This window comes from Dipteris shenzhenensis, chromosome 28 (assembly GCF_047967505.1).
Source record: "Dipteris shenzhenensis isolate YYH24624 ecotype China chromosome 28, Dip_SZ_1.0, whole genome shotgun sequence".
Classification (NCBI taxonomy): domain Eukaryota; kingdom Viridiplantae; phylum Streptophyta; class Polypodiopsida; order Gleicheniales; family Dipteridaceae; genus Dipteris; species Dipteris shenzhenensis.
In genome coordinates, this window is record NC_141623.1 from 6,216,351 (window position 1) to 6,360,529 (window position 144,179).

The 144,179-nt window shown below is 42.5% G+C and overlaps 1 protein-coding gene across 2 annotated transcripts; it reads left to right on the forward strand.

Moving 5' to 3' along the window:
* The first annotated feature begins 25,294 nt into the window (after positions 1-25,294).
* On the forward strand, positions 25,295-103,565 carry LOC147883102 (RNA helicase family protein). 2 transcript variants are annotated; one of them, XM_087399268.1, is made up of 17 exons: positions 25,295-25,377; positions 25,653-25,899; positions 26,166-26,323; positions 26,913-27,018; positions 27,214-27,447; positions 27,688-27,783; positions 28,051-28,326; positions 35,254-35,457; positions 35,583-35,732; positions 44,726-44,818; positions 72,874-73,088; positions 92,984-93,143; positions 93,282-93,555; positions 101,755-101,947; positions 102,251-102,437; positions 102,522-102,890; positions 102,985-103,565. In XM_087399268.1, exons 2-17 carry the CDS (start codon positions 25,759-25,761, stop codon positions 103,144-103,146), a joined length of 3,018 nt encoding a protein of 1,005 aa, XP_087255394.1. In that variant the 5' UTR covers positions 25,295-25,377; positions 25,653-25,758; the 3' UTR covers positions 103,147-103,565. The 2 variants fall into 2 exon arrangements, with proteins under 2 accessions (XP_087255394.1, XP_087255393.1); XM_087399267.1 differs by lacking the exon at positions 25,295-25,377 and having other exon boundaries at positions 25,401-25,899.
* The last annotated feature ends 40,614 nt before the right edge of the window (positions 103,566-144,179 follow it).

Consider the following 144,179-nt stretch of genomic DNA (forward strand, 5'->3'; position numbering starts at 1 on the left):
TTGAGAACAAGTTTGAGAGGTATATGGAATTTTTTGAGTCATTATGTTCGGAATCTGAGCTATGAGGATTCTTTGAGTACAGGAAGTGTGGAGGCTCATGGACTCAATATTCAACAGTAAGCAAAATGCAGAGAATTCCCCATATATGCTTGCAAGTGCATTGACTATAAATCCATTGGGTTTTGAAAGCATGTTTGAAGATGGAGATTATTTTTTTGATGATCTCATCATTCGATTATTGCAAGAAGTCTTTTGTGGATGAATATCTTCTAAAAATTTATTCATTTGATGGTTGCAGATAGATTTTATCTTGGTCAACTTATTTGCTTAGATTTGGCCCTTTGTAAACTGATGGTATTGTGGATTTTTGCTCTCTATGAGCAATCTTCATTTCTCTTTGCAAATTGTTGATGAATATCCAATGCTTGCTCAGCCTTGAATGGGAAGACGTTTTTTGTTCTTGTTTTCCTCTAAATTATTCAAGTTCTTTCTCAATTATTGCTTTGATTTCCTCCTTAGCTAAAGGGGCAATGTTGGAAATGTGATCTTCGGTGGTATCTTTCACATTGTTATTTCATGTGACAATTCATAGGTATAGTAGATTATGGCTCAAGGGGTGGTAAAACCTATGGATATTGGAATGGGGATCTTGATGGAGCCTCAAGCCATTCAACATGGTAATTGTATGTTTATCACATAGAGATCTCATAGTAGTTTGGTAGTTGTCCAATTAGCATCAATGACTTTTACAAACATGCAGGGTTAAGGTAGTCTCCAAACATCTATACTACACGAAGAAATGTGGATTCTTCTCTCTCTTTTTGGGGCTGAAATGATCGTTCTTCCTCTTTCTATTCACAGATATCTTACATGAGCGTCAACCTTTTTTATCTCATATAATAGAGTCCAAGGGGTCTGTCGGGTCCCTAGTTGAGCCTTTAATCTTTTGTAAGTAGTAAAAACCCTAAGTACTATTGGGCATGGGCAAGTCATTTCATCGGACCATTAAAATCCCCCCCTTACTATTAGAATTTTAAGAGAGAGAATCTTAGCAAAAATAACTGACCCCACTGGTTATTAATCTTGAATTACCATTGTAAAGCTTGCTTTGGGTCAATAATGTAATAGCAATTTAGGAGTTTAAGATCTGTATGCTTGACATCCTAATTCAAAGGATGATTTGTTAGCCAAGTGAGGATTAGAAACAGAGAAATCTAATAGGGATGTCGAGAAGTCTAAAAGGGACTATCAAAACACATCTCTTAATGGATATCTAGACGAAGAAATACACATGACACAAATTGAAGGGTATGTTGTCAATGGTATGGAGAAGATAGTCTTTAAATTCAAGAAGTCTCTTTATGGATCAAAACAAGACCACATGCTTGGAAAGTGAGAATTCACAATCATTTTCTTGTAATGGGATTTCAACCATCTCAATATGTCCTTCTTTGTACATTAAGAAATCATGACAAGACATTGTTATTGTTGTGAATGGCTTTTTTTCACTTTCTTACACTTTAAAATCACCCCCATAGGCAAACAATCAAAAACTACTCAATGAAGACTAATGTAAACGCATAAACCATAATAGGCCTTGTGTAGTGTGAAGACAAAGAACCAGTTAAGCAAAAAATTCACCAGAATGAGTAGAGCATTGCAAAGTCATGAGGATAAAAATAAAAATATTTGAGGACCTAACTATAGGGGCTATAGGCTTTTCTTACAAGCCCATATGGCCCAAGGAGAGCCAATGTTTCCACATTGTTCATTCAATACATAAAAATTTCATGAAAATTAAAACATAGAGAAGTTCTAAACTTTTACATCTAAGGTAAAACATATTCCAATGAAACTTTCTAGCTTTCGAAATGGTACATTGGATTCTAAAACGAAAAACAAAGTTATAAATGACCTGTAAAAGCTCAAGGATTATACTAAATTTGTATAAATCATGGAATCTCAAAATTATGATATTCACCACCATATAACAACTCAAATATGAATTTAAAAAAATTCAAGAGGCAATAGTGAAACATCATGTAAAAGATCAACCGTGTAAGATCACTAACTAGACCTGTTATAGTCCCAATCACTAATATGATATAATACTATAGAATAGATATGTAGCTATGTCCACACTAGCCTCCATCCCTCATCTCCTATCCCCCGATCCTGATTCCATCAAACACTTTTCCATCTCATTCTCAATTATGGAGTCCTCCCAATCATCCTATTATCTCTAAAACTGAACATCAGACTCTTGTCCACACCACTCCACCTCCTACATCCATACCATAGCAATAAATTTAGGCATGGGTAAAAAATATAGAACCAAAATGAATGAGGACTGATTTAGCTAGATATCACATACCTCTACCAGACAATGATAATCATTAAGAAATTTGTTCATCAAAGGGCATAGGCGAAAGCTTTCATGGAAAAGGATGGCTTGTTCATGAGTCTTTATTTTATCTTGCTAATATTTTGTAAATGTAGATATAGAATCTCTAAGAATATGGAATGATGGAGATGAAGAGAAGATCACATTTGAGGAATTACAAGGCAAAGGAAAACACATAAGAAGGGTTATGAAATATCTCATGATAGCCAAGGGTAGGACTTCATATTTATATTAAATAATTCAAAGAAAAAGCAAAAATGGATAGAGCTCTATGAAAATAAGAAGGAGAATAGGCTACATAAGAGAAAAATGTTTAGATAAAGCAAAAATAGATAGTAGGCAAATAAGATAACCTCATGAGTTAGAGCTACTTTCGAAAAATTGTGCTATAGTTTGTCTTAAAGATGCAATAGGCAAGGCATGCTCTAATGGATCACATGTTACTTGCAATGAAAGAAGATATGAAGAGGAGGTGTCGTTGGGATGTGATTAACATGTACGTCAAATTGTTTCTTAATGCATCTTTCTATTTACATTTTATACATTTTTTCTTTATGGATCTTTCTCTTGACAGTCCATCTCACAACTTGCATAAGAATTTGATTGCATCATTTTATTGTTGAAGGCATTGTCTATGATAGCATGTGGGTCTACAATCATCACTCTTACATTGAGATATCATTGAGATGTGATTAGCATGTAATTCAAATTGTTTCTTATTGTTTGTTCATGCATCTCTCTATTTGCATCCTATAAATTATTTCTTTACGAATCTTTCTTTTTACATTCCAACTTGCATGAGAATTTGATTGCATCTTTGTCTTGTTGAAGGCACATGTCTATGATAGCATGTGGGCCTACAATAATCACTTTTACATTGAGAGGATTGATAAATGGTAAGTGACCTTGGACTCTAATCTTGTTGAATCCTTAGGATGTGATTGGCATGTAAGTTGAATTTGTTTCTTAATGCATCTTTCTATTTACATATTATAATCAAATCATTTCTTTATGCATCTTCCTATTTACGTACCACCTTACAACTTGCATAAGAATTCAATCACATCTTTTTATTATTGTGGGCCTCTAGTAATCACTTTTGCATTGAGAGGATTGATCAATGACGATTAATCCATGGATTCTAGTCTTGTTATATCGTTGTTATGCGATCACCATGTAAGCCATATTGTTTCTTTATGCATCTTTCTATTTACATTCTGTCTTACAAGAATTTGATTGCATCTTTTTTGTTGCAAATGATTTAAGTCAACCATAGACTTTTCAAAATTGTGCTATTCGATGGTTTAGAGTGATTGACAAGGTCCCCAATGCGAACACTCAAAAGGCCAAAAATTGATTTCTATGATGTTGATTCTATGAAAGTACTTCAACCATTTGTGTCTCCTAAGCATTGTCAGTAATAAACATTATTCCACATGATGCAAATGATGAGAAATGGTTACATGTGGTACATGTGGGAGACGTGTTTTGTGGATGCCCATGATGAAGGCACAAGCTCAACCGATGAGGAATATGATGACACATCACCAACATTGATGCCATTTGTTACTAGCTAGGGTTAGAAAAGCATGTGAATCCAACCCTAGTTAGCTATATTAAACTTCAAATAGGCCTATGCAACTATATGAATTGTCATATACATGTGAGGAATTAAAATAATTCATAAATCCACTTGCTTAAACAATATAATATCACACATATGTTCTTGTGACATGCATAGGCAGGGTTCCATTCTAACAAGTATACATGGTAATGCTTTCATGTACATATTTGAAGCATAACGTGATATCTTTTCTTTATGGATAGCCTTTCAATAATAACGACTTACCATTTTCATAAGGATAAATCTCACAAATGAAATTGAATTGGGAATACAATCATAATAACTCACATACCATATGGGCCAAAATGTAGGGACCCCGACCCAAGGGGACTTTATTAGCTTGTCGAGTATATTCATTTCAAGCCAAGGCACTACTTTGACATCCTTACACGTGCATCCTAGGATGTCCACACCCAATACAATTAAGATCACAAAAAGATCTTGAAAATAGGCTCTTCATTACCAAGCTTCTTGCAACTAAAAGGGAAGTTAAAAACAAGCAAATCCAAAATAACATGTTTCTAATATTGTTTGGTATTAGTCTTGAACATGAGAGAAGATTCAATATGAAAAATATAGAACAATTCTATGAGAATCCAAGCAAAACTAAGCTCTTTACGTGGAGCTCTAATAAGACCTATTCTCTATGATTCCACTAGCCCATCACATGGAAGGTATGCAAGTGTACCATAGGAGGTGAGCCAAAATCAAGAGAAGTGACATCATTCTAGGTAGCATTTTTGAGACAAAAGGGCATATGTTGGAGAGATAAAGTGGATGCCTTGAGAAAAAAAAAATAGGGGCATGGTGAGGCATGAAGGCCATGGAGGAAATGCATGAAGTAGAGGCTCCTAGAAGAAATGAAGCAACCTATTTTTGCAGCATCCGAGTACTTGAAGAATGAGCTATGGTGCCTGCTCCTATATAGGATTCATACTAATTCTCCTAGTTTGCATGGAAGCCCACCATTTTGGAACACTGTTTTGGTGCAAAGCTATGGGAAGGGATGGTTTGTTTTTTATGGGATATGGTTTTGGTAACTCATGGTTTTGGAACATGTTTTTGTGAAATCATGATTTTGGTGGATGTGGTTTTGGGTGGGCAGTTGGGAGGAACTAGGGAGGGACTAGTTATAAACCTTAGTTTTGCTCATCCTATTCAAATGAATGGTCTCAATCTAGTCCCTAAATCAAATGGTCATATGTCAATGATGTGACCTTTATTTAAATCATTTTTATTTCTCCTTGAATTTTACATTAAAATTGGATTCCTATGCTTGCAACTACTTGCCTATATCTCCAATGTAGAATCAATTCCCATGGCTGACTTCATGGATTTATTTCAACTATTCATATAAGTTTTGGACAATCATATAAGCTTTTTCCAATATTGAGAAAAGGTATCACTTGTTGTATGTCTTCAAGTAAAGCATCTGTGGTACTAGCCTATGGATTTGTCTTGTTGGGAATGTTGTGACATCCATATTATGTTCACGGGGGATGAACCTCACCCTAAAACACAATATTTACCCATATTAATAAGTGCATCAGTAGTCATCCCCATCATATGTGATTATGTGATTTTTTGTGTGATGATTATGTGTTTTATCAAGTGTTTCCCATTTCTTATAGTGCATCCATTGGCAAGTTTGATTGGTGCAACATTTTACAAATGCTTCTCCTCCAGATTTGGGCCACAGTGTGTTACAATAGCCTTTATGATCTTATAGCTCTATATGTCATTCTTTTCCTACATAAGGGCCATGGCCGTTGCATGCCCTTCCCTAGGGTGAGACCATTGCATACCACCCAACATGAATCATGCCTTACACCCACCATCAGGAACTAAAGATTATGTATAGCTCTTCTCATTCCCTATATTTATTTAAGCATATAGAAGAGTTGTAGGATCAAAACATTAGCCATCAAATATATCGCTCTTCTTGTTATCTATATCTATTTAGTGCACCTATAATTAATATACCCTTTAGCCCATCCTCATAGTATGTCCATCATCTAGTGCTTGTCAAGGCACTTCATGGATTTCACATGGGCTATGCACGTCATTAAGTACCCATCATGGCAATTCATGATAGCATTCACCCATGCATAAATGATTATTTCCCCCCCTCTAACAACTATTAGTTGCATGTATATTGCACCATACTGTCCAATTCAATGGATTATTGGTGATCAATGAATCACGTGATAATACTTGCATCGTAGTACTCCTGACTATGAATTCTAAGTAAGTGGATAACCTAAGGCTTAAAGTGAGCCTTATTGATTCTTAGGTATCATTAGCATCACACATACTCATAACATTCCTTCCCACCATCAATAAAACTTTTTTAGAAATTACAAAAGAGGCATATTGCCACTTCACATCATAACCCTACTTGGGGTCATCTAGGATTAGCTAGACTTAGCTTAGAATTCCTAATCAGTGTTCTATGGTTCTCATGTGAGCTTAATAGCTCATCATGGGTCTAATGACCTTATCACATCACAATGTGTGATTTACATATCTAGCAACTAATTAAGCACTTTGTTGGGCCTTAGCAAGTGTCTTTCCAATTCCTTTGGGAGGGCAATGTGGCCATCCTCTTGCGTACTCAATTATTTGGAGATCCTAACAACCATTCCTTTTGGCACAGAGGGAAATTTCCTTTAGCCACCCCATTCAGTTGACATAAGGCTTAAATAGCCTTTTGGCATCATTTAGATCCTACACTTCTCAACATTACTTAGATGCTTAACGCAATGATTATTGCATCAATTGATCTAAAATTTGGAAACCTCCTAGTCACTCTTGCTTTGTTGTTTTCCATGAAGCAATACGTTCCTATTCCCTTTAGTATTAATGTCGTGGGTCACTCCTAGTCTTTCATATTTTGTTTAGATTGCTAATGCTAACTTCAGCCAACTTCAACAACAATTGGATGCTTTGAGCTACTTAGTCATAACTTCCTTTGATGCTTAATGGAATCCCCTACTAGTACAATAAGATCACTTACCATGGGCATCCTCATGCCACCACAATATTCAAACATACCTCTTCTAAAAATGGCTAGGGATCCATCAATGATGACTACAAGTTCTAACCACATCATTGATATTTATATAGTGGGGTCACTTTTGCTCTTTACAAGTCCCTTATTGCTTCAAGGATTTTGTTTGGCTAGTCCTCCAATTAACAATGCTAGCTTTTGCTAGACACAACATCAATTGGATTCATTGAGCTAATTACTAATTGGCTAGTCCCCCAATTACTAATGCTAGCTTTTGCTAGACACAACATCAATTGGATGCATTGAGCTACTTAGTCATAACTTCCTATGATGCTTAATGGCATCCCCCTCTACAAGTGTCAATCACCATGGACATCCTCATGCCACCACACTATTCACATATATCTCTTCTAGCAATGGCTAGCGATCCATCAATGATGACTCCAAGTTTCTAGCTAAAATCAAAAGTTGGGCACCATCAAGCATCTTCACTACATTGCTATATTGCTTCTAATCATGGAAAAATCCCCTTATAATGCCACATTGTGTCTAATCACATTGCTACATTGCTTTTAACCATGACACAAATCTCCTTGCATACAAATAAATGACTAGTCATTCATAATTATATTGGATCTTCAACCGCATCAAGGACGATTATAAGTTTCTAAATGAAATGAAAAAGCTTGGCAATATCAAGCATCAACACACTTGTTAGATTGCTTGGATGTTGTTTTAACACAAGATAATTCTCCTTGTGTACAAGTACATGCTTGAAATGAGTCTGCTACTACTATAGTATTGGCTCATTCACACTCAAGGCAATAATACAAGTGGTATTCTACCAAGTTGTCAAAAGTTATGCTGGTTCATTTCATATTCACATATGTGTGCAATGTGCATGTATGCACACACTTTTTTGTGTGAAATTTATGTACATGCACGCGCGTCCCATGCACGCAGACATACATATGTGCACGTGCAAATACACACACACATGCATGTGCATGTGTGTGCACATGCGCACGTGCATGCGTGTGTGTGTATGCTTTAGACTTGACAAGACCCCTTTCCATAATGAAATGAAAACAATGTAGCTCAAAAGAGAGAGCGATTGTTATTAATGAAAAATATTGAACGCTAATGTTTTGTCAAAAGGTTAATGAGAGGTGGGCATTTTTAAAAAAATTGTAGAATGCACAATTGTTCAAAAGGTTGCGCTTTGATAAGTCATAGCAAGCATCACTTTTATTGAAGAGGGGTCTGCATACCTGCCACCATCCAACAAGAAAAACGTGGTAAGAACCAGTTAAAGCTTAGTTGGGAAGACGGGTGTCATAAACACCCCTCCCTTGTTATCGGAGTCACAATAAAAATAACCACTTAACAACGAACTTACAAAGCAAGTTGTGAAAATATGAGTGAATAAGTAGTGGTATGAAAAGTGAGGCATTTTTGCAGACTGAAGAGCAATTTAAGTTTTATGAACAAAATTATGAATACGAGAAAGAAAATGTTAGTAGAAATCCTTTAGATAAAAATAATGGGAGGGATAGTGAAATGGAGGGGTTAGGTCAAAGTGTGATAGGTGGGAAAGACCAAGGGGTTTTTTGTAAGGAGTTAAAAAAGGAAAGGAAGGGGAAGAAATTGAAAAGAGATAATTTAAAGCATAAAGAAATAGTGTGGGGGTTGGGTGAAGGGAAATAGAGAGATAAGGACAAAATTGGGGGATGGGTATAGGTATTATAAATAAATTAGAAGGGAAGTTTAGTAGAAAAATTAAGGGAGGGAAAGAAAATGGGGTAAGGACACTTGTTGAAAAAACTTTTAGAAAAAATTGGGAGGGGGACATTAGAACAAAGAAAGATAAGCTAGGATTAAAACAATTAAAGTGGGAAAATGCCAAAAAAGAAGAAATTTAAGGGTAAGGAGGGAAGGAAAAAATTAGAGAAAAAAAAGGGCTAAGAGTACTTTGAAACTAGGGGGTTTGAGGAAAAAAGCTAAGAGTACTTTGGAACTAGGGGGGGGGGGGGGTGCAGGCAAGGAGGGTGTAATTAAATACAATACAAGAGAATTACGACAAACTAGAGTGAAAAAATGGGGGGGAAAGTTGGAACCTTAGAATCCGCAGGGAATAGATGGTCATAAGGATTGGTACATGGTGTATGTCGATAGTTCGGAGATTGTGTGGCATGCGGCGAGATCAATACACAACACTGAGCGTCAAGCGAGGTACGGGGGGTTAGCAAGGGCATCACAGCTAGCCTAGTACTAGAGAGCATAAGCTACACTGTTGCAGTAAGGGTTGGGACTCCAGGAAGCATAGAGGCGAGGAGCTATGGGATTAGGGGCAGTCCATCATACATTGAATAGTAGAGGCAGGTAGTCAACAGTACGATGAGCGATTGGAGAGGCAGCCAGTAGTATGACAAGCAGGTTGAGGGGCTACGAGACTCCGTGGACAGAGGATAGTGTAGATAGTAGATTGCGGGCAGAAGGGGTATGGATAGGGGAGTAAATAGGGAGTGTGTGAGGGGTTTAAGTAGGAGGAGACAGGGGGTAGTCGGGAGGATTAGGTTGGGGAGAGGCACGAGGCCAAAGGAAAGATTAAGAAAAGGTAGTTTAGAGAAAAGACTAGGACAATGTAGTTTTTAGAAAAAATTAACCACTATACTATTAGGAAAAGGTAGTTTAGATAGAATTAACCACTTAATAAGAGGAATCGATAGTTTAGAAAAAATTAGGGGAATAATTAGGAAAAGTTTTAGAAAAATTAGGAAATAATTAAGAAAAAAGGAAATAAATAGGGAAAATTAGTAAAACATAAATAGGAAATAAATAAAAAGTTTGAGAGAAATCTAAGCAAAATTGGGGGGAAATAAAGGAGAAAACTAGGGAAAAATTAGAGGGGGGGGGGTAGGAAAATTAGAAAAAATATATAGGAAAATTTTAAGGGAAATTTAAGCAAAATTAGGGGGGAATAAAGGAGAAAACTAGGGAAAAATTAGAGAGGGGTGGGGGGAAGGAAGGGAAAAAGGAAGGGGGGGGAATTAAACCTGGAAATAAATAGAGTGAAGGGATAAAAAGTAAATTGAATGTAAAGTGGGAAAGGGATAGTAATTGTGTGTGTGTGTGTGTGTGTGTGTGGGAATATAGGAATTCGATTTGGGAACAGGTAGTGGTTTTGGATCTAATATTGCTGGTGACAAATTCTTGCAATTCTTGATATTACACTTAGAGTGAAACATGAGAATTACAATAAGGTAAAAAACCCTTTAGAAATTACAACCTGTAATTTGGTGTGAAGACAAGCAAGGAGAGTAATGAAGACATTGATCTCATTGGTTGCTACATTGAAGCGTATTCCAGTGTCAGGGACTATTACCTACATCCAAGAGAAGGTGATATTAGAATAAATCCAACACTAGGCATCCTCTGAAATGTAAAACCTACATAATCTTCTACCTCATAATTCTTCACATTTTCTCCTATTTCTCCATGTGAATTGAGATAATACGTTTGTAATTAATTCCCCTGCATCCATCAAGCTGTGAACTACACAGAGTTTTTATCAAGCCTCATGTTTTGCACTTGAAATTACCATGCCTAAGTGTGTTCTATCTTGGGTACTCTCCATGTAGTTTCAGTCGCCACCTAGCATTTTGTTCTCCATCCAAAACCGAATTCAAGTAACGCCAACAAGTGGTTCTTTCTTGAGATGAGTTACGTGCATACACAAAAGTAATTATAAACTCAAACTCTTCCTTTAACACTACTATGCCTACTGCCCACCCCTCCTTGCTTCTAAAGACTTCCTTGGGCTATAGCACCTTTCTGGGCAAGCACTAATACCCCCCTCTCCCTCTTTTAGGGCAGTTGGTAAAAACGATGTAGCCCAATTGGTCAAAGTCAACCCATCAACTATCTTCGCACCCACATTTCACTTCTTGGAGCAGAATTACGCTCGGTTTGAGACTTCTCACAATAGACAAGCAACCTTTCTGTGTCACTCGATTACAGCAAACACTCACATTCCAAGACATCACAAAAACACTCGATGATGGACTTTCACTCCTACACCCAACCAATCACTAATGCCTTATGGCCTTATAAGCATCTTTAAAGAGATTAAATTGATTTTCCCTTCTGGAATTTGCCCCCCTCTCCACTTACTTGATGCATTTTGAAAAGCTCCTAGAATGTGGTTGTATGCTAAATTTTGTCTTGATCTCTGCCTTTGATTTTTGCCTACCCTTTTCTTGAAATTTCTCTTGCGATAATTAGCTTTCGGCATCTCCTCCTCTCTGGCTTCGCCATTAGGTGGAGATTCAGACAACAAAGTCTTAATGAACTCAACCACCTCTTGTGAAGAGGCAACTTCCATCTGGTCTTTAGGTTGGTTGGACGTACCTAGGGGTGACATATCTTGATTGTCTTTGGCATGCTTAGGATCCATGGACTCTAGCTTCTCCAGCTTCCACCTCCCTTTATTCCCCACTATTCTCCATTCATCTGGACTCTAAGACATGATCTCAAGTCCTAGTGAGCCTTCATCGAAATCAATGTGGCTCATGTGAGTTTGTTGTGGCAAGTTGTCCGTCCTCAACGTGTCCATCTCTGACTTACCTATAACTGATCAACTAGATCATCATACTTTGGGGGCCTCCAAATCATCCATCTTATCACCCAAGGCCAGGGCGGCATTTGCCTACTTAAGTGGACAGTACTTGGCAAAGTGTCCAAGACGCTTGTAGACATAATATGCATTCGGGAAGTGGATGAATTTAAATTGTTGTGCGAATGATGAACAATCCAGGAACCCAGGAACCTGAGCTCAAGATAGTCTAGGATCGATTAGGTCCTATCCCATAGGATCCATAGCTTTCATCTTTGTAGTGGGAGCATAAATGCTAGGGGCGCTTGTAGAACCTTGCCCAAAGTGTTCGCCACCTTTCCAGGGTTACTACATAGCCACGGTGGGAGATTCAAAAACTCCACCCACACCGGGCAGTCGTGGAACAAAAAATTAATCCACACTGAAGTCTGGCATCCATGTGAGCACCAAAAATGGAGCATCAGAGACTGGAAGGCTCTACTAATGAGCTTGTTTTGAATCATTTTTGATACACACTGAAGCAACAAAAACCCTTTGCCCAAGAACCTTATCGACGAATAGCAGTACATAATATACAAGGAGCATACTACCTTTTGCAAGATTTCCTCTCTGTCCTCTTTACATCTCATGATAGTCTTTTATAGTCCGTCTATTGTCCGACTATACTCTGACTATTGGCACCTTGTTATCAAGAGTGGAGATGTGTTTGTGTTTTTCACTTGTCTAAAGACACTCTGAACACTATTGGTGATCCAAACAGTGTTCCTACCCAGAATTGCTGGTTTTTGCTCAATGCACAACAAGAACCACTATCAATTACAACATGAAACAACAAACAGAGAAATAAACCACAACTCCGAAAAACATCAAGCTCACAATTGTGTTGAAGGATCGCACATGCATGTACAAAGCCGGCAAATATGCCCACGATTATAAATGACATTAGAAATCGCATACGGTAGCAAATGTCAAAAAATATAGGAATTTCTATCCTAGTGAATACACTAGTAGAGGAGAATCTCTCAGCGCTACTTTAGCATATGTGCATATCCGTATCGAAAAGCAATACTCCGCCAAGGAGAACTTGGACTAGACTGCATGAAAGTTGTCATTTAGTGGCAACTATAGGAGCAATTGTTTGAATCCAGCAAGGCTCAAGGCTTTAGACTGCAACTCACAAAGCAAGACCCCGACAACCACATCAACAATAAAAAAACAGCAGACAGTCGGACTCCTATTGGAAAAGTGATGTACAACAGCAACATCAACAACACACCAAAACGAGCAAAGTACATCAAAATCGGCAAAGAATATCACAGCATCAACATTACACTTCCACTGTTAGGACAGCACGCAAAGCTTAGCTGATAGCAGCCCATTTCTACCACCCGGTAAGCTACTATAATCCTCCCTCTCTCCTTTTCCTTTCATGGAATGACTAGCTCATATGTCAGATAGCTTCGGAGAGGAAACATCACCTCACCATATCGGTATAGCATATTTTACATGAAATAGAGCTTGGGTAGAGGCTGTTTCCCAAACAGATGATCCAGAAGATATCTTTCACAACCCTGATTATATTCCTAGTGGGACAAGTTCCTCTGATAATTCCTTACATAGCCAGGAAGTGCACGAAGCAAAAACTAAGCTAGAAAGATTAATGCTCTCCACTCCGACACAGGAATTACTCCAAAGAACACTTGCCACTAATGTTGCAACCAGTGTCTTTGTGATTGCAAGGAAGCAACTGAATTTCAACCCTCTCCTACCACCTCCAAAGAAGAAGAAAAAGAAGCCTATCAAAGTTCAAGTTCAAGCTCACGCTCAGCACAAAATGCAGAACCCATTGGTCAAAGCTGCAAAGTTTACTGCCACGAAAGGTCAAGACCTTGATAGCCATGTTGGGCAATTTGAGACAAGGTGGACAACTAGTGGATTTGGACAACTGCTAGATGAGACCAAGAATTAGCAATTTGCTATGACATTCAATGGTAAAGCAATGAATTGGTTTATGTAGTAGGGTATTGCACATTTTTACACTTATGATGAATTAAAGATTGCTTTCTTAAGTCATTTTAGAAAAGAGAAAACACCAGAGGACATTTTGAAAAAGCTGAGAACAATGAAACAGAAAGATCTCATGGTTGAGGACTATTCACAGATGTTTAGAAACCTCAACAGAAGGTTAACAGTAAATCAAAGACCTACCCAAGAGCAACTAGGAGACTGTTTCTGCAAAGGATTAAGCAAGGAGTTGAGAACTGCAGTAGCTGGCAGGGACCAATTGGAAGGAGCAAATGATTTTAACAATACGGTGGAAGCTGCCCAGAGAGTAGAGAGAAGACTTGGTATAGCATCAAAATCCAAGAAGACAAAAAAGAAACGTCATTCAGATTCAGAGACAGACATAGATAGTGAAGCAGAGGAAGATACAGATGAGGAAGATGACTCATTAGAATATGATGAGGATGATGAGGAATACTCAAAGAAAAAGATGAAAGACAAAAAGCAAAAGCTAAAAGAAAAATCCATAGCAAAAAAGACAGCAGAAAAAATCTCCAAGTTGGAGAAGATGATTAAAGACTAGCTGCAAAGCTTAAAGCCACCCCCACAACAACAAAAATTTCCATGCGAATTCTGCAAAAAGGACAATCATGACAAAGAAAGATGCTAGTACAACCCCAATTACAGAGGCAGAGTACCACCTTACATTCAACAACAACATAATCAAGCATCAGCAATACCTGCTAATCAAATAGTAGTGACAAGACCACCACAACAAAGATATCAAAATGCAACTCCAAGAAGGCCAAATCAACAACCATGGGGGAACCAACAACAAAGACAAATGCAAGATCAAGCTTGCACCTACTGTGGTATGGATGGCCATAGGCAAGGTCCACCATGTGAGCTTTGGTGCAAGCACAAGGAAGAGAGATGTATACCCATTATTCAATACAACGGAAGGAACAATCAAAATCATCAGCAGTAGCCTCCTCCAAGAGTGCATATGGTCTATCTAGAGCCCATCCATCAGGAGTACAACCACAACAATCAACACAATCAAAGAAATGTTTAGGCTTTGGCAGTTACAAGATCAAAGAATACAAAGCCACTACCCGGGCTAGGAGATGCCCCAAGGGAAATAGACAGGCCAATGAACTGGCCAAATCAAACTAAGATAAGAAACAAAGCATTGCAACATGTACTACAGAACAACGCCTCATAGGATGTCAGAAAAGAACAATGGAATAACAAAAACAAAGGGATAATGCAATACCTACAGATCCGACTGCAGTCCCCAACGACAATCCGCCGGCACAACAACAACTCCTCAACAATCATGCTACAAATTTACAATGCAATAACAATCCATCAGGACGATTTCCCAAAAAGATCCCACGTCCACAAAAGGCTTACTCAAGTCAAAATGCCTCTCCAAAATAGAAAACATACATTCCAGTCAGAACAGCGCCGGAGTTCTGAGAATTAAAGAATACAACTGAACAGACAAAACCATGGACTATGATCCCAGGCCAAAACAACTCAAGGAAGTAAGGCTACTACTACAAGAGCCCAAGAGATACGGCAAGACACTAGCATGCAAAATGAGGACAACACACTCTTTTTCCAAGAGTTAATGGACTCCAAGGTACAAATTACTCTTGATCAACTACTGAACTTGGTTCCAACTTTCAAACATCAAATTTGCAAGAGATTACATCCAGAAAAGTCACATCCAACACAAGGTCAACAACCAAGTAATGTGATGAAGAGGAAATTCTTGATATTTTCTCATCAATAGTTGAAGATGTCATCCAAGTACCACTCATTGATGTAGACTACAAAAGGCAGAGAATCCAAGAAGTTTTGGTTGATGTTTCATATATCCTCTAACACATGTCACATGGTTATCTCCTATTGTCATTGTTCCAAAGAAAAATGGGAGACTGAGAATCTATGTAGACTATAGAAAGTTAAATGCAGCCACTATCACTGATCCATTCCCACTACCATTTTGTGATTCATTACTTGATGTTGTAGCTAGACATGAAATTTATAGCTTTTTTGATGGTTTCAGTGGGTACAACCAAATCAGAATGGCTCTAGAAGACAGAGATAAAACTGCTTTTCTCACACAATGGGGTGTGTTTGCATCAAATGTGATGACTTTTGGACTAAAGAATGCCCCACCTACTTTTCAAAAATATATACAAGAGGTATTTGCAGAGTACCTCACATCCTTTATGAAGGTATTTTTGGATGATTTCTTAGTTTTTGGAAAAATGATGGAACACTTAAATCACTTAGCATTATGCTTTGCTAGATGTAGATTTGCTAGTCTCAATTAAAATCCAACAAAGTGTGCTTTTGTTGTTAGTGCAAAAGCCCTAAAAAACATCAAACAACTTTAAAGATTTCTCGGCCAAATCAAATGGCATTGCAGATTTTTAAGATACCTTGCAAATATTTGTTATCCTCTCACAAAGCTAACTAGAGATACAGAACCATTCATCTGGGGAAGCCCTCAAGAAGACACATTCATCATTTTAAAAAAGATGCTCATAGTGGCACCTATCCTACAACCCCCTGATTGGTCTCTTCCTTTTGAAGTATTTGTGAATGCTTTAGATTCAACAGTTGGTGTAGTACTAATGCAACAAAAAACACCAAAATGGTTCCGACCTGTGTACTATGCAAGCAAGATCTTAACCAAACATGAAAGAAACTATGCAGCTATAGAAAGAGAGTTACTTGGTATGATTTATGCATTGCATAAGTTTAGACATTATTTACTGGCTAATAAGGTAAATTTTCATGCTGACCACTAGGCTTTGATTTATTTGGTAAATAAACAGCAACTAACAAGAAGGCTTGCAAGATGGATTCTTTTGTTACAAGAGTTTGATTACACTGTGGTGCATAGACTGGGAAAACAGCATGCCATAGCTGATTATTTGAGTAGACTCCAATCAAGAGAAGCTCCGACTGGCATCCCAGATTAAAGGAGGAGATGCCCCCTCAGCAAACACCAAAGAAATTCGCCAAAAAAATCAAGCTCAATCAATGTGCTAAAGCACAGATGCCAAAGGAAACATGCCTCAAGCCCGAGGACGACGTGGCTCGTTCGTTCCTCAACTCACCTCCCAAGTCCCAATTTGAGAATTTGTCTCCAATCTGCAAGCTCGACTTGCTGGAAACTCCTGTGAAGGACAAACCAGCATTCGCACCACACACAGAGGTGTCAAGCATGCAAGCTGGTAATGCCCTACTCGTACTCCAATATTATGTTGACCAACAATAGAGAGAACAAGCTACACTACAGCACCAAGTTGAATAGCTCTAGAAAGAAAAGGAGGCAGCATAGGCATTCATGATCAAGCATTCTGACTTACAGCAATAGCTTGCCAGTGCATAGGCCAGAATTACAGAACTTTAGGAGGAATATGCAAGGTCTACAGAGCAACACAGTAGATGGCACAGGTCATGGTACAACAAGATCGCATGCCAACTATGACAGCATGGCTCCAAGAGATGAAAGATGAATTCTTTGTTCAACTTGACCGTATGGGAGCAAATCAAAATGACCTTGAAATAAAAAATCTTTTGTTACAGCAATAGCTTTATGCACTCCAACATGTCAAACAACAACTCAAGGAAATGGCTGACGAGGAAGACAGTGTATTCCTTAGCAAATATGAATTTTCTGAGTTGAAAAATCAGTTGGTCTAGATATCCCAAGAGATGTGGAACACCTTGAATGGCAGACTGTTTACTATAGCAAAACGACCATATGATGCTTTTGCATCGGTTGCATATGCCTATGAGGCCATGGTCTATGATCTGGAGAATTTAAGGGCAAAATCAAAGGATGCCCAGAAAAAGCAAATGCCATTGGAGGACCATCTCACAATCTTTGACATACAGAAAGCACGAACTTCTGTAAATGTCAATGACCTTGCAGAATTCATGACCCAGATTTCTAAGCTTACAGCAGAACAACCCGAGGAAGACACCAGCACAGAAGTTAGAGCTACCCCTAGCCACTCCAGGTGTGCCAGCCCCAACAGAACTAATGAACAACCAGAAGGAGCAGAAGCAACACTAGAGACTCAGGAACAGAAATAAGAAATCGAGACTGTGGATCCAATTATCACCTGGGAAACACTAATTGATCTCAATGCTTCACATACCTTCAAGGTGCACTTGAAGGAGTATTTTAAATGAAGAAGGGTTCATGTTCTCGACTTTTTGAGAAAAAGCCTCTCCACTGGAAGTGCTAGGTGTTGAAGGCATAGCCTCCACCCATGTGAACACTAACCATGGGATAGGTTAAATACACCTCTAGTAAGAGGGAGTTATTAGAACAAGGTAGTGGGATCATTTTGTAAGTGTAGGGATAGTTGTAACTGTCCCTAACAGCACTCCTTAATGGCCTGATCCACCACATAATGTTTTTGACTAGGACTATTACATTTTGAAACTTATTGTTGCCTTACAACAGTCGATCTCGGATGGCTATAAAAGCTTGTATCAGCTCCTGTTGAGAGTTTGAGTTGTTGAGTTTATGTATTCTCTGTCAAAACATAATAGACAAGAAGCATACTACCTTTTGCAAGATTTCCTCTCTGTCCTCTTTACATCTCGTGATAGTCTTTTATAGTCCTGACTATACTCTGACTACTGGTACCTTGTTGTCAGGAGTGGAGATGTGTTTGTATTTTTCACTTGTCAAAAGACACTTTGAACATTCCAGCAAGGGATTTGGCTGGTAGAAAAGAGGTAGAGTCTGCCTCTACACAACTTCTCCAACTCAGGATGGATCACCTCCAGCTCCACCTCCAGCTCACAAATCGACACGTGTTTCATGCCAGCTTCAAACCATGGCTTCCGTTCAGCTTCATTAGCTCTTCTTGCTATCTCTGCCAGTAAGATTCTCCTGATCTCCTCCTCTGGTAGAGGAGAAAACCCTGCTTGCACCTTCTTCATGAGCACTTCAATATATGATGGCGGGCCTTTTGAGTCATCATTCTCATCCTTGGGAGCTTCGATTGGATCCTTCAAACATTGTGCCTTAACCTTGTTTGTTGTCTCAATTGTAGTCTGCATAATGGCATACCCCTCCTCATGATCAAACTCCTTACTCATAGCCTTCGGACTAGATGGTTGTAGTGTTGCAGACTCCCTCCTAGCTCATTTCAATGAGACCCTCTCCCCCTTTGCATGTTCTTGCCATGTGTCAACCATGCACTCGACTCCTCCTCTCGATTCTTCGTTCATCTCTGTACTCCCTTGCTACTCAAGTAATCCTATTGATACTAGTCGCAAAGGAAAAAATTTACCATAGTCCCTTTAGTGGACCTAGTGGTGAATAATGTCAAGGACAAAAATGATGGCTTAATGTTGCACATTAATAGACCAATTCAACACCTAGGGGAGGGTGATAACATCGGTTATTAGACATAGCTACCAGTGGACTATGAATTCCCCATATAAGAGAAGGAAACATGACTAAAGGAATACCATAAGTTGATACCAAAAGGACATGGCTTGACAATGCAAAAGGGGGGGGGGGGAGAATGTAATTAATGTATAGAGTCAACCTTTTGGGGAACGTGTTATTTAGGTGTTAGGAGGGTATCCAGGAGAGTAAGAAAGTCCTCATCTAGCTTATGGTCAACTCCACTAGGTTGACATATTATTAAATGTCATTTGGGAATTAACTACCTACCTGTTGTGACTGAAGGCATCCTAGGGGCTTCTAATCCTCCTTTTTGACTGAGCTAGGGCACTAAAATGAGTTTAAGAAAGAGGAAGCTCATCAACCTTAAAAGCAACATTTCACGCTAATGAAAAGAACATAAATGCAAAGGGAAATTTGTAGGAACAAGTGTTTAAATAGATATAAGGGTTATATTTTTATGGTTATCCTAGAACCATGATAACACCAAATTCCTAGACCTGCTTGTGTGTACTAACCAGATTAGCTTCAATTGGCCTTGTTTATTCCATATCCAGGATTAACATTAGGGAATGTGAGGATTAGTACGACACCTATATTCGTAGCTACTCATGTGTGTAAGCCTTAACTAAGAAAATAAATGTGCGCCTGTGTGTGTGCGCACACGTGCGAGATCTTGATTATCGTATATTCTTGTCACATAATGTATCTTTTGATGTTTGTATCTGGTTGTCCCCGTCTAGGGGATTGTTATTTATAATATAAAGACAAATTGATTTCACCCCAAAAAAAGTTTGTTTGTTTGTGTGTGTGTGTGTGTGTACATATACCTCTCTCTCTCTCTCTCTCTCTCTCTCTCTTTGTATGTACACATACATATATACATACATACATACATACATATACATATTCACACACACACACACATATATATATGTACAAACACACACACACACACATACATGTGTGTATATATGTATATGTATATGTGTATGTGTAAATACATACTATCTATCTATGTAGGTATACTCTTTTTTTGGGGGGGAAGAAATCATATGCACACACACAACGCATGTGTCGGCCTACGGATATTGTAATATATTCTTTTATCTTTAGTGTTGCATTGATAGATATCATATGCATGCATGTACACACACTCGCGTGCATGCATCTATGTATGTATGTATGTATACACACGTATATACACAGACACATACATACATATATTGTGTGCATGTGTTGTGTGTATGTGTGTACACACACACACACACACACACACACACACACACACGTGTGTGTGTGTGTGTGTTTAGATTTAATAATCCCATTAATAAATGGACCATAAAGTCGATTCAGTCATAGAATAGCTTAACAACATTAACTATAAATAATTCAGATATGGAGAATAAATAGTCGAATAACTCAAATTAAGTTTAATTTCAAATGTATTATTACAACCAAACCCGGTAGGGTTACAAAAAATGAGTAAATAAGTGTCGAATCCATTAAGTAGTCGAGGCTCCAAGGTCAATGTCCACTTACCTACAACCATCCAAATAAACCATATGTTAGAACTGCATAGCTTAATTTGGGTAGACAGGGAATGCCTGTTTTCCCTGGCTTGTTATCGCTTTACCTACGAACAAGAACATCCCTCTAGATTCTATCGTATAAAAGTATAATGATTTTACAAAGGAAAGAACTAATATATAATGCATTAACTCAGTTTAAAAGGAACTGTACCAATAAACTAAAGTTTCATTTAAAGGAGGAGTAAATTAATGAAATAAGAAATTAACTAAATAAGAAAATTTTATGTGTAATGGGGATTAGTACGATGAGACTCCTATCTTCGTAGCTACTCATGTGTGTAGGCCTTAGCTAAGAAAATCAATGTGCGCATGTGTATTTAGATTAAAAAGTCCCATCAATAATTGAGCCATGCAATTAATTCCATCAATTGGATAAAAAGTAAGAAAAGGAAAACATACAAGGAAATAATGTTTGAGGCATCTATATATACCTTTATAAGACTAGACTTCGAGACAGCTAAGTTCAAAAATGCAACAACTACAGTTTGCAAAAATTTCCACTAAAATTAAAAATTTTAAGTAATATTGAGTTTGACAAACACAATATTAAAAAAAAATGTCAAATTCTCAAGGAGTCCAGGTTTCGAGGTCAGGGTCTACTTACCTCAGCCACCATCCAAACAAACTAGGTGTTAGAACATCATAGTTACATTTGGGTAGACAGGTAATGCCTATTTTGCTCGGCTTGTTATCGCTTTACCTAGGAATAGACAACCATATGGATTCTTAGATAATTTTTAAAAAGTTTAAGTCATAAGAGAGGCTTAAGTCACAAGTGGAGTAAGGAGCGATTGAGTGCATGGGTTCAGAAGGGATTAGAGGAGGTATGGGAGGATCAGTGTGCTTGGTGTGTGGGTAATTAAAAAGAGAGTGTAAATGGGAGATTTCATGGGGGGGTGCATAAAAGAATAATTCATAGTTGGGGAAGTATACATGTGTGTGTGTGTGTGTGGCCCACCCCCAACCCAGAGGGTAAGACCACATGGTGGGGAGTAAGTCCACCATGTGGAACTTACTCTTCACCTAATAGAAATGCTAAGTGACTTTTGTACAGTAGAAATGGATAAGTATGATAAATATGAAAAGTATATTTATAAGTAGTTGCATACTCCAAATTCACAAGAGGCTGGATCGAGTGTTTTTGCACAAGAAACCAATAGTTAGAAATCAAAGGAAAGAGTAGCCATTACCAAACTGAAAAATCGATTGTATGGTACTAGCCCGACCAAGGGCTAGTTGAGAGATCAATGTGAGTGTGTTTAGATTTAATAATCCCATCAATAAATGAACCATACAATCGATTCGATCATAGAATAGCTTAACAACATTAACTAGAAATAATTCAAATATGGACAATAAATACTTGAAGAACTCAAATTAAGTTTAATTCCAAATGTATTAGTACAACTAAATCCCAGTAGGGTTTAAAAATGAGTAAATGAGTGTCAAATCTGCTAGGTAGTCCAGGCTCCAAGGTCAGGGTTCACTTACATATGCCACCATCCAAATAAACTGTATGTTAGAATAGTATAGCTTAATTTGGGTAGGCAGGTAATGCATGTTTCCCTTGGCGTGTTAGCGTTGTGCCTAGGAACAAGAACATCCCTCCAGATTCTATCGTATAAAAGTATAATGATTTCATAAAGAAAGCACTAATAAATAATGCATTAACTCAATTTTAAAGGAAATGTACCAATAGACTAAAGTTGCATTTAAAGGAGTAAATTAATGAAAGAAGAAATAATTTAAAAAGTTTGTGTGTAAGTTGTGTGTGTGTGTACACACATATATGTGTATGTGTATGTGTATATGTATGACTTCACCTCCGCATAGTCTCAACCAATTGGGGTTCATTTGAACCATGGACTTGAAATTAGACCCCTTCAAACCTTTGCCAAGAAAGCACCCCCATGTGGATTTAACCCAATAATAATGCAATAAATTTTGGACTTCAATGCAAATAAAAGAGTAAAAATTCCATTAATCATAAAGGAATGTTTACAAGATAGTTAGAAGTAATCTTCTTGGGTGTGATGAAAGAATACTGGATCATGTTTATTCCATATTAGAAAACTGCCTACCTTCATAAGATCTTTGTAAATCTACATGAGATTCAAATCAATTGTGCGATAGAATTTTGTGGAAGAGAGGCATACATCCTTCCATAGACCCTCTTTCATCATCATGAGCATCCGCATGGTTGATTGGCATCCGCATGGTTGATTTCAAAGACTCTCTTTATAAACCCTCTTACTTGAGAAGGATATTGAAAAGAACCTCCTTGATAAGGACATGCCAAAGAAGAGGAGCCACCAAGATCATGGGTATATTGTTTTTAAATCAATCTTGGGTATCCTCCACCTTTCCTAAGTCCATACACAAGAAAAGCCACCAAGATTAGTTTAAAACAAAACTTGGGTATCCTCCCTCTTGCTTAGAACCAATATCTTAGATATCATCCACCTTGCATGAGTCTCTTGCCTTCCAAAAGAACGGAGTTACCACAATCAATTTTGGGTGCCATCGACGATTTCATGACATTGCTGATGAGAAGACTCTCCAAAATTCAAAAGAGAAGAGCCACAAAGTTTAGTTTAAAACCAATCTTGGGTATCCTTCACCTTGCTTAGGCTATACACATATTATAGAGAGGAGTGTTAGAATGTGCACATAATGAGATTGCATGAGGTGCAAGAAAGAAGACGATGGAACCTTACCTAGAGATGGCAAGTGGCAAATGTCAAAGGCTTAATCCCATGTACAAAATGGGTAGTCTAGTACCAAGGCATTTAAGCCTTGGATGGAGAGGACCCCTAATACCTTGGATCCACTTTTAAGTGGTTGAGATCCTTGGAGTGGCTAGGTAGCTAAGGGGTTATGACACCCTTAGCACACGGTTCCATTAAATGCCACATGTTAAAAATATTGACATGTTATTAGAGCCTATCCTCTCACCGTATTGGGGCTTGGTGCAATTTAATGAGCATGTGCACATTTCAATAGGGTGAAAGATGAGCAAAACACACACAACACAAGCTATTGTCAAAAGAGCCACGTGACACAAGTTCCGCAAAGAACTAACCCAAGCTAAGAAAACTGTCATATGGGACTAATGTTGACAAATGGGCAATGACCAAGAGAAGCTACAAGTAAGTTACTATATCACATTTGGCAACCCAAGACTCAAAGAAGATGGGGTGCTGTGGAGTAGAAAGAGTTACAACAAGTAGGATTATAGCAAGGTGAGCACATGTAGCTAAGTGAGATGGAAAATAGATGCATTAAAAGCATGGCAAAAGTGATAGAATGATTGTAGCAAGAAGCCAATCAATTGAGCTGGAGCAAAGCAGTAGTTGCACAAGTGGAGCAGATTGATGCACATACACGGCACATGTGTGCATAGGGACCAAGGGACCAACAAACACTCAAACTAGCTAGCAAAATAATTTGACATGAGGCAATTGATAAAGCAAATCTTGGGTAGATAAACGAGAACAAATGATGCAGACTATTATGGCAGTATGTTGAATAGACTAGTCAAACTATCTTATGCATAGCAAGCACAAGAGCCAAGAAGTTTACACATTGCTAGTCCGACCACAAACAAAATAGCGCAATGAATAAGTTGCAATCAAGCAAACTGGCATGACACAATGTATTGCACATGGGTTGGTATAAAAAATGTCTCTACTTATGCGAGTGACACATGGCAAAGCGTAAAGGTAGAGTGGGAGTTGGCAAAGTGAAGGATTATGAATTTAGAATAGAGGGGGAGGTAGATTTAAGAGGAATGGGGAGGGAAGGGAGGAAAGACTAGTTGAAAAGCGGGAGAAGAAATAGGAGAGAACAAGGGAGAGAATGAGGGGTTGGGAGTTTAAGAGTATGAGTTGCAAGGGCTATAATTTTTGCAAGGGTGAAAGATTGTTGCAAGAGTTAGAGTATGCTAATATACATCGATGTAAGGGAAAATGGACACAATCAGTAAGAACATGCTAGTACCTAGTTGATTTATTCAATTTCATTTATGAAATTGGCATCTAAAATTCATCTAGCTCATCATACACCATGGTACCATAGCTTCGATTTGTCTAGTTAGGTCCATTTACCTTAGGGTGTGCATTTTCCCTAATAGTATATTCTTTATGTTACTTTTTTGGGAGATCCCTTTCAATTTTTTTGTAGAACCAAGCTAGTTTGTATGGTGTGTATTGCTAGTTCTAGGGAGGTCCCTTCATTTCTTTGTAGGACCAAGCCAATTTGTATTCCATTAGCAATGCTTCAGTTCATTTTTTTCTTTTTGAATGAGTTGCTCACTAATATAGAAAGGTTTCTCTTCTTCACCCTCCAATATAAGGTTTAATTTTATTATCTTTGTTGGGCCTTCATACAATAGGCCTCCCAATGTTAACTACATCAACAACTTCTAACTCTGGCCAAATCTTTTATGCAAGCTCGGGGGGGGGGGGGCGCTATGTGTATGTAAAGGCTCTGCCCATGACAACCCGCCCATCCCATGCCCCAACTTGATGGGCGGGCTATAGATAGCCTAAAGTAGAGTTACGATTTTCTATTAACAAGGGGCACATGCCCGAAGTAGAGTTGAGGTCTTCTCTCACCAAGGCACTCATGAGGGGCCCTCAAAAGGCCAAGCATGAATTCAGCTCATGAAGGTTGCAACTCTTACATACTAATCGGTTTGTTGGCTTTCCTCCCTTGCTATGCTCTCGAGCTCTTTCTGGGGCTCGTTCACATGCCTTATTCACACGCCCTCTCGTGCGCGCACTTATAACATTGTCTCTTCAATGCCCAGGAATGCATCCAGCCAATTTTTGCGAATTCTTAACGTAGAAATCCTGTTGGAAGATTGCCTTTCTAGAGAGGGTCCTTTATTTGCTTAGCATGATCGCGTTCTGCAGCCTTAACCCGGTCATCCGTCTCTCTACAGATTGCAGCTCGATATAATTCTGCTCGGTAGATCTTGCCATCTCTTTGCGCCCCTGCTATCGGCAGTACCAGTGCGGAATCAGTCATCTACAGCTTTTTGCGTTGCCATGAGAAGGGGTGGTCCCAACCGCCAACGTGGAAGGGGCAGGGGAGGGGCAGGCAGAGGAGGAGGAGGAGGCAGAGGTGGTCAACAAAGGTGGTGGGATCCAGTATGGCGAGCGGAGAGGCTCCAAAAAATACGCTCAGAGGTATGACTGACCTTAGACGAGGTCATCTAAGTTTACAAATTCATGGAACGTTGTTGGAGCTGTCCACAAGCTGTACTCTTTACCCTCTCGCTTGCGCCGTCATTGCATCCTTTGACAGGACTTACAGTGTCTGCAAATTGATTAGGGCAGTTTGGCCAGGTCCGGAATTGCAAGTTTTAGGTTAAACTTGAGCTTGTTTCAACATATCAATCCTCCTTGTGAGTGCAATTTATGGTCTCATTGCGTGTCTCTTTCCTTTTACACAGCGAGGTCCAGAGGAGACACTTGACGAGAATGAGTGGTGGGAGAAACTGGAAGAACTTAAAACCCAAAGCGATCAGAACGAAATTGTCATAAGAGAAAACTTTGGCCGCAGCGGTGGGGAAATTTTGGAAAGAATGGCTGGTGAAGCTGGTCTTTACTTGTAAGAATTCCAGATGTGTCTTCCAAGTCTCAAAAAAATGAAATACAATTAATCAGTGAGAAGAGGTTGAAAGAGGGGGGGAGAGTGCGATTGACATATGCGAGGGGAGCTTTGATTTATGGACACACTAAATACTAAGCATGCATTCTTTCTTTAGACTGCACATCCCTTCTCACAAGAGGATTAAGCAGGGCAACTGATTGTGTCTATATATGTATTTATGTACTGATTGCGTTTATGTATTTGTTTATGAACTGATTGTGTCCTTAGAGGTTTTGCGCAACTTAATGTTCTCATTTTATTTTGTCAAAAAAAATTCAATAATTCTTGGCACTATCTGCCTTAGGGTCGGTTACGATCAGACTTATTTGTTGTGTAGCACTGTTGTTACTGTGGCATGCTTCCAAGTTTCACTATTCATAAAGGTATCATTATTGTTGTAATTAGTGACACTGGAAGTCAGGAACACGTTCGTCTAGTCAGGCATTGCCAAAAAATACTGTTGTGCAAGATGGAAGCACAACATATGCCTGCAAAAGTGCAAAGCTTACTGAAGCACGTTTATCCTTTGTTTGTATGTGAAAGGAAGTCATACATACAATAAGGGTACAGATACAGTTCTAGTTGTCAGCAAAGTTCCTCTTCCAAACTATCGTGCAGACTTGGATACGAGGCATGGTTCAAGTCAGCGTGAGGTATTGGCCGTTTCCCTATTGCACAATATGAGAGCTGAGGTGACAATGAAACATTGAGATAGGGCCTGCCAATAGAAAAGCTTGGTAGCTGGGGGTTAGATTTAATTTGCCATTATAAATGTGCTGATTTGCCACAACACTGAGAGCCCCCCTGTTAATATCACTTGCTTTCTTCTGGGCTTCTTCTTGGGACAGATTCATATGTCCACTGATGCAGAGATTAGAGTTGAGAATGTACTGGCCAGGTTTCGAAGCTCAGAGTCTGCATCTTCGAGTGCCGTCGAGAATCACATTGGTTCAGATGATAACAGCAATAATGCACACCTCTCAAGGGCAGAGGTATCAAATCTTGATGATGATGAACAAGATCTAAGAGTTGACAAGCTTACATTGAGTATGGAGCTAATGGATCAACAACGGCAACTGCAGGTGCTTTAAAGTTTTTTCTGCTTTATTGTATCAATTCAAGTAGCAAGTCGAGGATTGTTTTGTGTTTTGTGTGTGTGTGTTTTCTTTTTTGCAAAGTCCAGTAACAAGCACCGTAAAAATCAAAGTGCTACACAGCAGACATCTGATATCAACGAATCCCTCCTTCGGGCTTGTCTGAACTCCCAATCATGTGGTTGGTTGTTTTCAACGAATGTGTTGATCACTATCTGATAATTGCAGGGTGGTCCTTCTGCCAGGGCAATGCAGTCATTCAGAGAGACGCTTCCTGCATACAAAATGAGGAATGAACTTTTACAGGCCGTTGCAAAGAATCAGGTATACTATTTTATTCTAAAGATAAGAGGTGTTATTTGTTTCTTAAAACCTGCAGAAAGTTGTGATTTAATTTGATTTGGTAGTGGTGTTTTTCAGCACTTTGTTTGGATTTGACTATTCTGTATATGGTCAGACGGCTTAGGAAAGACTACAATCACTTGCACGATCTAGTTTTTTCAAAACGAAGCTTCAACAGTTTGGAATGTTCCTTCCCCTTCCTCGTGGCTTTTTCGAGCTGATAGGAACTTGTTTATTTATTTGAAACAGGTTTTGGTAGTATCTGGAGAAACTGGTTGTGGCAAGACAACTCAACTGCCACACTTTATATTGGAAGAGGAAATAGCAAATGGATGTGGGGCAGATTGCAACATCATCTGTACTCAGCCTCGACGTATCTCTGCCATATCTGTTGCAACTCGTGTGGCAGCAGAGAGGGGTGATGGTTTGGGAGAAACCGTTGGCTATCAGATACGGCTGGAATCCAAACGTTCTTTGAACACTCGGCTACTTTTCTGTACAACCGGTGTTTTGCTTCGCAGATTGGTATGTCTTTATATATTTTCCATCTAAAAACTGAATGCTATTCGTTTTTCTTTGTAGTTACTGTTGCAAAATTGTTTGGTTTGTTATTCCATTGTTAGTTGAGGGACCCTGTTTGAGGCATTGCCCAAAATTTGTGGATGCAAGGCTAGGTAGGAAAATTGGTGCAAAATTGTGTGGGGGCATGATTTCGAATGGATGCTCGATTCCCCCTTGTGAGCTGGAGGGGTTGACAGAATGCGTGCAGGTTTCAATGAAACCAGAGCTACGAAACCGCCTTGTACTGCAGGTCTAGGAAAAACCTGTCATATAAGCACTACGCCCAGATGGTGTAAGAACATGGTCTAAAGGATTCTGAAAAATAAAAAAATATGGCTTAAGGCTAAACTTCAATCTCTGAAGGTCCAATGTGGCTGTACTCTCCCCGGCATGCACTTACTCCCTTATGCCCCCAAACCCTAGTTATCCTTTTGCTGGTGTCAAGTCCCACTATCCTCCTCATTTGGGGGACTACCACACCCTCTTAATAATCAATTGTTGGCCTGCACCTATCCTACATACAAATTTCACCTTGTGAAGTTTTCATCCACGTTGCAAAGCTTCAAATATCTTTTCATTCGTGTGCAAAATGGGAGGTACCTTTCTTCCACCTTCCACTATTTCATCTAAAAACTGTTCCCACTTTGCCTTATGCTCTGAGACATAGCATTTGAGAAGATCCAAGACAGTAGAATTTGCCTCTTCTAGGCTTCCTTGAAAGTGCATCAGCAACAATATTTTTCTTGCCAGGCACATGTACAATCTGAAAATGAAACATGGAAAGGAAGTTTACCCCCCGCATGTGTTCTTCAAACAGCTTTCTCTGAGTAAAAAAGTACCTAAAGGATTGGTGATCTGTCTGCACATAAAAATCAGCACCTAAAAGGTAATGTTTCCAGGTAGAAAGAGCATGCATTTATGACAGCCGCCATCTCTTTCTCATAGATCCTGAAATTCATTTCAGCATCTCTGAGTACCCTGCTCTCATATGAAACCACTCTTCCGTCCTGTATAAGCACTCCTCCTATGCTGTTCCCACAGGCATCACATTGGACAGCAAAGGGATTGCGTAGATGTGGCAAGATAATGGCAGGATCGGAGTGTAGCTTTTCCTTAAGCTCTTTAAAGGCTGCAATTTCCTTGGTACCCGACCTGAAATGCTCTCCTTTCTTTTGTAGGCCATGAAGGGGTGATGCTATCTCTGCAAAGTAGCGGATAAACCGTCTGTAGTGCAAGCATAAACCGAGAAAGCTACGTACTTCATGAATATTTTGTTTTGGTGCAGTAGTCTCCGATTTCCTTTGGCAGCCCACAACAATACTTCTCCATTTGTTTTGACAGCTCCACATGCCTGTAAGAACTTACGGGCAGCAATGCTTCACATAACTTCTTATTGTATTCTTCTAGGTTCTTGCAATTTGCTGCATCTAGCTTATCCCAAGCTGTCATAATATCCACCTCAAAGGTGTTGGTGAGCCAAACAACTGAAAACACTTGCTTGAACTCCACCCATGTGGTAGGAGCTCTACCTTGTAAAAGCAAGTTGGTCCACCATTGAAGCGTTGAGGAAGGTGGCTGCTTTTCTGATTTTTGACGACTTTGTGAAGTTGCCACCGGCATATGCTGCATCAAGCTGTTGTACAAAGGTCAAGGCCTTCAGCCTGTCCTTGATTAACGGTCTGAAAATTGTTGGCTTGTTGGGATTTCCCATCCCAGGACCAACTGAAGGCATCACGGGTGGCTGTCCACTAGGGGGTGTATGACGAGGAGTACGCCTTTGCTTCTTGTGCTTCTTTTTGGCTGCCTTAGCAGTACAACAAAATGCGCGTGAATTTTCATGCCAACCACCTCGATCTACGTGAAGGCGCTCACGGGGGTGCAAGAGAGAAAAGTTGTACGGCTGATCACGTATCATGCTCCAAGGTGCAAGGCTAGTGAGAGAAAACCCAAGCTAGAGAGAGAAAGGTCACACTTGGAACCACATGCAAACTTGAAACTGCCACGTGGCTCATTAAAGCCTCTAATCCCTTACCAATGACACACTTTGGTTTCCCTTGGGCCCTACTTTATGGCCCCTCTAAACCTTGTCTTGCCTCAACATTTGGGCCTAGTGGGTGCACCTAGGAATTAGACCCTACTCCTTACATCAAACCTTAGGGGTTTTGTGTGTTCGGGTTTATTTGCACAACAAAAATCACGTCCCATGACACTTTGTCTTGTACATGAACCATTGGAGCCAATCTTGATCACAGGCCAATGATGCTACTGTACGACCTGATGAAGAAGCATTAACTGTTTCAAGCCTATTGCTGACCCACAAGATGGCCTGACTTCATCAAGAAACCTCATCCTCAAACATTTTACTAGTTGGCATCCAAATCTCCAGCCTTGTCAAATCTACGTTATCCGTTGTGGCATTGCTTACTTGAGTCATGAACTTGGAGAGAGAGAGAGAGAGATTAACGTCCACGGGAGGCCTCATAGGCCTATGGGACAAAGTACACAGAAAAGCGAACTCATACAAGCCTCAGTGGGCTGAAGCAAAGGGCACGCTAGGACCCTTGCTGACTAATTTATGCTAACAAAGTCATAATCATGAATATAAATAGTCAACTGCAACTGCATAGTGGGCTAGATCAATCTATCCAGTATCAGGAACAAACTGAAAAACAAGTCAATCTCGGCATTGGGACTCAGAATAGAATCAAAAACCAAAGCCTTGTACAGTGATGACTCTCTGGTGGGCTGCGATGATGTCTCGTATTTTTGTCTGTTGAGCTGTCTCGCACTGTGGCGGGGGACGCGGTCTCCTCGCTCTTAGGACTTTGAGAGAGAGAGATAACATGATCTGATTGTATTAACGACCTCGTGAGACCCTTCAGGATCTATGGGACAGTGATCACTATCAACAAGTAGTGATTGTTTACATCCATTGAAAGAATATAGCATAAATGTGCTATGCAGTGAGTACTTGTTGTGCTAGCCTGTGTGCTAGACCAAGTACTCTGTTGCGATATTCTAAAATTTCCTTTATGTAGTTTCCTAGCTCTTTGGCTGGCCACTCCAGTAGGGATTTCAGGTTGCTTTCATTGCCCCTATAACATTCTTTGATTTGCGCATATGCTCGACATGTTAGGAGTACATGCTGCTCATTTTCCACTTCTCCTGCGGGGCAGAGAGAGAGAGAGAGAGAGAGAGAGAGAGATTTATCAACGTCCGCGGGAGGCCTTGTGGGCCTATGGGACAAAGTACATCAAAGGAAAAATTCATATAAGTCTCAATGGGCTGGAGCAAGGGCGCGCTAGGGCCCTTGTTGAGTACTATGCTGATCTAAAGAGCTCAAGAGCTTGAGCAAAAATCAAATACAAGCTGAAGCAGACTGAGAACTGGGACTCAGAGACCGAAGTACGGCACCGTGGCGGCTCGTCTGTGAGCAGTGAAGATATCTTGGATCTGCATCTGTCGAGTTGTCTGTCGCTAAGACTGCTCCCAAGTATTTGTAGGACTGCACTATCTCCACTGGCTCATCTCGGTAAGTGAAGCTGTGTCAGTGGAGCACTCGTGTGACCTTGGTCTTCCCAAGGTTGACTGCCAAGTCTCTCTCTCTGTAGAACACCTCTAGGGCAACCCCTCTGCTGAAGATGATATGAGGACTATGTGATTTGAGTGTATAGCAATATCGGTATCATGAGGTCAGCCAGTAGTGATCCCGCCCCCTAAGGATGTGGTCTCATTGATGTGAAGTCTGAAGATTCGGTGAGAGGGGGCAACCCTGCTTCACCCCAATTGTGCTCTCAACCCAATCCAATAAACCACTTGGGGCATGAACTCTACCGCTGACTGACTCATATAGGCTCATCATACCCCAAATCAACGCCTTTGGAATCTACATCTCCTATAATCTTCTGATCATGTGGGATCGTGGGAAGGCCTTCCGAAAGTCTACACTTGGTAGTGTAGACTTCTTGGCGTCTAGACCTCGCTTCCTCAACGATAGTCCTCAAAGTGAAGATGTAATCTAGAGTGGAATGTTGCCTCCCCCGAGCCTCTGTATGCTGTTGAGCTCCCTCTCTAGTACTGACCCATAAATCTTGGCCAATGTGTAGCCAATCATGAGGGCGCGGTAGTTCACAATATCCATGGGATCCCGGCTTTGTGTATCGTTACAATGGTTTTAGAGTGCTCCAAGCAGGTGGGAAGCCGTACAGCTTGGTCGAATATCTTAGAACCGGAGCTAAGACCTCTTGCTCATGTGCAAAGTGCTCAGTCCGTAGGCCCTCATGATCTTGTGCTCTCCGGTTGTGCAGCCGACAAAGTGCAGCCTGTACAATGTGTGTGTGTGTGAGAGAGAGAGAGAGAGAGAGAGAGGCTCCGAGGGCTCATCATTCGACCAAATGGTTGGGATGGATGGCCTGCTGGTCACCCCCCTTTGACCCTAGTTACACTGAAACGAGAGAGGCTCCGAGGGCTCATTACTCGACCAAGGGGTAGGGGTGGACCGCCTGCTGGTCGGCCCCCTTTGACCCTAGTTACACTGAAACACGTTTCAGATCCCAGCCTTGCTTGAAGCATCGTTTCAAAGAAGTGACAGACCTGAAACGTTTCAGGTCTGAAACGTTTTAGAGTCCTGAGGCTGGCTGAAATGTTTCAACCAGTCTGAAATGCGTTTTAGACTCCTGAACGTGCGTTGTCTGCGTGCATCTCAGACAACACCCCCTCCCCCTATTTCTGCCTGCTGTATTTTGCCGTTTCGACCTACTATTTGGCCTCCTATTGCAACCCTGCACTCCTTCAGCCTCATACTCTTTTAATCCTCAGGTTTTCCAGCCCTCCTTGAGCCCCATTCACTCCTTTGAACTCCCTTCACGCTGAAGACAAGTTCCATTCTTGCTGCAACCTAGCTGCTTCCCCTGATTCCTTTCCATGTGCCCTGCCAAGCCCTCTCCATCCCCTGCTGCAGATTGCGATCTTCCTTGGAGGACAAGCCCTCTCTATGCTGCTGCACACTGCCCAACGTTCTGCAATTTAGCAGCCATTTATGGCCCTGGTTTCTCTTTCGGATCAGTCAGCCCCTCTCCACCCTCACTGGTGACCGAGCCTAGGCTATTTTTCTCCTCCTGCACAGACTGCCATTACTTTTCTTCTGTTTGGCCCTTCGTTCTCTTTTCCTGTGTTCTCAGGCCCCTAGTTGGGTAAGATTTACATTCCTCAGTTTATTGTAAAGCTTAAACAGTACAAACAGGAAATGCATCATAAAGATAATCAACTTGGTCATATTTGAATGGGCATGGCTCACCCATGTTGAGCCCAATGAAAGTCTTGTACATACACTTGGTCAGTCTGTGTGATTGTCTTGGTCATGAGGTCGTGTTAAGGTAAAACCTGAAGATGGATTGTGCTGAATAGAATTAGCCTACGGGCGGGGGGGCCCCAACTTGGCCCCTCAACCACTCTACTGTTCTGAGTTTTTCTGTGTGGATTTTATTAAATACTGTGAAGGACTAGAAATAAAGTGACACTCACTCTAGTTAACCAGTTCAAGGCCGTCTCATCAAGTAGCTCAATGCTTGAGATGATTTTCACTCTCCAAGCACACCTTATAGTAGCCCATATAATGGGGGGCCCCCTAGTCTTAACCAACCAGCTGGGGGCTAGATCCAATCTGTGGCCAATGGCCTGCAATGCGATTGACTGCCCGTGTGGCCTTTTGCCACAACATCCGCTGATTGCTTATGTGGCATTAGTGCCATGTCATCTTCCAACTGCGCACGTGGCTGTGCTGCGACATCATCGTCTTGCTGCCACATCATTTGCACATCAACAAATCTGTCAGCCCTATATGCCACATCGTCAGATCTGGCTACCACGTCACCAACCAGCCTGATCTGTGACCTCCTCTAGAGAGCCAAGCATGCTGCCCTCCCTCCATTTACACCCTGCCTCTCTAAACCGTATGTCTTGCACCCAATTGTTAGTGTACCAGCATTACTAGAGACTTGGGCTAACCCACCTGTCTCCGTCGGGAATCTGAAATTCAAATGAATGACCATGAGAGGATTCTTCCGCTATATGTGAAGCAGTCCTTGCTGGCCTGCTGTTGCTCTCATTAGCTACCGCGCCTGTGGTCTGTCCTAAAATGCCTGGCTGCTGTTGGTAGGCTTGCATGGGCTTCAAGTAGAGAAAGGTGCAGGAGACACCTGGCCAGCTGGCCTACCCTGCAGAGTCTGCAGTAGATTGCTGTATCGTTTAATATCGAGGGCATCTTTCATGCAAATGACAACAGGAGAGCCTTTTCTTGTGTGGGACCAGGGATTGATGCTTTCTCAGAGCTTCTGTCTCATGCTTTGCTTCCTATGTCAGGGCATCTTTTGGTAACTCTTTTCATGCTGAAACATATCCAACAGAATAATGCAACTTTACTGATCCTGTGATAGTAGTTTATGCATGAGAATCTCTAAGAAACATTGCTTGGCTGAAGGTCTTCCTAATTATAGAATGTAGGAGGATTTTCAAATAATGATTTCAGGTGATACTGGCAAAAATGGATATTATGCAACTGAAAAAAAAGCTATACTGAACAAGAAAAGTCAATGGAAGCTTTTAAGAGGGTAGTAATTTAAGTGCTGGAACATCAATGTTCATAATTTATACTACCCTTCTGCATGTGAGGCACCATACTCCGAGTGCCTTGTCGCTTCTACCCCAAAGTTGAAAAGAAAGCTAAGTTGTTTCCTTTCCCTCTCCATGTTTTTGTTCCAACTAAAATGTGCATATTGGTTTGTGCATGTGGGTTATGGAGAGCTAATTTCTTGATGGAAAAATGATCATGTAATAGCTTTTATATCTGAAAAGACTGGAGTTATGTTTATATGTTCTTTCGTGTTTTTTCAGGTACAAGACCCTGATTTAACTGGCGTAAGCCATGTCGTTGTGGATGAGATTCATGAACGTGGAATGAATGAAGATTTTCTAATTATTATACTTCGAGATTTACTTCCTCGCAGGCCTGATCTACGCCTGGTGCTAATGAGTGCAACTATTAATGCTGAACTGTTTTCCAATTATTTTGGCAAAGCACCAATGGTCCACATTCCAGTGAGTTCTATCGAAGGCCTATTATGTAGTGCATCGTGCAGCTCGCGGGCCTGTGGCATGCATTTCTTACTAGAGCAACTGGAGTAGTGCATTGAATCAATTCCACTTTTGGCAAAAATTTGCAGGGTTTTACTTTTCCTGTAACTCAATTTTTCTTGGAGGATGTTCTTGAGAAGACTGGTTACAGAATTAGCACAGAGAATGGAGGGGGAAGACGTAGTTATCAGGACAGAAAAAGTCAGGACAGAAAAGATCCATTGTCAGCAATTTTTGAGGTGATCCTGTTATCCTACAACATGTCAAGCTCTCAAAGTGTAGAGGACTGCAAGTTTTGTGTTTCTCAGTGTAAATCTTAGTTTTTTTTTTTGCTTCAATCCCCCCTCTCATACTCCTCTTTTTCCTTATATATGAACACCTGCGCGCATGCACGCACATAAGCACACACACAATGAAAGAGGGAAAAAGAGAAGAAAGTTTTTTTTTTGAGTTCGATGTTATAAAATTTAACTTTCAAGAAGATAATGCATGCATGCGCGCGCACAGAAAAAGTGGGAAAAAGTTAACAGCCAAATAGAAAATTTCGTCTTTTAAGGGGCCTCAAGAAATCCTCAGCAAGGCTGAATATGCCAGTTGGCCTCAGACGATACGTGATTCTACTTATGATGCTGGTAGGAATGTGGACTCCGTGATAGTGGCTTGTACTGCTTATTCTGAAGGTAGCTTTTGGATAGACAGCTTTTCTTTCCTTTTTCTTACTTAGTTGTCATCACCTGGGCAAGCTTTCACTGGTACCAGGTACCTGTTGAGTGAATCTTTGATTCCTATTAATTTATGGTGTGTTTGTTCTGGGACTGCACTCCAATTGGTGGTGTTATGTGTAGTAGAGTCATGTAACCTAAACTGCTCCTTGTAAGTTGTCCCATTACTGTTGGTAAGCAAATCTCCATCTTTGGTTATTTGTTTCATACAGAATAGCTTGTCATGTGATCCATTCAACAGCCCAGCCTTGGGTTTGTGCAAGTCTTTCTGCTTCTGCACTATTTTCAATGCTTTATAAGAAGTTAGAGGTTGTTTGAACCCACATGTCTTGTTTTGGGGCTTCTGGCAAGTGGGTGCAGTCGTGTGTGTGTGGGCATGTGTGCATGTATGTGAGGGCTTATGTTGTTACACTGACTATTGGGCATTGATAAAGCTGATGGGCTTTTACAGTAGGTACTCGGCACTCACTGTTAGGCATTGATGGAGTTGGTGTGCGGGTATCATAGTAGTTAGGGCATGCTATGCATGATGGAGTAAATGGTTTTTGCGACCTAAACTGCTCCTTGTAAGTTGTCCCATTAAAACTGTTGGTGAAGCAAATCTCCATCTTAAGTGATTTGTTTCATACAGAATAGCTTGTCATGTGATCCATTGAACAGCCCAGCCTTGGGGTTTGTGCAAGTCTTTCTGCTTCTACACTATCTTCAATGCTTTAGTAAGAAGTTAGAGGTTGTTTGAACCCACATGTATTGTTTTGGGACTTCTGGCAAGTGGGTGCAGTTGTGTGTGCGTGGGCATGTGTGCATGTGTACGTGTATGTGAGAGCTTATGTTGTTACACTCACTATTGGGCATTGATAAAGCTGATGGGCTTTTACAGTAGCTACTCAGCGATCACTGTTAGGCATTGATGGAGTTGGTGTCCGGGTATCATAGTAGTTAGTCCATGCTATGCATGATGGAATTAATGGTTTTTAACCTTTGGATGACTTCCACCAGAGTGAGAATTGCATTGTTTGTTTTGCCCAGATCTATAAATGTTTCAACGAGGTTATGTAAGACTTATGCATGTAGCCCGATTGACATATGCTAGGGAGGTGGATAAATTGGATTGATGCCAAACCATCCAAATTAGTAGGGGTTCAAGAAGCTACATGTAGAAGGCTGTTGTGCTTCATCAGAAAGATGGTCTGAGGTCAGGATGAGACTGATCTATGTGGTCTCAGTTCTGAGCTTCTGTGTTGAATCCTCTCTAGGATTTAACCCCAGACACAGTCCAAAACTATGATCAGCAAAACACAGGGATAATCAGCTGGCAACTCACCTCCCAACCACCCCCGAGCCCATGCCTATAGCTCTGGCATCCCAAACCACCAGAATCCAAATCCCAAGGAACCATCAGCACATCATCTCGTAGTCTGCCATGTAGAAGGGAGAAGCCTAGGATTAAGATCCAGACCAGACAATCCAATGGTGTGTACACACTGAATACCAACACAATAGCCTTGGCCACTTTTATGTAGAAGAGCATCCCTCTTTATTGAAAACGTCCTTGCTAAATATAGCCAACTGGCCCTTTGCTAGTGTTCAAGTCCTCTTGCTTGTGTTATTCCCAGGGCTCCCTAACCCTGCTGGATTAAGTCCACTAATCTGAGGATCGCTGTCTATGTACATAACGTTTTGTAGCATGGTTTGCACTCAACGAGAAACAGCCACCATTAGACTTGCATGTTTCAGCTGGAATCATCAAAGGTTTTGGGGAACTTGCTGCTGTGACAAAAGAGGATGCTGCACGCCTAGCAAATTCTAGAAATTCTCCACACCAAGTAAGATTTATGCCGATTCTAGAAATGCATATGCAGTCCACCGACCTCAGCATGCATGCTAACTGATGTGCATGTATGCGCCTTATACTTCATATGTAAAGTCCCCAATGCCATATAATTGTGTGCTGCTGACCACTTACAATCTGTCTTAGCATGGTGGTCAGCTCACCTTTCTACAAGCTAGTTGTATCTCTTGGTAAGTTCGTTGCTTCCACATCATTTGTCAAGCACTGCACAAGGCATGTTTAATTCCCCGACCTTTTGCCAATTGGCAGCTTCTTGTGCAGCTTCACTGTTAGTATAAAAGCCATGACGTGACCCAAAAATGTGTTTTTCTGGGTCGAAACACTGTGAAACATTTAAAATGCCTTACTTGCATATGAACGTTTAAAAAATCCCGTGCCTAGAAATTGCCACCGTGCCTCTTTTGGCTTGTTATTTCAGCTCCAGCCTGCTCCTCTCTTTCCTCTTACACTTCTCCTTTCCTTGTCTAAGCTAGTATTGGGTCTGCCCTTTGTGGACATAGCAGCCCCTTGAGCCCTACTCGAGAGTTGGGGCTTTTGGAAGCCTGGACAACCAGCTCATTCTCCCTTATACTTTCTCCATTTTCGGCCATTCCTTTCCCTCATCCCTTCCTTGTTCCTGCACATGCTTGCACTTAAAATCCATGCATCTTCATTGTCCACCTCTCTTTCCCTTTGCTTCTTTTGAGCTTGGGGTGGCTGTTTGAACTTTGGATAGTCACTTTCTTAAAGATACACATCTAAACCCTCCCGTATTTCCCCCCCTCTCTCCTCCTACTCTACTCTATTTCGCTCGATCCCATTCTCCCCTCAGTTTGGGGCTACCCTGGCTACAAGAGATGGCAGCACAAGGCGTGATGTATTGCAGATACTGTTTTCATAAAGAGATATGGCTCATCTGCACAAAGAAGATGGTATGTAAGTCTTGGTTGGAGCACACTTTTCATGTGGTACAAAGAGTTTCCATGCAATTCTTGAGGGGATGTTCTTTGCACACAGAGGTACCCTATCCAAATATGCAGATATTGGTCTCTCCTGCATCCTAGAGTCACGGACCAGGTTATTCAAGCCAAAGGTGTGTCAAACCATGAGTGGCAGGATCCATATACATAGTAGATATAGTAGAGTACATGAGCCTTCACCTCTATAGTCCCCTAGTTCATTCCATGGATCCTTCCCATCCATATTTGTTGGGCTTTTGCACTCCTCCATGGCCTCCTACCAAGAGAACTCATGGGCCAATAACACCTACTCTGAGATTCACGTCTATAGTTACTACTTGGGCAAGACGCCTTTCGGAGGCAAAAGATACAAAGGATCAATGTTTCTTTTTTTCCTTTAATGTTGCAAGGACTTTCGCCTAAAAGAAATTATAATATGCACTTGTAATTGCTGCTATGTATATCTGCTGGTTTTGCGTCTTTTTGCACCACACATTTGAAGAATTAGGTGGGGTCGATCAAGAAAGATTTGAAATGACTCAAGGAGACTTGGCTTTGGTAAGGATTACCATAATCTCTAATGGATGGAGTGACAAAGAGGAGACACATGATTACTATTTTGTTGACTTGTTGCGTGGAAAGCACCTTGTTGAGGGTTGGTGATGTTTCATTATTCATATGCCTGACTTCACATCACAAGATAGTGGATATGGGGAATATTGCAATTTGCAATGTGGTTTTCAGCTCCTTCAGCTCCTCTCCTACTCTTCTCCTCTCCTTTTGGTTGGGCTGGGCTCCATGGCCAAACCTAGGGGTTTAGGTCTCAACTTAAAGCTTTAAAGAAAATGATCTCACACAGAATGAATCTTAGGATGTCCCTCTCTAGCTACCGTTCTTCATCAGCTGCTGGTGTTGCTCTTGACTGGTCTTTTTACAGAAATGACCACAACTTTTCAAGGTTTGCTCGGATCATTGTAAACTAATAAGAAAATTCATTTTTTAGAAGATAACACGTTTTTCTTCTGGGTCAAAGACAAAATCTGCACTGTTTGGCCATTGTGAATGTCGCAAAAGGAAAGCTCCCTCTAGATTATCATTTGTTTCCCAATGAGTGATAGAAAAGTAGAGAAGCAACCTTCCTAAGCCGCAAAACAATAGGATCACCTCTGCCTAACACTAGGCAAAATGAGGTTATTCTTCTTCTTCAGCAGGAGATTCTCCTTCTCAAGAAGGAGAACAGTGAGCTGAAGCACATATTTCAGCAACTAGAGGAGAGAGTGAAATCGGACGAACTCAAACTAGACAACAAAAATTTGACTTTGTACGATTTGATATATTCTAGTCTTACAAAGGGGTGTGTGTGTGTGTGCGTGTGTGTGTGTTTGTGTGTGTGTAGAGAGAGAGAGAGAGAGAGAGAGAGAGAGAGAGAGAGAGAGATCTATTAATGTCCGCGGGAGACCTCACGGGTCTATGGGACAAGGTGCACACCAAAAAAGTTGCAAATACATCTGGGTATCCAGAGAGTTGAGGGAGTGCTCAAGGCAACTCAGCCAATTATTTAGATGCATAACTAGCTACTAATTCTATCTTAGAAAAACGGCTTGAATAACATCAGTTTAAGACTGAGAGTCTTTGGGTTTAGATTTGAAATCACGAATCAAGGCTTGTCCATCACGATAGATTGCCCATTTTCCAGCTTTGCGTGCATCCTTCACTTTAGCAAGTTCAACATTCCTTTGTTTGAGCTGAGTCAGAGTGAGCTCCTTAGATATCCATACCTGTGTACCTTTCAGCTTGTTTGTATGTCGGAGAATCGTGGTTCTTCCTGCCCTCTCTGTAAAATAAACTTGTACTTGTGTTCCCTTTTGAGAGATATAACTGATGTCTGTTTCATCCCATTCTATCTGTGGTATCTCCTTCTTGAGACACGTGAGCTTTTCTTCTTCTGTGTATTCTTCAGTAAAATCATCAACAGGACAGCCAAGGCAATCCTCTGGCAGCCCCCCAATGCGCAATATTTGCTTTTTTTTTTCGGCTATGTTTTCCTGCTCTTTTACCTGTGTATAAAGATCTGCTTTGTTGTTTTTGTTGTTGGCTATAATAGCCATCTCTTTCTTGGCTGAGCTGACCTGAGTGGTGATCATCTCTCGACCATGGAGACAAGTGTTGGTGCTGGTGGAGATGAGCTGCATTTTTGTAGAACTTCAGCAATCATATCCTGCTTACCATTATTTTCCATCTCCTTGACTTTTTTCATGAGAGCTGCTACCAGAAGCGTGAGCTCTCTTACTTCCTGTTGTAGATAGTAGATTTGCTACTGCGGGTCCGATCCAATCCTTTGCTTAAAGTATAGTGCATATGGACTGGGTGTCGCTGATGAGGCTGCAATGTGAGAGTACGAGGGCTTGCTCACTGGTGTGGTGGCAAACTGTTTCATCTTACGGCCTGCTCAGTTTGGCCTGCATCGCTAGTCTCATCGTGAAGATCGGGCCGGAGAAGATGACCCCCAAGTAAGTGTATGAGGATACGATCTCAACTGGTGACCCACCGAAAGTAAAAGTAAACTGCTTCCGTTGCATGTTTGCTCGAGAGGTGTTAAAGATCATGACCTTGGTCCTACCAAGGTTGACCTCCAAATCATGGGATAAACAAAAAGCTTGCAGTGCATCCAGGTGTCGCTGGAGTCCCTCGGATGTGGACGATAAGAGTGCCACGTCATCTGCATAAAGAAGAATCTTGATGATGATCCCGGCAAGTGAGCAACCGGTCCCTCCGAATGCCCCCATGAAAGTCTCAAGCTCATTGATGTAGAGGCCAAACAGGGTCGATGATAAGGGACAACCCTATTTGACCCCTATGGTACTCAAGATCTCATCTGTCCAACCTGCGCCTGTCCGAACTCAGCCAAAGACTCTCTCATACAGTGCCATGACTGCCTAGATGATCTCCTGATCAAATCCGAGTGTTTGTAGGCGTGTGATGAGATGAGCTCGAGGTATTGTGTCAAAGGCTTTGTGGAAATCCACAAAGCAGCAATATACCCTCTCCTTCCGTGATCTGGCCTCCTCAATGACACTCCTGAGTGTGAGTATGTGATCCATAGTCCCATGGTCTCGCCTGAAACCGGTGTGACCCTCTGCTCAGAGCCCTCTCATCTCTGCGAAGAGGCTGACTGATGCATCCAATACAGTTGCAGAGATCTTGGACATCACATGTCCAATCATGATAGTCCTGTAGTTACTTGGGTCCATGGGATCCCCTTCCTTGTGGATGGGGGTGATGGTGTAGAGTGTCCAAGTGCGGGGGAAGCCAAGGCAACAATGTCATTGAATAGCTTCGCTAGGATCGGGGCTAACGTGTCGATCCCATATGTGGGGGAGAAGAGCGGGTGGACTAGCTATTGGAGAGAGAGAGAGAGAGAGAGAGAGAGAGAGAGAGAGAGAGAGAGAAAGAAAGAAATTTTATTAGAGTCTTCGGAAGACCAATGGGTCTATGAGATTGAAAGAAAACCTGATACAAATCACAGTAAGGGTGGAGCTACTGAAATGAGCATCATCACCCATGCTGAATCCTAAGTCTGATGATACATAATCAAATCAAATACATCTGGATGTAACAATGAAAAGAAAAGGATTGGAGAGAGAGAGAGAGAGAGAGAGAAGCCAACCCAGGATGGTAGAGTGATAGCTTATGAGAGCAAAAGGCTGCATGATGCAGAAAGATTCATGGGTGTGTACGAAATAGAGATGCTAGCAGTCATTCATGCTTTAACCATTTGGGAGCATTATCTTCTTGGAGCTGACTTTATAGTCAAGACCGACCATCAGAGCCTTAGCTGGTGCTGATCCCCGAGGAGGCTGCACAGGACTGAAGCCCAAACTGCCCTGAAGTGGATGAATGAATGAGGGCCAAGGGGCTTCCTTTTATAGGCTCCCTTGGGCCTTGAAACAGGCCGACCAGGGTGTAAATCCCACCAACCAGCCTGCTGCCTGATCCGGCTGCTGACTGTTATGTGGCACTGTTGACGTGGCACGGCACTTGCTGATGTGGCACCTGTTCTACTGACTGTGCAGGCCTGCCCGTGGGGCTGGATGACCTGGCTACCTGCGTGGTAGCCACGTGGACGTGCACCTGCTGACCTGGTTGCGTGCCTGCATGGCTAGCTTGTATGGACTACTGACGTGGCAGTCCAGCATGTCCACGGGCTGTGGATGCCTGTGACATACCTTTACTTGTGTGGTAATCAAGTGCATTTGTGCACAAACAGTTGTCATGCATAGATATTTGGGAGTGGCATACGAGTTGTAGAGGTTTCTGGTTGTTTCATGCAAGATTGCATGTGCATGCATGTGTATGCCCATGAGTACAGGGTACCTTCGTCTTTTAGTAACAGCTGACCTAAGTCCAAAAAGTTTTTTTTGTGTACTTTGTATGGAGTGCCCACAAAGGCAAGTAACACTTGTGGCTTGCTATGCGAAGCTATGCATCAGCACTTAGCCACATATGTGACCTATGGATGTGCACTGATTTCGCTTGCAATTCATCACCTTCCGGAACTGCTAGCTGTCCATCCCTCGACCTGCTCGACTATCATTGAGCAGCTTCTATCTCATCTACTCTATCAGCTTGCGGGCTTTTTTCAATCAACCAGCCTGTTTGCTCTCTCTATTTTTTCCAGTTATTGCTTCTCTGTTGTGCTGCTCTCTCTTTGTGCTATCCCTTATTCGATGTGTCAGCATCGAGTAGTGTTTTCAGCGCCTGGTTTTCTTCTTCAACCTTCAGAAGGACCCTTTCTTGGCCTGCAAATCTTTGGCTATATCTCCTCCTTTTGTGCAAGGAGAGAGGTCCACGAAGCACATGTTAATACTTGCGTGTGCACCCTCCTTTTCAAATCCTCTTCCATGAAAAGTTAATGTTGGGATTTGTGATGGCATTTTTCTGATGGGATTTTTAAGTGTGGAAGCATGTGTTGCACACACATGCAATCACATTACTCTAGTATCCGATTTGTGATTTGTTTCTAATCCTCTTTGGGCTGCATGCATATAGCTATTAACTAGCTCTAGATTGGAAATGTCTGTTTAGGATTGTTATTGTGAATTCATGTATGCATTGTTTTGAAAGTTTGTCATTGAAAAGGATTGTCCTCTTCCTTGCATTGGAGTAAGGTCTCTGTTTTGGACAACCAATTTAATGGGGAGATTCATTCTTGTTTGGTTGGTTGGTGTTAAACTAAAAAGAGAAAAGACGAAGACTTTGTGTATTCCTGGTAGTTTTTTACAGCTAGCACATGTAGAGCTTTATAAATCCAGGAATTCTGATCCAAGGCTTTAGAATGGGACATGAGGTGTTGAAACTTTTAAGTCAAGAGTTCTAAGTAATTTCCCACTTGCTGTTCACTTTGAAAGCTAAAAGTTTATCCATCCAGTCAGTCCATCCACCCTTCTTGGCTTCCAGCCCGTTCCCATCGCCTCCTGTTCGCTCGCCGGCTTGCTTGTGTCCTGCACCATGTCACTAGCAAGCGACTTCCCATCTCCTTGCATTCTGCTTGCCAGTCCTTAGTGGCCACTTATCTGGGTCTAGTTTTGCTGGTAGCTAGTTTAACTGAATTTGGTATCAAGAAACGATATGGGGCCTACAAGAGGAGCAGGCAATTTCTTTTAAGGCTTGATATTTTTGTTGATGGTCACCCATGTGGAGATAATTCTTTAACTTTGCAGGAAGTTGATATCGAGAGAGAGTATGGAATCTACAAGAGAACTACAAAACAATCTCTCCTGGCTTGGAACACCGATAAAGTTGATCTAGGACTGGTAAGTTTGTTATTCTTTCTTAGTTACCTGCCTTTATCACGTTTCTTGTTTGAAATCAATGACAGAGTGTGCTTGCGTTTTCAGATCTCAATTTGAGCCAAAGTAGAGGATTTTTGCTTGCACATGAAGAATTTGTTGGCGCTATTTCAATTGCATGTGCATGTACACGTGTGTGTGTGTGTGAGAGAGAGAGAGAGAGAGAGAGAGAGAGAGAGAATTTATTCAAAGTCTTTGAACTATCGAAGCCTCTATCAGCCTGAAGAAACTAGGTACAATGAGGTGAATGGGTGGAGCCACTAAATGGCGTTTGAACCCAAGATAAATGCAAATACAAGTACTGAATAACTGAACCCATGGAGCTGGATGTACAATGTGGTATGGTTTTCTGTGTGTTATCTGAAAAACCAAGTCTGTTAGGCCTGACATGGCATAGGTCTGCTCTAGCTCCCAAAATCCCAAGGAGTCCATCCCAAGGGATAGATTCACCGAGGAGTATCCCTAGGCTAAGGATACCCGTACACTTGGTAGACTTAAAGACACATTGGACCCTATCCTAATTTGCTATCCCATGTGATGACCTTGGGGTCATTACATTTCTTCCACCACAAAACAACCTTACACCAGAGTTTTGGGCTATGAAATCTAGAAATTGTTAGTGCATAGATGGGACACTCTCCTAGTTGTCATCATGAGATCTATCCTTCCCTTTGATAAGAATTGTTGGGACCACCTTGTATCCAAGATGTCTCTCCTTGTAATCCGAAATGTCTTCCACGCCATGGGTATTTACACCGTTAAAGCTTCTTAGCTGAAACTAAACTATCAGCTACTCCTAATTTCTCCTCTAGGTGACTCACATTAAAGATTGCGTGTACCATCACATCAGGACGTAGCTCTAGCCCATAAACTACATTATTAATCATGCGGATAATTCTAATAGGTCCGTGGCTTATAAACCTCACTAGTTCTTAAAACTTCCGATTTTTTGAGATAGACAAACTAGCCCTCTTCAAATACATGAGGTGATTGCTTTTCATTTGCATAAAACTGAGCTCTATCATGAGCTTTGCAGAGATTTTCCTTTCAAATTGCAACATATCTTGCTGCAATTGCAGAAAATCAGCAGCCGCTCGCACCTTTATGTTTTGTAGAGCATTGGTCCACAAAGAGTAAGATTGGAATCTTAAAACAAATGGAGTTGGCTTCTGGCTGTATGCTTTGGATTGTTAAATGCAATCTCAGCCATTGGAAGATACTCTTCCCAATAAGATTATGTTTAAGAGACATGCTCAATACATATCCTAAGAATCCAATTAACCTGCTTCATCTGTCCATAAAACTCAGGATATTTCCCTTTAAAAGATTGGAGAGAAGAAGGACAATACACCCATGTTAATGTCAAAGTGCAGCAGAACATACGCAGAGATAGAGAGCAGATCAGCAAACTGCGACTGGAGAGAGAATAGACTGCACATGAGTATTCAGGAAAAAACTCTGCATGTATTGCTGAGCAAGCCTCCTAAGAACGATCACAACCCCAGGGAAGAACTGTGCCACTCATGGACTGCAGAATATATGGGTTTCTATCCTCATGATAAACCTCTACTTCTGTGTACTTTTTAGTATCTTTAAGCAGTAACACTTGCATTGCATGTGCTTGTCTTTGTTGAGGATTATGTGGGGCTCTAGCTTCCATCTTTTGATTTTTGGGCAGCTCAAGGAGAATGGTCATTGCGTAGACATTTAAAGCAAAGATTGCTTAGCTTTTTTTTTATATCGAAAAGACTTCTATTAAGTATGAACCCAAGAGAAACGCTCATGGAAGAAATACATCATGAAACAAAATACTTGAACTAGACAAGTAACATGCGCATCAAAGCGAGCTAGAAAACACCAAGTTTGAGGCTGAAAGTGCGACCTCAATCTTGTGATGGATCCCAAGAAAAATGGGGAGCTACAGCATAAACTGCCTGGAAAGACCCCTGCATGCTCACTCAAATGGCCATCAAAGTGTGTACAGCATCTGTCCAAATACTGGCTAATGTGGGAGACATCCAAAGCCTTTGTGTATTTGGGTCTCCAAATATGCCACGCTGAAATGCTCGGCCGAATCTCCCAGCTGGTATCCACTGCAGGACTGAACCTCTAAACTCACGTGGAGTAGGCTGAACTGTGCCTACTCGTACAACTGCAGGCTGGAACTGTGCCTGAAAACACTTCAATCTGAGCTAAGTAACAACGCCTTAGTATGGTCACAACTGCAGGGCTGGAAAGTGTGCACACTATTGTCCAAGAATTGCTATTGCTGAAGACTACGCACAAGACTGTCGTACCAAGACCAGGGCAAAAGAGCCCTATGTATAGGAGCAAGGCGTTGCTGATGTGGTGGACCAGGTTTGTTGACCTGGCCAACCCAATCGACTTGGTCTGGTTGGTTAACCTGAACTGTATTCAGGTCGATTGACCCACCCTGGTCATTGTCCCAAACCAGCCCATAATGGGCCTATAACTGGTCCCACACTGTGGCCACTAACCAGCCGTATACCAGTCTAAATTAGGCCTTGTGACTCGGCCTCTAACCATGGCAAAGTGCCTTGGCTAGACCCCCTCCTAACCTACAGAAATACATTGAGAAAGGATGATAATGCTACACCTCTCTCTCCCTAACTAACAACCAGGAGATAGATTAACTCTAGCAACCAAAAGCCCTCTCTCCCTAACTGACAATCCTCCTGGTTTTCACTACATAACGTCCTCTTGAAAGAAGAATTAGTCAAAGATTAATTGATGAGGTCTTATTGTAACAGTAACACCATTGGTCTTTGTGGGTGGAGTGATATGCATGTAATTATCAACTTGTGCCAATCTGAGGATAATTATTGCTGGCTGGTCATTAAGTTATAATTCCCTTGTTACGTTTTCTTGTGCAATATCTGAATTTCTTTCTAAACAGAAGTTTTAAATTTCTTATATTTAAAGCATATGTTTGGAAAGGCTTTTAAAGCACTTCGTGCTCTATGATGAATTTCTTTGTTTGGTCAAGTCTTGTCTCACAAATGTTTGAATATCCCCTGGTATTCACATCTTGGCCAATCACCAGATAGGTGGACTCCCGTGGTATGGGACGTGGGAATTAAGGCGAAGAGTGTGAAGGATTAATCATGATTTGACTAATCAGCCTTGAAATGGCAGGTCACATCACTTTAGTGATGGTGATAGGCTAACCCACGGTTCAAGAAATCCAAAGGATGTCATTTGTAAACAAAACTAGGACTTTTATCTGAAGACATAGCTATGTCGTTCAAGTACTTCTTTCAATCAGCTATGCTACCCTGGAGTGAGGATTCACTCGGATAACAGCCGGATTGTAAAAGGGAACTTCTTAAACTCGGTTCATCCAGTGCTTTGGACTATACACATGATACAAACACTGAGTACTATTGAATTGAGAACTCTTGTGTCCTCGACCAAGATTCGGCAGGTAGGATACACGTTTCTTGGTACTCAGAAGATGAAGTAAACCTGAGACTTCATGGGTATACTTTTTTGGTTGAATAAGCAATCTATGAAGCGGATTCCTTGGCTAAGGATCCCTTCTAGTAGCAAAGAGGTAACTCTAGCAAGAGTAAACCTTACGGACTAAAACAATTGTTTGATGGACATGACAGAAGTCAAGGTGCATACTTGACTTAGATTTCACCCATATGTCTCCCTCACGGCCATGGTATTGTGATACAGGTCTAGGATTTTTATTTTTAATCTTTGAGGCAGGGAGAGAATAGAAAATCTAAAATGATTTTCTAGAATCTAGCAGTAGATTCAAGGACCTGAAAAGGATTCTAGCAGATTTTGGTTTGAACTTGGATCCTACAAAGGTATACAGCTTGATGATCCAAATAGGTCATCATGAGCACTCAACAATAGCTATAAAAGCCACCCTGTACTAGGCTATTGCTAGAAATAGCAACTGCAGGTTGCTTCTTGCTGAACCAAGAAATGCATGAAGAGCCAAGCATTAAACAATTTCCACTATGAGACACCCACGTGTCATAACAACCAGCCTAGTCACTGTTCGTAAAAGCATGCATAACCAGTGAAAACTTATCATCATATAATAGTCCCAAATGGTGCATGCCTTTCAAGTATCAGAAGACACGTTTCACTGCTTGCCAAGACTGTGTATCCAGCTTGTGCATGAACCTGCTTAACTGAGAAACTGCATACCGCAGATCAGGCCTAGTGTGACATAAATAGATGAGGCTGCCACCAGCCTAATGGTAAAAGAGTCACTCCCATCCTCTGAGGAGAAACGGAATCCAGGCTCCAATGGAGTCGAAACCGGCTTACGATCCTCAAATTGGAACCGATGTAAGAGCTGTCCGATGGCTCATCATTATGCCCCTTTCAAAATGAGCAAATTGGTTGCCAAGATAGTAATGCAACTGGTCCATATCTGACATGGCAAATGATTTCTGCAAATCATCCTTGAATGCTGCAATTTGCTGCGTATCTGGCCTGGTGATAAGCATGTCATCAGCAAATCTGCTCCACTCTTCCGGACATAAAGAGTGGCTTCTGTGGGGCTGTTCTGAAAACCAAAGGCATAGCAGATGTGAATATACTTTGGCATACCATGCCCGGGATGCCTGCTTCAATCCATAAAGGGACTTTTTCAGCTGGCATACCGTTTTTCAGGCTCCTCGACCTCAAAACCAGGAGATTGGCTGATAGACTTCCTCAATCAAATCATCGTGAAGGATAGTAGTCTTAATGTCAAGTTGCTGAACCTCCCAATGCTTGTGCTATGCAATAGCAATGACACATCATATGTAGTGATACGTGATGTGGGAGCAAAGGTTTCCTCAGAGTCAATGCCATGTTGCTGAGTAAGGCTTCAGCCTGTTTGCTATCCCTAAGAGTGTCCAACAGCCACCTGGGGACTGTTTTCTACTGTCTGATGACGGCCCTCTCATCTGCAACCGCATGTTAAATAGCATGATCGTCAAGCTGTGTCAAATCAAGCTATACATGGGCATCATGAGGCTGTGAACTCCTAGAAGCTGAGGGATTTGAACTTTGCAAGAGCTGGTTTGAATCTGTGTTTGACTTAAAGAGGGACAGCAAGGAATCAAACATACCAGAGGCATTTACAGAAGGCTGTTTTTGACAGTCCAGCCAAGGCAAAGCTGCATGTTCAGCAAAAACATCTCTATTGACGATAACCTTCCTCTTGCTAGACTGGTACAACCTTTGCTTTGTGAGATGTAGCCAATGAATATGCACTTCACTGCTTTGTTCTCCAACACGTGTCTCAACTGAGAGGGAACATGTGCATATGCCACCCAAATACCTGCATGTGTGAAATCACAAGCTTCCAACTTGTGCATGCTTCATCGCTAGTGATTGTCTTCGCGTGGGTGCTCTATTGAGCACATAGTTGGGCACACGTAGTCTACATCCAACCAAAAGTTGTTGGACGAAGACTTCCCCTCAAGCATGCATTTGGCCATTTCCTTCAATGTTTAATTCTTCCGCTTTGCAAGTCCATTCTACTGCAGAGTGTAAGGCACTGTGCACTAATGTATATTCCCTGGGCTTCTTAAAAATTAAATTTTCAGTGGACATGTACTCACCCTCCTTGTTAGTGTGGAGGGTTAGGAGCTTGTTTCCACTCTCATTTTCAGCCATGGCAAGGAAATGCTTGCTACGAGCAAAGACATTAGACTTGGATTTCAAGGGATAAACTCAAGTGTGCCTGGTAAAGTCATCCACAAAGGTGACAAAGTATGAGTGTCCTCCAAGAGATGCTGCTAGCATACATCACTATGTAAGTGCAACTTCCTGGATGCACCAACAGTCCCATCCTTGGGAAAAGAGAACCTGTGCATTTTGCCCAACAAGCAGCCCTCACAGGCATGTTTACTAGGATTAGTCTAGAGTACAAGAATGCATGCATTGGCTAGCAAATTAATGTGTGAAGTGTGTTAGATTTGTTAATTTGCGATAAGAGACTAGAGAGTGCTAAATGCACCCACGTTTTAAGGGGAAAAGCACACTTAAGTGGGCAACCAGCTTTAAAGAAGGGTCCACAGGAGGAAGAGTGGCTGCATGCCCCAGCTTTTTGTGGGAAAAGCCAAAAAGCATAGCTGGCGCCTTAGTCTATAAATTTTGGAGCTTTCATACTTTTTGTTAATTCGAGTTTGTATTGTCTTCTTCCCCTCTCCCCTTTCCTTATTTCGACTATTTTCATAGCTGAAACGTTGCTGCTCTTCACTCGCATGAGTTCAAGCCTTCTGTTATAGACTTGGACCTGAAATTCTCAGTGCTTGAGCTGCTCTAATTTGATGAAGGCCTGCGAGCTTGGAAGTCGGTGGAGTTTCACGACAAGTTAATCGAAGGTGTAGCGGTTGGGGTTAGGCATGTCTACTAAGCTCAACGTCGTGGCGAAGCAATCAGGAAGGCCACTCAGCGTAGTGGACACAACCTTAGAATCTGGCACAATCTCATCAACATTTATGAGCTGCTCTTAGAAGTCTTTGACTATTTCCGAGATTTGCATCCATGCTGTCCCCTTCTTCCATATTGGCATTGTCGAACTGCTTGCGCAAAAAGGCAACTTTGGCCTCATTCCGAATCTGATAAAGATAGGCCAATGTATGTTCGCTATCTGCAAGGACGAATATGGGGAATAATGAGCCTCTTTGTCATGTGCACGGATCGGTATCTGACGTGTACTAGTTACACAGAACTAGCTCAGGTTAGCCTGGGGAGGCTTAGAGCTAGGCAGGCTTGATTCTCGGGTTGAGTGGCAAGGGTATGAACTATTTATAGGTCTTCGCTATTTTTGGCGCTGGGGCCCGAGTCTATAAAAGAGGCCCAGGGGGTTCAGTTCTCAGTGTGCAGTTGGGAGCAAGTCTCGTTCCCAGGTGCTAGGTCTGATCCTGGATTGTGTCGCGGACGCGCGCCTGCATCTTAGCGTAGCCCAAGGCCCAGTGGCAGATCCAGGGCTTCACAGCGCCACCTGGTGGTATGGGACACCAGGCTGGTTGGGATCTGATTGGGAGTTCGTGCCAGTAGCTCAGCTCGTGGCTCGGGGGGACATCTTCTGATTCGGGATCACATCCCGTAGATGTCACGGTTGGGTGGTGAGCAGCCTGCTCAGTTCTGATGTTGTGTGTGGTTATTTTGCAGATCAGGGGTTTCAGGAGTGCTGGGATGTGTCAGTTGGTATCAGAGCCAACTCCTGAGGTAGGAACTTCTGATGCGAGAAATTTGACGGATTTCTCTTCCAGGTATGCCCTAAAATTCGAGATTTCCTGCTGCGTTTTTGCTGTCTACCTGGGGTAGAAGGGGTGAGGAAATATCTGGAAAAGGAGGAAGAAGAGGAGTGAAATTGAATCGAAAATTCTGAAGGCTACAGAGAGAAGTCTGAGGGAGGAGAAGGAGAGCAGAAAGGAAGGAGAGTAGGGCAGGAAATTGACAGCCTGGGAGTAGAGTATGCGGGGAGTAGAAAGGACGCAGTTAGGCGAGGCTGTAGGGGCAGGACAGCCTGCGCAACAGGCTGACCACAGCCTGCGCAACAGGCTGCGAACAGCCTGCGCCTAGGGCTGCGTGCAGCCTGCGCAGGAAAAAGGGCAGGAAGAAGGTGCTTTTTTGCGAAAAAAGCACCCCTCCAAAGTTGGAGGGGCTCAGGTGCTTTTTTCGCAAAAGCACCCCTCCAAAGCTGGAGGGGCTCAGCCTTCTTTGGAAGCCTAGCTTCCAAATTAGGCCGCCCTGCACCCTATATAGATGGGGGGCTGGGTGCTAGACAACACACCAGCAGCCCAAGTTTCGAGAATCCACCTCGAGATTTGTACCAGCCCGCCTCGCCCTTCAGCAGCGCCCAGTTTCGATCAGCTCCTCTGCTGCAGCCCCTGCCTGCGTCAGCCCAGCGCTGCTCCCAAGGCTCCCGTACCAGCCCGTACAGCTGGAGCTACAGCCGTACAGCCTGTACGGACTGTACTGTCAACTTCGGTACCTGCAGCTGCTCCGTACAGCAGCTGCGCCTGCACCTACAGCCACCGTACGGACTGCGTCAGCAGCCGTACAGGCCACGTCAGCAGTCCGTACAGCCTTTATCGTTGACTGCGCATCCGGTTGCAGATTCGGGGAGGCACCAGGGTTCGTGGTCTTCCAGATTTCAGCATCCTTTCTGTCAGATTTATCTGGGACGGTTTTCTTCTACTCCATCTCCCTCCGTGTTCCGTTTATTTCTCTCCGTTTGTAATCGAATCAGTATTCAGCCATGTCTGATGCTCCGAATCCCGAGTTCACTATGGGAGAGCAGGAATTAGATTACACTCCAGTGGGAGAGGATGATCAGGGTCTCTATGACGACCTGATCACTAAGAAAGCTTTCAGTGAGTTCACGACTGCTCTAGATGGTAAATTTGAGCAGGTCAACGCTAATCAATCGGGGTTGACACAGCAACTCCAAGGGATACAAGCTACCTTGACTCTTCTAGCTAGCACGGTTCAGGCACTCACGCATGTGGATGCCATGGCCTCCGTGCTAGGCCCGAATATCACTCCGGATCCCTTTCCAGGTGACCAGAAATCAAGAACAAAGGAGGTGGTTGACACTTGGCTGCACAAGTGGCAAGTTCACTTCCAATTTCACCCCTATCCAGACGAGAAAAAGATTCAGCTAGCAGCAGGGTTTATGTCAGGTAAAGCCTTGCTTTGGTGGAAAGAACTCCAGCCTAAGCCTGACACTTGGACAGAATTTGAGGGTATCTTCAGGAAGGAGTTCCTGAAGAAGGAAGATGACTATGATATCGTCGGCAAGCTCAAAGCCCTCGATATGTCAAAGTTGAATTTAACTTTTGAAGTGTATCTTCAGAGATTTAGGGATCTGCAAACCAGGGCCACTAAAATGGATCCTGTAACCTTGTTAGGTTTTTTCGTGGATGGTTTGCCAGACTCCTATAAGTTACAGATTAAGAATAACAAGTGCACAACATTGCAGGAGGCCATGACATATGCGCGCATATATGATGATACCATGGCCGGAACCAAGGCAACCACAGTTACCGAGACCAGCGGAAAGAACAAACGCAAGTTCTTTCAGCATGCGACTGGTATTGGGGAGACGAAGTCTACGGACAACGCCTCCAGGAAAAGCTTAACTCCTGCGAAGAATGGTAAGGCCCGATTCCTTCGCACTCTTAGGCTCAAGAAAGAGGGCCGGTGTTTTTATTGCGAGGAGCGGGGCCACACGAAGAATGAGTGTCCTAAGCGGAAGAACCAGAGATTGGTGCTAGGACCGAAGCTCCAGGCAGGTCCGCGTACCGCAGCCAAGGGAGCCAACCAGGTTACGATGACAGGTATTTCAGTAAATGTCATTACCTGCCCCCTTTCTTGCAATTGTACCTTTAATACTTCGTTGTTTGGTTCCCATGATCTTTTCCGAGTTTATGGAGAAGTTAGGGACCAACGGGTTCACATTCTCTTTGATCCGGGCAGCTCTCACAATTTTGTTAATTACAAATTTGTGCAGAAGATGGGGCTGTCCACAGTACCTAGCGACCACACCTACGAGGTGCAGCTTCCAGCCGGGAAGCAGTTTTGGGATCGCAAGGTTGAAGCGCTTCCCATCCGGATTCAAGCCTACACGGGAGCTCTCACATGTTACGTTATGCATTTAGAGCATGTAGACTTGCTGATCGGGATAGAGTGGTTTAAAACCCACAATATCCAGATCGGATGGACGGAGCATACCCTTTCTTTTGAAGACAAAGGCACCCAATTTTGTATTCAGTGTGATAAGATTATCCCTTCTCAGGGGCCTATTGTATCTGCGATGCAGCTTCGGAATATATTGAACACTTCTCATTATGATGTCTATCAGTGTGTTTTGATTCCACTTTCTTCATTTATTGTTTCGGTAATTAACAAAAATGAATTAAGTGTGTTTGAACACCGAGAATTGAGAACGTTGTTAGATAATTTTAAGGACGTATTCCCAGCTCAACTGCCGGAAGGGTTACCTCCAGAAAGGGCAGTAGATCATCGCATAGACTTAGTCCCAGGGGCTCAACCTATCAGTGTACCACCGTATAGGATGAGCCAGGTAGAGGAGGATGAGTTAGCTATCCAGCTTCAGGATTACCTGAATATGGGCTATATCCGCCCAAGTAAATCTCCTTGGGGTGCACCTGTCCTCTTACGAAAGAAGAAGGATTCTTCCTGGAGGATGTGTATAGATTATAAACGACTCAATAAAGTTACAATTAAGAACCGCTATCCTTTACCTCGTTCTGATGATTTGATAGACCGTTTGGCCGGAGCGAAGTATTTCACTAAGATTGATTTGCGTACGGGTTATCATCAAATCCGTATCTATGCTAAACACATAGATAGGACCGCATTCCGGACTAGGTATGGTCATTACGAGTTCCTCGTATTACCTTTTGGTTTGACCAATGCTCCTGCTACTTTTCAGCAGATGATGAACGATTTGTTCAGAGATTATCTGGGCAAATTTGTTGTCGTGTTCTTAGATGATATCTTGGTATATAGTAAAACGCTTGAGGATCATATAGGACACCTCCGGGTTGTCTTATTTGTTCTAAGACAGCATAAGCTTTATGCCAAGATGAGTAAATGTGACTTCTTTATGAAGGAGATCATTTACTTAGGACACAAGATTTCTTCTGAAGGTATTAGCATTGATCTGGATCGTATCCAGAAGGTTTTAGAATGGCCTATCCCTCAGACTGTGAAACAACTTCGTTCTTTCCTAGGATTTACGGTATTTCTTCGGAAGTCAGTCCGTGATTACTCACAAATCACGGTACCCTTGACCAACATATTGAAGGGTCGTGGACGCAGGTCTACTCAACCGATCCCTTGGAATGATGCAATGAACAAGGCTTTTGAAACCTTGAAGTTATCTATCAAGGAAGCACCCGTTCTTGCATTACCCGATCCTACCCAGCCTTATGTTTTAGAGGCTGATGCGAGCGATTATGCGATTGGGGCAGCTCTATTCCAAGAGGGCAGACCTGTAGCTTTTGAGAGTAAGAAGCTAGACGACACTCAGTATCGTTGGCCCACACTTGAGAAGGAACTTTATGCGGTAGTGTATGCTCTCAAGGTTTGGAGACACTACTTGTATGGTTCAAAGTTCCTCGTATTGACTGATCACCAGTCAATTAAGTATGTGTGTGATGGATCAGACTTGAGAGGAAGGAAAGCCAGATGGGCAGAGTTAATGCAGGATTTTGATTTCGAAATACGTTATCGTAAGGGTTCGTTGAATAGTGTGGCGGATGCCTTAAGTCGAGTTAAGTTTGTAAATGCTTTGTCATTTACGGAAATATCCTCAGACCTATTTCAATCCTTGAGAGGGCTATACGCAACTGATAGTCATTTCAGTTCTTATTGGCAGAGAGTCCAGGATGGGAGCTCCATGGTTGACCAGGACTCAGGGATTGTGCCACCTAGGATACAGGCGGCGGGAGGTCAGTGGATGATTAGGAACGGCTTGCTGTTCCGGAATGAAAAGATTTGTGTGCCTGATGTTCTGGACCTTAAATCCAAGATTCTCTGGGAGTGTCATGATGCTCCTAGTGCGGGACATCCAGGTATACATAGGACTCTGTCTCTTGTGAAGCATACCTTTTATTGGCCTAAGATGCGTGCATTTGTAGAGAACTATGTGGTAGGTTGCCGAGTTTGTCAGGTTACTAAGGCTGAACGCCTTAGGAGCGCGGGCTTATTACAGCCATTACAGATTCCAGGTAATAAGTGGGAAAGTATTTCCATGGATTTTATTACTGGTTTGCCTCGAACGCGCAAGGGTCATGACTCCATTTGGGTCATAGTCGACCGTTTGACAAAAATGGCTAGATTCTTACCTACAAGAACAACTATTTCAGCTGTTCAGCTGGCTCACGAGTTTGTGGACCACTTGTTCAAGCTGTATGGTTTGCCATCTGACATAGTCAGTGACAGGGACTCAAAGTTTACAAGTAACTTCTGGACACTTGTATTTGAGAAGTTGGAAACTACTCTAAGTATGAGTTCCTCGGATCATGCACAATCCGATGGCAGTACAGAGAAGGTCAACCAGTTGGTTGAAGACATGCTTCGGGCATATGTATCTAAGAGACAGTCTTCGTGGGAAGATTATCTACCCATGATTGAATTTGCTTACAACAGTGCAAAGCATTCTAGTACAGGTTATAGTCCTTTTATGCTTATGTACGGGTTTCAACCTAAGTCACCAGTTATGGTTGGATTAAACCGAGTCTATAAAAGAGGCCCAGGGGGTTCAGTTCTCAGTGTGCAGTTGGGAGCAAGTCTCGTTCCCAGGTGCTAGGTCTGATCTTGGATTGTGTCGCGGACGCGCGCCTGCATCTTAGCGTAGCCCAAGGCCCAGTGGCAGATCCAGGGCTTCACAGCGCCACCTGGTGGTATGGGACACCAGGCTGGTTGGGATCTGATTGGGAGTTCGTGCCAGTAGCTCAGCTCGTGGCTCGGGGGGACATCTTCTGATTCGGGATCACATCCCGTAGATGTCACGGTTGGGTGGTGAGCAGCCTGCTCAGTTCTGATGTTGTGTGTGGTTATTTTGCAGATCAGGGGTTTCAGGAGTGCTGGGATGTGTCACTCTTGCAAGATAAAGCAATCAAGGCATGTGCCTGTGCATCTCTCTGATCCCTTTGGATCCGATCCTGCATGGGAGGAGCTAGAAAGGCACTACGGTAATATGGTAGATGATCCAAATGTAGCAACGGTAGCATCACTCGTGGAGGTAGGTGTAGTGGCAGTGGAAGGTCTCATCTATGACCACATGTGATAGTTGCTGCCATCAAGCTTGTGCTTGGCTGAAAGTATTCCAAGCAAGTCATTGTTTGCCATTTTAAAAGTCCCAAAAAAGAAATGTGCTCTGCAAATTTCAAAGCCTCAAGGCTATTGCTGCAATGAGCTTGTTGCCCGAAAATCTGATTGCAAACAGCAACTCTCAGACAAAAATGACAGCAAAGTGTTTGCAAATGTGACTACCCAACTGGCCGCTCAACACTGAGCCAAATGCATGAATCTGCCCTGCAAAAGTCTGGCTGCAAATCTGCAAATGTCTATCCAACAAACTCTGTCTTGCCACTAAATCAAGGGGAAAATCTTCTCAAAACTGTTCAAACGTCCTGAAAATGAAGTCCCCAATGTACAAGGGCTAAATTCCAATGCACAACAAAAGTGACAAGGCCCAAATCTGTCCCAGAAATTTGGGGGAAAACAGGGCGATATATGATCAGGCAGCAATTTGAAGTGGAAGTGAAGGAAATTAGGCAAAAAACCCCAATTTCAGTGAAAGCCATAAGTTTTGAGTGATCAAATGAGTCAAAAGAGGGCAAATGCATAAGAATCTGCAAAAATCCAAAAGCATGTGGACGAAAAGGCTGTAGGAGATGTACGGACAGGCTGAAATCAGCAGCAAGAGTCAGGGAAACAGACACAATTGGCAGATAAGCTTATCTCTGTCAAGCACAATGCAATGCAGCAGATGGTGGCAGCTAGAGAACCCTGCAAGTCTAGTGGCTAGAGTTGAAAAACAGGTCGTGACTATAGTTAAGCTGATGTAGGCATTGCTGAAGCTGCAAAATGGATGCAAATGCCAAGAAACAGTCACAAGAGCTGTGCTAATAGCAGCTGAGACTTCCAACGGGTCACGGAAGTTGAAAAGAGCAGCTGGAGCAGGTCGAGTTGACAATGACGAGCTGCAGGGAGCAGGTCGAAGCTGGCTGAGCTGAAGCGGAGCTTAGCTAGAGCAATGGGCAGTAGGGCATGTCTGGGGGAAGTGTGCCGGAGCAAGAACCTGCTTTGATATCATTGTTGGATGCAATGGAATGGAAGACAACAAGTTGAGAACGCACATGGATACAGTAAAAGTATAAGTGAGGGGTCATATAGACCCAAGGACACCCTAGTGTCCTAGGCAGACGAAGTGTCCTACCTAGATGTCTAGGGTTTCCCAAGGACCAACTGTCCTAATTGGCCTACATACCAGGGCTAAAGTGGCCACAAGGGCATGCATCATTATCCAGATTAGAGAGAGAATGTTTTCAGGCCCACTTGCAACATGTGAGCATGAAATCACTTTTCTTTGCTTCTCTTGTGGACAACAGTCTTATATGTAGGAGCGTTTTGGGCAGTAGACTTAGAGAGGACGAATGGATTGGTTTTGAGAGATTACAGGTCATGATGCTATTGCGTATGATTTGAGGGAAGAGATGTACGTTGCATGACATCATTTTGGCAGGGTTGGTTGTTGTGAGACCCCTCCACACAGAGGCCTCATCCTAGATCATGACTTATCTAGAATGGATAGGTGCTTCGATTGGATAGATGCAGGCCGTTAGAGACTACCATGGAGGGCCCTCTCTTTGTCTACGTAGCTTGCTATGGGAGGGAGATGAGCAACGCTCGTATGCATGAGCCCCTAGATGGTTTCGATTGTAGGACGTGCCTATGGACCATTTACCGGCTTATCAGTACTAAATAGATGCCCCTTTCTTGGGTCTATCACAATAGGAGACTCATCTGATCATCTGTGATTAGATATGGTGCGTTGCCCTATCAGCTAGATTTAGATGCTTGTTTGGGAGATAAAAATGAAATCGTTTAGACTTCACAAGCAGTTGTAGCTTGAATGAAGAGATTTGGACTACTTTTTGAAGTTTGCCCTTCACCTCTGGAGTCGACAGAAACTCAGTATGAAGACTTTGTATAAATGGATGCTCAAGTATGTGTGGGTGTGTGGATTTGTATGTGTGAGAGCATATTTTTATACTATGGTCTATACCCATTGTTGGGCGCTGATGACGCCAGTGGGGATGTCATAGTAGCTAGTCCCTCGTGATGGAGTTTATGGTTTTCAATCTTATGAGTGACTATCGTGAGATTGAAATTGCACTATGTTGTGTTTTTAGAGGATGAATTTGGGAATGTTCTTGGATTCATCTAGGTATATGTGACGAGCCATGGAAGGTATATATCCATAGGACATGGATATCTTGCTCGTACCCACATGGGACCAAGATAGCCTTCCGTGTTAGAAAATGTAGCCCGAGAACTTTTCCTTCCTCTACTCTCTCTCTCTCTCTCTCTCTCTCTCTCTCTCTCAGTTGTTTGTCACTATATGCTCTCAGCTGATAGAAAGTACAACTCCTTCCTAGCATTCAACCCAAGATTGCATGAAATAATTACAATCTTTCCAAAGCGCAAAACTTCAGAGATTCACGACAGAGTGTAGAACCAAAACGACTTTTAATTCTTAGATTGGCAGCTCATGCCTACTGACAAGACCTCAATGGGACTCTACTGAGAACCTTATGAGCAGTTGCTCGTCTAACGCTAACTGATAGAAGGTGAAGGTGTTGAAATCGACTCTCATCAGGTGAAGCTTTTGGACAAAAAAAAGGACCTCGTAGCAGCTCAATGTATTTGTAGAAGTAGCCAATGTCACCGCCACACCATGCACCGTTTTTCCACCACCGTGTAACATATGATTGGTCTACCGCCATGCAGTAAACCGCCACGTCTTTGAGTTACTTCAAGGTTCCAAGAGCCACCGATAAATGAGGAAATGGCCGTGGGTTATTGCACCCCCCCACAAGCATATTCCAAAGTCCACACGTAAAATGATAGAAAACTTACAAAGATCATCTTCCAACAATCCCCCTCATGACATGAGTAGGGGAAACTACATGAAACTACATAAGATCAAAGTATTCCGATAAGAAGTAGACATGTCCACACAGAGCTACGCCGAGCCAACAAAACATACTAAAAGAGACCAGAACAAGATTACCACCCACACAGGGCACCGTAACAAGTCATCACTCACACGTGGCAAAATCCAAAAATGAGCCACCCACACAAGGTACGACCCAAACTAGAAAGTTTGATAGAATCCGAAAACTCCCGTGCTTGAAAACATCTTCAGTGATCACTATAGCATAAACCTTCAAGTTCCCTTCGAGTGAAAATCTTCTTTGTTGAATCAAACTTAGCAATTCACTGGCATAATTTTTCTGTCAAAAGTTCTTCACAACTCGCAGATCTTCTCAAAACCTCACAGATTCTCTAGAATTAAATGCTCAAATCCTCACGACTCTTCCCAAGCTTTCTGATAGCCAATCTTTTGTTAGAATCTCAAAGTGATTCCTCACAGGCTCCTCGACTCAAATTACCCACAAGGTCATAGGAAAATATCAATCTGATAACACTATTAGAAAATGGAGCCGGAGAGCCCTTCCTTCCTCTCTAAAATCTCTCTCCCCCTCTTAGTTGTTAATCACTTGAAGCTCTCAGCTGATAGAAAATGTAACTCCTTCCTAGCATTCAACCCAAGATTGCATGAAATAATTAAAATCTTTCAAAATCACAAAAATTCAGAGACTCACGACACAGCGTAGAACCAAAACGACTCTTAATTCCCAGACTGACAGCTCATGCCTACAGGCCTTTTTGTTGCTTACAAAAGACTGATGTACAAGACCTCAATGGATCTACTAAGGGCCCTATGAACAGCTGCTCGTCTGATGCTACTGATTGAAGATGAAGTTGCTGAAGTTGACTCTCATCTGGTTAAGCTTTTGGACAAAAAGGATAGCTCAATGTATTGTAGAAGGAGCGAGTGTCATTGCCAAGCCATGCATTGTTGCCATTGATTTGTCCACCGCCATGCAACATATGATTGGTCCATCGCCATGCAGTAAACCAGCATGTCTGTGAGTTACTTAAGGGTTCCAAGAGCCATCAAGAATGGCCGTGGTTTATTGCACCCCCCCAGAATCATATTCCAAAGTCCACATATAAAATAGTAGATGGACTTTTCAAGAATGTAAATATGTGCAATGCTACCCAAAAAGAATTTGAATGCCGATTGTCCCTCCAATGGGGGAAGAGTGCCCTCGTGAGAGTACTTGTTTATGTGTTCGACCGATATGCAAGTGGGAGAGAGATGGCGTATGAATGCAAGGTGATAGAGAATACTATGTGAGATTCACAATGAAGGGAGATACCCCTTCATCAATGTCTCTTGAGATTACTCAAGTTCCATCTTCCCATTTAGACCTACCCTTAGCCTATGACATGTTACACTATGAAATTGGCTTATAATATAATAATGTTCTAATGTCTACTAATTACAAGATAGTGGTTTCTCTTGTCATGACAATTGAAAGCTTACATAAAATAACACCGAGACCTACAAAGATCATCTTCCAACTTTTCGTAGGGAGCATTTTCTCCACGTAAATGAGGATGGCTTTACTGAGGCTTTGGGGTACTTGTAGATCCATCTTCATGCAATGTAGATCACCATGTGCTAGCTCAGGACCTCATCCCATACATTCAAGATCAAGACAGATCGTGAGATTGCAGCCACACAACACTGCAAAGACTTGAGGCCTCTGTACTATTTATGACACAAGAGATAGAGTTCGAGGAGCATGTCCTTACGTGATACCCCAGGTATAATGAGATCGAAGGGTGATGCTATTGCCTTTTCTCCAATGGATAGACGGATATGAGCAGATTCATGGACTACTCGGACCAATGTGTGGTAGTCTTCGTATAGGAGTAACGAGGTCACCCGACTAAGGTCTAGAATCATGAGACCCGTTGTGGGAGACAGCCGTAGATAGCCGCCCCAAACAATCGATGCACAAATATGATTTGAGTCATTGACTATTTAGACTATAGGTGTGCCACACTCTTTGTACATGAGGCTACAGCCTAGACTAATGAGATTTGCCATGGGACACGGCCCTAGACATTAGGAAATCACATTCTTCTTTACATGAGAAATTGATGGGATACATAAGGATTGAGGCTTTGACTTTCATGCTAGCAGGAGATTAAACACAAGCCCAGTTAGCACCCGCCTCATCCAAGGTAACATCATAGTGCCAGATTTTGTTATTGCATTTTGAGAAGGATCAAGTCTATGTAAATGATATTTAATGTGTGGCGTTGTTGTCACGGCATCATCGAGTACATCCTACGGAGCGATGCAGAGGACTCGAGTGTTTCGGTGAAACTGCGACTCCAAATGGGATCCTCGCACTTCGTAGAGCTTAAGCTTGTTGTGCTTGTTGCATGACGTAAAACACATGATAGGACTTTTGTATTCTTGGTTCTTTTCTTGGAGGTGTGATAGACAGCTCTAGTGCCCCCCATAGGGGATGCTGTCACATGCACCCCTGCACTTGGGTGCAAAGTGACACACTGGCTACATCGACAAGTGCATAATAGTTCCCTAATAGGAGATTTTGTCGTTTGCTGTGACCCCTTGTCCTGGGACAATCAGGCACAATCTACATAAGTCAGTCTCTCAGCCTTAGGTCAAGTCGGAAGATCAGTCCTTGTTCACTAGTACCCATTGCATAACTGTAGGGTAGTGTTTCCATCTTAGGTTTAGGGGTAGGTTTAGGTCCAGCCTAGGATAGAAGCCCTTCAGGGCCCCCTCAGGGCTGAAACAAGTGAAGAGAAAGGCAGGGGAAGGGCTGCCTTTATAGGCTACCCTGCACCCCTCCATAGGCTGCCATTCATGGGGCCTAGGGCTGCCTTTATGGGGCAAGGGACCAGCCAACCAGCCCCAAAATCCCTATAAATAGGAGGCCCTCTTTCCTCATTCAGTTCTCCCAGCACTTCAGCCTCCTACAGCTCCTCCTCAGCCCCCTCTAAACAGCCCAACACTCACCCCCCGTGGCCTTCTGACCAGCCTCAGCCTTTGGCATTAGTTCAGCCCTCTGCGAAGGTGTTCACGCAGTGCATTAGATGGGGAGTCGGGACAGCGAATGGAGTAAGGTTTGGGGTCTGTTTCAGCGGCTCTTTTCAGTTATCTTTTACAGTTTTACACAGCTCATTCTCAGCTCTTCATTTTCAGGAATCTCTCAGCTCTCTTATAGGATCTATCACTCCTAGCTCTCACTCTCTCACTCACGCAGTAACCCTGCATTGCGGTGGACAGTAGAAGCCTCTCCCTTGCTTTGCAGAAGCGTCCTACATCGTCAATGTGGACAATATCAAGGTCTTGGTATCGGGCGGTGTTGCCTCTTAGGTCTTTGGATCTGCTATACGTGTGCACAGTGAGCTCTTCTAAAGCACATTTTTCGTGCTCTCTTAAAGAGTGTTCTTTGTAGTTCTCAGTTCTCCAAGTATAAAGCAAATTCTCTCCTGATTGGGGGAGGGGGCCCTTAGTGGGTACAGGGACCTAATCTGTTGTCGACTGTACTCTGTCTCTACCCTCATCTTATTTATCTCTCTATGGTGTACAACGCTAATTCCTCGCTAAAGGATTTAGCAAGGTCTTGCTGTGAATTACACGATTAGATTACCGTTGCAAGTTACATTGGTATCAGAGCTTCGGTCTGTATCCAGCTTGACTACCGTGAGTGTATGGTTGTGTTGAGATCTGGAAAGGACACACAATCAAGCCATGAACACAATCAAGTGTCATGGAAGGGTCAGGAAAAGGACTCACCCTTGAAGGATTTGAAGAGGAGAAAGACTACCAAGAAGATTCGCTTGCGCCAAGTGCTCAAGAAGTGATGGCGAACCTTCTAGAGCAGAATCGGGTCGTCCTACAGCAACTGGAAGAATATTCATATCAGCTAGAGGAAAGTAGAAGAAAGTTGGACCAGACAAAACAACGTTTGGAGGAAACAGAAGCTGAAAAGCCGTTGGAAGAAAGAGGAATCACATATTTTGAAAAACTGCTCTTGTTGATGCGTGAGGAACGCAAAGATGAGGAGGCACTGCAACACGCAGAGCTCGCCCAGGCACCGAGGCAACAAAAGCTAGACCGAGAGGCGATGCTTCTCCAACACAAACAGATGTTAGCCGCTATGCAAGCAAGTTTGAGTGCAGCAGCCGTCACTGCCACATCTTCGTCATCGATAAAGGTAACACTACTCACTCGGTCCACTCCAAATTTTGTTAAGTATGATGTCAAGTGTGACCATTAAGCAAATTTTGCAATTTATTCATCAGTTTGTAGCTCATTTTCCGTTAGTGCGGATTCAAGATGAGCAAGACAAAGTCCACCTCATAGCCTCTCATCTTACGGGTGAGGCGGTGGTGGCAACATTGGGCTAGTAAGCATGCTGATCCAACAACGTTTAAGACAAAGGTCGTTTGGGCAACATTTGCGGCCAACCTCAAAGCCCGTTTTCTCCCACCTCGATATATGCTTAACCTGGAGGATGAATTTTCTCGTCTCTCCCAGAATGGTTTGCATGTGTTGACATACAGTAACAAGGTCATTACGCTGACGTAGCAGTTGGGCGTGTTGGAGAGCGCCAAGATGAAGCAATTCATTTGAGGATTGTACATCAACATCTGTTATACCATTCGGAACTTCGACCCGTCGGATTACGAGCGGGCGTCGACTCTTGCACAGAATCAAGAGATGATGCTGAACGGGGGAAAGCCCAAGCAGGTCTAGAACGATTCCAAAGCCTTGCAGCAATCAAACAACATAGCGGGTGAGGATCAAAAGAAGGACAACCAGTTCCAAAAGAAAGACGGCCAAGCTTCTGGTCAAAAGAAGTCCAAGCCCAAGATGACTCTGGATGAGAAGACTAAAGCGAGCATTATTGGAGGCTATCTACAGCCGGACGAGCAGAAACAATACCACCAAGAACATCGCTGCTTTCATTGTCACCACATCGCTGGGCATGGCAAGAAGAATTGTCTGAAGTGGCGTGTCGAGACTGTTACGAAAGCGCCTACTTCGTCCGTCGCGAATGTATTGGCGCTTCCAGCCCGGTCTCCATCCTTAGCTACGAATGTTATCTTCCCTACTTTGAATGCCGTTCCCACGGTGGTCTTTCAAGGTAAGGAGGAGGGCGATTTATCAAATCAAAAGAAGGTGCTCATTCGAGCATACAGCACAGCTAACGGGCATAAGTTTATTATCTTGTTCGATATGGGGAGTTCAGAAAACGCTATCTCCCCTCAGCTTGCCAAGACAGTGGGGTGCACCTTGGTGCCTCACGAGCTTGCAGTGGATGGGTTCACGCTCAGCTTGTGCACATACATCACACATAAGGCCATCCATTTCACTTTTTCAGTTTAGAAGGCCATGTTATGCGGGATTTTATTTTGACTCCTTTGATGGGGTGTGACATGATCCTCGGGATTCAGTTGTTCCGTGAGCATGTACGGACGCCTGATTGGCGGCATGACACCTTCACTATTGTGGAAGGTTTACCTAAGCCCGTCGTGATACGCGGCGATCGGAGCAAACTAGGGATTTCGTTAATCTCGCATATTCAAGCAGGTTACGCCGGCCGCAAGGGTGCCATGTGTGCACTTGTCTACGTCTAGTGCCAAATCGCTGCAGTTCAAGCCGCTCCTCCGATGGGGCAAGCAATGATGGATCTACTCCAAGAGTTTCAAGACATCATGCTCCGGGATGATCTACCACCCCAGCTTCCTCCCAACCGATCGGAAGACCATCGTATTGATCTACTTCCGGACTTGACACCTCCAAGTAAGTTCTTGTATCGACTTTCCAAGTCTATGGAGGGGGAGTCAGAGCAACAATTGTCTCAATTACTGCGCTCAGGGTTAATTAGACCTTCTTCTTTTCCTTTTGCTGCACCCACTCTATTTGTGGCAAAGAAGGATAAGTCCGCATGACTATGTGTCGACTACAGAGCACTCAACAAGCTTATAGTAAGCAACAAGTTTCGTATGCCCCGCATGGAGCACATCTTGGAACCACTCAATGGTGCAAATTTTTTCTCAGAGATTGACCTCAAGAGTGGCTACCATCAAGTCCGGATTTTTGAAGCTGACATCCCAAAGACAGCTTTCCAAACAGAGCGAGGTTATTACGAGTTTCACGTCTTGCCCTTTGGTCTAAAAAATGCACCACTAACATTCAACAAGATGATGTCACGGGTATTTGCAGAGTAAATGGGATGTGCCTGTTCATCTTTCTCGATGATATGTATTTGCAGAGTAAATGGGATGTGCCCGCTCCAGCCGAGCAGCATATTAAGGATGTGCGATGTGCCCTACAATTATTACGTGATAACCAGCTATAGCTCAACACAAAGAAAAGTGAATTCGGCTTGTTGGAAATTCAATATTTTGGCTACATCATTAGTGCTCAAGGGATTCAATTGGACCCAGAGAAGATTTAAGCTATCACAAGTTGGGCCGTCCCCACGATGGCTCAGGAGTTTCGATCCTTTGTGTATCAAGCATACAACTCACACATGGATGGTTTCTAGACACACGTAGCCCCTCTTACAGATTTACTCAAGAGAGTAAAGACACACAGACAAAAAGTTTAATCACAGGCAAAGCTTTGCAAGCCTTCCATGACTTGCAACGGCTGGTCACGATAGCACTAGTTATGAAGATCGCCTCTTGGGATGATCCATTTTTTGGTAATCACAGACGCTAGCAATGTCGCATCAGGGTAGTTTTACAGCAAGAAGATAGGCACATGGCACATTACAATAGAAAGCTTAACGATGCCGAAAAGAACTATTCAGTTTATGATAGGGAGCTCCTCAGTGTCATCCAGGCATTAAAACATTGGAAGCCTTTCCTATACAGACGGAATTTCACGGCTAAGACATATCACCAAGTCCGTAAGGGGCTTCAGACAATGCCTAGTGCGCAATGGAGCAGTCGGCAACAACGGTGGAGCCAGATATTCCAGCAGTTTGGGGGAATGATCGAGTACGTTCTCGGCAAAAACAACCCCGTTGTCGACACTCTCAATCAGAAAGGTTCCATCTAGACCATTGAGTAGGTCACTGTGCTCGAAATCAAAGGAAAGCATCTTAATAGCATGAAGGCATAGTACACGGAGTCAGCAGAGTTTGGCATGTAGTTCCAGTTAGCCACGACGCTTTCTCCAGGCCATTACTCATTAGAGGACGGTTGGCTTATAAGAAAAGATTATGTGTACTCAAAGAAAAACGGCAGTTGCTTCTTTATGATGCCCATGACACCCTTACCGGTGGTCACAGAGGTATCAACGAGACTTTGGAGAAGTTTGAACACTAATTCTATTGGCCAAAGATGTGGAAGGATGTATACGGCTATATTTAGAATTGTCAGATATGCCAAAAGGTCAAGGCTTCCCACAAGAAAGCGGTATGCCATTACCAATCCCCGACGATACTTTTCAGGACACATGTATGGATTTCGTGGGGCCACTTTTAGCATCCGTAGGTACGCGTAATACTCAATGTCTTACTATTGTTTGTCGCTTTAGTAAATATTGTATGCTTATTCCTTGCAAACAAACGGCTAGTGTTGAAGATGTAGCTCGTTTGTTTATCAAGTATTGGTATCCCATTGGAGGGTTGCCAAAGACCATCACATCCGACAGGGACTCTAAGTTTACATCTAACTTTTGGCGAGCCTTGTTTGGTAATTTTGGTACTAAGCTGCAGATGTCCAGCGCTTTCCATCCGCAATCGAACGGCAAGACGGAAAAGTATAATGGTATGGCGTTTGATATTTTGAAAGCATATTGTCATGATGCTCAGGGAAAGTGGGAGCAGTTTCTTCCACTTGTGCAGGCCATTCTGAACGATACCTATTCTTCGAGTATTGGTCACACACCTTATGAAGCGGCGTTTGGATGGCGGTTTACATCACTCCTCACCCGGATGGTGTCTCTATCTCTTGAAGTCAACAAAACCACCAAATCAATGGCAGAGAGTTCATGAAAAGCTGCATCGTCAAAGCTCAAGCATCGTATACGCGCCAGGCTAACAAATCCAGACGAGATGTCTAGTGTAAAGAGGGGCAATGGGTGTATTTATGCATTATCAAGCAAAGATTGAAGCAGGTGGGCAAGCGATGCCCAAAGCTGTCCTTCAGGAGCTTCGGACCATGCCCTATTATTCAGAAGATCAACGATGTCCAATGAAGTTATGCCTTCCAGACAGTTGGACTATGCACAATGTGTTTCATGTAGCTTGGTTGAAACCATATTTTGGACCTCCTCTTTCAGAGATTTCTGATGAGCAACAACCTGAAGTTCTTGATGAAGCCGAAGTTTTGCAGCTAGAACAGATCCTTCTTCATAAATTCAAGCATGGGTTAGGACGCAGGATCCGGGAGTTTTTACCAAGTTCCGTGATCGAGGTACCCATTAAGCAGTGTGGTTGGACGAAGATTTTTTCCATGAGTTTTCCCAGATATTGACGGACTACTTGGACACAATGAACCTACCGCCAAGTTAAGAAGGAGGGAATGTCACATACACCCGTGCACTTGGGTGCAAAGTGACACACTGGCTACATCGACAAGTGTGTAATAGTTCCCTAATAGGAGATTTTGTCGTATGCTGTGACCCCTTTGTGAACCCTTGTCCAGGGACGGTCAGGCACAAGCTACGTAAGTCAGTTTCTCAGCCTTAGGTCAAGTCGGAAGATCAGTCCTTGTTCACTAGTACCCACTGGAGAACCGTAGGGTAGTGTTTCCGTCTTAGGTTTAGGGATAGGTTTAGGTCCAGCCTAGGATAGGAGCCCTTCTGGGCCCCCTTAGGGCTAGAACTAGTGAAGAGAATGGCAGGGGAAGGGCTGCCTTTATAGGCTACCCTGCACCCCTTCCTAGGTTGCCATTTATGGGGCGTAGGGCTGTCTTTATGGGGCCTAGGGCTGCATTTATGGGGCCAAGGGACCAGCCAACCAGCCCCAAAATCCCTATAAATAGGGGGCCTCCTAGCCCTCTTTCCTTCCTCATTCAGTTCTACCAGCACTTCAGCCTCCTACAGCTCCTCCTCAACCCCGTGTGAACAGCCTGACACTCACCCCCAGTGGCCTTCTGACCACCTCAGCCTTTGGCATCAGTTTAGCCCTTTGGGAAGATTTTCACGCAGCGCATCAGACGGTAGGGTAGTGTTTCCGTCTTAGGTTTAGGGATAGGTTTAGGTCCAGCCTAGGATAGGAGCCCTTCTGGGCCCCCTTAGGGCTGGAACTAGTGAAGAGAATGGCAAGGGAGGGGCTGCCTTTATAGGCTACCCTGCATCCCTCCCTAGGCTGCCATTTATGGGGCCTGGGGCTGTCTTTATGGGGCCTAGGGCTGCATTTATGGGGCCAAGGGACCAGCCAACCAGCCCCAACATCCCTTTAAAGAGGGGGCCTCCTAGGCCTCTTTCCTCATTCAGTTCTCCCAGCACTTCAGCCTCCTACAGCTCCTCCTCAACCCCCTCTGAACAGCCTGACACTCACCCCTAGTGGCCTTCTGACCAGCCTCAGCCTTTGGCATCAGCTCAGCCCTCTGGGAAGATGTTCACGCAATGCATTAGACGGGGAGTCTGGACAGCGAACGGAGTAAGGTTTGGGGTCTGTTTCAGCAGCTCTTTTCAGTTATCTTTTACAGTTTTACACAGCTCATTCTCAGCTCTTTATTTCAGTAATGTCTCAGCGGATCTATCACTCCTAGCTTTCACTCTCTCACTCACCCAGTAACCCTGCATTGCGGTGGACAGCAGAAGCCTCTCCCTTGCCTTGTAAAAGCGTCCTACATTGTCAGTGTGGACAGCATCAAGGTCTGGGTATTGGTTAGCGTTGCCTCTCAAGTCTTTGGGTCTGCTATACGTGTGCACAGTGAGCTCTTCAGAAGCACATCTTTGTGCTCTCTCGAAGAGTGTTCTTTGTATTTCTCGGTTCTCCAAGTATAAAGCAAATTCTCCCCTGATTGGGGGAGGGGCCCTTAGTGGGGTACATGGACCCAATCGGTTGTCGACTGTACTCTCTCTCTACCCTCATCTCCTTTCTCTCTCTATGGTGTACAATGCTAATTCCTCGCTAAAGCTTTAAAGAAGGTTTTGCAGTGAATTACATGATCAGATTACTGTTGCATGTTACAGATGCTCTCTCATGATGAAGACATGGTCTCATAAGCCTTTTTTTGGCCCTCCCAAATGCTAATAAATCTCTCTCTCTCTCTCTCTCACACACACACACACACACACACACACACACACACGCACGCACGCACACACACACATTGGTAAGACTAGTATTATGTTGATTAGAATCTAGAAAAAGGATTAACCATGCTTGAAGTTCAAAGGACACCGATTAGAGATGGTGGCCCCATTAAATACTTGGATTGGATGTCCCCTCCAATCACAATTGTCAAGGATATATAGGAAGTTAGAAGCAGGTGGGATGAGCTACTATGCATTCGAGAATGATTGTAAAAAGACTTCCCATACTTCCACTCCATATATGATACCAAGTGTGACCAAGCCGCCTCCAACCAGCCAACACTATATGTTAGCCTAAATCTTGGGAGTGAAAGAGCAAGATCATACTATACTTTATTCTTGAAGCCTTTGGTGGAAAATTCTCGACATGGCAAAACTTGCACATGTCCTTCATAAAGGAAAGCAGATTACAATCCATGGCCCTCTACTCGGGGGAGAGTTGCAAGCCATGTAAGACCTGCAAAAGTAAATTTCTTACATCAAATGTATGGTAATTGCTAAGAAGTGGTGTGCAGACAGGAGGTCATAATTCTTAGTACCGAATCCATTTGAGATAAGAACATCATAGAGGCCTTACTACAACTGCCATGATCCGCATGGGTTCACACCACCTTTGACGTGAGATCAATAGAGACGTAGCTAAATGTCCGAAGGGACCACACTATTTTGCCAATGGAGGTCATAGAGTGGAGCGACACACTTTGCTTGAATGCCTAGCATGTGAGGAAATCAAGAGACGATACTAGAGCATACATCAAGTCACACCGCAACTGTTAGTTTTTTGGCGAACTTTGGACTCACCATCACATGATGGGGTCCACATATGCCTTGTGCTTTGATAATAGGCCTTATTGACACGTCCCAGCTCTCCTGAAACCTCTGATCTGCAAACAAACACACACAACGTGAGAAACTGAGCAGGCTGCTCACCACCCAACCATGACATCTACGGGATGTGATCCCGAATCAGGAGATGTCCCCTCCGAGCCACGAGCTGAGCTACTGGCACGAACTCCCAATCAGATCCAAACCAGCCTGGTGTCCCATACCACCAGGTGGCGCTGTGAAGCCTGGTATCTGCCACTGGGCCTTGGGCTACGCTAAGATGCAGGCGCGCGTCCGCGACTCAATCTAGGAATAGACCTAGCACCTGGGAACGAAACTTGCTCCCATCGTCTCTCTGAGAACTGACCCCCCTGGGCCCCTTTTATAGACCCGGGCCCCAAGTGCCAAAAATAGCGAAGACCCCAAACTGGTTAGTACCCTTGCCACTCAACCCGAGAATCAAGCCTGCCTAGCTCTAAGCCTCCCCAGGCTACCTGAGCTAGTCTTGTGTACCCAGTACACGTCAGATACCAATCCGTGCACATGACACTTATGGCCTCTCGTTCCATTTTATTTCATTTCATCTTCCCCTTTTCACCCCTTAGGGAGTTTTGTCTTGCAATCATGGTTCTTGGTTTCTATGGGCCGTATTTGGCATCTCGGGAGGATAATACAATCATCATCATCATCTTGTTTCTGTGCTGTTCAACACATGGAAATTTGAATGCCAATCGAGAAGAGAAGATCAACAAGCTTTGCTTAATAACATGGGGATGATTACACACTACATGACACAACGGCACACCACACAATAGTGTATTCATGCTCATCTATGGAACTCATACCTTTCTTTTTCAAGTAGACCCTGGAAAAAAACAGGGTTATATTGTTTGCTTTTGGTGCCTTGAGCTGCCAAACTAGGGTGTTTTAAAAAGAAAGAAGGGGAGGGGTGGCTTTTATGGATTGTTATATTTGCACATAATACTGTTAATGCTTTTGCGTTATTAGACAGTTACCTCATGCACAAAAATCATTGAGGCATAATGTCAACATTGAACAAATTGAGTATCTAGCTCCTTGTATATTTGGAAGGGACTATCTTAGCTCATTGTCTCTTAGCATGTATATGTTTTTCCATCTTGTTTCTCTGGTTGTGCATTATGTAACGCATGTATAATCTTGCATGTTTTTTTTTTGCCAGGTGGAAGCAAGTATTGAATACATTTGTAGGCTGGAGGCACATGGTGCAATACTTGTGTTCTTAACTGGATGGGATGAGATCTCAAAATTACTCGAAAACCTAAGAGAGAATAGTTTGCTCAGGGATGTCCAAAGGTTCCTTATCCTTCCTTTGCATGGTTCAATGCCCACCATCAATCAGAGGGAGATTTTTCAGCAACCTCCAAAAGGGATGAGGTTAGCATTACGCTTGCACAGCTCTGAAATAATTGACTAAATTTCTCTTTTTGAGTTCCAGACTGCCTGTGACTCTTGTGGAATTTTTGAAAACCTATTGCTGTCTTTTAGGTTGATGTTACAAAAGAGACTAAGTTTAGAGCTTGCCGAAAAGCCTCAAACTTAGGTCGAGGTAGAGCCTTCGTAAAAAGATCTGCCATGTTGTCTTCAGTGGAAACATAAGACAACTCAATATTTTTTTTTGTGGAAAAAACAGTGCTAATTATATTACTTCGAGAACAAGATACAAGAGGTCAGCTTATAGCTGACGGGCTGCGTTCACAAATCGGACACAGCCCTAAAAGGTAGCAAAATAAACCATCCTCTCACGGAGGGATAAGACGAGTATGAATGAACAGCCATCGGGGTGGTGAGTAATGCCACCGAAGGCCCTGCGTAGTCTGCTCGAAGAAGAGGCCCTGTGTGTCCCAAGCCCGGAGGAAGCGTCTCCGCTTCTCCTGACCGGCCCGGGAGTCTCCATGAATCTGGTCCCACTGGCCTCTGAGGGTATGAATAATCTCACTCCAAATCTTCGCCATGATCTGGGCAGTCGATAAGGAGGTGCCACCTAGGATCTGCGCGCAGCAGCGCGAGGTCCAGATGTGCCACCCCGTGATGCTGCAAATAATCTCCCAGACTGGCTGCCTCTCATGAGCTCCTGTATCAGCCTCTGCTAGGTGTTGTGGGATACCCTCGAGCGGACCCCACGTCCCCTGTGTAATAAGGAAAGTGGGGTCCTGCTGGCATGCCTCGAATAAGTGATGAAGACCAGGTGCGGTGCTGCACCAACAGAACGCGCCCCAAGTGATCAATCCTAGCTCTGGTGTTGCGCGAGTAAGGATCCCAAAAGTCCACCTCCACACTTCCTGGGCACGAGTGCAGCTCCACAGGCAGTGTTTTGGTGTCTCCTCATCCGCATGGCAAATCTGGCAACATCCGTCCTGGCCTATCTGCCTCAACCAGCTCCCCACTGGAAGACCTTTGTGGGCAAGAAGCCACAGGAAGTATGAGATCTTCCGTGGCCGCCAGCTCTCCCACAAGGCCTTCCAGAATGCCTGCACCTGGAAATACCCTGTGCGTACCAGCTGGGTCGCTGGGTGGGGGGGCGGCTCTGCATCCTCCCGAGAACTCGCCTGCCCAGAGTCGTACTGTAGGCGAAGGAGGTCGGCCCCTGTCCTGTCACAATCTCTGGCCACCACCACTCTCCTGGGTCCCAATCAAGCTCTGACAAGGCCCGCCCCTCCCAGAGCCAAAGACGCCAAAGCTGCACTTGGTCCTGCTCGATGCTAGGGTCGGTACTCCAGACCTTCCCCAAGAGGCCTACGACCCGAACCCTCTGCCACGGGAGTAGGGGGTCGATGAGCGCACCCTCTCGCCTGAGTCGTCCATCCCCAGAGACCGCGAAGAAGGAGATAGAGGAGTCATCCATACGGCCTGCGATCACTAGTGGAATGCCACGGGGGGTGAACTGTCCCAGCCAGCGGGTGTCACCAGGCATGAGGATCTGAGGCTCAGGTGGAACCAACCAAGCAGCTGGGATCGCACCGTCGATCTCCGTGCGTCTCGCCTGGGCTCCACGTGCACCTCCAGCTGCGTCTGCAAGATCAGTCATCTCCAGATGTCTGTACGTATCCCTCCAAACACGAAGGGATCGGGCTGGCCCCCTCATCCAGCCGTCCCACCTGATATGTGATCTCTCCCCCAACTGAAGGCCCTCGGCATCTCTGACCTGACCGTTCCAGATAAGCGGCTGACGATCGATCTCCTCCTGACAGCTGGGAGGGGACTGAATGAGACTGAGGCGGAGCCGCCTCCAAACCATGAGGAGGCTACGAACGAGTGGGGAGCGGGGCTGAGTGAGCGGGGCGGAGGTGAAGATCCACCTGAGGGACGGTAGCCACTCTCCACCTCGGCGCGGGACACAAGAGCCGACTCCCTGCTGAAGTAACATCTTCCACGTCTGCCCCCCTGGGGTCAAACCGCGAATGACAAGCTTGCCTAACAAGGCCCGACTCTGAAGCTCTGGATCAATGACCCCCAGGCCACCCTCAGCCTGCGGAAGAATGACTGTCTGCCAAGCAACCCTGGCTCTGGTATCTCTATGACCATCCTCCCCAGACCAAAGGAAGTTCCGAACCAATCTCCTGAGCTGTGCCACGCTGGATCTCGAGAAGCACCAGCAGGAAGCCACATACCAAGCCGTGGCTAGGAGGACCTGGTTAACTACCAAGGCACGACCTGCAAGGGAGAGCTTAGCAGTGCTCCAGAAAGCCAGCTTCCGTCGGATGGAGTCTAGCACCGGGAGAAACTGCTGAGCTGGCGTGATGTCTAGGCCAACCTGGAAGCCAAGGTATCTAGCTGTCTGTCCACGTGGAATCCATTTGAAACCCAGAAATCGCCCCCACTGAGAACACGCCCCCGGGTCTGTGAGAAAACCAACTGATTTGTTCCAGTTGATTTTCGCACCAGCGGCCGAGCAGAAAACCTCCAGGGCCACCATCCGCACCCTCTCTAGCATCCTCTCATCGTCCTGGACATAAAGGGCTGTATCATCTGCGTACTCCGAGTCCAAAAGCTCCGTGTCCTCCCGAAGTGGAAGGCGAACACCCCTGAGCCCTGTGGACCTCGCCCGAAGGTAGTAAGTCATGGCCTCGGCGAAGAAGAGAAACAGGTAAGGAGCCAGGGGGCAGCCTTGACGTACTGATCTCTCCAAGCTAAAGCGCTCACCCATCCTGCCTCCAATGATGACTCTGCTAGACGCTGTCCTGTACAAAGCTGAGATACCCTGAATCCAACATGCCGGGAAACCTAGCCGCTCCAGAGTCCCCTCCAAAAAGGACCAGTCCACGCGATCGTAGGCCTTCTCGAAGTCGAGAAGTAGAATGGCAAGGTGTGAACCGCTGTGCTGAGCCCACTCCGCCGCCTCTGAAAAGGTGAAGACATTATCCAGGATACTGCGATCCTGGACAAAGCCTGTCTGAGTGTCATGGACGAGGTCTGGGAGTAGAGGCCGAACTCTGGCACTGATCATCTTGGCGAGGATTTTGTAGGCAGTGGTAAGGAGAGTGATCGGACGCCACTGGCGGATCTCCTGAAGACAACTCAATATCACCTGTTGATAATCGCTCTTTGACATAGTGATAGTGAACCTCAATGTGCTTTATGCGAGCATGGAAAACTGGATTTCGTGCAACAACCAAAGCACTCTGACTATCAGTGAAGATGACGGTAGGAGCAGTCCTCTCTCGACCTTCTTCTGCGTTTGCAAAGTGTAGAAACTTGCAAACAAAGGTTGGGAAAGCAAAAACGAAATTCCCAATACAGCCCCAACAAAATTGAAATTCACAATGTGGTTGCAAACTCTCAGCCCAACACTTGAAGAAAAACCTCAAGATTCAAACACCACAAATTCTCTAATCCATCCTCGTACACACAATCACTTTGAGGCAATTGCAACAAGCAAACATATTCTTCGAAGATCTAGAATCAAGAAGATAGAGTACACTTTGATACCAAATGAAACATCCTTTAAGCTAGGAATTTATGATGTCCTCTATCTCCATACTAAATTGCAAGCTTAGCCAACCTCAGAATACAAACACATGGGCACATGTGGTATGGGCTAGTGTGTCACCACCCAAGTGTAGATCCCTCAGGATCACCCTCGAGCTAGAGGTCATGCAACCTCCGACTGTAGTCCATCACAGGTAAGGCTACGCATCCCATACCACGCAGCCCCATCTACGCACAGATGTCGTTAGTGAAACACGCCTGGATGGGCTCTCAACCTAGTTGGGTATTCTCAAGAGGCCCCACTCCCGAGAATGCCTCCAAGTGAGCGCAATGGCTCTCACTTATATAGATGTAGGGTGTCTTAGGTGCCTCAAGCCCAAGACTCCCCCTAGTATATCAAAGGTACGATGTGTCCTAATTGTCCAAAGGTTAGGACACGTGACCATAGGTTAATTTGACCTCCATAACACTAGCCTAGTTATGTCAATGCGTGGACATAACATTCTCCCCCCTTTAAACAGAGAAAGACTGAGACATACATTCTAGGAATTGGTGTCGAAGAGAAGCAACACTTTCCCAAGTGTTGCTCATATGAACAATCTTTCCACCTAACCTTAAGATCTGGGTATGGCTCTCTTGGAAGTAAACTACGAGAGTACTCCATTCAAAATGGTCTGCTTTTCCGAAAGGGTAAGGTTTGTATACCGGGTGTCAGAGATACGAGGCATTGTATCTTGTTTGAATGTCCTGACAATCCCAGTGCCAGACATCTGGGGGTACAAAGAACTTTGGATTTAGTCAAAAGAACTTTCTTTTGGTAAGTTGAAAGTTGATGTCGAACAATATGTTCGAAATTGTCAACAATGCTAGAGACGAGGATTGTTGCATCCTTCGGCCAAAGTATTTCCATGGATTTTGTGATAGGTTTACCACAAACTCTCGTGGGCATCATGCAGTTTGGGTAATCGTCGACCAACTCACCAAATTGGCTAGATTCATACCTACAAGAGAGACTATTACATCCCAATAGAGCTCCAACAAAAACGAAATTCATAATATAGCTCCAACAAAAACGAAACTCACAATACTGTTGCAAATTCTCACTCACTGCCCAAAACTCCAAGCAAAACCTCAAGATTTAAACACCACGAATTCTCTAATCCATCCTCTTGCACGCAATCACTCTCGGGCAATTGCAACAAGCAAACATAACCTTCGAAGTTCTAGAATCAAGAAGATAGAGTTCGTTTTGATACCAAATGAAACAACCCCTAAGCTAGGATCCAAGATCTCCTCTATCTCCGTGCTAACCTGCAAGCATAGACCACTATCAGAATACAAACATGCGGTATCAACGAGTGCATCACCACCCGAAACGTAGATCCCTCATGATCACCCCCAAGCTAGAGGTCAAGCAACCTCCGACCATAGTCCATCGCAGGTAAGGTGTACAAATGTCGTTAGGAAGACATATGCTTGGACGGACTCTCAACCTAGTTGGGTATTCTCTGGAGGCCCCACTCCCGAGAATGCATCCAAGTGAACAATGGCTCTCACCTTATATAGATGTAGGGAGTCTTAGGTGTCTTAGGCGCAAGACTTCCCTTAGTGTACTAAAGTTACCGTGTGTTCTAACTGTTCGAAGGTTAGGACACATGACCGTAGGTTAACCTGACCTCCATAACACGAGCCTAGTACAATATCATAATGCAAACACACGTGTGGTATCGGCTAGTGCGTCACCACCCAAACGTAGATCCCTTAGGATCACCCCCCAGCTAGAGGTCAGGCAACCTCCGACCATCGCCCATCCCAAGTAATGCTGTGTCCCATACCACGCAGCCCCACGTGCGCACAGATGTCATTAAGGAGACACAAGCTCTCAACCTAGCTGGGTATTCTCAGGAGGCCCCACTCCTGAGAATGTTGCCAAGTGAGCAATGGCTCTCACTTATATAGATGTAGAGTGTCTTAGGTGTCTCAAGCCCAAGACTCCCCTTAGTGTACCAAAGGTACCACGTGTCGTAATTGTCCCAAGGTTACTACACATGACTATAGATTAACTTGACCTCCATAACAATAGCCTAGTTATGTCCATGCATGGACATAACAATTGGCCCTTCAGTTACTAATGGATATTGCCAAATACATCTTGTAGTCAAAAATGCAAGGGGAGTATGCGAATTATCTGATAATTCATTAACTTCTATTGGAATTGAAACCATCTTGGTGGGTGCATTGTCTCATCCACAGTTTTATGATGCTCTTTGGAATCCCAAATCACATTGTTTAAAGCATCGAAGGTCAGATATGAAATATGTTTGTCTGTCTGTCTCTACCAACAAAGGACACTCCGCTAAGCAACAAAGTCGGTGTTTATTGCGATATAAGAAACGATAGTTTCTTGCTGCCATGAGCAAGATCTCTTAAGTGTCCTTCACTGCAGTAATCCCAAAGAATTGATGAAGCTCTTGGAGAAGAGATCACCATGCCCTATCAAGGCCGCCAGCCTTTGGAAAGCTTACATGGATACACTATGATGTTCCTATCAGACCCTTGCTTGACCTAGAGGACATCCCTTGCCCCATTACAAACACACTCTTCACCACATCCCGCCTAAAAGAAGCAATCAAGAAGCTCCATAATGGCAAAGGCAGACCCTCCAAGTGAAACTCCTGCCTACAGTGGGAGGTACTTGTTCAAATTCTAGCCAAGCTTTTCAATGGAGCTTTCTGCACAAGCCTTCTAACCTCTTGAACCACAAACGCCATCATATGCATTCACAAGAGAAGGTTTTCATGGATGAGCAACTATCGAGTTGTTATGGTTGGTGATTTGATGGTCAAGGAATATGGGTCGCTCTTGAGATACACTTTAGTGAGCAAGCTTAGAGCATGGGCTTGTGCATGATGGGACATGCAAGTTTTAGACGGGATTGCTCCACACTGGACCACATCTTCTCCGTGTGAGTCATTATACAGGACATGAGATTTAGGAAAGAGAGAGTATATTGCTGCTTTGTAGACTTTCAGAAGGCATTCAACTTTGTGTCTCAAGCTTGACTTATTGCACTACTTTGAGCTTTGGATATGGCACATGATGCTGTCTGGGTAGTTATAGCTTTGTATGAGAGGTTTACAGTTCTCTGGAGGTGAGATTTAAGAAAGAGAGAGTATATTGCTACTTTGTAGACTTAAGAAGGCATTCAACTTTGTGTCTCAAGCTTGACTTATTGCACGACTTTGAGCTTTGGATATGACACATGTGTGAGAATGGGAGACAGAGAGCAAATGAGAGCAAGAAGCAGGAGAGAGTGAGAGCTGAAAGCTTAGTTGCAAATAGATGAGAGTAAGAGAGATACAACTGAAGGAGTGAGATAAGGTTTTGTCAGTAGTCACTAACCATAGTTAGTGGACTAACTGCGGTTAGTGGGAAAAACCTCTTAAAGAGGGAAAAGTTCCCCTAACTAGCTTATTAAATTACATTGGTCACTGCTGAATTATATCTATAATTCTAACACCCCCCTGCAGTGCCAATGTCATGTACAAGGATGATTAATCACCAAACGGATATAAGTTCAGGGCACTGCGAAATGCCTCAAACTTTTCACGTGGAAGTGCTTTGGTGAAATATCTGCAACATTGTCATGTGTGGACACAAAGATCATACTGATCTCTCCTGCATGCAACTTCTCTCTGACGTAGTGATAGTGAACCTCAATGTGCTTCTTGCGAGCATGAAACACTGGATTCTTTGCCATTACAATGGCACTCTGACTATCAGTGAGAATTGGAGAAGGACCCTCCAATGACAGATGAGGATCAGCAAATAGACGACGCAGCCAGACACATTCAACTGTTGCTGTCAAAGCTGCCCTGTACTCAGCTTCACATGATGAGGTAGCCACTGTAGATTGTTTCTTGCTTAGCTAGGAAATGCAAGCTTTACCCAAAAAGAAACAATTGCCACTAGTGGACTGCCTAGTGTCATAATCACCAGCCCAATCTGAATCACTGTAGGCATGCATCTGCAAGTCACCCCCCCTGGGAAATAACAAGCCAAAAGACTTCGTGCCCTGCAAATAACGGAAGATGCGCTTAACTGCCTGCCAATGCATAGTTTTTGGGCTGTGCATATACCTGCTCACCTGAGATACTGCAAACTGAATATCAGGTCTAGTGTTGCAGAGATAAATGAGGCATCCAACAGCCTGACTCTAAAATGTGGCATCAACTGATTCTCCTACATCATGCATTGTGAGTTTCAGCCCCGGCTCCATGGGAGTGGCTATGGGCTTACAATCATGCATGTTAAATCTGTCCAAGAGTTTCTGCACATACTTGGATTGAGACATAACAATGCCACGTCTCTCTTGAGAGAACTGGATTCCCAAATAAAAGTGAAGCAGCCCCAAATCTGACATGTCAAAGTTGGTCTGCAAATCAGCTTTGAAATCTGCAATATTATCTTCATTGGACCCTGTGAGCAGTACGTCATCGACATAAAGAATGATGACTAAAATTTCCCCCCCATCCTTCTTGATGTAGAGGGTGCTCTCAGTAGGACTATTGTGCAGCCCCTTGCTGGTCAAAAAGGCATGAATCTTGGCGTACCATGAACGAGGGGCCTGTTTCAGCCCATACAAAGCTTTATTCAGCTTGCATACCTGAAGTGCATTTCCTGAAATTTCAAAGCCTGGAGGTTGTTTGACATAAACCTCTTCCAACAAGTCTCCATTTAGGATGGCTGTTTTAATGTCCAACTGATGAACATTCCACTCAAAATGTGCAGCCATTGCAATAATAGATCTGATGGTGGTCATCCGGGATGTAGGAGCAAAAGTCTCCTCATAATCTATGCCCTTTTTCTGAGCATAGCCTTTGGTAACCAGCCTTGCCTTGTATCTGTCAATGGAGCCATCTGGCTTCCGTTTCACCTTGAAAACCCATCGTGTACCAATGGCATGTTTACCTGGTGGCAAGTCTACGACATCCCAGTCTGATTTTTCTGAATGGACTGCAATTCATCGTGTATGGCATTCATCCAATGCACATTGTGCTTTGCTTCTTCGAATGTTGCAGGCTGCTCCTCATCGAGAAGAGTACCTGCATATGCTGATTCCACTGAATTAGCACCTTCCATGTGCCTTACTGCACTGCGAGTCCTGCCAGGTAATGGAGCATCAATCTTACTCTCCCTGAGAGTCTGTAACAGCCAGTTTGGGACTGTTTTTGCTGCATGTATGTCTGCAATTTCTTGCTGAACCACCCGTTCCACTGCCTGTGGAGGTGGCAAGACATCCTGTGGCTGAACTGGAGCATCGGGAGGTGGCTGTAAATTCTGATTTGCATCAGAAATATCAGTAGGGGAACCCAAGGCAATGGGTAGCAACCCCTCAAAAACATCCTCTGAAGAAGAAGGCACATGAAATTCAGCCTGAGTGTGAGCTGAATTTTCTGCAAATATCACATCTCTACTGATAATGATCTTGCGTGTAGCAAGATTGTAGAGACGGTACCCCTTGCTTTCTGCACTGTACCCAATAAATATGCACTTAATTGCCTTATCTGACAACTTATGCTGAAATTCAACTGGCACATGAGCATATGCAAGGCATCCAAAGACACGGAAATGATCCACTGAAGGCTTTCTCCCATTCCAGACTTCATAGGGAGTTTTTGTTTTCAAAGCCTTAGTGGGAGACCGATTTAAGATGTAGTTGGCACACATTAGACCTTCAAGCCAGAATTTGTGAGGCATGTGCTTGCTTTTCAGCATACATCTGTCCATCTCCATAAGAGTTCTATTTTTCCTCTCAGCTTTGCCATTTTGCTGAGGGGTCAGCCTCACTGTGAGCTGATGCACAATACCCTTGTCTTTCAGAAAAGCATCAAAATCTGCAGACAAGTATTCCCCACCTCTATCTGTGCGCAATGTCTGTATCTTGAGTCCAGATTCATTTTCAACTGACACATCCCAGCACTCCTAAAACCCCTGATTTGCAAAACAACCACACACAACATCAGATCTGAGCAGGCTGCTCACCACCCAACCGTGACATCTACAGGATGTGATCCCGAATCAGAAGATGTCCCCTCCGAGCCACGAGCTGAGCTACTGGCACGAACTCCCAATCAGATCCAAACCAGCCTGGTGTCCCATACCACCAGGTGGCGCTGTGAAGCCCTGGATCTGTCACTGGGCCTTGGGCTACGCTAAGATGCAGGCGCGCGTCCGCGACTCAATCCAGGATCAGACCTAGCACCTGGGAACGAGACTTGCTCCCAACTGCACACTGAGAACTGAACCCCTTGGGCCTCTTTTATAGACTCGGGCCCCGGCGCCAAAAATAGCGAAGACCTATAAATAGTTCGTACCCTTGCCACTCAACCCGAGAATCAAGCCTGCCTAGCTCTAAGCCTCCCCAGGCTAACCTGAGCTAGTTCTGTGTACCCAGTACACGTCAGATACCAATCCATGCACATGACATACTCCCCCTCCTCTAAGAACTCACTCCTGAGTTCGCTAAGAAATCTGGAAATGTTCTTTGGAGGTTTTGTAATGTCTCCCATGTTGCATCCTCCTCAACACGATCCTTCCACTTAATCTTGTATTCCGTGATAGTACGATTTCGAATCTGTCTTTCACGAAATTCAAGAATACACTCAGGTTCGTGAGGAATAAAAGTCAAATCTGTAACTTCTATAATCTCATGAGGAGAAACAAGTTGATCATCTGCACCCAAGACTTCTTTCAGTCTACTGACATGAAAGACTGGATGTACTTTAACATCAAGAGGGAATTCTAGTCGATATGCAACTGGTCCAATTCTTTTAATGACCTTGAATGGGCCACAGTATCTGGGGGATAATTTCGGAACCAAACCAGTACTTAGGCTCTTGGATTCCTTAGGAATTCGCAAATATACCATCGTTCCTTCAGAGAACTCTCTGGGTGAACGATGTCTATTAGCATAAAATCTGTCCCGATCTTGGGCACTTCTAATAGACTCCTTGGCAAACTGCAACATTTCCGGCATGTCTTGCAAGAAGTTCTTAGCAGCATCATTTTGAATCCCTTTTAATCCAACCATAACTGGTGACTTAGGTTGAAACCCGTACATAAGCATAAAAGGACTGTAACCTGTACTAGAATGCTTTGCACTGTTGTAAGCAAATTCAATCATGGGTAGATAATCTTCCCATGAAGACTGTCTCTTAGATACACATGCCCGAAGCATGTCTTCAACCAACTGGTTGACCTTTTCTGTATTGCCATCAGATTGTGCATGATCCGAGGAACTGATACTTTGAGTAGTTTCTAACTTCTCAAAAACAAGTGTCCAAAAGTTACTTGTAAACTTTGAGTCCCTGTCGCTGACTATGTCAGATGGCAAACCATACAGCTTGAACAAGTGGTCCACAAACTCGTGAGCCAACTGAACAGCTGAAATAGTTGTTCTTGTAGGTAAGAATCTAGCCATTTTTGTCAAACGGTCGACTATGACCCAAATAGAGTCATGACCCTTGCGCGTTCGAGGTAAATCAGTAATAAAATCCATGGAAATACTTTCCCATTTATTACCTGGAATCTGTAAAGGTTGTAATAAGCCCGCGCTTCTAAGGCGTTCAGCCTTAGTAACCTGACAAACTCGGCAACCTACTACATAGTTCTCTATAAATGCACGCATCTTAGGCCAATAAAAGGTATGCTTCACAAGAGACAGAGTCCTATGTATACCTGGATGTCCCGCACTAGGAGCATCATGACACTCCCAGAGAATCTTGGATTTAAGGTCCAGAACATCAGGCACACAAATCTTTTCATTACGGAACAGCAAGCCGTTCCTAATCATCCACTGACCTCCCGCCGCCTGTATCCTAGGTGGCACAATCCCTGAGTCCTGGTCAACCATGGAGCTCCCATCCTGGACTCTCTGCCAATAAGAAAGAACTGAAATGACTATCAGTTGCGTATAGCCCTCTCAAGGATTGAAATAGGTATGAGGATATTTCCGTAAATGACAAAGCATTTACAAACTTAACTCGACTTAAGGCATCCGCCACACTATTCAACGAACCCTTACGATAACGTATTTCGAAATCAAAATCCTGCATTAGCTCTGCCCATCTAGCTTTCCTTCCTCTCAATTCTGAGCCATCACACACATACTTAATTGACTGGTGATCAGTCAATACAAGGAACTTTGAACCATACAAGTAGTGTCTCCAAACCTTGAGAGCATACACTACAGCATAAAGTTCCTTCTCGAGTGTGGGCCAACGATATTGAGTGTCGTCTAGCTTCTTACTCTCGAAAGCTACAGGTCTGCCCTCTTGGAATAGAGCTGCCCCAATCGCATAATCACTCGCATCGGCCTCCAAAACATAAGGCCGGGTAGGATCGGGTAATGCAAGAACGGGTGCTTCCTTGATAGAAAACTTCAAGGTTTCAAAAGCCTTGTTCATTGCATCATTCCAAGAGATCGGCTGGGTAGACATGCGTCCACGACCTTTCAATATGTTGGTCAAGGGTGCCGTGATATGTGAATAATCACGCACTGACTTCCGAAGAAATACCGTAAATCCTAGGAAAGAACGAAGTTGTTTCACAGTCTGAGGGATAGGCCATTCTAAAACCTTCTGGATACGATCCAGATCAATGCCGATACCTTCAGAAGAAATCTTGTGTCCTAAGTAAATGATCTTCTTCATAAAGAAGTCACATTTACTCATCTTGGCATAAAGCTTATGCTGTCTGAGAACAACTAAGACAACCCGGAGGTGTCCTATGTGATCCTCAAGCGTTTTACTATATACCAAGATATCATCTAGGAATACTACAACAAATTTGCCCAGAAAATCCCTGAACAAATCGTTCATCATCTGCTGAAAAGTAGCAGGAGCATTGGTCAAACCAAAAGGTAATACGAGGAACTCGTAATGACCATACCTAGTCCGGAATGCGGTCCTATCTATGTGTTTAGCATAGATACGGATTTGGTGATAACCCGTACGCAAATCAATTTTAGTGAAATACTTCGCTCCGGCCAAACGGTCTATCAAATCATCGGAACAAGGTAAAGGATAGCGGTTCTTAATTGTGACTTTATTTAATCGTTTATAATCTATACACATTCTCCAGGAAGAATCTTTCTTCTTTCTTAAGAGGACAGGTGCACCCCAAGGTGATTTACTGGGGCGGATATAGTCCATATTCAGGTAATCCTGAAGCTGGATAGCTAACTCATCCTCCTCTACCTGGCTCATCCTATAAGGTGGTACACTGATAGGTTGAGCCCCTGGGACTAAGTCTATGCGATGATCTACTGCCCGTTCTGGAGGTAAACCTTTCGGCAGTTGAGCTGGGAATACGTCCTTAAAATTATCTAACAACATTCTCAATTCCCGGTGTTCAAACACACTTAATTCATTCTTGTTAATTACCGAAACAACAAATGAAGAAAGTGGAATCAAAACACACTGATAGACATCATAATGAGAATTGTTTAATATATTCCGAAGCTGCATCGCAGATACAATAGGCCCCTGAGAAGGGGGAATTTGATCACACTGAATACAAAATTGGGTGTCCTTATCTACAAAAGAAAGCGTATGCTCCGTCCATCCGATCTGAATATTGTGGGTATTAAACCACTCTATCCCGATCAACAAGTCTATAGGCTCCAGATGCATAACATAACATGTGAGAGCTCCCGTGTAGGCCTGAATTCGGATAAGAAGCGCTTCAACCTTGCGATCCCAAAACTGCTTCCCAGCTGGAAGCTGCACCTCGTAGGTGTGGTCGCTAGGTACTGTGGACAGCCCCATCTTCTGCACAAATTTGTAATTAACAAAATTGTGAGAGCTGCCCGGATCAAAGAGAATGTGAACCTGTTGGTCCCTAACTTCTCCATAAACTCGGAAAAGATCATGGGAACCAAACAACGAAGTATTGAAAGTACAATTACAAGAAAGTGGGCAGGTAATGACATTTACTGAAATACCTGTCATCGTGACTTGGTTCGCTCCCTTGGCTGCGGTACGTGGACCCGCCTGGAGCTTCGGTCCTAGCACCAACTTTTGGTTCTTCCGCTTAGGACACTCATTCTTTGTGTGGCCCCGCTCCTCGCAATAGAAACATCGGCCTTCTTTCTTGAGCCTGAGAGTGCAAAGGAAACGGACCTTACCATTCTTTGCTGGAGTTAAGCTTTTCCTGGAGGCGTTGTCTGTAGACTTCGTCTCCGCAATACCAGTCGTATGCTGAAAGAACTTGCGTTTGTTCTTTCCACTCGTATCGGTAACTGTGGTTGCCTTGGTGCGGGCCATGGTATCATCATATATGCGTGCATATGTCATGGCCTCCTGCAACGTTGTGCACTTGTTGTTCTTTATCTGCAACTTGTAGGAGTCTGGCAAACCATCCACGAAGAAACCTAACAAGGTTACTGGATCCATTTTAGTGGCCCTGGTTTGCAGATCTCTAAATCTTTGAAGATAAATTTCAAAGGTCAAGTTTAATTTTGACATATCGAGGGCCTTGAGCTTGTCGACGATATCGTAGTCATCCTACCTTCTTCAGGAACTCCTTCCTGAAGATGCCCTCAAAATCTGTCCAAGTAGCAGGCTTAGGCTGGAGTTCTTTCCACCATAGCAAGGCTTTACCTGACATAAACCCTGCTGCAAGCTGGATCTTTTTCTCATCTGGATAGGGGTGGAATTGGAAGTGTACCTGCCACTTGTGCAACCAAGTGTCAACTACCTCCTTTGTTCTTGACTTTTGGTCACCCGGAAAAGGATCTGGAGTTATATTCGGGCCTAGCACTGAAGCCATGGCATCCACATGCGTGAGTGCCTGTACAGTGCTAGCCAGAAGAGTGAGAGTTGCTTGTATCCCCTGGAGTTGCTGTGTCAACCCCGATTGATTAGCATTGACCTGCTCGAATTTGCCATCAAGAGCAGTCGTAAATTCACTGAAGGCTTTTTTAGTTATCAGGTCGTCATAGAGACCCTGATCCTCCTCTCCCACAGGAGTGTAATCCAAGTCCTGCTCTCCCATGGTGAACTCGAGAATACAAACTGAGAGAAATAACTGACTGAAACGAAGCACAGAGGAGGATGGAGCAGAAGAAAACCGTCCCGAATGATGCTGACGGAAGGAGATGCTGGAATCTGGCGAATCGGAAGCCCACGAATCCCGAGACCTCTCCGAACCCGCAACCGGATGCGCGTGCTGCTGGAATAGCTGTACGGTCTGCTGACGTGGCTGTACGGCTGCTGACGCAAGCCGTACAGATGCTGACGGAGGCCGTACAGTGCTGACGTAACTGTACGGCGTCCGTACAGTGTGCAGGTACAGTTGCACAGTCGGGGTTCGCAGCAGCAGGTGCAGGACTGGCGCAGATATTCCGTACAGTCTGTACGGGGCTGAGGCAGAGCCTTCGAAGGCTGTCGCAAGCTGATGCAGGCAAGGTACGAGTGCTGCAGTCTGCTCGATGCAGAGCAGCGCTGGCGCAGGCAGGGTCGGATGAGGCAGGCGGGTGCTGAATTCGAGATGATGGCTCGAAGCTCTAGGCTGCTTGTGGGTAGGCTAGTACCCTGCCCCCACCTATATAGGGTGCAGGGCAGCCTTATTTGGAAGCTGAGCTTCCAAAAAAGGCCAAGCCCCTCTAGCTTTGGAGGGGTGCTTTTTTCGAAAAAAAGCACCCCCCTGCGCAGGCTGTTCGCAGCCTGTTGCGCAGGCTGTACACAGCCTATTGCGCAGGCTGTACTCAGCCTATTGCACAGGCTGACAAGCCTCTCTTTGCCCCTGCCTACTCCAGACCTTCACAAGCGCCACTTCCAGGCCTCCCTTGCTGCTCTTTTCCGCCCATCTCTCCTGCTTTTCTATGCTCTCTCCCCTTCCTCTAGACTTCTCTCACAGGCCTTCCAGAGATATCGATTTTCTCTCTCTCCTATTCTTCTTTCTTTTCCAGTTATCTCTCCACCCCTTCTATCCCAGGTAGCCAGCAAAATGTGGACTACTTTTTAAGTAGCCTTCTCTTTTAGTGCTAGCCTTTGTCATGGCTGAGTCTGCCCTTCACCTCCGGAGTGCTGATAGAAACTCAGTACAAATACCTTTGTATAAATGGATGCTCAAGTATGTGTGGGTGTGTGGATTCGTATGAGTGAGAGCATATGTTTATACTATGGTCTACACCCATTGTTGGGCGCTGATGACGTCAGTGGGGATGTCATAGTAGCTAGTCCTTGCTATGCGTGATAGAGTTTATGGTTTTCAATCTTATGAGTGACTATCGTGAGATTATGTTGTTATTTTAGAGGATGAGTTTGGGCATGTTCCTGGATTCATCTAGATATCTAAATGCTCCAAGGGAGATATAGCACCAACAAAAGGTATTTCTGTCCTCAAATGGACAAAATACAAAAGAGGTCAAGAGTCCCACCAAACCATGGTCCTCTAGCCTTACCAAAATTTGTTCTACTATCTCCTTGGCACTTCTACCCTTGTGCTCCCTGATGATCTTCTGTAGAATTAGTCACCTGTGCAGACAAGCACACCTCCAAGCTATCCTCCCAGACAGCTAACGGTGAGGCAGTGAATGCCTAGAAGACTTGAACTCCTTGCTGCACAGCCAATGGTGAGGCTCAAGCTTCTCCTGATCCCTATTCCTTGCTGTCCTGGATGTCAGCCAAGGGTGCAACCCTTCGCAGAGCTTTGTTTCTGTAGATCCTTGCCAGCTCCCTGTGTAAGCCCTTCTGGCTGGCTGTGTACTGCTTCAATCTGTTCCCTGGATGCTGCCACATGGATGATGAATGAGGCCCCAAGGCCTCATTCATCATAGGGGCTGGATGCCCCCAAATCTGGCTGACTTGCAGCCTCAATCAGCTGACCAAGTCAGCCTTAATGGCCGACTAGCAGACCTAACCAACTGACCTGCAAGTCGGTCTGGTTGGCTGCCTGTACCTGGCCAAACTGGCCCCGCCTGTTCACATGGCAGGCAGCTAGTGGACCAGGCCCTTCTCTGTCCCAATTGGGGTCTTCTGCAGGCTGTATACCTGGCCAACATAGGCGCAATCCTGTTGCTGTAGTTCGCCTCCTGTTCTGACTGTTTTTTCCAGTCCCTGGAGCCTCTCCAAACAGCTCTGTACAGCCTGCTGAAGTCAGTGCCATGTCACCGCCTGTTGCTGATGTGGCATGCCACGTAGGCGTGCTGTTCCAGCCTTCCAAACCTGTGCATACCTGCTCCAAAATGAGCCGTACTGCCACCTGTTCATTTCTGCCTGTTGCAGTCCACCTTGCTGGCTTCACACTGCCAGGTAAGTCCTCCTTTATGCTGCCCATGTGGCAGCTCCCTTAATTCCACCTCCCCCACGCTCTGGTCATATGGAGGAGAGCATGGGGGAGGTGACTTTTCCAACAGTAAGCTATGTCTAAGTATAGTGGTATTAAATATATCATACTACCAATTAGTTGCCTATATAGAGTACCACCTACTCTAAGACTACCCCGATCTTTCAACAAATTTTCACTTGGATTCATTGGTGTATTAATAGGCTCACATCATATTTGAGTGGGGAGCACATACATGCAATGTGATGTTGTTTGGAGCCACTTCGGGCCAAGGAATGCCCAATCAATGTTTTAAAGGTTCTTGCTTGACTGAGCTCATGGTGATGATTTATGTGTCTACATGATAAGAGGAAGCTTATCTTTAGTGTCTTGGCAAAGTGTTTAGGGGATGCCTTGAATGCTGTATGAAGTTACACATATTGCTTGGCCACAACATCTCCAAACAAGGCACAATGCTTGAGCACTCCAAAATTGAGACAACCAAAGAGATGCTTAAGCATGTCAAAGTGGGAAGGGGCAAGGTTGATAGCAGATTTAGCAAAATGTAGGTGAAAATGAGAAAAGATAGCATCACAAATTTCAACATACTTTAGTCATTGTCAAAGTAAGTGTTTGTGTAAGCATCAAACTTCCAAATTTCAAATTATGTGTTTGTATGAGCATGAATTTCAAACGGTTATATCGATGATTTTTCTAATTCTATTGATTATTCTTGGGAATTGAGTGCCAACATGCTGCCATGTTGCAAACAAAATGCAAAAGATGAGCAACCTAAGTGCTCTGTTTTCCCCCTCTTGAGTTGCCAATCTCAATGTGGACAAAATTGTGTTGAGAGAAAAGAAGCCTTTTTTATGAAGCCCAACGTAGATCATTCATTGGGATCAACTTTTTCTGCCAATTTATTAAGGAATTTATCCGAGCTGCTGAGCCACCTCATGAGTTAACAAGAAAAGAAATCTAAGTGGATGATGATGCGGCAATGCATCTTAGAGCTCAAGGATTGATCTGTGAAGTCACCGACTTTGGCATAGTTGAGATGAAATGCAATTTTTCATGCTCATGTAAACGGATTTACCATTGGAACTATATTCCTGCAAGGCTGCCCCATCTACTATGCAAGTAGAATGTTAACATCACCAAGTCTAACTAGCACTACCTCGCATGAGGCACTTGGTGTAGTGTATAGTGACCAATAGTAACCAAGATTTGCCCTACTCATAGTTGTAATCAGAGGCCAAACGTTCGGCTGAAACCAAGTGTCAAGTCTTGGGGGTACTTGGGCTGGGCACAAAAGAAAGAAGGCAAACGTGAATACTTAATGATTCATGGAGTATGCTACATGTCTAAATAAAAAACATACAGTTTATGGTGTTTACATAGCAACATATGTGTTTTGTGGAAGTGTAGCATATTCCTCGTGTTCTAGGCAGGGGTGTTTTGAATTTCAAGCACGTTTAGAATTCTTTCCAAAAGTTTGTAAACATTTGGAAACATAGTTGGAAACGTGGCAACTGTGGCCTTACTTAACTAACAAGATAGTCATCCAAGGTTGGTTGGTAAGATGGATGCTCTTATTGCAAGAATGCATCATCAAGCTAATACAAAAGCACGTTTAGGTGTTTTGAATTTCAAGCATGTTTAGAATTCTTTCCAAAAGTTTGTAAACATTTCGAAACATGGTTGGAAACGTGGCAACTGTGGCCTTACTTAACTAACAAGATAGTCATCCAAGGTTGGTTGGTAAGATGGATGCTCTTATTGCAAGAATGCATCATCAAGATGATACTAAAGCCTAGCAAAGCTCATTGTGGAGAAGACTGTCAATGGAGGGGCCAGATAAGCAATGGAGTCAGAGGATGCATCTTATTTGGGATAAGCAATCTGCTCTATTGCTTATCTAGCAGCTATGTGAGTGGATCTGCCAGAGGCATCTTTATTCAAGGTCGAGGTATTAGACCTTAAGCATAAGGAGTTGATGCAATTGCAACATTCCCCAAGGCTATGCATAGAGTAATAGATGACAACAGTATATTCTGATAGCAGGACAGGGAGCAATCTGAATCCTGTATAAGTATGTGTCACCGCCTGAGAGGGCCTACTTGGTACTCAAGGAAGCTCACTGTAGGAGCAGCAAGTGGAAAATTTGAGTTCAAATTGATGGCTCAATTGTAATGTATATGAGTTTGTACTAGATATTTTTGTTCAAAGATGTATAGCCAGTTCTGTAGACATTGTGATGTTTGCCAAACAACAGACCAACTGCTATCAAGTAATCGTATGTGATTCCAACTCAAATAGGCATTGGGAAGCATTTCCACGCTACAGGGGCATCCATTTAGCCCAAAAAAGTACATCATAGTGGCCTTTGATTATGCCTCCAAATGGGTCAAAGCAAGAGCACTCTGAGATATTTTTGGTCAAAGCACACCTGGTTCATATTCGAGAATATATTGTGTTGATTTGGGTGTTCGATTGCACTAAGGCTTTCGTATCTGCAATCAAACGGTGTTTCTTGAATGTGTGATTATGCTATTCCATATCTAATCTCCCGATATTAACAAGAATAAAGGCTGAGAGAAGTCTTCTAATACAAGTAGATGTTTTTAACTAGTTCAGTCTTTATGAGATATTTGAGGCTGATGTGTACTGAGGGGGGGCAGTAAAGTCTGATTGAGTAGGCCTGGCATTAAGTGGCACTAATAAGATTTGGTCAAGCTTTTTTATTTTTGTACTCCTGTTTGGGACAATGTCATAAATTACACCAACATGCTTGTATACAGAAGTATGCAAGATTTCCTGTCACAATCATACTCTTCGTTCTTTTTATCGATTGACCAGGTTATTTTACCCGTCTCATTGGGCATCTATTTGATAAGTGTATCTATTTCTTCATCCTATCAATGGTGAAATCATGGTCTTCTTGTGCAATTATTTTGGAGTGGGCTCTACTGAAGTGCTGTGGTACCTATCTTTGTGACTGGTCGTTGCAGGAAGATAGTATTGGCTACAAATATTGCAGAAACAAGCATTACCATTGATGATGTTGTGTATGTAATTGATTGTGGGAAAGCCAAGGAAACGAGCTATGATGCCTTAAACAAGCTTGCCTGTTTACTGCCTTCTTGGATATCAAAAGCCTCTGTTCTTCAGGTGTGGGATGCTTAACGATACATATTCTGCTTCTGCTCCATGCCCATAATTTCACATTCATAAAATATTGGGCATTATTTGTTTTATGTTACTTACTCGTATAAATTGTGAATGGCTTGTTAAATGTTTGTGCTGCAGAGAAAGGGCCGAGCAGGGCGTGTGCAACCAGGTGTATGTTACCATTTGTATCCGAAAATTATCTTTGAAGCCATGCCTCAGTATCAGCTGCCAGAGATTCTCCGTACACCTTTACAGGAGCTTTGCCTACAAATCAAGAGTTTGCAATTAGGACGGATCGCAGAGTTTCTTTCCAAAGCTCTCCAACCTCCCGAGCCTCTTGCTGTACAGAATGCAATTGATCTCCTTGTGACGATTGGAGCTCTGAGTGAGACAGAGGAGCTTACACCATTGGGTATGTCTCTTTTAGCAATGAATATGGCTGTCCATTTACCTACCTGACAAGGCAAAAGGAGGTTCTGGGAGAGCCTAGAGGATGAATTTAATGCAGAGACAGAAGCCTAGTGTTGCTGTCAGTATCAATGCTTCTAGTTTCTTTGGGTTCATTGGGCTTATCAGAACCCCTTACGTTGTTTTACCAGTAATGGGCTTCGTGACTTATGAGACTCACTCCATTTTTTTCTCGTTGAGGGATTTCCCTGATCCTAGGGTGGCCATGCCGAACCTAATCTCATTAATAGCTGTATAAGTGAAGCCTCTATCCCTCCATCTGATTGGCTTTATGTGGTAGGTGTTTACTGTTAGCCTCCAATTCTAGGTAGTTACCACCAGGAAAAAAACGAGACATCAGGTGGGATTCTGATCCCCTCTTTCTTAGAGAGTTAGGTTCCAAATCCCTTAAGAGACCATGGGAATTGTGAGGCTTCCAATGCAGAGTGCAGACTGCGTTAAGGAAAGGGAATGGCACATAAAGTGAAGAATCACGCAACAGTGACGGGAAAAGAGAAGGTAGTGGGAAATGGGAGAGTAGCTGGTAGAGTAACATTTGAATTACGAAGTTGGAACCATTAACTGACTAAAACAGTGGGGAGGAAATTTTATCACATAGCATCAATAGCCGATGGTCAAAGAGTACAAGCAGTGGTTATCACAAGGATTGTGTGAATGAGGCTGTGGACCGTTAGCCTATGAATAGACATGAGTGGGAGGAGATACCAAACAGTGAGTAAGAAGCAGGAATGGAATTGAGAGCTTGGATTCAGTTAGGGTATTGGAGTGTCACTGACCCACTTGTGGGCCCCCAAATGAGGATGTAGGAGTGCCACTCACCCAATTGTGAGACCCCAAACGAGGAGGACAAGGGGACAGGGCGCTGTACTACGGGTGTGGTCTACACAATCTGGAATGGATTCGGAGGATCAGCACCACCGGTGGAGCATGGAGAAATAGCACGGGGAGAGACCAGGAACAGGCTGGGACAGAGGCACGATCATCTGCACCTGTTTTGGGCAGATCCAGGGAGAGAAACGGGGCAGATCTGGTCGGGATATTTCACAAACTCAGTCGGCTAACTGAAGTCTATCTGCAGCCTTGGAAGGGCTTCCATTGTTTGTCATTCCCTCATGCAAACTGAAGCCTTTCTGAGGTGCGTGATAGCAAGAGTGTGGCAGGGATTTCTTCTGATAGCTCTAAGCAGTAGCAGTCTCCTAGATTATGACTTTTGTAACTAGCATCCTGGCTGGTGGTACTCGCTCATCCTGAGTGGATTTTGCCCATGTTATGTGGATAAAATAAACTGAGTTCTGTTCTTCTCTATTATTGTCTATTCTCTGAGTTATTTCACTGATTGTTTTAAGGGAGTTTGAGTGGTGAGAGATCTTTTTGCTGGCTAGGGTTTGCTGTCCATCAGTACCCTACTTTCTAACATGGTATTAGAGCACCAGGCCTGACTCCGGGATATCGTTCCTTCCCAAATCCCACCCACCCTTTCTGCATCGTGCATGGATGAAACCATCGCACGTGTCTTCATCTTACGATAGGTGTGGTGGCATTGGAAAATTGACCAACTTGACGTTAAAACAACTTTCCTTCATGGTGATCTACTTGGATTAGCCAACTTCCCGGTTTTGAGGTTGAAGCTTCTGAAATTCAGAATTGCTTGCTGAAAAAGGCCCTTTATGCATGGAAGCAGACACCCCGCTATGCCGAAACTGCACTATGCTTTTGGGTACTACTAGGCACTCATGTCAAGACATTCTAGGTTGTTGAAGTCTCCTCCAACAATCCAAGAATCCATGTGGAAGACTCTCTTTGTTAGCTGCCTCCAAAAGGGTGCTCTCTGCTGTTGTAGATATCCCCTCCCATCCACATTGCATGTCTTTCTATGAGCTCACCTTGATCATACATCTGCAGGGCTAGGGCTTTGTCCCACTGAGATGCAAACCCCCCTATTGTGTCCCATTGTCAGGGACCATATATCCGGGCCCCTATAGAAGAAGCTGCCTCTGCCTGCGGATGTCCCTGGTTAAGAATATGTGCTGCTGGAGCATGAGATCATCCATGCACCGCCAACTCTTGTTGTAAGATCACGTGCTGCGGCTGTTGGCGTGCCCAATCGTGGAAACTGTGTACGTTTTAAGTTACTAGCATCCAAGTCATGGGGACCATGGGGGGGAGTGGCAAACAAGGCCTTTGGATGGTTGGAATACTGTGCGCTCACTTGTAAGTGAGTGGACTGTATTGGGGGCTTTGATGGAGAGTAGTCGAGATCCATCGTAAGGGTAATCATTGGCTCTAGGCCCACCTTGAGGGCCCAAGACATCAGGAAAGAGGTTGTGTCTCCCGACTTATCTGCACATTAGTTTTGGGGCCAATGCTACAACTGGTTGAGTTTCTCTCTTCTCTCTAATGGATCATTGCCACCCCACCACTACAACTGCGTGTGTCATTCTTATCCCCTTTTTACCCACCCTTGCTATGACAATGTGCTAGCTGTAGTTCCTGGCTGTCCATTGTAGCGACTCCTCAGTTATCTCCATCATTTGGGTCTTCAACATGAGGTTGAAGAGAAATAGAGTCCACTGCTTATCTCCTGTGGCTGCAAAGTTAAAACCCTAGAATAGGCGGGTGGAGCTACCCACTACTTCAGTGGGACCCCCCTTCAAGGGCTGCAAGATGAGTATTGAGATCTCAAAGGTGACAAGGCTTACAAGGAGGCCGGGTAATCATAGCCCACAAGGAGATGAGGGTGACAGAGTGGGGTGAGAGGTAGGCTAGTCTAGTCGTGAAGAGGGGGGAGTGGGTGGTTGAAAAAGGAAGGTGAGGCTAGGGCGGTGGCTAGTAGAGTTGGACGGACGAGGGAGGAATCTCTCATGCTAGCCTCGAAATTGCTGGAACTTGTGTCATTGGAACTACCTTGTGTCCAGAGGCACCACAAGATTGAAGAACTCTCTCTTTGGGGAATCACCCGCTCAAAGTGTGGCACCTCGTGTTGCCCTCTTTACGACGAGGCCTCTGATTGAGGTCCCATCCGTGCTTGCTACTGCTTGTGGGTCTGTCCTCTCCAGTTTTGTTGAGCGCTTGCTGACTTTCTTTTCCTCCACTGTAGTCCAAACTATCACCGGCCTTCGGAATCCCCAAAGGGTGGTAGATACAATTAACGAGCAATTAACAGAAATTACAGCCACTTAGAAAATTCAGATTTGCAAGAAAGAAACTTCGAACAACAATCCCAGAGCTAGATCGCCCCGGGTTCACACCTGACACCGTATTGGCCCCAAAATGTGGCGCCCCTTGCTGTATTTCTTTAATATTATCAGAGAGAGCAATTTTACAACAGAGCCAAAGCCTGGCCAATATTTGATAGATCAATCACCGAATACTGATAACAGAATCCTTGTGCAAAACCCTAGCAATCCAGGGTAGGACCTCATGGCAAGCTCAAACAGATGAACGGCATCAAGAACAACCACTGACAACTGCCCAGATAAACTGCGAACTGAAGGACAGCAAACCCTAACTGTCCCTGGGCATCTGGCAAGATCTCTGGACAAAGCAATAACTGAAAAACCCCAAGAATATCGCCTGGCTGAAAATTGCGATTGCAAAGGTTGGCTCTTCTGATCAAGGAGAGCACTATATGCTAACCCTGGCTGGTCCAAGCTAGTAATAGGATGCTGAAATCCTCAGCAAAACAGTCCCAAACTGATGCGAAATAGTGGCAAACTCCTCCTGACAGATGTGGCTGCAAACTGAAGCTCTCTGATGCAACGAACTGAAGACTAGCACCTCTAGATAGCTCCAAACAGCAACGATTCAGATACTGGTAGTTTGAAAATTCCACGATCCACTCCAGACAGTCTCCCAGGTTAGAACAGGAACATGCGATTGGGGAAAGCTTAGTAGAAAGGGAGCAGAAGCATGCGTTTGGGAGAGAAGATGATGGAAGTTGGCGATAGAGATGAAGAGAGCTGTCCTGTATTGCGACTAGAGAGAATGGCTGCATGGAGATCTGGAAGCTGGAACTGTAAGGTAGATGGGGCAGGGCGCCTGGAACTGGAGTGGGAGCTGTTCTAGAACAAATTGCACTACTGGGAAGGAGAGCCCTGCCTGTTCTTTTAAATCTGTGGGGAAAGCTTTACTTTCACTGCTTTCTTGCTTTGCCAAAAATAACTTGCCCAAAATCACTTGTGCTATGTGGCCCTGAAAAGCTCTCTCTCTCTCTCTCTTTCTCTCTCTCTCTCCCGCTAGCCCCTCCGCTCAGCCTCTTCGCCTCAGCGACCCCTCACCCGCTCCGCCTCCCCTCCGCTTTGCCTCTCCACCTCAGCCCTTCCTCACCCGCTCTACCTCTCCGCCTCAACCCTCCCTCACCCGCGCAGCCTCTCTCTCTCTCTCTCCTCCCGCACCTCTCCCGTCCGTACAGCCCCGTCCGTACCCCTCCGCCTGTACAACCCCGTCGCCCATTAGCAGCCCGTCAGCAGCAAACACACTAACCCTAACCCCGAGGTGGGCTAAACCCCCAACCCAACCTAGGGGGCCCTAGAAGTGTGGGGCCAAAAGCCCCGGGTTGTGAGCCCTTATAGGGCTGGACCAGCCACAGACTGGTCGGCCAGTTTGCTGCAGGCTGGTCGGTATTTTTGCCAGCCCTTGGGGCCCTATAAAAGGAGGTCCTTGTGGCCTCATTTATCATCACTTGGAGCAGCAGTTCAGGGAGCAGAAGTAGCAGCAGATCAGCCTGTGGGCCTCTATCTAGATGGAGACAAGAGAGCTGTAGAGCTGCAGACCTAGCTTAGAGTGCTCCCCACCTAGGCTGGTGCAAAGACAGCAAGGTGGAAGGGATCTGGATGGAAAGTCTACAGAAGCTCGAGGTGGAGCACGCGGGCTCGAGTCTAGAGATAACTGGCAAATAGGAGAAGGACCTTGTGGTAAGATCAGAGGACCACACCATTGGTGGGACTGTGGATCTATATCTTTTGTATCGTGTCCATGGTTTTGGACGGAAATATATTATTTTGGTGGTTTCTCTATTTGGCTGGTTCATTCTCTATTGATGAGTCTGCACATCTATGTGATGCACATTAGTTAAAGAAGTTTGTGATTCCACACCCACACCACACTGTGTGAGCTCCTGGGCATTACTATAAGTCTTCCGTAGTGCGCACCCTCTGTTGGGTCATTTCTAACACGACCCTTGTCTTCGTGCAATAGTCTCTTAGCTCTTTGGGTAGCCCACAACAATACGTCTCCACGTGCTTAGATAAGGGCACAAACCTATATGAACTGACAGGTAAGAGAGTTGACCAGAATTTTTGGTTATATCCAGGTTAGCATAGCTCCTAGGATTGAGGTCATGCCAGGCTGTAATCACATCCACCTCAAAACTTGTGTCAGCCATGAAGCAAAAAATACTTGCTTGAAACCAACCCAAGTAACAGGAGCTAAACCTTACAGAAGTAGATTGGTCCACCATTGGAGAGCATTACCTTTCAAAAAAGTGGCCGCCTTCTGAACATACCCATGGGATCACCCATGCCTCCCTGCATCCGTAGCTGCATTCCAACATTCCCAATCACATTCGACATTCCGGGCTGCGTACCTCCAAGCATCTGGCCTTGGAAACCTTGCATACCAGGCTGAGATCCCATCAGGGCATTTCCAACCATTCCCATACCGTTGTTGGTCAGCCCAACCATGGCCTGAAATACTGAACCACCCCCAAAGTAGTCTGGGTATGAAACAGGCTGAGGAAGAGGTTGCTGTCTGGAATTAAAGAATGGGAAATTGTTGGCCTGCTCATTTGGCCCAACACTTGGACCAAAGGCTGACTGCTGAATAGGAACTTGAGGCATGGGATTAGGTGAAGGATTACCTGGCTGAGGTCTGACAACTGCCTGCGTGGCTGTTGACGTGTGTGCGTCTTCCTCTTCTCCCCCTTGGGAGGGTTGAGAATCTTCTGAAGTCAAGGATTTTGCATCAACTGGGTCAAGATATTCATCTACTCAAACAATTGCTCTCATATCATAGTGTCAGCCTCATCTTCTTCGTCCTGCTCTGACTGAACAGGAGTTGATTGATGTTCCTGCTGTCCAGGATCTTGCTGCCCATACACCTACGATGCAAACATCTGGGGCCCAAAAGCTTGCTGCCCAAACTTCTGCTGTCCAAAACACATTGATGTTCAAAAGCCTGGTCTTCCTGCGGAGAATCCTCATCCCCAGAGGTCTCGTGCTCCTCAGTATCATGAAGGCATTCCTGATCAGACTCAAGAGAGGAAGTCTGCCTATGAGATATAGTGACTGAATTTTCTTGGCTGAAATTATTGCTCAGTTATCTGTGCCTGCCGAGCACAACCACGGGCTCACCTCTTGAGAAAGATGGTGGGATCCCGGCAATGGAACCACTGTCACTGGCCTTCGGAATCCCCAAAGGGTGGTAGATACAATTAATGGGCAATTAGCAGAAATTACAGCCACTTAGAAAATTCAGATTTGCAAGAAAGAAATTTTGAACAAGCCCAGAGGTAGTTTGCCCGGGGGTCACACCTCTGACAACGTATTGGCCCCAAAACGTGGCGCCCCTTGCGGTATTTCTTTAATATTATCAAAGAGAGCAATCTTACAACAGAGCCAAAGCCAGGCCAATATCTGATAGTTCAATCACAGAATACTGATAACAGAAACCTTGTGCAAAACCCTAGCAATCCAGGGAAGGACCTCAGGGCAAGCTCAAATAGATGAAGGGCATCAAGAACAACCACTGACAACTGCCCAGATAAACTGCGAACTGAAGGACAGCAAACCCTAACTGTCCCTGGGCATCTGGCAAGATCTCTAGACAAAGCAATAACTGAAAAACCACAAGAACATTGCCTGGCTGAAAATTGCGATTGCAAAGGTTGGCTCTTCTAATCAAGGAGAACACTATCTGCTACCCTTAGCTGGTCCAAGCTAGTAACAAGATGCTGAAATCCTCAGCAAAACAGTCCCAAACTGATGCGAAATAGTGGCAAACTCCTCCTGACAGATGCGGCTGCAAACTGAAGCTCTCTGATGCAATGAATTGAAGACTGGCACCTCCAGATAGCTTCAAACAGCAACGATTCAGATACTAGCAGTTTGAAAACTCCACGATCCACTCCAGACAGCCTCCCAGGTTAGAATAGGAGCATGCGATTGGGGAAAGGATAGCAGAAAGGGAGCAAAAGCATGCGTCTGGGAGAGAAGATGATGGAAGCTGGCGACAGAGATGAAGAGACCTGTCTTAGATTGCGAGACTAGAGAGAATGGCTGCGTGGAGTCCAGTAGAAGGTTCAAGGGCTGCATGGAGATCTGGAAGCTGGAACTGTAAGGTAGCTGGGGAGGGCGCCTAGAACTGGAGTGGGAACTGTCCTGGAACAAATTGCACTACTGGGAAGGAGAGCCTTGCTTGGTCTTTTAAACCTGTGGGGAAAGCTTTACTTTCACTGCTTTCTTGCTTTGCCAAAAATAACTTGCCCAAAATCACTTGTGCCATGTGGCCCTGAAAAGCTTTGCTTTAATCCAAAGGATTTTTACCCCTTCTAACCACTTGCCCTCCTCCGTCCTCTTCTACTGATGGTCTGTGAGGCTTTGGGGCGAATGTAGAAACGGATTGTGACGTGTGACAGGCCCTGGCTAGATAGCACATCTATTTGCAATGTACGAAACCTTGACCGGTTGTCTGGAGACACTGCCACTAAGCTCTCTATAAGTATGGTAGGGTATCCAGGTTTTCTACAATCAACTGCACCTTCGGGACTTGGAAGGGAGACGGACAGAAGAGGAAGGGGGCGAGCAGGAAGAGAGAGGGGCAAGAGGGGAAGGGAGGCAGGACAGGGGGGGACGGGCTAGGAGGGAGGAGGCAGAGCAGGCAGCAAGAGAGCAGTACCATGCAAGCACATTTGCAGTAATGGTTTGTTCCCCTAAAAGCTTGAGTCGAACTCCACTGTGAGTCCTGAGAAAGCACATTTTCAGTTCCAATCAAATAGGATTAGAATTGTGGATGCATTACTATAGAATTGACAAAGGTTCCAATGCTGGTATTCTGCTGATCTTGACCAGGTATTGTCTTAAAGTCTGGAGAGAGCAGTGATTCCAAATCTCATAATATAATAAGACTCGGTGGTTTTACATTTCAGGTCGTCATCTTTCAACCCTACCGACAGATCCAAGGATTGGCAAGATGCTTTTGATGGGAGCTGTCTTCCAGTGCCTTGGGCCTGCTCTGACAATTGCAGCAGCTTTGGGTCATCGTGATCCTTTTGTTCTCCCTATTGACAGGAAAGAGGAAGCTGATGAAGCAAGGAGAAAGTTTGCAGGAGAGTCCTTCAGGTAAGAAGAGCAATACTTGCATTGCACAGTATAATTTATGTACTGGGCATCTTCGCTTGGTACAGAAAATGTTGAAGAACTTCGAGAAGATTGTTGTAAGCTTACCAACTCATATGGGGAAAGCTGTGTTTGTATCTCAATGTATCACTTATTAATTCTTGCTGCCGGGGTGTCCTGTCTTAATTTACAACACGTAGAAGCGTTTCCAGATATTTTTTCTTGCTTGTACATGTTTTTCTAGAGCACTTTGTTCATTTTGTTTAATGTATAGTCAACTGACTTGGTTTCCTTACTGGAATGCAGTGACCATATTTCTCTTGTGCGAGCTTTTGAAGGTTGGCAGGCAGCCAAACGTGAGGGCAGGGATCGCCAATTTTGTTGGCAGAACTATCTCTCTCCACCTACACTCCATATGATGGAAGACATGCGCCTTCAGTTTCTAGATCTTCTTTCTGACACTGGTTTCTTTGATCGATCCAGGGGTGTACAGGTACAAAAACAGAATTTTCTAGTACTGTTGTAATTGTGCTATGTCTTTTAATTGAGGTTTTGAGGAATTTGGGGATGATGACAGGTATACAATAGTTATTCTTCAGATTTGGAAATGGTTCGAGCAGTTCTCTGTGCAGGCCTTTTTCCAAGTGTGGTTCAGTGTAAACCAAGGGGAAGAAGAACAGCCTTTTTTACTAGGGAGGATGGAAAAGTAGATCTTCACCCAGCATCTGTCAATGCACGAGTGAGCCCTTTTCCACTTCCGTGGCTAGTCTACAGCGAGAAAGTAAAAACGACTGGCATATACATAAGAGACTCGACAAATATCTCCGACTATGCATTACTAATGTTTGGAGGTAGCCTAACACCCAACGAAAAAGGCGATGGGGTACAGATGCTTGGAGGCTACTTGCAGTTTTCAGCAACGCACAAGATTGCACGCTTAGTGCAAGTAAGTTGCAGTTTCATGCCCCCCTGCTGTCTTGACGTTTGCCTTGTGGAGTTAGTTGAAAGAATGACAGGGTTGTTTCTGACTCGGTGTGTAGGATCTTCGGAAGGAGCTTGATAACCTACTTGAGCGTAAGATTGAGCAGCCTCACCTGGACATCCATGCTGAAGGCAAGGGAGTGGTCAGTGCTGTCCTGGAACTTCTGCATAGTGGTGCTGGGCATACATCACAGAAAGCATATGGTAATTACAGAAGATGAGGTTGATATCCTCTATAGCTGGAAGGGCCTGATGGTTTTGTGCATTATGTTCATGTGCGAAAGATATGTGCAATTTTTTCCACATGCTCTGGCAACTGAGTAATTTCTTGACACGAAGGCCATCTAACACAAATTTTTTGAGAGGTTTAGCAGCATACTGTAACAGCGTCTTGAAGCAGTATCATTATTTTTTGATCGGCAAGTGTTTCTTTAATGGAGGTGGTGTTCTGCTGCCCTGGAACAGTGGCATGTTAGCATTGCAGGATCTGTCAATGCTCAAAAAAATTTCAACTGCTGTGAGCATCAGACAGACTGAACGTTTTTCAACATTGTGCCCAAATGCTTATGTTTATTTGATGGAATATAACAGAGAATGTGCTGCGAGTACAAGGGGGTTTCCCCTTTTTAAATTAAAATGGTTAGGGATGAGTATTCTAGATTTAACACTATTTGGCATTCGGGCTGATCATCAAATGAACAATAGATTTCTAGAGCAAAATAGTTGCAAGAGTCCGAGCAGTAGGAGTGGAAACCAGGATACTTGCAGGGAAACTAACAATCTAAAAGTATTAATAGAAGAAGAGTGTTCACAAAGATAAAATCATGTTTATGCAATGAAAAGCATTGACAAAGGCAGATGTGAGTACTTTATGTGAAGGAAATTTCGGTAAATTAGCTTATAAAGACACTTTATGTTACCATTCCATCAAGACCAAAGTCAATACTTTAATGTTACCATTCCATCAAGACCAAAGGGGATACTATAAATGTGGGGTATACTGGCTTCTAATTACTCGTCAATTAATTAATTAATCAACTTATTTGGCCCGCCCCGCATTAACTCAAAGAAACCATTAAAACAACTATTATCACCAAAATTACTCAAATAAACCACTAAACAACAATTAATTGGAAATCGAGACAGTGACGAAATTACATTGTAGAATTGAGACAATCATCGAGATCACATTGGAGAATCAAGACAGTGAATTGCAATTACATCTCTCAGCTTTATTTGAAAATATTTACATACGGATTTAGAAAAAGGGCTTTCCCTGCTTACAGACTTCTAGCTTGGCCATGTCTGTCACAAAATTTAGGCAATATGTATTCCATTCCTAGCTCTAGTTATCTAAGGAAGAAATGTAGGTAAATGAGGGGACTTGTTGCTCAGGAGGCCGGCTCCTTTCCAAGCCAGTGTCTTTGCACCGAACCCACTCTTAGTTGTATTGGCACTCAATGGACTCTCATTTGCCAGGAGAAAATTGTAATCCGGGACATCGATAGGAACACCTAGTGTATCAGTTGCGTATGCAGTCCATGTAGATGGCGTTATAGCAAAGTTGAAGTATCTTGGCACATCAACACCTTTTGATGTGTTGGCCTACTCGCAGGTAGGTGGATGGTGACTTGCAAAAGATCGCCGCACTCACATCACTAGGAGCGTCAAAGCATCCAGTGAAACCAGACTTCCACGTCCATTCTTTTCCCATGGCAAGGAATTGCTCAGGCGGCGAATGGATAGTATTGTCTTAATCGTAGCATCTTAAATAGCCATTTGCTCAAAGACATACCTCATTTGCAACCTCGCTTAAATTTCCATTACATAAAACAACAATAAAATAATTTGCGTTACTCAAACAAACACGGTTCTTGAGTTTCAACTGCCCCGTACCTCACGTACAGCTCTCTCCCAACTTCCAAATCCTCCAAACTCACATTCTTACAAACACTCTTGAAATGAGGCTGCTCCTAAATTTTGAAGCAGTATCCTAACATTCCATGATACGCGTGCATGTTGCATTGCTTGAGAGTGCGAACATGATTAACCCACCTTTTGGCCTCTTCACAACCCAGCCAAGATATTTTCGAAGCAACCTATTCATAGTCTTTATGCTTCGAGTGAAAATTCGAATTGCCATTTGCAGGTGCAAATGAGACAATACACCTCCCCTTTTGACTACACAGAATCCCAACATGCAAGCCTCCTTCAAAAACTTTTCTATACTGCTAAGTATACACACATCCACATCACCGCCTCCAACACCCATGGTGAAGCTCAACTTGAAAACTTTAGGCTCTCTACTTTTCTTGCTAGTTGACTTCGCACACCTTCTAGTCATCCTCTTGGTCCTGCAAACAGAGAATAAAACTTAGATACCAAACCTCAATACAAAGCTGCAAAAATTCAACTCGGACACTTATGCCTCCATATCATCCGTAGCACTAGCTTCCTCAGTGTCCACTCTTCATCACCATCCTCATCGTCCTCCTTCGTTTCCACCGCGAATGCAACATGTGGCCAGAGTCTTCGGCTTCATCCTCACGCATGCGAGCTCCATGTCCAGAACGAGAGCTTTATGAATTTTGAGTGGATTGTGGTTGACGAGCGCATCATGGAGCAACGCAAACATGATTGCGTGAAGAATTATTTCTCAGAACCCACATTAACACAACCACAAAAACTTGGACATGTATGCAACTCCTCCCTCTAGAACTCTCCACAAAAACTTGGACATGTATGCAACTCCTCCCTCAACCCCCTCCCCAAAACTCCCCTCCTCCCAACATGAACTAATTAATTAATAGGTTCTTTTTACCGACTGGGGGGTCATATTGTGTGGTTGTTATCCCTTTCATAAGAATGGCAGAAAAACTTATAGACAATGATCGAGGCATCCAACATCTCGTATATTCTGCGTGTAGTGAGGGAGGAGGTCACATGCTTAGTCCAAGCTCTTCGTAAATTAAACGAGTTCTCACTTTGGTGCAGCATGAAAGCCAAGCTGCTAAGAGGGCCAAGATGCTATAGGTAGAAGACGACCACGAGAAAGAAAGTTTGAAGCCCAAGCAGGTGCATACAAGAAGAAGAATGTGTGTGTATGTGCGCACGCGCGCGAGCGCACGCACGTGTGTGTTTGTGTGTACATACATTTATATACATATACTGATACATATACTCTTGTGAAGCATTAGAGAAGACCTTAAACATGGCCTCTTCACATGTATTGGCTGATGCAATGTGTTGCATGTTGCCTCCCTTATTCAACCAATTAGATTTTTTGCAATGACTTTGTTGAGGATGTGGTTGGAGGATTTATCATAGGTTCATGGCTATTTGGAGAACTCTCTTGAAGCTCTTACTCATGAAAGTCATACAGTTGGTTGTCTTTTGGATTGCTAGGCTTCCAAAGCTGGCTTGTATTATGTTTTAGAATAACCTTAATCCTCTCAGCTAGGTCGACAAACTTGTTTGAGTCTAGAGTGATTGTAACATCAAAATCCTCTATAGAGGTGAACTAGTGTATGTCAGTCCATCTATAAAGAATAGTGTTTGAATCTACAAGATATTGTCTATGACCAATTCCTACTTTGATTCAAGTTTCATGTAAGAAGGTTTATTTTGGGTGTTGGTTGTTGCATGAGTTGATCAAAGACAGAGTGAGGTGTGGTGCATAGAATATCATGGTGTATTTCATACATGTGGTATGAAAGTAGGTTGATTAAGGATCTGTGAGTTGTTAAGAAGTTCCTTGTGAGGTCCTAAATTGTGAGGAATAGTCAAGTAACTAGTTGGTATCTTGTAAGGTCTTGAAAGTTTCACAGTAAAGAGCTTGGCTTTGCATTGATGTCAAGATGGATATTTGGAAAAAGTAAGAGAAGACAGTGGAGCATGCAAACTAAAATTCAATGGAAAGAATTTTGTCTCATGGTATTTCATGAAAAAGGGTGTTGGTGTAAAGTATCTAGAAGCAAAAAGAATCCCAAGAGCAACACTAATGAAGCCAGCAAATTTCCAACATGGGAATAAAAAACAAAAAGATAGAGGCCAACCTTAGGAGAGCACTCAGTCCAAAGTACTTCCATCATATGGACATGACAAAGTGTATCAAATAACTGGGTAGTGGAAGAAGAAAACAAATGCAGATTATACATCAGCTATAGACTAAGGCTCTATTGGTTTAACTTTAAAATCCTTGATAAAATCCTTGCCATCTCTACAGACAACCCATTTGCCTTTTCTAGCCGCCTTCACCTTTGCTAGTTTTGAGCTTTTGTTCCTTAGCTGATTCTTTGCGAGTTCCTCTGCAATCCACACTTGTAGACCTTTCAACTTGTTGGATTGTCTAAGAACTAGTTGAAAGTGTAAAGGGAACTTGACATGGTTATATCTTGTTTTTTGAGACATAATACAAAAAACATTTTTTTGGCTTTAAAAAAAGGACAACTGTGTAGTACTCAAATCCTTCTTTGCTACAAAAATGAAGACATCCAAAGCTCTCTTAAAATTGAAAATTTTTCATTTTCATAACGACAACTTGGAAAGTCTAGGGACATGCTTGAATTGGATGCAACTGATACTAAAATATTTAATTCCCTATGGTTCTAAGGTCAATGACGAAGACACAAAAGCCATTCTGCTTTTGAGTCTGTCACATATGTATCCGAAACTTGTGTAGATCTCATGAGTTAGCTATGAAAGTCTTGATTTTCTTGACTTGGTAGCACTGTTGTTACGTAAAAAAAGACAATCTGAAGCTTTTTCATCTAATGGATAACTTGTGGTAAACAAGAAGAACACACACACACACACACACACACACTTACTATCCCTTCCTCCATTGGTTTGGTCACTTGCTCTTTAGATCTCCCCCCGACAATCCCCCCCCCCCTTCCCCTTCCCCAAACCCCTCTTTCAATTTCTCTCCCTAGTATTTCCCTCTTTTCACCCACTCTCATTTCATTTCCCTCACATTTCGTACCATAGTAACCATAGTTCCCCTCAATTTTCCCCTTGCGTTCCCCTTAAATTTTCCTTTAAATTTCCCCTTATTCTCTCCTTATTTTTCCCCTTTATTGCCCTTGGTTTTTTTCTAATTTCTAAGTTTTTTTCTAGATTCTCCCTTTAAGTTCTTCCGTATTTTAGCGTAATTTTGTTTCTAAGCCTTTTTCCAAATTCTCCCTTTAAGTTCTTCCCTATTTTAGCCTAATTTTTTAGTGTCCTTTCTATTTTACCTTCCTCTAATTTTTTCCTTTTTTTACATTTTTCATTCTTTTTGTTCTCCTTTGTTTTTTATCGCTGTTTGCCTTTTTCCTTTTTAATTTTTTCCTTTTTCTTTTCTTCCTATTTTTCCTTATTCTTACTTTACCTATCTTTCCTAATTTATCTCATTTCTCCCTTATTCTTCCCTTATTGTCCTTAAATTTTTTAATTATTTATTATTTTTAACTAAACTTATTTCCTTAGTTTTACCAATACCATTAATTTTTCTATTTTCTTTTTCCTTACTTTAATTTTCCCCTAGTTTATTCCTATTCATTCCCTTTTAATCCCCCCCCCCCCCAACTCCCTAGATCTTCAACTATTTTACTTGCCAGACCCTTGACTTTCACGCACTATGAATACCCCTCTCCTTCCACACTCCAACTGGCCAATCCTTGACCGGTGTTAAATACTACCCCCTCCTCACCTCTTTCCTACCTATAGCTTGTTTGTGCTTGCTGTCTACGCTCAGCTCAACTTTACTCACCTCCTTCCTACCCTTAAGTCTGGCTCTCTGCCTCCACGCAGTCTTTACTCCCCCCACTGCTACCCATAGGTCTGCATCTCTCCTTGTAGCTTGCGAACTACTCGTAACTCAGGAGCTCATCCCTTTGCTGTACTTAACCATCGTCGCCGCTCTATGCCCCGCGATTTGCCACATTAAAAGCTTGTTGGCACGCCTTTCCTTGCATCATGATAGTGACTTCTATGAGATTCGTAACCACCCTCAAATTTCTCCTGTCCCTACTGACAGAGACCCGCACGTCTGATTCATCTCCAATCTGCACTTCAAGATACTCTTCCATAGTTTGTTCCCGCTCTCGTTTCTGCCACGGAATGGACTCAACAACTCACTGTTCACAAGTCTCTCTAGACTTTCTTCTAAGTTTCATTAACCAAAACTTTTTTTTGTCGCTCCCCCCTTTTTGTTTCTTCTGTTAAAAAATCTTTTAACCCCCCTTTTTCCCTTTATCTTTAAGACTACGATTTTTTCTTCCTCTTGACTTATATTTATTTCTATCCCTTCCTTAACCCCCCCTTTTTGTTGCTTTTCTTTACTAAAATTCCACCTATTAATCTAGTATATGACTCTTACTATATCCATTGCTCTAAAAATCTACTAACCCACTACTCGATTACACTACTATATACACTATTATTACCCTTTATTACTTACTATTGTTTCTTTATAAACACTCCTAACCCCCCTAAACCTATTTTAAGAAACTCTCACGTCTTTCTTATTTGTCTATTTATTTTATTAACTTTCTTCCCTCCCCTTACTAATACTCCATTCTCCTAACCGTTCTAACCCTTCTATTTTTTTGTTGACCCCAACTTCTCTAATAACTAGTCTACTCTTTACCAGACTCCATCCATAGTCTTAAAAATTCCCACGCATGCCTTTCTTGTTCTTGTCCTTTTATTTCTAATTTGAATTTAATTTTTTCTACCCCATCTTTCTCCTAAATCCAATTCTCATAATTTCCACATGTCATCTTAGTGATTTCATTACCCCCCCCCCTTTTCTCTACATATCTCTTCTTTTTCTCTCCATAATTTTCCCAAATTCATTACCTTTGTCATACACTCTCCCCCTAAAAATCACTATTATCCCAAGCAATCTCTCAAAAAACTACATCAAGTTTGATAAGTCTAGGTTTAAGTTCTCATTTTTATTATGACACCGATAACAAGGGAGGGGTGTTTATGACACTTGTCTTCCCAACTAAGGTTTAAGTGGGTTCTCACCACGTTTTTCTTGTTGGATGGTGGCGGGTAGGCAGACTCCCCTCTTCAATAAAAGTGATGCTTGCCAGGACTTATCCAAGCTCAACTTCTATATAGTTTCCGCAAAAGTCATTTCTACAAAACGGCCCGCTGCTAGTTTCCTTTATAAACAGGGATTCACCAACTTGTACAAACTTTTCCATTAATGCAATTAGTCCTATTTCATTGTCTAGCTTCACTCTTTTGTCTTTTCACTATGCAAGGGGTGTTGTAAAATCACACACACACACACACACACACACACACACATTTAACATGGCCTCTTCACATGCATTGTCTAATGTGGTGATGTGTTGGATGCACCTCCCTTGTTCAACTATTCAAATTTCTTGTAGTGACTTCCTTAAGGTAGTGCTTGTCGAGGCCTTAAAGAGGGTCATTGTTGTTTGGAGACCTCTCTTGAAGCTCTTACAAGTGAGGGTCATCTATCATCTAGAGTTAACCTTTTGGACTGCGAGGCTTCTAGAACTGGCTATGTCAAGTTTTAGAATAAGTTTAGTCCTATCACCTGGGTTGACAAACTTGTTTGTGTCTGGAGTCATTGTAACATAAAAAATCCTCTATAGAGGTGATGTGGTGTTTGTTTGTCTATTAGTTCATTATAGAGAATAGTTTTTGAATCTACGCTATATTATTTGCAACTAGTTTCTATTTTGATTCAAGTTTCTTGTGAGATGGTTTATTTCCCGTTTATTTCAAGTGTTGGTTGTTGCATGAGTTGATCAAAGAGAGAGAGAGAGAGAGAGTCAGGGTGTGGTTAGAATATCATAGTCTGTTTCCTACAACTGTGTACATAATTGTTAAAAATAAAACATTACGTGTTATTGTGCTCTATGATTTAGAAATGGAGTTTGAGGAAATCTTGAATTTCACGATTCATTTATAAATAAATAAATAATAAATGTATTTAGTAACAAGATTACACACACACACACACACTTTTTTTTTGGGGTGAAACTAAGAACATTATATTATGAAACAACCATTTTACAACAGGGCAGGGCTCCAAAAAAGTGCAAATGCCCTATCCATCAGAAACAATAAAAGAAAAGCTCAATGCAAGAGACATCCAAATCCTCCTCATGCAAGGCATCATATAAGGACTTCTGCAATGAGGCCCAGAAGAACTCATAAGGGTGTTGAAGAGATGAATTCAAAAATGCATGATTTCGCTGAAGCCAGAGGGTCCACAATGCCCAATATCTGATCTAATGGAAGAATATGCCCAAAGGGCATATTCTTCCGGTAGCTTTGTCCCACACACACATGCACACGCACATGCATATATATATATATATATATATATATATATATATAGAGAGAGAGAGAGAGAGAGAGAGAGAGAGAGAGAGAGAGAGAGAGAGAGAGAGAGAGAGAGAGAGAGAGAGAGAGAGAGAGAGAGAGAATAGCAACAATAAGCTTTAAATTTGGACAACTAGCACCCTCAAACTACAAGTCCTTTAGACTATAGGTCTTCAACTTCAAGCTTGGGCAATAGGAATATTCTATCAAGACAGCATGACATCTGTTTATTAGCAAAACAATCAATGCTTCCTAGTTCTAATAGTAGAAATGAGAGAAACTCATTGATCAAAATGCTAGATATCACTTGGTTGTTAATAAAAAGTTGAGTTTATAATCATCAAATAGAAAAATGTAAGAATCATAAGCAAAAAAGTCCCCTCTTTCCTACAAGGTCTTGGAACACTTACCTTGTCTTGTAAGGTGTAATCTTGTAAGCATAGACCAAGCTTGGGGATTTCAAGCATAGGGAGAGGAAAGCTACTGGAGAGGAAAGAATAAGTAGAGAGAGCCCCTAGTGCTAGGTTGATTTCAAGGGAGCTAAATTGGAGAAGAAAATCTCCCCTCTCATAGATGGTGACCTTTTTGAGTACTAAGCTCACCTAGATCCAATATCAAACCTAAGGGTGTGAGACCTGGTATGAGGTCCACACCCTTAGGGACTAGATGTCAATCTTCACCTGTTGCTTGTTGTGCAAGGAAAGTGCAATCCAAACAACTTTGTGACTTGAGGAAGCTTCCACATGAACCCATCTTACCAATGGGTCACCCCTACGAAAGCATTCCTAGGAGTCAAGAAAGAAAAAGTGTTGAGCTACTAGAAAGGAAGAAAGAATGGCGAGAGGATAAGTAAATGAGGGGAAAGGGCTAGAAAAAAGGGTAAAATAGGCAAGGATTTTATGAGGATACCTCTAAAGAAGAACCATGGGGAGGGCTAAAGTAGGCAGGCTATCCTACTAAAGTAGGCAGATTGTCCCGTTGAAGACCTCCAAAGAAAAAAGGAGGGGAGCCTAGCTAACAACAAGCTGACTAAGAAAAAGCCACTAGATGCAAGATGATCATCTTTGAAAAAACTCCTCAAGCACCAATGCTACCAAAACTATGGAAAAAACCCCTTTGAATAGGCTAAAAGAGAGCTCGTTTTGAGGGGGACTACTTTGATGCAAGAATTAGTCATAAAAGCTATCACCAAACAACATGATAGTAAGAACAAGGTAGAGGGGGTGTTAGAAACTAGAAGGGTAGGATCTCTCTATGTCATTGCATCTCCATTAGACCTAAACCTATTGTGCTAGACTAGATAGAAGACTTGATCCTAGAATTGAATCAGCTCACAGAGTGGCCCAAAACTGTATTACTGCTGCTGAAAGAGACAATGGCATTCTCCTTGGATCTCATAATAAACTAGCCAAGTACCTCTGTCTCTACCTCATCCATCATGTATAGTTTGTAGATCCACTGCTCTCTAGATGTACTTATGGCTCTCCCTACTTCAATCCTCAACTGATGGGACAAGACCAGTATCTGTTTGATGGCAATCCTTAGGGCATGTGAGACTAACTTGTCTTCTAGATACTAGGGCATGATAATCTCTCGATCCTCTAATACTCTCAAGAAGTGGTCTCTAGTAGAACTGCATCTTGGTAAGGAACTCTTGGTCCCCTCCCCAAGTCTGTGACGTATGAAGCTAGAGGAGACCTAACCGTTGAACTCATCTCGTGGGACCAAGGGATCAGGGGCATCCAAAGGGGGAATATTCCATCTGAATACCCTGGCTACTAAACCAACTACCAGGCAACGAAGACCCCACTCTTAGCTAGTCAAATAGATGACTCGAGTGCCAAACTTGGTAGTCTCACTCTAGGAAAGGCCCAGACCCTATGAAGACAAGTGACTGTTTGGAAGATGGCAAAGAGAGAGAGAGAGAGAGAGAGAGAGAGAGAGAGAGAGAGAGAGAGAGTTTGTGTCTCTCTATGCATGTATGCATGCATGTGTGTGCACGTGTACACATGCATACATGCATGTGTGTGTATATGCACAAGCACATGCGTTTGTGCATGTGTGTGCGTGTGTATGTGTATGTGTATGTGTGTGTTTGCATATACCAAAAAATTTCAATAGTTATTGTTCAAAGTATTTTGAATTGCATGACAATTCTCTTCTCCTATTTCTCTTTCTTTCCATTTTGCTTTTTTGGACTCTTTTTCTTCAGCTACTCTAACATTACAACACATCAAGCGCTAATCATTGAAATCACTCATCGATATTATGAACTCCTAATCACTCCTGCAATTGTATACTAACCATTTTTACTACATAGCCTTACACAAAGAATGGATTGGTACAACTATTGAGTTAATTGCAAATAAATTATTAAAATTAAGTTAATTGAAGTGACTCGACTGGGATAGTGGCCTGTAATAGTATCCATGTTGAAAGACATAGTGGTATTGTCCTTGGATCTCATAATAAACTGGCCAAGTAGACAGGAAATGCTCCTCTGTCTCTACCTCATCCATCATGCACAGTCTGTAGATCTGCTCCTCTCTAGGCATACTTGCAACTCTCCCTACCTCAATCCTCAACTAATGGGACAAGAAAAATATATGTTTAATGGCAATCATCAGGGCATGTGAGACTCGCTTGTCTTCTAAATACTAGGGTCCGATAATCTTTACATCCTATGATACTCTCAAGAAATGGCCACTAGTAGAATTGGAGCTTGGTAGGGAACTTTTGGTCCCCTCTCCAAGTCAATTACGTATGAAGCTAGAGTACGTGTAATCATATAACACGGTTGATCTCATCCTGTGGGACTAAGGGAGTAGTGGCATCCAAACTATACTGAAAGGGGGGGAGACAATCCATCTGAATACCTTGGCTGTCAGACCATGTACCAAGCCATGTGGACCCCACTCTTGGCTAGTCATATAGATCTGGTAGTCTCCCTCTAGGTAAGGGCCAAACCCTATGAAGATAGGTGACCATTTGGAAGATGGTAGAGAGAGAGAGAGAGAGAGAGAGAGAGAGAGAGAGAGAGAGAGAGAGAGAGAGAGAGAGAGAATGTTTACATCTCTCTATGCATGCATGCATGCATGTGTGTGCATGTGTGTGTGTTTTTGCATATAGCATGCTTTTCTAATACTTATTATTCAAAGTATTTTGAGCCATCTAGGTAAGGGCCAAACCCTATGGAAGATGGCAGAGAGAGAGAGAGAGAGAGAGAGAGAAAGAGAGAGAGTATGTTTATGTCTCTCTATGTATGCATGCATGCACACGTGCGTGTGTTTTTGCATATAGCATGCTTTTCCAATACTTATTATTCAAAGTATTTTGAATTGGGTGACACTTCTCTTCTCCTTTTTCTTTTCTTTCTGGTCTGCCTTTTGGAAATCATTTTCTTCAGTTACTGTCATTATTGTCTTAATATCTTTTATCAATATCTTTTACTTACATTATAACACATCAAGTGCTAGTCACTCAAATCACTCATGGATATTATGAGCTCCTAATCACTCATGCAGTTGTATACTTACAATTTTTGCTACATGTCCTTACACAAAGAATGGATTGGTGTAGCTATTGAGTTAATTGCAAATAAATTATTATGTGTAGACTAATGTGAAGTGATATTGCATGGATAAAAGGTCAAACAATGGATTGGTGCAGCTATTGAGTTAATTGCAAATAAATTATTATGTGTAGACTAATGTGAAGTGATATCGCATGGATAAAAGGTTTGATGATATAGACCAATGGGCTGGCATGTTGAAGATCTTGGAAACCTTGGTGGTGGAGTGGCGGCCCCCCTTTCTAGTGCTTGCACTAGGATTTTCATAGTAGCTCTCAATTTGACATATATTTATTAAACCAATGGAATTCCAAGTAAAATATCCCTTACGAGAATATGGAGAGTGCTAATTGACTTCTAACTCTAGCATCACATGCAAAAGGAATAAGAATGTAAACTTGATGCTGATTGCATGTGACTATTATATGACTTCTTGGTAGAGCTTTGTGACAGTTATGTGTGCTTTGTGAGGACTGCTTGGTAGTGCTTTGTGAAAACTCTGCAGTCTTGGTTTAGTGAAAGCTATGTGCATGCCTTGTCTGCTCTATGACTGCTTGATCAATGCTTTGTGACTATTATGTCATTGCTTGGTAGTGATTTGTGAACTTTATAAAACTTCTTGGAAGTGCTGCTTGGAAGTGCTTTGTGACAGTTATGTGAGTGCTTTGTGATGATTATATGACTTCTTGGTAGAGCTTTGTGACAATTATGTGAGTGCTTTGTGACTGCTTGGTAGGGCTTTGTGAATACCAAGCAGTCTCATAACAGTGAAAGCTATGTGAGTGCTTTGTGGCTACCCTGAGTGCTTGATTAGTGCTTTGTGACTGTTATGACCATGCTTGGTGTGCTTTCTAACTATTAGGAGACTTCTTGGAAGTGCTTTGTGATTACTTGGACTTCATGTCAACATAATCAGAATGATAGCAAGATGTCCTATTTTATTATGTTGAACATGATCTTTGTTAAGGCTAGTAACACTTTGATTATGAGATCTGAGTAGTGCTTGATTATGAGATCTTGATAGCACTCTTCGAGAACATCCCATGCACACTACTATATGTCATAAACGAACAAATTGGGAATCAAGGGGTGGAATCTATGCTCAATCTATGTAAACAAAATTAGAATCTATAAAGATTGAACAACCCCACTATAAAATTCACACATTATTCTTCTTTTGACATTCACATTTTAGGCTATATTCATGCTATTGTCTTACAAACATTATGCTTTGGTGAATTCATGCAAATGTGAACATGACATTCAAATCTTTGGTCAAAGGACAATCATTAATGCACGAAGGTCCAAGGTCGATGATAACATTACTTAACAATACATTTTGCAGGCCTTCTAAAAACTTAAATGAACCTGGCTCAATTTAGAAAGTACATATACAACATCATATAATTACAATCCATACATGACAATACATTTAGTGCCAAGGTACTATTTCCTCCTGGGGTTTCGGTTTCTGACATATGTCCAAGGTATCTCAAGATTAGCCATCTCAACTGGCACCCATCCTAGATGTACAACAAAACTTTCTGCGACTTGCAGGCTTTCCTGGTTTGATCAAGCCCCAAAATGGTCTCCAGAAGCAAACTACAGGTGATCCTCTAACAATAACCACTGGCATAACCATGCTACCAAGTGTTCGATTAGAAAATTCCAGCGCATGTGTGCAGGGACTATTGTCATCTTTGGAAGTATGGAGAATGTCCCTGACACATATAATGAAAGCCATGAAAAGCTCATTTGGAGGAGACTAAATCGTGAAAATGTGTGTTCTTGAGTCATAGACAAATTAAAGTAATGATATGGTTCACTGAGGGCCTCTCATGACTTTCCATCAATTATTTCACTCATTATAAGCTAAATATTAGGTGTCCTTCCAATTAAAGATTAGATCTCCTAGATCAAATCTGAGTCATTGTTATGAGGAGCTCAAAGCGTCCTCATTCTATGCAACACCTACTGCCATCTCACTAATAAACATCATTGATGAGCACATTTTTTCATCTCTTGCTCAATCTTTGGGTCTTCAAAGACATGTCAATTCCTATGTGCAATGTTAACCAAATACCACAACTTGCTATCTAAGTGAACCTAGTATGAAAATATTATAAGAGATGGTTTTTAAGAAACCATCAATAATATGTAATTTTACACTACTAATTATTCAAAAAGAACTTTGTAGAGGTATGAAAACCACTGACCACACTTAGTATACATGATGAGGTTAAGCAAATGTATCCATGAGGTTTTTTCATAATTGGTTAAGTTAATGGTAAAACATCCATTGCAGTTTTTTTTCATAGTTGCTTGAGCACCTCTACACCATCACGTTGACCCATTTGACATTCATTAAGCTAAATAAGTCAATTTCTTTAAAACTCATGTTTAGAATAAGTTATTTAGGTTTGACATAATTGACTTCATAAACAATTGTTTTATGTATCCCTTGTACTTGCTCACATCTATTACAAGACGTTTCTATGAAAATCATTGAAGGCATTGCAATTCAAATCAAACTTTGCTATCTGGATATGGTATCCATGTGAACACATTGCATTGAATGAAGCACTAGACACAAAATTCATCTATATTTTCATCGACAACTCCTTTTGGAAGCTGTTTGTATGGATTTTTTCAAGCATTAATAGAATTTACCTTTATCTAGGGAAAAAAATGAAAATTTCCCCCTATCTTGATAAAGTATTCTATATGTGTGTGCGTGTGCATGCATGCGTGCATGTGTGCATGTGTGTGTGTGGGGGGGGTAAGGAATGCATCTTTTAATGTGGAGCACATGGTAAGAACTTCCTCTCTTTATGTTGAGCATGTGGGAAGAACTTTTAGGGGGATTATAATGATTTGTGGTTAGTATGCAACATCCTTTAATATTCTCTAACTTATGGCACATATATTAAAGTACCAAGCAAAAAAATGAAAAATGCTCAAAATTTTGAGGCTTTTAATGCTGCACCCTAGATTATGGTGTTACAAGATTCCAACAAATATTTGTGCTCACAAAAAATTTGGCAATAATCGAAAGCATCTATGCACCCCTTGATCTTGAGTGATTTATTCCTAATAGCTTCATAGCGGCTTCTTCCATACACTTCCTTATGCATGACCTAATTTTTCTTAAGGTGCTAATCTCCTTGACAATGGTGCAAAATGTTGCCACTATTCTAGGCTTTGAGGATTTGGTTACCTACCATTATGTTTGGTTGTTCATTGTAGCAAAGTCCTTGGGTCATATTCGGGTTAGAGATGTAGATTCAAGTAAGAAAAGCAATTCTTGCATTAGCTTAGATGAAGAGATTGTTGCTCATGGAGGTTTGTAGCATAGGACCTTGGCTCACATTCGGGTTAGAGATGTAGATTCAAGCAAGAAAAAGAATTCTTGCGTTAGCTTGGTAAATAAATTGTCGCTCATGGAGGCTTATGTAGGTTTTCACCTCCATCATGAGTTTTGAGGGAAAGGAGTTATACGGTTCAGAAAGCATCTAGAAAGAGGATAGGGTTGAGGAACAAGGAAGCTAGTCTCCTTCACAGTAAAAGAATTGATAAGTGTAAGCGAGGAGTTTAAGGATGTTGGATGGCAAATCATGAAAGGATTTTAGGTCAAGTGTAGGTCTAGTCTAGATCAAGGAAGGTTGGTAAGTAGTGGCATATATGCATGGTTTGGTGCATGGAAGTCTTAAGAGGCATCAGCTATTACGAGACTCAATTTTTTTGGCGAGATTGAAATTGAGATGATTTTTTCGGGACCAGAGTGTTGATGGAAGTGTGATGGCAGTGTCTCTATTCAATGGGCGACGTCTCTCCACGACCTTATAGCAATGTCTTTTTGAGATGTTGTTTCTATGCCTAATCTTCAATACATAGTCTTTTCTATTGCGTACCAGCTTGCTTACTTTTACTCAGCATGTGAATTCCAATCCAGTTAAGATTAGGTGAATAATTCTAAGTTTATCAGTTCATATCAGAGCAAATTCGGACATGATGGAGACAAAATATGAAACGGTGAAGCTGGCAACTTTAACAGGTGCAAATTATCAAGCATGGCAGCTAATTGTGAGATTATATCTTATGGAGAAAGGTTTGTGGCGAGTCGTATCAAGAGCAGAAGAGGAGCCTAGCAAGTTTGATTAGCAGAAGTTAGTTCAGTGGGAAAGTTGCAAACGAGAAGGCACTAGGAATCCTTGGCAGAGCATTTGGAGCAAGATACAATCACCATCTAGATCTATCGATGAGTGCAGTAGAGAATTGTATGGTAGTAGAAACGTTCGGATCTCGATGTTGAAAAAAGAGTTTTTTGGTTTGAAGATGGATGATACTATGATGTTGGGCGAACACTTGAGCAGGATGAGAGCTATCTTGCACCAGTGCTACTGCTTGACTTGAAGATCAAGGTGGAGGATGATAATATTAAAGCAGTGCTTCTGTCAAGCCTCCCTCTTATGTACGTTAGTATTGTAAACAAGATGAATTACATTCAAAAGTCCTGCCTTAAATGTAGTTGTAAGTTTGTGTAAATCATTGAGTGATCAAACCAATAAATGTAGTTAGATCCAAATGTAGAATGCTATTTTGGTGTGTTAGTCCAAATGTGGTCAATAGTGGAGCCATGTATAGTTGTTGGATCATCGATAATTTGTTGCATGTCATGGTCTATCATGAATTTTTTTAGTCTTATGTTTTTGTTGTTGTGTGTTTTATAGTTAATGTTGAAGTCGCCTATAACTACAGTTTGTGTTGGTTGACTTTTGTTTAGAAGACATTGAAGGGACGAAGTGAGTGTTGTGCATGATGTTGTTGGTGAGTTGTACACATTAATGATTGCAATGTAGTGATTTATGTTATTTTTAAAAATTGTTAGGGAGCATTCACAACCCTCTTTTGTGACATATTCTTGTAATTGCAATTGAATGTGTTTTTTAAAACATGTTGCAATACCAACACCATTTTTCTTTTCTAGGCAATTGAATTCAAGCAAATGAAGGATGTTGGATGTTTTATTATGTAATTCTTGGAGGCAAAGTATTGTGGAATTTAAGAGACTTTTGTCATGAAGTATGTCTTGTAAGTGAGAATTTAGTGCTCGTGTGTTGAGAGATTGTAATGTTGTTTCCCCTATTTTAGTTGTGGAGAAGTTGACTTGTTTTGGTATCCACATTCTGTCTTTTCTCAAGCATTCAATTTCTTTAAGTACAATGTTGTTATCTTTGATGTGCTTTGATTCTAGTGGTTTTATTAGGAATAAATTTGAAGGGTCTCGTATACATGAAAGTGCAGTGTAAGTGAGACCATGCAATTTTACGAATGATGGGTGAAATGCCAATGAATCCATTGATTGTCCTTGTGAACAATGGATTGTTCTTGTTGCTGTAGGATGAATTAGAAATTGTGTTTGTGAAATTGTGTTGAGGTGATTTTTTCCAATTTGAAATTCCCGTGCGATTAGATATACTCGAGTCCAATTTGAAAGTGTTCTGTTGTTAAATCGTGCATGTTTACTTATGTTGGTGTTTGCAAAGGAGATCTAGACAATGTTTGTTTCCATAATTCGTTCATAGTGTTTGAATATTCCATCTGCTCCATTGACCAAACCATCAGGTATGTCCAAGTTTCCTGAACAAATTTCAACTATCATTCCTGGTTTCAAACGAAGTATGTTGTGTAGTCTAGCTGTGTTTTTTGGGTCTAGTGGGATTACAATTTTTTTGCTGCATGTTTTGTGTTTTTTGTCAATTGCTTGGAGGATGTGTGGTGTTTCTGTATGTAATTCAAACACGTCCTTGTTGTGGATGTCCTTTGCTTTGCAGTGGTGTAGAATAAGTGGTATTTTTTCTTTGTGTGTTGGATTGCATAAATATAGGTTGTTTATGTATTCTATGTCTTCAGTGCTTTATTGTCCTATTCTTCTTAAGTACCTCTATGTAAGTAGAGTTCGTTTGGTGCATGGGTTTTGTTAATTCATAGAGGAAAACATTGTTCTCCCAATATGATGTAAGTGTTTTGTTGCTTGAGTTCTTGTCACAATGAAAAGCCAAGTATCCTTTGTTGGGCTAGCTTGACACAAATCTCCACATAGTAGAACATCCACTCCACCAAATGGGTCCATGTGGTTGTGTTTAATTTCTCTGAGGTGCATGTTTACTGCACGTAATGTGCTGTGGCCAATTAAGGAGATTTCATCAAAAACCACAAGTTCTAGGTTTCTATATAGTTGTGATAGTTCTTGCATTTTTTCAGCAGAAGGGCTTGTGTAATGTGATGCCATAAGAAGTAAGTGTGGAGCCGAAGGAATTGTTGTGCCTCCTATATTGAAAGTTGCTTTTCCTGTGTAAGCTGTGTAAGCAAGCAATAGAACTTTTGGTAATTCAATATTGGTTGTTTGCTTGTGAGAATAATATCTCAATAATTGTCGTACCATTGAAAGTAGAACAAATGTTTTACCTATACCTGCATTACCTGTTAGGAAAAGGTGTATTCTTCTTTTTGGGTGAATTCTTTTCTTGATCATGATATCTTAGAAAATTAGCCTTTGTTCGTTGTTTAAATCTTGTAATTTACTAAAGTGTTCATCTTTAGAGATGAGCTTGTATGATAATAATGTTGAATTTTGTTGACTGTTTTTTTGTTTAGTTGGTGGCATGTCAATTGCAATGTCATATGGATGAGGGTTCTTAGGACTAGATTGGCTATATAGTTGTACTCACATCAGAGGAAGGTTTTGATTTCAAAGGAAATTTAGGTAAAATTTTGTTGAACTTTTCTTTATTTTTTATCATTGTTATTTTGTGTTGGTTGTATTTGTCATGCCATGTAGTGATCTATTGGTCGAGCATTGGCTCTACGTTGTGGTATGGGAGAAATAAAGTGTATAGTTCTCTATAGTACTCCTCAAGATCTTTTGTTTCACTGTAGTTATTATAACGTATTATCCTAGATTTTTTCCTTTCTTTGGCATTCGCACCAGTAAGCGTGTAGTCGCTTGTGAAAGTTGCCAGAGGCAAATGTCATGAAGGTTCACTGAGAGCTTCAAATACTTTGTTATTATGTCATCAAAGAAAATGTTGGAACTGTTTGGATCGAGTCGTTTGAGTTGTTCTCTGCATTTGAGTAAGAATGTATGTTTTTCCACGGGGTTTGTGTTGATATATTGATATTGTCTTGAGGATGTTGATAGCGGCAATGACAAAGATAGATAAATTGCTTGTTGTTGCGAGCTTATATGTTGAATATTCTAAATTGCATTTCCAATGCATCCAATACGTTCATTTGCTGGTGCACTTGAGTTGATGCTTTTTGCCATAGCTTCTCTTACTACATATGTCGTCTCCTTGTCTATTTTTGTCATGTAGGATGTACAATATGCTGCTGCTCCATGAGGATTGAGTATAAATTGTACATCTGTACTCACAACCCATAGATTTGACAAAGTTGGGTTAAAATTGTTAGTAAAGATGTCTTTTGGTTTTCTTTTCAAGAACATAGTCGGTTGGGAAATAGATGCTTGAATAGTTTGTAAGGATTGTTCTTGCGATAGTGAAAGACTTCCTAAGAAAGTTTGATAGTCCAAGGTTAGTGTTGTGTCTTCTAACAAAAAATATATAATGCTTTTAAAATTTTTTTTCATAGTGGTATTGATAGATTCTTATTCTAGTGGCATGAGTATTTTTGTGCTTTCCGTGTTGTGTCTTCTAACAAAAAATATATATTGCTTTTAAATTTTTTTTTCATAGTGGTATTGATAGATTCTTGTCCTAGTGGCATGAGTATTTTTGTGCTTTCCATTGGAAAACATGGAAATCCAAATCTACATCTTTCATTTCTCTTGTAGCATGTTTTTCTGTGTTTATGTGTTTGGATATCCTTTTGGGAAGAAGGAAATAAATCTATATCTGTTGATATGTATTTATCTACAAAAAGTTCTATTTGTTCATTAGTTGATATTCCAATAATTGGTGCATCATTTATCCAAGAAGAAATGGGAGGCAGAGAAGCAAGGCTACTGATCGTACGTAATCGCTGTGGAGGGTAGACGGTATGCAAGGAAACAAAGCACTTGGCTTCAGATTGTCTAACAGTGGCACACAGGGGACGAGCATTTTCCAAGCGAAATCTTCCGAGCGTCCGAGCGAAGGAAAAAAAAAGCTTCCAACTATGCAAAAATATGACAAAAATGGATCAGAAGAAAACATAGTTTCACTTAGAAATATGAAAAGTATTATAGGAATGCCTATTTTATACACGAATATTTATGTGAATCTTTGGGAATGGTGAGAACATAATGGGATGGCTTTTGAAGAAACCCACATGTAGAGTAGACTTCTCTATGAAAATTCCCTTATGATCCTTCTTACAACTTTTTACTTAATAGGGGGTGACATTGAAAAACCTCTCTCACCCTATCTTCATGAAAGGGTTTCTCCAAAGAAAACTCATTGAAGCAAGCCATCAAGGTAGTTTCGCCAGCGAAACCCCTTTGAACAAGGTCTTTTAAGGTAGTTTCGCTGGCGAAACTACCTTGGACAGCACTTTTAAAAGTGACATAACTTTCACATCCAATGTCCAAATATAGTCATTCAGCCACTCAAATTGATCGGAAAACCCCATTTGAGCACATCTATGGGGTTATATTTTGGAAAATCTTGCATATATAGTATTAAATATTACATGTATTTTATGAGAGTGATATATAAGCCCAAGTTAATACTTATTTACAGTAATTTAAACTTCTGTAGAAACATGTCCATAAATATATTGTTATTAATACTATAAAAACACTTGAAAGATATTGCCATATGATATAAATGTGTTTAATAAGTAATTATTTATGTATAATATTATTATGTTGAGAGTGATTGAGGGACGTTTCTTAAATGAATTATTTTTCAATACTTTTTTAAGGTAATAACAAGGGTACAAAGGGATGTCTATGAATAAGAAGATTTATGTTATGTAAAAATGAATGAGTGACTAGTTTGTATATTTTTATGATAAAGGGATCTAGTTCTAATGAAAATAAAAGTGTAAAAACCATGTTTCCTAAAGAAATACTATTTTTAAAATCTCTTGAAAAACACGCTCGTATAAACTTGCTCATAGGTTTTTGCTCGTAAAATTGACACATCCACACAGGGTGAAGAGCTTCACATAATAGTTCTGTTCTAAGTGGCGTTCTCATAGTACTGGGGAATAAGTAAAGAATAGGAAAGAATATGCTACCAAAGTTGAATGCGAACAGTACGTGCTGGAGAGGCCCCAATCGAGTATGCAGGAAACGAACTCTACCACATGCTAGCAAAGTTGAACGTGAACGGCACGCACTGGAGAGGCCCAAATCGGGTATGCAGGAAATGAACTCTACCTCTACATTGGGACGCAGTACCACAGTCGTAACACATAGCATGCCTTATCTTACCTGATTGAAACCAAATATCTAAGGCAAAAGGACATACGTTAACTGCCAATACAAATGAGAAAGTTCGTCAACTCCCAATAGTAGTTCTACTTTCGATTCAGTAAGGCAGAGTCCATATCAGTAAATCGGAGTCCAAATAGAAAACATAATTTAAAAGGTAAACTCTATTCTTACCAAGAGCAGGCAGATTTTCGTTCAGAGCCCTCTCTGATTTGTCTGCAACATCTGTAGTCGACGAAGGAGTTACAGGCGACCCACAGATTTCAGAACAAACTTTGGCAAGACCTGCTGCCAACGAACACGTTAAAAAACTTGAAAAGTTAAAGAAAATAAAAACGTTGGAAGCCAAATGAAGATAACGCTTGTTCTCAATTACCTTTGACAAAGGCACCGCTATCAGTGTCCATGTATTCAGTAGAAACGTCCATGATCACAATCTCTCAATCTTACAGAGCTAGACGTTGCAAGTACGTTACGAGAAACTTACAATTGCTTTATAGCCAAAATTCGCAGACCTCAATTGGCAAGGCCCTCACCTCCTACAAAATTAATAACATGGGACACACAAGTAATACTAATCACTAACGAAAACATGCATTTCTCATGAAACCAATCACTGACCTGACGACGCCGTTGTTGAAATCCCATCCATAATTGCAAATCTCCAAGGAATTAAGCTACATTCAATGCATGCAGGAGCTACAGGCAGCCCATCGACGCTGGAAATTCTCTAGAATCTGCAAGTGCAACGTTGGTGACGAGTCCATTCCTGATTAAATCAATTCGTAATTGAGATAGACGTGGAGTAGAGGAGCACATAGCGGTGGAACAGTAGACTAGAGAAGAGAACAAGAACCTTTTCAATTATGCAAAGGTCCCTTTGCAAGTTACTAAAACGAAGGCGAAAGAGAGAGTGAAAGAAGCAGTGTTACTAGTTATCAAGCCCAAATTAGTCTGTGAGTAAAGACGTCATTCAAGAGCATATTGAGCTTCATGAGAGTCGTAATTTTCAAGAATATGTATATGCAGTTGTGGGGATAAATGTGATCAAGGGCTTGCTCTAAGGTGCATGTGTGCATCTAGAGGAGTCACATGTGTGTGTGTGTGTAGTAGAAGCACACCTAGTGCTATGAGGTGTCAGACAATGACACAAGTGATGATGTAATGCAAAGGCCCCCACATGGGGTGGTGCCTATGATTGTGGAGTTCCTATGATTTAGGAGCTACCTCCTTTGATGTAGGAGAGGTGCCATTGATTTAGGACACCCTCTCTTCATTTCTATAAAAGAGGGATTCCCTCTCACAATGAAAAGAACATCCATTGCTACATCTTTTGTGTTCTCACTCCTCTTGCCACAATGCATCTATTCTCCCCTACGTTCCAACATTAGGTATTAGAGCCATGATCCTCCTTGTGCTTTTAGACTCCTAGGTTGCCATCTCATCATCTTTTTCAACCTTCTTCCATATCTCTCCCATTTTTCCTAATTCTCCCTGAATCTTGCAGGATCAATTTCTCTAGATCAAACCGTTAACTTTCAAAATGATTCTGGCTCTAGCTTTCCCACAATAGGCCGCACCTCTTCATCATTGGGATTGATAGAATTGTACTGTGAGCAACCGTGCTGCTTCGTTCTTTGGTCGCCAATCTAGCTCAAAATTCTACCTGTTGGGAGACAATTTTGCAAAACCCTCTTAGTCATAGTTGGGCAACACTATAAGCTTGTTGCTAATGAAATTTGAGCACCAATGCTTGCTGTAATAAAGAGAGAACGTAAAAAAAACCAGTCGGACTAGGCGCATCTCTTTACATCGACACAACGCAAAATTTCATCATTCCTCTCTGCTGGAAGTAGTCCTTAGTAAGAGCTTCCATTTGCCTTTAAAAGCTCTCTTAAAGCTTTTATCTTTAGCTTCAATTGCACCCTCCAACTTTAGACTGTTCAATTTGGGGGTAACCGTGATATCTACTTATAATATGAACCATTGAATATGGTTAAGTGCTAGAAAGTTTCATTATTATCTTAGTTATCTTTGATCTTTTGGATGTTTGACCATTGGAAGTGATCTGAGCCATTTTTTAGTCTTATCTTTGGAGCACTGTCCTACAGTTTGGTAGTTTTGGTAAATACTCATGATGCATTTATGATATATTTTGAAGAATATGTTTGAATGCTATTTTATGAAGGAATAGACACTGCCTTTAAGAGGTAAGACCTTCCTAATGGCTAACATGAGTAAGATAGATGATCATTCTTTCCATACTTGGCAAACCAAATTCATTCTCATGAAGAAAGGTGTATGAAATATTGCTTGTGGAAAGAAGAAGAAACCTTCAATAAGAAAAGGTGAAATATCATGGATAGTAAAAGATGAAAAGGCTCTAGCAATTATTGCTTTGGGTCTTATTGATGACTATATTCATCACATTGATGGGAAGGACACTTCACATACACTTGACAAGATATGTGGTGCCAAAGGTAAGCACTCAAAGATGAAGATACTTATTCACAAAATATTAGAATGCTTTTGTGGAAAGACCAGCCACATTGAGGAAGAGCTTGAAGACAAGAAGAAGATCAAGGAGAACAAGGAAAATAACTACATCAACAAAGGTTTCAACAATGGCTCCTACTACAACTCCAAAGATAATGAAGCATATCTTGTTGAAGGAAGAACTCCATCAACAAATGAAAAATCAAACTTTGTGGTAGATGTAGATTGGGCTTTCTAGAGTCCAATATTTTGAACTTTGGTCGTCACTTGGTCATGTAGTCAATTTTGAGGTTCTCTGCCAGGAATAGTACTCCAAAAAGAATGTTATGTGTTTTATCTTTTGTAAATCACCTCTGGTCACCATACGATGGAGGCCATGTGATATGTGTTTGCTCCCATGGTACCTCTTGCAAACATGAGAAACTAGGTCCACACAAAGGCCTAAGATTCATCCTTGTACATGCAAGGGAGATAACCATTTTGGGGGGGGTCTATCCCATTTTTGTAAACCTTGACCCTTCGGCACCTTTGCTAGCATGAGATCCTAGCCATAGATTTATCCTTGACCACCATGAGATGGCATGAGAAACTATGTGACTAGATGTATCCTTATTGACATAGCAAGAGGCAAACCCTTGAGGGGGGGTATGTTGGGATATATGTAATTAAGGGCTTGCTCTAAGGTGCATGTGTGCATCTAGAGGAGTCACATGTGTGTGTAGTAGAAGCACACCTAGTGCTATGAGGTGTCAGACAATGACACAGGTGATGATGTAATGCAAAGGCCCCCACATGGGGTGGTGCCTATGATTGTGGAGTTCCTATGATTTAGGAGAAGTTTAGGAGTTACCTCCTTTGATGTAGGAGAGGTGCCATTGATTTAGGACACCCTCTCTCCATTTCTATAAAAGAGGGACTTCCCTCTCACAATGAAAAGAACACCCATTGCTACATCTTTTGTGTTCTCACTCCTCTTGCCACAATGACTATTCTCCCGGGACTACGTTCCAATAGTAGCCTCTTAACATTGTATACAGAAGGAGGAGGAAAGCCCCAAGCCCATGAATGATATAGAACAACTGAGTGCATTATGACAAAGTTTATGATCTCCCACCATGAACATGCGAGTGCATAGATGGAACCAGGAGCACAAACAATATTGCACAATCATATTTGGAATAAGATCGGTGTGGAGTAGATTCGTGGAGCAGAGGAGCGTCGAAGAGGATTTTCATGCATTGAAGGCATGCAGATGATGCATGCGCCTATCCTCGGCTCTCGCAAAGAAATCTACCTCTGCAGGTCCACTGCACCCATGGAAGAGGAACTTTAGACTAAATTCACAATTAAGACAGGAGTAGAGGAGCACATAGCACTGGAGCAGTAGACTGGAAAGGGAACAGGCGTGCAACAGAGGAGCGCATAGCGGTGGAGCAGCAGACTAGAGAGGAGAATTAGACAGGCATGGAGCAGAGGAACAACGAAGAGCAGAAGACTGGAGAGGAGAAGAAGACAAAATGACAGGTATTCCATGAAGATGTATTTAATGAAGCCAATGGCTGTCTACCACATGGAATGTCAAATAAGGATATTTTCCTACGATAAAAATAATCTAATTTTTGCTTTGCTGAATTCCAACTGATGGTAAGGCTACCTTGAGGGTAGGCCAAAAAAGCAAACGAAAAGGAAATGGTGTGGAGGAAGACCACGAGATAAAGGGGGGGGAAGAGAGAGAGAGAGAGAGAGAGAGAGAGAGGGGGGGGGGGGGATGGTGTGTAAGAAGAAGACTTAAGGAGATAAAGAAGGGGAGAGACAAAGAGAGAGAGAGAGAGAGAGTCAACCACTTTAAAGTCTGCATTCAAGTCTAATGAAGAAGAGTCAACATATTGTCCAATAGCACAAATGTACTTCCCAAAATTCAAAAAATACCTAATTTTTGCTTTCCCAAATTTGAAGCATTGCTAAGGCTACCCCGAGGGCAGGCCAAAAAAGTATGTCTCAATACAAATCTATCCCACTTTGAAGGCGTCTACTAGCAAGGCAAAGAAGAAAGATAGACATGATCTTGAATGTGGATACTGTGGCGAGCCTAGGCACCTAGGGATAAATGTAGGGGTTTCCTATTTGTCATATGCGGAGCAATGAATAGTGCAGGACACCCCTCCAGTTTTCTTTAAATAGGCCTCCATGAAAGTGTAAAAGGTTGTGAACCTTTGGGTTAGACCCAGGACCTTTCATTAGGAAAAAAGGGAGCTCATTTTGGAGCCTTTTAGAAGAGAGAGAAAATAGGCTCTCAACCAATCAGGAGTGGGCCAACGTAACGTTGAAAATTCAACAAAAGAAGATAAAAATAAGAAAAAGAAATAGTACTATATGTTCGTAGAAGCATGTCACATTAATGAGGTGATCTAATTTGAATCTTTTAAAAATTTATTTTTTGTGCAGAATTTGGTGATTCTGACACCGCAGACGCGTCCGGAACGGCCCAAAACCCCAAAAACGGCACCTCAAAAGGTGCCAGATCGCGTTTTGCTGCAAATCTCATTTTTCGGCCTTTTTTGGCCGTTTTCGGGCCTCCGGATGTCCGATTCTAGCGTTTCCAGTGCCGTTTTTGGGGTTTTGGGCCATTCCGGACGCGTCTACGGTGTCAGAATCACCAAATTCTGCACAAAAAAGTGTTGCTCTTATATGAACATTGAATGTAAAGCATGTGAAAGAATATATTTATTCCTTTTCACACTGACATTTCTCACGCAAGTATCCATATTTTCTTGCTTTTGTAGAGAGAGAAAAGAGAAAATAGTGAATTTCTTACAGGGCCCCAAAATGAGCTCCCTTTTTTCCTAATGTCTACAGTGTTCATAAGCCTTTGCTACCATGCCATGCACATGCTTGTGCTACATCTCTAATCCCTACATGTCCAAGTGTCAACCCCCATCGAATATACTATTTTTATTCCTATCTATATTGTTTAAGCTTACTTGGATTGTTTTTCCATCATTTTTAGTATAGAAAATCTTGATGATTTCCTCTATACCATAGAAGAAAAGAATTTGAATTGGAAGCATGTAGTAGTTGCTCTCTCTCTCTCTCTCTCTCTCTCTCTCTCTCTCTCTCACATTTGCAAGACTATTATTGTATGCAAATGGTGTTCTTTTTGTGTTCTCATCAACCATTTCAGATAATAGGGGGAGCCAATGTATTATTTTTTTGGCTTAAAGAAGTTATATTATATATCTCTGGAAAAAAATTTACATCCAATTCCTATCATATATTCTTTAGGAAGTGCAAGCAATTGCCATACCTTGTCATGTAGTATATGCTCTATACGTTGCTAACTTCATCATCAAGAAAATAGATGTAGTAAAAAGTAAATATCAATTGGTGGGTACTCATTTCCCATCCTAGTGGCCCTAATTATGATCCTCTGCCTCCTTCAATAGTTGAGCAAGTTATTCAATAATGTCATACGAATGATACTCCTTGTTCACAAAGCACAATAAACCTTTTTTTCAAAGACACATGAGTGCAATATAACTATATGGTATGAATGGTCATAATGATTGTGAGGTCACTGAAGGAAGAATCCACGCGAATTTATAGTAGTTTGTGTGCACATATTGAAAAATAGTCCACACTATGTGTGTAAACCATGCGCATCGATAACTCTTCAAAAAATGAATGTTAATTAAAAGTGAACAAAATGAATGTAGAACCTTGCTTGTGCATACGTTTAAGGTAGCTCTTAACCAAGGAAATAGCATATAGTATGTACTTCTTTATTAAATGAGATCATTGCTTAAGCAAGCTTTGAAATTAATTTTTTGCCAACATATTGTGTGGAACACGTCATAATGACCCTATATCTTATCTAAAAGAGCATGGACATAATGTATGCTAGTCATTTGGGAATGGGATAAAACAAATGTAGCCCCAAAACACACAAACCCTTAGATGCTTTGGTCTATGCGACTTTATACTTTTCCTATAGAAGGTACAAGGAGCACATGAGGTTCGCATCTCGTTTCTTTCTCATAAAATCAAATTAAGCAAGACTCACATGGGCACTGATCCATAAACCAGCTTATCATCACCAAGCCATAAAGCTCTAGTGTTAGTTTCAGTCCAGCTAAGTGTACTACTTTTGTTGGCAAAAAGGATATGTCACCAACCATTTAGTGTAGTGAGGATCTCACCCCATTGTATATTGTTGTTGTTACAATTTGTTTGCATGATGCATGTGAACTTACTCTAGACTTCTTTTATATGCACCTTATTTCTTGTAAAAAAATCGTACCATGTTTAACTATGGTTTTTCAAGTTCTCTTCCTTTCCTCTTTGTAATAGTTGATTGGGTCACATAATTTTTTGCAGGGAACATGTCAAATGATTTGTGCCTTTTTTCTTTCTTTGAAGGATTTGTACATGTTATAGTATAATGTTAGTTTGGGTAGTGACAAGTCATCGATGGAGATTGGATGACCAATGGACATATGGCATTAGTAGAATCATTTGTTAAGTTTTGCAGTGACATAGGTGGTTTTAGCATGAAAGCGTAGTCTTCTGGTGGCGAGTGCTATTGAATTGGCATGTTTTGGATGAATGATGCATTACTTGTTATCATGACATTTGATACATGTTCAAAAATATGCTTTCGAAAACATGCTTTCTCGTTCTCAGATCCAGTTGTTGCATCTGGTTGCTTTTGACAACATTCATTCTTTCATTCAATCCTTCTGTGATTGTGTTGTCAACCTTAGTGATTTATGATGTGCAATAGCTTCTTGTTGTTGCGAGCTATAGTATGAACTAAACATCTATAGTCGCTTGTTAGAGAGGTGTTGCATGTTTATTGAAGCAATTTGTCCATATGCTATATAGTTGTCTTTTCGAGAAGAGAGTGGGTCTTCACAAAACCCTGTGAAGACTCTTTATGTACTTTCTTTCATCTAATTTAAGATCCTCTAAGAATTTTGTGAGCGTATGATCATTAGAACTTGTCATAAAGTTTAATGCTTAGTATATTTTTCATTGTTGCTCTATAGTGTTTTTTTAGCGGTGTAAGAATTGTTGTTTTGTTCATTGGTAGAGTAAAGGGTAATGGAATTGATGTGTTTGTTGGCCATTTTTTTGCAAGTGTGAGTGTGGCGATGTGTTTGCATGTCACAAATGGAAGGATCTAGTAGTGTTTTGTCAGAGGATATGTATTTATCTATGAATTCTTCAACCTCATCATATGTTGCATTATTGTATTGGGAAGCATTTCTTATCCAAAGCAGTAGATGCTCATGAAGGCTTCTCAATTTTGGGCCTCTATGACTGAGAAGAAATCATCTACTTGTCCACACATTGTGCCATGGGTTTTTAATAGTGCTCTTAGTGCTTGTATTCGATGGTTGTAATAGCATCCATAAGTCATAGGATCATTTTGTATAAGCTCATGCATGGAAATATCTTCCCTTTTCTATCTAGTTCTTGTACCAATAATTTTAAAAAGCAGTTGTTAGCTGATTCCACCTAGTTTCAAAACTTGTGAATGTCATGAAAAATGTTGGATGTCCTAGCTATCTGATCATTGTGAATGCTTATTTTCGTAGCTACTCCAAATAGTTTGGAGATGTTTGTAGATGTACCAAGTCTCGATACCCTAGATCTAATTGTAGGATTTTGTCTAGGCTGACATCTTTTGTTGTGAATTCATGCCCTTGTAGATTTTCTTTTTGTTTACATATCCATGCATATGAAGATCGTTTGTATAAGGATTGTCTATGCGTCGACCTCCCACTCCTACAAAAGATCCCAAAACTAGTCTCAACCTATTAGGAATAAAAAAGAGGCAAGTTATTACAGTGCCTCCAAATGCCATCATGAGATTGGAAGCCAAGGCTTTCGCCTAAGTATAGAATATAGGCTAAGAGAGACAAGGCAGGAACTTCACAATCAGTTGAACAAGCAAAATCTGGACAAGTTAATATGAGAGGTGCTACAAGGATTAGTAAGGGTAATGATAAAGTCATCATCCAAGATGGATTTGATGAAGAGACAACCACACTAGCCACCTCCTCTTATTGGGAAAAGCTCCTAGCCTAGCCCTATTTAATAGACCTCAGGGTGTCTTGTGGAGACACATCCATCCTTTGTTTTGATCTCCTGGAATATGAGAATGGATGGCAGTAGTAGCAAAAGTTGACCAGCCACCACTAGTGCAGATGCTTTATCCCAAATACCTCAAGTGAACAATGCCACCATTGCCTATCATCAAGATCTTGAGGACATGAGTCGGCCACTTTTAGATGTCCAATTACTCCCTTTTCTTGGCATAGTTTTGGCCTCCTGTGCCCCTTGCTTGGGCTATGTTTTGGCCTTCCATTTGGTTACTATCTGATTCCGTGTGGCCTGCCTTTTCATGTTGAGAACTCCCTTCTATGCTAAATCCTAGGCTGACCTGTCTAGGTTCACTACACTGTTCTCCAGTGGTATTGATTCGGACCCTAAGGCTTGGAGACTGACCCATGTAGCTTGTGCCTAACATATCCCTAAACTAGGGCTCACAAGATGGCAATGTCACACCATAAAATGTTCCTATCTAGGATCTACTTTCATACATGATCTGCATTGATGATAAGCTAGTTTGTCACCATGCAACTTGGTGGAGAGGTGGGTCGATTGTACTATGTGCCTTTCAAAACTAGCATGTCCTTTGGCTTTCTGCCAAGGTGCTAACTTTACTTTCAAATAAAAAAGTTTAGCAAGAGGACTAGAGGTGGGGATTTGCTACTGAATTCAAGTAGAGCTAATTACAAAACACTTGAACTGAATATTATTTTTCACATTTAGCTCAGTTCAAAGGCTAATTATTACGAATACATATAACCTCATGGAAAATGCCCAAACTCATCTCATAAAAAAGTGCAAATTATAACTTCATGGTAGTCATCCAATCAATTATAAACCGTCAACTCCATTGTGCAAACTAGGGACCACCTACTATGACCTCCCCACTAATGTCATCAGCATCTAGAAGTGGGTGTAGAACTTTGTATCAATGTATGCATGCATACATTTCTACACAGGTAAGTGTATTGAGTTTCTATCATAGCTCTGGAGATGCAAGGTAGACTCAACCATATTGAAGGCTAGCACTTACAATATATACATTTACACCTTCATTCAACGTTACCACTTGATTAAAATTCAAGCACTCCACAACAAATTATGAGGATTCATATTGTAATCGTTTGCAGGTTGAGGTGCCCATCGAGTAAACTTTTAGGGGTTTATGTAGCTATTTACCATCCCAATAACTTCATGCATATAGCTAATGAAGGTTTTTTATGCGTAACCAAAATATGAGACATCCCAACATATAACAACGTAAAGAGATTCCAAAGATTGTTAGTAACGATGCAAATCAATTTTTAGAGGGAAAAAATTAGTTTTACATAATTCAAAACAATCCTCATTCGAGGCATGCATTTCAAGTTGACGAGAATGCTACCATTGACTTACATTTAGATTTGAGATCATTCATTGCATCTGATGATGCTGAAGGACTTGCAACTCTGCTTGAGGATGGGGACACAAACGATTAGGATGATGGAGATGATGAAGGTAATGGACATGATGGAGACGATGGAGGTGAAGATGATTGGGATGATGAAGAAAACGTGGGCAATGAGGACGTTGATGATGATTTCCCAAAACCTGATAACAATGTCAAAGTAGCCAATTCACATGTGTTTCTTCCAATAGAAGCAGAGGAGGCTTTGCTTGATGAGGAAGAGGCCTTTGATGTAGGGCATGAGCTACATGATGATTGATGCAAAGTACAAAGCCTTCATTCTCAACTCTTCTCAAAGCTTTTGCTAATCCTAGCCCAACAATGCATTCTGAAAACATTTCAAAGTGCATTGTTGGGTGAGGAAGAAAGCTTTCTGGTGAGAAGCTATCTTGGCTTATGCTAGGGTTTGATTCCCTTTCAATGACATAGCTAGTGCATAAAGTAAGATTCAAGTAAGTATGAAAAATAATTTTACAATACCTATCATTATCATGCCTACGTTTGACAAGCTCAACCATCTCCCTTCCGATCAACTTCCATGACCACCCATCTCCGAACTTCTTCTCTAATTGTGCAAAGACTTGCTTCTCGGCATTCTCATCTTGATCCTTGCATGTAAGCAAGGGTTACTAAAATCTTGTTTAGCATTGCACAAAATTTGACACTTTAAAATACCAAATAAAATCATAGAACAAATTCAATATGTTCTTATTGTGAAAACATGCATGCCTCAGGATCTATGAAGCGCTCTAAGGTGGATGAAACCTGTGTGGAAACATGATGAAGAGAGTGCTCATGACATGTACCTCAAGTCAATTAGGTTCCAAGATAGATTAGCTTGGACTCATAAAGAGAATCTTGAGATAGTGCAAAGTGCTTGATTGATATTACTTCAATGAACCTCCCTTTTATAGGTGAGGGTACTTACATCCATATGCTTGCTCACATGTGGGATATCTCCTCCATGCCATGTGGCAGCTTGCCCTTTACTCATACCTTTGCTCTACATGTGCTCATGGCACCACAACTCTCAACACCTCCCCTTGGTGCCATGATCCTTTGGCTACTGCAAGGTGGTCAGATGTGAGTTATATTCCATCACCTCCCCTTAGTGCATGCATTGCTACTTAAGGTGGTCAAGTGTGGCTTTTACATGTCAATACCTCCCTTGGGTGCTTTCATAGCTACTCTCAGGTGGTCAAGTTTGATTTACAAACATATGGGCTAAAGGTGGTAAGGCTTTTGCTTCTCAGTACATGTTGTTCTTGTCATTATGCTCATGGCTTGATGATGACTCCACGTAGTTGACTTGCTGGCTCTTCAATCTGAAATCTTCTTCCTTGTGTAGCTTCATGCATGATGCTTTGTTCTTCCATGTGCCTTGATGCTTTATGTGTCGATGCCATGCTTTGTGCTATGGTCATCTTATGCACTTGTGCTTTTGGCATGCTTATGACAATGATGTGTGCATTCATGCTTTGATTTGTCATTTATTGCAAAGGTCTTACCAATTGATTTCTTTCAATATTGGTAGGGTCTAATTGCACTCAATGATTCTAACTTGACAAGCACGTAGAGCTCAAAAAGATGATCACTTTTTCTTTTTGGAGCGTGGCCAAATTCTTCTTGGATTGCAAGTTATGGTTTGTCGAAGTTTCTGTGAAGAAGAGGGCCTTTGATGATGTGGCACATGGATTCACATGCTGAATTCCATATTGTGCTTAGCAAGGGACTCTGTGCTTAGGTGGCACTGTGGTGATGGTGCATGCTTATGTGGTAGTTAACCAACCCTAACTCTAACCATGGTGGGTTACATTAACCGGACCATGATTAAGTCTTATCTGCCATGTGTCCTATCAAGGGACTGCCACGTGGCCTAATGTTCAACTTTAGAGAAGGAAAAAAGAAAGCTTTGAAGCTCTGCAACACAGTGATGATAGCGACGCGGTCTGCGGTTGGTGGATTCGTCTGCTGGTGCTGTTGCGCCCTTTGCTTTGGAGGTGAATCTTGTATTTGATGGAGAGATTTCGCAGCAATCGAATTGATCATCGACGAAACTCTGAATTTTCCTGGTGATTTTGATTCGGCGCTGTCTTGTCCAGCTCCTTTCGAATTGAGAATGGAGGCTTGAATTTACGAGAGATCACATCCATTAATCGAGTTGCTGAGGCACTAGATTATCTGTGTCCTATGCTGGATGCTTGAGGCTTGCAGGCCGTAGAGGGTTGCTAGAAGGTTTGCTGGGTTACTTTGGTGGAGGCTACCGGTCCTTTGTTGGCGTTGGATGCTTGCCTACAATAGTCAATGGAGGGAGCTGCTCTAGTTTGGAGAGGCAAGGCGTTGGTCTATAGAAATGATCGTGAGGAGCTTCGGCTGCTAGAGAGATACAACAGGATAGGAGTCGACCGTCTCTGAGTTTGTTGGAATGGAGGAGTCGCTTGTTGTATGGATGTCGAGCCCGGGGCTCTTTGTGCTCCTTCGATGGGCCTGTGCTAAGTCCTCACAGCTTCTGAGGACTGCTGAGGAGACTGGGGCTCACTGGAGGTTGTTGGCTATCAAGAGCCACTCTTGCTACTTCATAGTTGTAGTTGGCGGTGCTCGATCAGGCTGCTCGATCAGGCTGCAAAAGCTAAGGATATTGTGCTGGGAAGTCAAAGCTTTGGGCTATCGTTTCTTGAGGCTTGGAGGTGTCGTTATAGATGCAGCTACCGTCACACCATTGTGGAAGCCGCCTTGAGGTCGCCTATACTAGTTGCTTTGTGCCTTGCTTGTTGTAAGAGATGGCTAGAGTCGAACATTGCTTGGCACTATAGATGGCTGGCGAGAGGCTTTGGCTATCGCGGAGGGCCGTTATAGGAGGTGAGGCTGTCTGCAGTGGATTGTCGGCTATTGAGGCTTGGCTCTACCATGGAGTTGATGGATTTAGTGGCTGATAGCAAGGTTGAAAGCTCTCAATGATATTTCTTTCTTTCATTAGAAGAAATCTCTCTCACATGAATTCTCACAAAGAAAATACTCAAGGGAGTCTCTTGCTCTCACAGAATAAGGAACACTGAAGCTCACAATGAATCTCTCATGAAATGGATGGACGGAAAATTTCTCTGTCAAGGGACGGAAATTTGTTCTCAATCTAAAACTAAAACTAACCTAGGAGAACTCATGAGTTCCTAAGGCATGCCTACAACTAATCTAGGAATGGGAGCAATCCTAGTGAACTACTAATGAGCTAAACTAGGAGAGTTAAACCTATGCTCTAATACCATGTGAAAACATGCATGCCTCATGATCTATGGAGCGCTCTAAGGTGGATGAAACCTGTGTGGAAACATGATGAAGAGAGTGCTCATGACATGTACCTCAATTCAAGTAGGTTCCAAGATAGATTATGTGCCACCATGACCAAAAAATACCAGGTATTCTGAGACGTTTCCAGAAGAACCCCGTGCTCCACACTCGTACAAAACACATTGAGATTCAATATCACTTTGTACATGAGCTCATCATGGATGGAGAGGTCGACTTGGTGTACTGTCTGACTACAGAGAGAATGCTGCAGACATCTTCAGGAAGGCTCTTGGAAGAGACTTGCTGGAGAGGCATCTTCATCGACTTGGCATTGGGCTAAGAAAGTAAGTTCACTTATGAGTGGACATTGAGGGGGGGTGTTAGATATCAATGCTCCACTCTCGTGTAACTACGCGGGAACCAGCTAACTCACTTATAAGCCCCCCATATGAGGAGAAGGCATTTGAGTAGCTCGGTTATCCGATAGGTCCTGGTTTACACCAGATGGGGGCCATGTGTAACCTGATGGCTGAGTTGGCACACTGCCAACTAGGCTACATGTAAGTGCGGGAAGGCATCCCTTGACTGACCGCATTGAGGGTAGACGGAGCATTTCCTGGGGCAGCCCACTCTCGGGTTACGGGGCCCGTTTGGAGTCCCAAATGATCCTGGATGGCTATGGGCCTAACAGTGATCGTAGGTTAGTTGCTCTATTTTGTGCACCAGTTCTATCAGAGTTCTATCGTGTGGTCGGTGGCCTATTTCGAGACCGACCCCTAGTCGACCGTTTTGGGTGGACTGGGTTGATCACCACATTGGGTCTAACTGACTATGACTAGTGGCTATATAAGAGCAAGCTCGTAAAGCCCATTTCATCACTCAGTAACCCTGATTCCTTAGCATTTAGCAGCCATCTTCTACTATTTCCAGCTTGCCATCGAAGCTTCTTTCACAGGAGCGCACGGCTGGGAGGCAGCGCCATCTATTGTATCAGTCCTATAGTAATCAATTTTTTGATTCTCCATACTATCTGTTTTCTCTCTTGCATACGAGATCATGTTATCTGTTGAGCACAGACGTTGTATTGTTTATAGCTTGATTGAGTCATATGCACATCATAAAAATGATAGTGTCCTGTAGTACTTACTCTACTCCTAAGCACAAGGGCTCTTCCAAAAGTATTAGTGTGGAATCAAATCCCCAGGTTCAACAAGGATGATGGAAGCATGGTGTAGATCTTTTACATCATAATGACTGGACTCTTGTAGTTGTTTAAAAACAAATTCGGAGCTATTGGAGTTTCAAGTAGATGGTAATTTCTTGCAATAGGTCGTTGTGGCTTTTCAAGCAGCTTCCCTGGCCCAAAAATGACAACAATTAGAAGCAGTTTTAGGGCAAAATGGAGTAGCAGGTCCTGGGAAGAAACATGTATGGAGTAGCTTGACTAGAACAACAAACGAGCATAATTTTGACACAGTAATTTACTATAATTTTGGCCTTTGGAGGGGAAAAGAGCATATCATGGGAATCCAATCTGGATAGAAGATGCATCTTGGAAAAGCCATCATTAGTCCGATGTTTGAAAGTATGTTCATGTACTGGTTCAGATGAGAATTCACTAGCAAAAGTAATGTACAAAAACTCACAGAAATTCCTAAAAGGAATATACAAAAACCCCAAAATCTACCAATTATTTGCCATCATTTATGAATAGATAAAATAAGGTGTTATGTAGATTATCAGTTCTAAGATCAAGAAGGAAAAGCCATGAGCGTGATAATAGAGAACAAAAATATGTTTTTAAGCCTGCGCACTCAAAATATGTTCTTTCCTTGTTTGGTTCATGCTAGCGCTTCAAAGTCTTTAGTAAACACAGATCTCTCAGCTCATTCAATCGAGGTTTGCCCTCTTGCAGTAGTGCAAAGGGGACTCTTACCAGGAACGATAAATGTTCCTACCATTTGCAAAGAGTCCTAACCTCCTGCTTTGTGTGAGCTTGAGAGCTCAATAGGGATATCCTCAACTGTTTGTAATCAGTGCTTCAAATGGTATGCTCCCAACAATAGTTGCTCAAGGGATCCTAGTGCATTAACCAGTAAAAAATACGTCCAAAAAATATTGTGGAATGTACCCTACTATTGCCATTTGTCATATATGGGCATTGGAGGGATATAGTCTCAAGATCACATATCTCCAATGTGGCATTGAAGGATTTTCTCCCATTTCAAGAACGTAAGTGATGTCCTAGTCTTTGAAATACGAGGTTCTAGTCATAGTGCCTCTTTCTTCCAATATTCCTTGGAATACAAGGGTCCCCGAGTGTGTGTGTGTTTCAAAAAATAAAACCTTTTAACAACACGGCACACGATGCTCAAATAAGGGTGGATAATAAATTTTCCATTTTATGGGTGCACATAAAATCTGTATACAATTGGTACAAAAAGTGTCGAATCTGTCAGGTAGTCCAGGCTCCAAGGTTAGGGTCCACTTACCTGCCACCATCAAAGAGCAACTAGCTATTAGAACAACATAGCTTCAAGTGGGTACATAGGTAATTCCTATTAACCCCAGCTTGTTATTGCTTTTACCAAAGAACAAGAACTACTCTACAGATTCTAAAGTGATAAATAATAAAGTATGACAATATAAAGATTATGAAAACGGATGGTAGCAATAATTGTGAAAACAAAAGTTATTAATTTAAAAATATCCCAAGGGATGACCAAGCAATTGAAGTGAAAATATTCCTAAGGGAGGTATTCCCCACCTGAATAAATTAAATTGACAAGGAAATAAGTGAGGAAAAAAGGCAATTAGGTTGACTCTTTGAAAACATCAATTTGAATTAGTCAGTTCAAATTATATCATAACTGTTTCTACCAGAAATGTCCACTTTCATGAGCATGAGAGCTACGCTGAAGGGCACGAGGACCTTCCTAGACGATGATCTCACCATTGATGAAAAGAAATGTACGCTAGAACTAAACAAAAACGATGATCTCACCATTGATGAAAAGAAATGTACGCTAGAACTAAACAAAAGCCATCTTTTGCACGACTCTTTCCTTTCTGGTTAGCCTTTAGTGCTCCCCGTGTCCTAGCTAGCGAATGCGAATTGTGACGACAAAGAGGTAAATCGCGAGGGTGTGTAAGGCAGGAATTAACTTCTGCAGGATTGCACGTCTTCTTGAAAGCAAATTTCATGTAGAGTTTTATAAAGTAGAGAACATTTCTCAATTCTAAAGAAAGGATTTGCTTGGAGCTTGACATTTATGAAGAGAAACATGACCATGCAACATGCACTTAGATATCCATGATGGCCTGATATAACTGAAGGATTTGCAGCCCCTCTGCTTTCACGATGGTACTTGCGAGTTGTTGGCTTGAAATTTGTGGAAAGCTCCAACGTGTACCATACCGTCCCGTGATTGGGCGGGTTCTCATTGGTCTGTTGCCCTTGCTGTGAAGCAAGTTTTGATCTGAGTTTTTTGTTTATTTCTTGCCATGCGGAGTCAGACACTGAATCAAATGCTGAATGCTGCTCAACACCTTTCTAGTCTGCTGGATCATGTCTTCATAGTCACCCGTAATAAGGAGATCATCCATATATAGAACAATAATAGCAGATTTTCCACCTTTCCTATACACATACAATAGCATTTGAGGCACATCTTTTGAAGTTTAATTTATGAAAGAATTTATCTATCCATTGGTACCATGCTCTTGGGGCCTGTTTCAACCTGTACAGAGCCTTCTTCAGCTTACATACCTTGTTCTCAGAATGGGGGGCCTCAAACCCAGGTGGCTGAGCCACATACACCTCCTCCTTGAGGTCACCATTCAAGAATGCTGATTTAACATCCATTTGATAAACTGGCCACTTTTTATGAGCAGCCACCAATAGTACTATGTGAATAATGGTCATTCTGGTAGTTGGAGCGAAAGATTCCTAAAAATCAAACCCTTCAACCTGTGAAAATCCTTGTGCAACCAATCTGGCTTTGTACTTTTCCAAAGTCCTATCGGCCCTATACTTTACCTTCCAAACCCACTTGGTGCCAATAAACTTTCTGTTAGGTGGTCGATCTACCAGCTCCCAAGTTTCATTCTTCATGATGCTGTCATATTCTACTTGCATAGTGTTTTTCCAATCTCAGTGCTTCCTCGAAACTCATAGGCTCCTTTACTCCTGCAATAATCTCAGCCATCAAGGCCATATTGACTATGTGAGTAGAAGCCCTCCTTTGCTCCTCAATTCTTTGAGACCACCTTGGTCCATTTGGATGCTGCTCAGCAGACATAGGCATCTGGTTATCATGGTTGTAGAGCTGCCTTACCCATCGTGGCAATGGCTTTTCTGGTGGTGGTGACTTATACCTTCATCTGATATTTCCTCCTCCTTTATAGCTCCTGGGATAGGTCCATAGTAAATTACCTCTTCGCTTGATGATAAAGTGGAAGAGCTCTTCTCTGTCTCCACTGCATGTGGCTGCTCCCTGAACACCACATCGTGGCTCGCTATGATCTTCTTTGCCTCTCGGTCATACAACTTATAGGCTTTCTTCTCATCACAATAGCCTAAGAAGATATCTACATTTGGTGCTTTTTGGTTGTAGCTTGTTTCTCTCTTTGTCTGGTACATGCGCATAGCATTCACACCCAAACATTCTGAAGTGGGAGATAGATGGCTTCTTACCGCTATAAGCCTCATGTGGTGTTTTACTTTTGAGTGCCTTTGTATAGCTGCGATTAAGGATGTAAACTGCAGTATTGATAGCCTCAACCCAAAAGTGGTTTGGCAGTCAACATACACCTCCCCATCTCCACAGTGGTCTGCATTCGGCATTCAACAACCAAATTTTGCTGAGGCATATGTGGTGTCGTCATTTGTCGCTTGATCCCTTTGCTCTTGCAAAAATCTTTAAACTACGTAGAAACAAACTCACCACCACCATCCGATCTGATTTTCTTCACTTTTCTCCCTGTTTCATTTTCAACAAGCTGTAGCCATTCTTTTAATTTACCAAAAGTTTGAGCCTTTTCACGAAGAAAGTACGCCCACATCTTCCTACTATAGTCATTGACAATCAATAAAAATTAGGAAGATCCCCCCAAGGCGCTGTGTAGGCATCTTTACCGCACAAGTCAACCTGCACCAACTCTAGAGGAGCGTTTGCTCTATTCTTGCTTTCTTGTGGGAATGCCTTTCTCTATTGCTTGCCCATCATGCAAGCTTCACACGGTTCTTTGATTTCTGCGACTGCGGGTAAGTAAGCAACCATACCTTGCTTCTGCATCTCCTTCAGCACTACATATCCGATGTGGCTGAATCTTTCGTGCCAAAGTCTTCTTGTGCCCACTCCAACGGTGGCTATAAGAGCACTTAACTCATACACGTTGTTCCTCCTTACTCCTGTGCCACAACAAGACTACCTGCACTATCCAGAATTTTTGCTCTTGTTTTGTTGAACCTCACCTCATGGTCAAGGTCAGTTATGGAAGCAACTGATAGTAGCAATTTTCTCTTGATTTGTGGAACATATAGCACATTAGATAGTTTCTTAACATCTCCATTTACAAAAACAAATGAAACCGCACGTGTACCCTCAACAGGGCATTTTGCATTATTACCAACCGTCATGGTGATGGGTTCCTATAGAGGCTACATGGAACAATATAGACCCTTCTTGCAAGTCATATGATGAGAGGCACCACTATCTAACACCCATGAATCAATGGTTGAAGCTTCTTGAACTGAGGAACACTCTTCCTCAATGGCTAGAAATAGATCCAACTCTGCTTCTGATGTGTTAGCTGACTCTTTCCCCTTATCTATCCTCTTCAGGTTACCATTCTTTTCATCTGCTTTCTTGACCCGCCAATCTGTAATCACATGGCCCTTCTTCTTGTAGTAGAAGCATTCTCCCTGAAACTTCTTCTTGCTGCCCTTCTTCTTTTTGTCACCACTAGTAGAGGACTCACCTTTGGTGGAGGAACCACCTTTGCCTTTCGTAGTGGTGACAAAGAACACAGCATCCCCATTGTCGCATCCATCTCAAGCTTTAAGCCTCAATTCCTCCTCCATAAGTAAAGCACAGAACTCCTCAAATGACAATGGTTGGGGTCTCACGCACTATTACCAGTCCATTAAACCTTGGTGGACATATCCGGAGACACCGCCGAGCTAGCTCTTCGCCAGTCTTTTGTATCCTAGCACCTGCCATTTGGTCATGCAAATTTTTAATTCAGGTTATGAACACCTCCGATGTCTCTCCTTCATTAAACTTCTCAGCTGCAAGCTAATTCTCCAGGTTTTGGATCCTTGTTTGATTCCACATCTCATACTAACTCTTTAATAGGTTTCAGGCTATAGTTGCCTTAGATGTATGCTGAATCAAGGTAAAAAACACTATCAATAGTACTTGTAACCAGGGCACACAGGGCATCTGTGTTCCTGCATTTCGGCATTAGGAGGTATTATACTCTCCGAATTTGTTGGGTCGAGGGTTCCTTGTGGTTCTAAGTCAATCCCCAGTACTATCTC

Coding starts and splice junctions, on each gene's coding strand:
- LOC147883102 (XM_087399268.1), top strand. CDS start 25,759: ATGAGAAGGGGTGGTCCCAACCGCCAACGTGGAAGGGGCAGGGGAGGG. Junction 25,900..26,165: donor TCCAAAAAATACGCTCAGAG/GTATGACTGACC, acceptor CCTTTTACACAG/CGAGGTCCAGAGGAGACACT. Junction 27,784..28,050: donor AGGCCGTTGCAAAGAATCAG/GTATACTATTTT, acceptor TATTTGAAACAG/GTTTTGGTAGTATCTGGAGA.